The sequence below is a fragment of the Odontesthes bonariensis genome, chromosome 6 (assembly GCF_027942865.1).
Source record: "Odontesthes bonariensis isolate fOdoBon6 chromosome 6, fOdoBon6.hap1, whole genome shotgun sequence".
Classification (NCBI taxonomy): domain Eukaryota; kingdom Metazoa; phylum Chordata; class Actinopteri; order Atheriniformes; family Atherinopsidae; genus Odontesthes; species Odontesthes bonariensis.
In genome coordinates, this window is record NC_134511.1 from 18,305,709 (window position 1) to 18,418,603 (window position 112,895).

General features: G+C 40.5%; 1 protein-coding gene across 1 annotated transcript; it reads right to left on the reverse strand.

The window, feature by feature from the left end:
* Positions 1-934: 934 nt before the first annotated feature.
* Positions 935-106,666, reverse strand: ipo11 (importin 11). The gene is made up of 30 exons (XM_075467734.1): positions 106,560-106,666; positions 102,927-103,076; positions 99,683-99,783; positions 96,356-96,428; positions 94,402-94,605; positions 85,942-86,074; positions 85,529-85,587; positions 80,231-80,279; positions 74,325-74,395; positions 73,981-74,173; positions 72,656-72,808; positions 72,106-72,149; positions 70,054-70,144; positions 69,073-69,120; positions 68,218-68,323; positions 58,939-59,065; positions 51,872-51,905; positions 51,641-51,681; positions 51,413-51,529; positions 48,502-48,615; positions 46,099-46,214; positions 43,063-43,139; positions 31,101-31,180; positions 30,906-30,986; positions 28,409-28,504; positions 27,930-28,043; positions 27,485-27,606; positions 23,880-23,975; positions 22,752-22,836; positions 935-2,950 (listed from the first exon to the last, which is right to left on the reverse strand). Exons 2-30 carry the CDS (start codon positions 103,062-103,064, stop codon positions 2,786-2,788), a joined length of 2,928 nt encoding a protein of 975 aa, XP_075323849.1. The 5' UTR covers positions 103,065-103,076; positions 106,560-106,666; the 3' UTR covers positions 935-2,785.
* Positions 106,667-112,895: the final 6,229 nt, after the last annotated feature.

The window sequence follows — 112,895 nt, forward strand, 5'->3', positions numbered from 1 at the left end:
CTTTGCTTTAATGTTGGTTGCTGAGCTATTTGGGGCCTTTTTTTCTCAACAGGTATATTGTATATGTATATAAATATATATATATATATTAAATATGTATGCATGCAAGTGAACTAAACAGAACTAATCTCATAACCTCAGAGAAACTAGAAGTATTGGATCCTCATCAAGGGCTTTATAAACATTGGGTTTAAATACAGATGCTAACCATAATTTTTCAAGACACGTGTTCTTATGTTACTTCACAAAATTGGACCGTTTTGTGCAAGTCCATTTCACAGAATCTAATAACATACCCACCTACACTGCAGGTTGTAATGCAACAAAATAGGAAAATGGTCAAGGATGGGTGAATACTGCATTTTCTCTTTTGCTAAAATTGTCAATGTGCATAAATGCCACCTTAAATGAGCCACTGGCACGGGTGTGGAATGTTTTCTTGCTTCCACATTGTCAGTTGGATAATAAGCAATATGGGAATAAACCATAGAGGTGTAATTGTACTAGCTGAAAAATTGGCATTGGAGAATCAGAGAAATGAAAAAACAATCAGCTAACCTCTCTTGCAAGGTCTCTCCCACACTGGTTATAGCTTCTATATAAAGTGTGCTGAACTCTCTAGAGTACATGTATGTGCTGCTTGCTGTCGTGCTTCTTTATCAGTATGCCAAGGTGCTCCTCCCCCCTTTGTACTGCCTTCAGTGTTTAAATCAATGCTGGTAGGTAATTTACAGTTCGTCGGTGATCAAACTTGATAGCTTTCCAGGGCCATGGCGTCTGATCTGCCTGCAATAAAATCACCAAATAAAACCAGGCAACAGAAAAATTTAGTACCTGAAAAAATGCCAAGACACGGCAGCACTTGTATTTCAGTTAAAACATCTTAAAAGTAAAAAAATAATTAAAAATCGAAACACAAACACAGTTACTCTGACTGATTACTGCATTTTTATTGAAAGCTTTGGAAAAAAGCAAAATGCATTCACTTCCCATCAAAACATAACTAAATGTGTAACCCCAAAAACATTTGTCTATGGTGTGCAGTGTTCAGAAGGTAGTTGTTATTATCAACAGAATGCAACTAAAGAAGACATATACGGCTAAACTAGTTAAGAAGTGAACATATCAGTAAAAAGGTCTTTTGTGTTTCAAGGACAAGTAAGGCTGAAAGCATAAGGCTGATATTCTGACTGCTACTCCCCTCTGTCACAGTGTCAAAGGAGCAAGTGTCAAGACCGCCTCTTTCCCAGGGAGGCTGTAAAGAGAGCCTGAGAAGCATATTATTCCAAATTCAATAATAATTCATTAAAAATGCAGGTTACAGGCTCACATTATGCAGTTTAGACAGAAACTTTTCTTTTTAGATCCTATTTTGGAGTGCACATACCACATCTATCGTGCAATTCTTCAACTGTCACACAATGTGAGGGAGCCCATATGAAACAATTTATCACTTTTCATTGTTCACTACACCTGCAAGTGATCAACTGTTCTGAGAAAAATCCACAAGATAGACTGGTGTTTAAATTGAATATAACAAAGCCTCGTTTCTAACAAATACAGATCAAATTGGATCAAATGTGGCGGCAAGACAACTACACACAGCGCTTCCCTACGAGACCCCTTCCTGCAACTGACTGTGTAGTCATCAGCCACCTGGGTCAGAATGAATCTAATTGGTTCAACGGCGACACCATCTAACAGCATCTGACATTTGCTTGCGTTTTTGTATGTTGCGCAAGGTTCCACAGAGATATGAGGAATGTCAAGAAACCAGACGAGAGTCTTGATCCAACTTTAGTCTCACCGTGCTGCTCCGAGGCCTTCTATCAATGCGTCGACGTTTACCGATGTGGGAAGATGGAAAAAGAAATGTCCAACAGTTTTTTGGTTATTAAAGTGCTCCGACACACCATCAGTTAGCAGCAGTATGTGTATATAGATATAAATGTGGTTGAGCCATCGTACAAATCAACCATTTACAAAAAAAAAAAGAAAAAAAGACAAATTTACAAAAAGAAAAAGAAATCCCTCCAACTAAGCTTAAAAAGAAAAGAAAAACTACACTCCGTTCTCTCAGTAGTTACTTCAAACTGACCCCTGGTTGTGACAAAAATGATCACTTTGAAAAAAGAAAGTAAAAACAAACTAAAACATTGTCATGCAGAACATCATTCCTACTTTACATACGTACAAAATTACATTTCTTTGTTTCTCTTTTAAGAATAGACTCTGTAAACACTGCTTTAGGTCCATCACGTTTGGTTTAGCCACGTTCCTGCTACACTCTCGATGACCTTTTATTTTTATTTTTTTTATCCCCCAGTAGAAAATAGTCCAAGGCTCCTGCTCTGGCACCTGCAGATGTTTTTGTGCACGTTACTCCCAAACCAAACCAACCCAACATTAATAACAATCCACCACTTTTCTACCCATTTAACGTCAGAATCTTAGAAAGTGAAGAAACTACTAGAATCAGGTGGAAGCTCTTGTGTGGTGATGCTTTCGTGTGGACGCTATAAACATTATTTAAGCCTCTTAAGAAATTCCATCTTTAAAACATAAATGTAAGGGAAAGCAGAGAACAGAGAAAGGGGCAGGGATTGTTAGCTGAGGAACGTTGACGAGGCTAGGTTTGGATATAGATAAGGCATAGCATGGGTAGAGGTTTGGAGTCCACACGTCAGGCTGATCGTTAGCCTGTTCAATACATTTTCAAACATGGTGGAGGAGGGTAGCGTTAGGCAAGGATGTTTGCGTAGAGGTGAAAAGGTGGAGATGCGATTCAGAGGCCCTGAAGGAACTCCTGGAGCTGCCTGACGAGCTCCGTGTCCACAGTCTCCATCAGGGCCCCGAAGCCCTGGTCGCCAATCAGGGCTTGCTGTGCCTTCAGCTTTTCATAGACAAACTGCTGGAGAGAAACGCTGTGCACGGGGTCCTCAAGAGCCAACTGCAGAGGGACAAAGAAAACAGAAGGAGGCAGAATTTACAGTTATGTCTCAAAGACGAGCTACTCACAACAAATGGCCTGCTTATGTTCGACAAAATCTACCCTCGGACTAATAAAATACAGAGGAGCAGTGTTACTGCATCGACTCAAAAAAAAAGTTTAGCAGAAAGTACAAAAGTTTAAATAAATTCTTGCTGGTATGGACAAACCTTGAAGCCCCTACAAGACGCGTTGGGAATATATGGAAAACATTGACATGAGTGCAACAACAAGTAGACCCCTTTCTAAAAAGCTTATTACTGAGAAGGAGCATCTCTACACCCAGGATGTTAAAACTGTTGGCTGTGAGTTTCCGTCCGTGTTGTCATGTCAACTGAGAGAGTTCCCCTGTGTTACCTGCACCACTGTGTGGTATCATCAGCTAAACTGTTGCCAAGCTACAAATGTAACACCCCAATTCATTCAAGGAGATTTTGGAACATTTTACCCACACCTCTCTCTGCTGCAACTTTTTAAAAGCTTGTCAACTGACGTAATTTTATTTGTCTTCTATTTTGCTATCTGTCTTTAACAATAATATATCTATGGCCATTTATTCATACTGCACCAATATTCTTTTATTTACTTGTTTATTGATACAAAACTCTTGATAACGACATAATCCGATAGAAAAAGGGCTGCCCTGCTCTCATCTTTGCTTCTCCACCTTGATCATTTAACAGCGTGCGACAAAGTTTTAGGAATTGTTTCTACAAATTAGTCTTGACCACGAGCACACGCTGCCTCAGTATGATGCAGGGTTCTCTGTGCTGTGCATAAACAGTGGAGACGGCAATAAACCGTGGCAGGCCGTGCGACAGGAACAAACACATAAATCTGCTTCCAATGCGAGGTCACCCGACTGGGTGACGACAAAAACACATTTGAACCAAATCTATTACCTTTAAGTCATTTCAAATGGAAACTTCATAATATAATAATTCACATCTGCAGACAAAAGGCAAATCCACACATTTTCAACCCTACAAAATTCCTGCCTCAGCTGGCAAAATTATACGCTAGTATTGTAGGACAATGCAGGACACTGACCAATGATGCTCGCACAATTTCTGAGTTTTTGTTGTTGTTTTTTTTGAAAAGGAGAAAATGACATATTACCGTTTACAATTTTGACAAATACATCTACCTAAAAACTTGCACTGGAGAAAATGATTCAATGTTTGCAGTCGCAGTCATTTGTCTTGGACTAGGTTTCTTTTTACGCAAAAAGAAAGGGCTGGAAAAAGCATCCTCGACAACAGAGTAGAGAAGCAAGAAAAGCTGAAGGGCTGACGAGAGCTAATAGGTTACTGTGGGTTAGCACACAGTCATTTATTTTCTGTGAAGTGAAGCAAGGGCAGAGGCAAATGCAGCAGCTCAGCGGAGGTGGAGAGCCTCCCCTCTGCAAATAAACTGGAGAGGAATGAGATAACTGCGAACGGTCTAGTTTTTGTTTTTTTTTTGTTTAAGGATACACTCCACTATGCAAATGTTCCTTTGAAGTTGAACTTGTCGTACGTGTAATATCTGCAGGTATTATGTCTTTCTGAACTAAGTCACCTTTGATTCTCCGCAGATTGATTATTGTTATGTGATAAAATATGACCCTCTTCCTACAGCCTAATGAATGCTGGTTGGAGTGCTGAATCCCACAAAGTCCCTCAGTGACTTCGTCTCCTTTGCGGTCTAATGCAAGTTTGACGTTTTGGTGAGCATGTGCACTCTTGCTCACAAGAAGCATAAGAGAGCTTCAAAAACCCAGCTGGAGAATCCACAAACAAAAGCAACCTTTTGCCTATTGCAGATGCGGGTAGTAACAAGTTACATTTACTTGAGTATGTTTTTGAAAAAAATGATACTTCGAGGAGTAGTTTTAAACCACTATACTTTTTACTTTTACTTGAGTAGATTTGTGAAGAAGAAACTGTAGTCTTACTCCGCAACATTAGGCTACAATGAGCTCGTTACCTTTCTTCTTACCTCTTTGGTATTCTACGCGTCATTATTTTTTAATCCCCCCCCCCCCCCCCCGCATACGCCTCATTTTAATGTTTTATTTTGACAGAGAGAGACTTCCGCCAAAGGCTCTACCACCTGACTGTGTTTCACCAAACAAACGTAGCCGTGCAGTCTCGTCACGTGACCGTACTCAATCTCAGCGACGGGACGGGTTAGCTTTAGAATTTACAGACGTAGCAAACAAAAAAAGAAATAGATGAAAAATGTCAGAATCAACGGTCGGAAATGAAGACAGACGAGGAGGAACACCCTTGGCCTCATATTGAAAGCATGTTTAGTACTTGAATTTACCTGGATTATTTTAATTTAAGCTATTTTGTAATTAATTAATTCATTTTAATTCATTTCATCAATTGGATGAACTCGAATTTGCCTAAAGATGATTATTTTGTATTTTTGTCTGTCTGATTGAATGCTTGTGTTAACAAATAAATCAGAAGTTACTCAACATTTACTCAGTATTTGAGTAGTTTTTTCACCAAGCACTTTTTTACTCTTACTCAAGTAATTATTTGGATGACTACTTTTTACTTTTACTTGAGTCATATTATTCTGAAGTAACAGTACTTTTACTTGAGTACAATTTTTGGCTACTCTACCCACCTATCGAGAAGCAGAATATAGCAGTAAAAACACTTAGTCTCTAATGGGTCACAGAAAATAACACTTGACATGCTAATTAGTTGTTAGCCATTATTGCAATCAAACTAGAGCGGCTTAATGGAATCTCTTTGAATAAGACTGCATGTTTCCTTGCAGTGTCCGTGTGTGTGAGTGCACAAGCAAGTCTTGTATGTGTATCAAAGCCTTTGTATACTTGATCAATAAATGTGTAACCATTAAAGGATCATTTTGTAGAATTTGTAGTAAAAAGGGGTCAGTGTAGTTTTCATTAAGTAAACCGTACCCACTTTCATAAGGATGCGCTGTAATACAGATTCAGTTAGTAGATGAAATCAATGCAGAAGACATCAGAAGACAGTGTTACAGCAGAGATATTATCCACCAACCAAAATGATCTCACAACCAAGCCTCCGACCCTCAGCAGCAGCCGGTGCTGGTGGCCATGTGACCGTTAGCTTTTGATTACAGTTTTTCTTCTCTTCTATTTCAAAAGGGCTATGTTCCTTGTTTGTCACTGTAGGATTGACTACTTCTGCCTGTGGTTGTCTTGGAGTAGTAACTGTGCACTGTGTTCACCTGTAAACTGTTAGTCTGTGTATTTTCAGACCCATGTTTCCCCGTGTCACTTTCCTCCTCACTTCAATTTCTTCCCAACATGTTTGCTCTCTATTTTACTATCCTTTCCTGCATCTTGTGTCAACCGTTTTACTATCCACTGTTTTGTTTCTTTGTTTTTTAAAGCCCATTTCACACAAGCTCTTGTTTTGGTTTCTTTGATGAGAAAGAACTTCTCTGAATCTGTGCTCATGTTCAATTCTTCCATTGAAGTGAACAGATTTAGGACCTGCTGTGAGCCTCTTATGAGATAATGAAGACAACTCAGAGGGGTTCTTTCTAAACCGTTTCTGACAACATAACAGGAAAAATCATTTTCATCTCATAAAACTCTTAATCTCATGGTAGACTGAGGGGCAGACTTCACACTAAACTATAGCTATACAAACCCCCATCTTGTGGTAAAAAAGTGGTATTTTAACAAAGGTAAGAACCAATGCTAAATTCAGAACAATCAACGTCACTTAAGTAGTTTCCAAACATTTTGCTCGTAACTTTTACGGCGTTGATACTTTTTTTTAAAGCTAATAATCTTACAAACTGCCCTCTAAAAAGTATACTAAGGTAAAATACATATTGTCTCAAGAGCAAAGTCTCCCACTGAAGAGAACCACACATTTCATATACTGTGTTAATGAATGACCTTCTACAAAATACCAGACAAACAGAGCATTAAAGCAAAGAAACCGTGCGTGCAAGAATGAGAGCATCTATTTTCTGAAGGAGTGTAAACCAAGAGGGGCAAGAAAAGAAAGAGCAACAGATGATGAGACAGTCATACTCAGAAAACCAGCAGAATGTTAGAAGTTCACATGCACTAAAAAGCACAATGATACTTCTACAGCAACAGACAACTGAGACGTACAGTAACGCATTTTGGCGATGCACAGACGGCACTGACACAAAACAATCAGTAGTGTGTCTGAATTACAAGAATCATATACACGATCCATCGTCATCTCTGGGAAACTCTGAAGCAGAGACGAGAAGACAGGAAGAAATCCACAGAAGGCGTTGGGCCAGGAGAGGAGAGGATTTTAAACATTTAAATAAAACTGTCAATACAGACAGACACAAAAAAGAGAGCGGATTATAGTACTGAAAGACACCAAGATGGGAAGTATCAGAACACCAGCAAGTGGCAACAAAAAGAAGATGTATTCACTGCTCATTAGGGATGGGAATTGTTAACAATTTAGCAATTCCGGTTTTGTTATCGATATCGCTTATCGATTTGGTTATATAGTAAAAATATAGTACAATATATAACCTTTATATATCCAAATCTGCCTCACTCTTGCAGTCCTCGTCAACTACATGTTAATATCAGATGGAAATTATTCATACAGAATGTCGCTAACATTATTACAATCAATAGGACCAGGAAGTTTACAGGCCTCAAGTTTTGAATGCAGGCAAGAGTGACAAGAGCGCTTCTCCCTCGATGCCATGCTGGAAACATTCTGAGACAAAATACAAAACGTGCAAGTGACGTCATCGCGCAAATGCGTCTCAAATGCGTTCTCGATTCCCATCCCTACTGCTCATTGCTCAGTACAGAGAGGATGAAGGAGACGAGTGAGGAGAAGCAGAGGAAACAGAGAGAGATTACGGACTGCCACATGACGTCACAGTTTCTAGAGAGGCTGTCATCTTGAAAGTAATCCCCAGACTACTGGAGCCTTTTTTCAAAGAAGATAAGTCAAGAGCCTCCTGTAATTAGTGTAAAGACGTGTCTTTCCCCAACTGGCCTGCAAAACATCATTCAACACATTTTATGCACTCTGAATGACAGAGAAGTCAAAGAACATTTACAAGTTGCTCATGCCGCTACAGCTACAAATTCAGAAAATCAACAGAAGTAAATGTGTACCTATTTTTGAATTGATCAATCTATCTTTTTTTTTTTTCCCAATAGGAAAAGCAAATTTATATTTCAGCATAAATTATCAAAGAAAGCTAGGCCAAGAAGGCAAATTGCAAAGTGGAGACGATGATGCAACAACCAGCACTTTTCCAGCCTTTATCTCACACTCCGTGGTGCCTCTTGTCCAACTGCGAATATAAATACAGTGCACGAGTGTGCAAGCACACACTCTCAAGTGTGATGCATGAATTGCAGACAAAAACTACATTTGTGTACGGCCATGCAGACAGCGTGGGGTTTAGTGGGCAGATGTTCATTTCATTAGCTAAATTATGATGCATCATCTCCAGCCACGCCAGCCGGCCAAACACCCACATAATCTAGGTCTAGACGAGCGAGCTGATAGAGGGGTCAAATTTAATTGAGGGCATCATGTTGCTCAAGACGAGAGGTTCTCAGCACTCCTTTTATTAGCCTCATGCTCTTATGAGACAAAATAAATTCTCTCCTGACTGAAATTGCAAAGAAAGCTTCAGTTTATCAAGTTAAAAACTTTTATACGACTGCGCAACAGGTTGACGATCTCAGTCCGTTTCCATGTGAGCCGAGGTGCACTCAGGACAGACCACAGACATCCAAGTACTCGCTTCTTTGATCTCAACCTCATCTTGCAGTTTCGTTGCTGCACAGTTTGATTTGAGAGTGCAAAAAGGTAACCCCAGACATTTTTTTTTTTTTTTTTTTAAGATCTTCAAATGTTGGCAAAAAAATCTTTGTGACCTAACTAGAACCATTTATTGTCTACTCAAAGTCCAGTGCAAATAATATACTGATAAGATGTCCAGTTAGGATTTGACCATATTTCTCTGTCTTTTAACAGATGTCCGTTGATATTACACACAAAAAAAAGCTATGGTTTGAACCAGACAACTTGTTTTTACTACTAAAAACAGACTTAAAAAAAAAAAATAAAAAATGCCACATTCATTATTTTAAGGGGCCCCAACTCATTTCATTTGCATCCGTTATCACATGAAGGATGGTAGTTCAGGATGAAGCCACGGCACAAATAATGTTCAGGCTTACATTATCTTTAAAGTTGTCACACATGTTGACAAAGCTAATACCTTGTATATTCTAAGACTAGTTAACTGTAGTTCTCTGTACTGTAACTTGTACTGTTAAAACCGTCACTGTCACTTAAATCAATATATATATATTTAACACTGAACGTTTCATTTGAGTGCCAAAGCCTTCCACCGTGATTAACACAAGCTCATTGAGTTTAGTTTGAAGTATGTGTGTTACATCATGTCAATGATTATGTTTCATGTTGTCTTTACAAAAAAAGAAGGAAAAGGTTGCGGTGCAGGATTCTTGTTTCGCAGAAATGAGGTGAGGCGATTTCAGCTTTTTGACATAACACATTATCCTGGTGGGGAATATCCATTAAAATACAGCAGATTGTGTCCATAAGGGTATGACTGCGGTCAGCAGCAGCACAGATGCTGTGCCATTCAAATAATGGCTTATTATGCGAGATCAAACTGCACAAAGAGACCATTTTCCACACCATTACACCACCACCACCGACCTGGATTGCTCGCACAAGGTAGACTGGGTCCACAGACTTATGGTGCTGAGGCCAGATTCATACCCTGCCATCTGCGAGCCACAACAGAAACGCAGTTTCAACAGAACAGGCCCTTTTTTTCTCCCTTTTTCAGCTGTCAGCTGCACAAACTGCTTCCATGAATAACTTGTCCCTTTCCACCCATTTAATTAGAGTAACTCGAAAAAAAAAATCCTTAAAGGTACTAAACTTAAAAAAAAAAAAGGGCACATTTTTTTTAAATGAAGTTTTAATGAAAGCAATCCAAATTTGCACCAAAGGTTAGCAGGTTTTTTAAATTTCACTTACGTTCCTCTTTCTGCCATGTTTCATTCAGTCTGGTATGTTATGCACAATACTGCTGAAACTTAAAGAAAAGTGCCAGCGGTATTGTGCAATTAAAAAGTATCTGAGAAAAATAAAGTAGGACAGCTCTCCTTTTAAATAATTAATTCTTTGCACCCTCAAAGACCCTTAATAATACAGTGCTTCTGGCTCACCTGTGCTCTGACTCACCACTGCTGGCAACTTACAGGCAAAGGAACCTTGAATAAATGCACATTCCTTAATCCTTACAAACCCAGCACACTAGCATGGGTGCTTTCACTTATTTTGGCTGATTAGACCCATGTTCATGCTGAAGGTTGGAAAAGCTATGTGGGGGATTAAGAGAGTTATCCACAGACGCCAATACGCCAATAAGAAGGTTGAAGGTTTAATTTGTTCCATCCTGGCAGATGAAACAAAGCTAACAGAGTAAACGCATAATCTCTCGTTTTCTTCTCGAAACACTCTATTATCATGTATTAATAAATGCAGTTTTCAACAGTATGTTCCAACAATACTTTCTCATGGCAGAGGGTCTTATTCTGGCACAGCAGCCAGTGGGGCAACGAGAGAGGCCTGACCAGTCCGATGAAACTGACTTGAAGAGAGTTAGGAGTACATAAATGCAACAGCGAGAATGTGATCTTACCAATGGAGACATGTCTCATTTATGCCTCTAGCTGAGCTGCTTGACAGTTAAAATACTTGGATTAGGTTATGTTGAATTCACACCATCTGGAAGATAAAATGAGCTCGTGCTTACGTCTTATGGACGTGAAGAGAAGAAAAGTTAAAGGCAAACTATGTTCCAAAAAAGAAGAAATGCTGCTTTGCCTCTGGGGAGAAGTTGGGCAACCACAACACACTGAGTCGGACTGTTGCAGTGAAGGAATCAATCCAGCTGTGTCACTGGATGGCTTAACAAGAGTGGTGTGCAAAAACTGTTGCGCTTTATTTTTTTCCCCCTCGTTAATGTCTACACTGGACTGTGATAATAACGACGATTATTTTAACCTGACGATGGATCACGAGCCCTTTGCGTGTTTGACTCAACTCACAACGGCAACCATCTCAAGCAGCCCGATGACGGATAATGACAGGAGGCCCAGGCAGCAGCGGATACCCGCACGTCTTGTGAATCCCTGTGCTGAAGCCCCCGGGGAGGGCGAGAAGCTGGAGCTAAGAAACCGACGACAGTCAACCCCCGCAATATGAGTAGGGAAAAGCAGATATTAATCATGATATATCGAGGGTCTAGCAAGCAAGCTTTGCCACTTATTGTAAAATGCCAAGACTTAATAATATTGATTTTGGTGAGCGTGCACATCTAAAGTACATGCACACTGAATCCTGAAAAAAAATGAACAATGATGCTGTTTAACATCCCCTCAAACTGGCCTATCAATATAGTGAGCTTCCAAGTTTAATAAGGAATAAAAATAGGAAGGAGGATCGGGATGGTCGGAAAGAGTTTATATAAAAAAAAGAAAAAAAGAATATTTGCAAGAATATAAGCCAACCTGAATATTCCAATCATTGCAAAAATGCTTGGGCTGAAAAGATGAGACCTGTGGAACTGTGTGGAAGGCAATAAATTGAGTGATGATGAGAGGAAAGTAGTGAAGATGAGTGTAAGGGGTGGAGGGAGAGTGACGTGCCCCTGCTGCGGCTCACCGATAAAGAGGATATGGTCTTTATGCCTCAGAGAGAGCAGAAGATAAATGAGGCAGGATGAAAAGAGGAGAGACAAATGAGATGTGAAGAAAGTGGAAAGGGTTTGGAAGTGGCCTAGTGAGCCGATGGAGAGAGGAAGAAAAGCGAAGAAAAAGAAACAGAATGGGGAAGTAGGCAAGTCATGCTGCAATAAAAAAAACCTAATTGTTGTAATAATGATGCTTTGCTCCCAGAGGAGTAAATGTCTGCCTGCCTTTATCTTGTGCAAAACACAGCAAGACGAACTCAAAAGTATGATTGTTCTGACGTTACCAAAGAAAGGTTGACAAACAACTTCTGTGCTTTACAGAGAATGGAACTGCCAATGCTAACGGTTGTTTAGAGGTCGCACAGATTCCAGACTCCATGCCAGTAATGTCCAATTTACCCTCTCTTCAAATATTTGTTGGCAAGTTGAGCCTGTCCCTTTGTGTGTTATATTCATCATTTATGCCCCCTGGCTAGAAAAGAAAAGAATAAAGCCTAAGCACTATCTGAAAGAGTGTCACAAAACTGTGGGTCATAGAATAATCATTTTGATCATCCTACCGCCTCTCAAGTCAAAACATAAAGTGCCCTGGTAGAATATTCAAGCTAGATCACTAGTTTAACAAACTGACTCGTAAATGGGAAAAAGGGACTAATTAACGTCAGCTTTTACAAATGTTACTGGCTTTGCACATAGGGTTTTCTCTATGATTAAGTTCTTAAAGGAATCAAGAGGAATTTCAAGGCATGCATGAGTGCAAGTTTAAGCTTGACCGCCGGGAACTGGGATCCGTTATTCATCAACAGCCGAGAAAACCACACGGGGCAAGGGATTTCAGAGCAAAAAATTTGTTAAGCTTTACAACACTGAGTTACGTTCACAAAGGCAACTTCTGCAGCCTTACATGTTAGAATTTAAACCTTGTCTGCCCCTAAAAGAACACTGATAGATTATATGTGTTCCACTGAAACCACTGAAAAAAGCACATCAGTTTGAACCTTCAGATTACGCCTGTCATCATAACAATCAAAGAATAAGGATAGGACTGTTTGAATATGGATCTGCTGGTATTTACGGAAGGATGTGAGAGCATCGATAAAGGATATTAAGCAACATCCGCTGTTATCCTAAAATGCAATGCCCTACAAACAAACTTGTAATGCAGACATATCAAAGCATTTTTTCTCTACTTTATCTGGAAAAAAAGGAAAAAAGGAGCATATCCATTACAATTTTAATGCTTTTTTTTTTTTTTTTTTTAAAAGATCCATTTTAAAGAGCCAGAATGTTCAGATATTAACTAAAATGACTACGGTTTGTTGTAGAAAAAAAACTGAATCGTGAAATTATTTCTTTCAAGAAAAGAAACCAAAAAGAATGATGCAGCAATGAGCGAAGGGATAGGGTCATGCACATGTAACAATACTGCAACAATAAACTGGAATAAACAGGAAAAAAGTAAATGCAACACAAGGACAACTGGAAAGACCTCAAACACAGACAAATACAGCCATCTTTCTCCCTCTATGGGATTGCACTGGGTCATGGCCTCTTAAGGATTAAGATCTTAATTACAGTCATTTCTTCACCAAATGAGGTGGCACTAACTGTAATACTCTTATTAGTATTGTTGTTGAAGGCGTAAACGTAACAGTCCTCTGAAGTCTGTCATAAAAGGTTCATACTAGAAAACATATATCTAAGTGTATTGGCTTGCACAGACATGTGTACCCACAGACGTCAAAAAAGAAAAAAAAGAAAAAAAAAAGGAGCTGAACGTCTTTTGGGAACAAACCATCCATGAAATCAAGAGTTTAAAAGGATAGAAGTGAGGAAAGTCACCGACAGGAAGAAAAAGGTCTAAGAAGAAAGCAGAAAACTAGCTCGAGCAGAAAAATTTGGTGGGTGAAAAAACACAGGCTCATTTTGCATGGTTGACATTTCCCTTCAGGATGTCTAATTCACAACAACATAACTGAAATGGTCCCTCTCAGCATGACGGTGCAGACTTTCCTTTAGCTCAATTTGTACAGTCAAAAGCACATTTGCTCCGACTTATGATTTCACTCCATTGCTATTGTGAAAAGTCTCAAATTCAGAAGGATCGAGAGGCCCCTGAAAATCAAGATCAATGTAAAAAACTCTTAGATGCTGGGTAAAACAACGCCATCCAACATTCTGCGTCCAACAATCTGGCGTGTCACCTAAAAAGGCACTTAAAGTTCTATTCATCCAGGAATGGAACAACTGAGGCAGTGACTGAATGATGGATGTTGCCTTCCATTTTATGGTACAAAGTCGCTGCTGAAATGCCTGAAATTTGATAAATAAAAGTGGTTATCAAATAGTGTTTTCGAACCACTTCCCTTCCTTTGGAAATACTACGGAGATTTCTGCCAGCTCATTTTCGGCAATCTTTTTCCCCATTTGTCATTTGAATGACACTGCCTAGCTAAACTTTATTAAATGGAACAAATGGTCCAGAGCTGACATTTTGGGGCTAAGAGGCTGGATGGGATGTGACTTGAAAAAACGCAAACGAGGAAGACTCTGTGAAGTTTGAGGAACTTTTGGGGTTTTGGGATGATTCCCTGGTGCTAGTGAACACAACTTTATCTCACAGCAACACTTAGGAAAAAAAAATGTTAATGTCAGTTAAATGTAGAATAACATTAGACTGAAGTCATTTTATCTTTTTAGAAGTGTGCATCTCTATTTCAAAGCTTTAAAACAGAGGACCGCATTCAGATTTGAATCCTGCAGGTGCAGCAGGACCTGATTTCTATATGTTTTTTGACCACAGAGTTCCTGGATATGGCTCCAGCATTTAGTGAGCTTTAACCACAATGATGGAGTCATCAAACTTAGTCGACGAGGATGCTAAAGCAGCGCTATAAAGTACAAAAGTGAAACGAGGCGACTCCCGCGTGCAAAGAGTTCTCTGTTCTGAACACGTTTAACGCTTGCACACTGTAAAAAGAGTACACAAAATCAACAAAAGTTAAATGTCTTAAAAAGAGTTTTTGCAGGTACGTTTGAGAAAGTCTTCAAAATGAGATCTTTAGGTTACAAAGTCTCTCAAATTCTTTTAAAAATTGGGCGATAATTGCTTGGTTTCCATGTGTGTGGGAATAACTGAAATTGAGTTCAGTTAATTTTTTGTCTTAAAAACATCTATAGATTGCAATGCTGTGTGTCAATTAACCGTTGAATTTAAGTAAAGTTTTGGCTCTCCTGCAAACTATCCATCGATACTTTGATAACTAGTCTTACACTTCAAACTCTGAATTCTCCTATTTTTTTCTTTACTTGTACATTTTTAATATGTTTTCTTGGGCCACTGCCAATCCTCAACTTGAAACTCATTATGTCATATCACTATTCTGTAGCAGTTTTTTGTGTTAATTGAACAGCTTGCCAATTACAGACAGACTGGTGTTATCAATTTAACCTCTGCATCTGGAAAGTAGGGAGCTGGTATCAGAAACATGGGATGATTTCACTTCACATACATACATACATACATACATATACATATATATATATATACATATATACACACACACATATATATATATATATATATATATATATATATACATATATACACACACATATATATATATACATATATATATATATATATACATATATATATATATATATATATACACATATATACACACACATATATATATATACATATATACACACATATATATATATATATACACATACATATACATACACACATATATATATATATATATACATACATATATATATACATACATATACATACACACACATATATATATACACATACATACATATATACACATACATATATATATATATATATATACACATACACATACATATATATACATATACACACACATATATATATATATGACAACCAATAGCTCAACGCAACAATTAATTTAGAGTGGATTAAATTAAAGCTAACTTTAGTAAAACTTTAATAACAGAAATACAAAATAACTTGCAGTAACAATACGTTTTTGGTTCATTCTTTTAAACACTCCATTTACTCACTTCTCTCATGGACAAATGGCTCTAAAGACAAGAAGCAACTGACACAGGAGCTAATTTTGATAATTCTGCCTTAGGCTACACAGTGGAGAATCCTTATATCTTGTGCTGCAGAGTGGCGCTGTCAGAGGTCTGTTATTCAACAAAACCAAATTATGCTGACACTGATGGTCTGCTTGAGAAGAGAGCAATAATAAAGCAAGAATGGCAAGTCCTCATTACCAAAGCTTTGTGTGGCCCCACAGTGAATTGATAACACGCCGAAACTCATTTCCTAGAAATGTACACCTCTGCAGGATCTTTGGAGGCTATATGATTGTTCATTAAAATGAAATAATGAAAAAACAGTCGAAGGAAAAGAACAATTTAATGTTTCATCCGAAAGTCATAAAAGCTTTGAATAATATTTTCAGAGAAATGAAAGCCAAAACACAACCACTATTTAGAGGCCACAAAGTATCAAAAGCTGCTAACGATCCACTCGACATCCATTTGTACAGGCATGTAACGCTGTCCCGTGTGCACGGATATGAAAGAAAATATAATGATGAAAAAGATTCTTGAGGTAATTTAGAAATGTGTCCAACAGAGATGCTTCCTCTCTGCCTTCTTGAAAACATTCTCAGGACGGTGAGCGCCACATGCATCTGAGTGGCATCGAAGCTGAGCAGGTGGTGGTGCATTCATTTCTTTTAAAACTAGCTTGTGAAATTAATTGCTGGAAAGTTTAACGGTGAACCTAGAATTTTTCATTTCATATTCAAGCCCAGCCCAGTGCATGCATGTATGATTATACATACGTAAAGGTAACATATATCGATAGCAAAAACTTTACATAACTTTAAATTCTGAGTCATATTGTCCCCATAAATCCAGTAAATGTCAACCTCTGACGTATCATCGGTATCTGACTCTGGTATCAGAGGTTCTTACTATATCAATCAATTAATCAATCAATCAATCAATTTATATAGCGCATATAGCGCATACCACAGGCAACTCAATGTGCTTTAATAAGTCTAGTTCAATTATTTCAAATAACCCAAAAAATACACAAATACAAACATACACACAGAATTCATTCGCAGTGTTATCCACATTTCCTGTAGCCTGGCTGACGCGTCCACAATCTCGATGAGATGGTGGTCTGTGTGCATTTTCTCGTATCTGAGGCGTGGTACGAATGCCTAGAGCCGTTTATTGGGCGCTACGAATGTCTATCAAATGACGTCAGGTTCTTCCCATGCTGCTTTGTGCGCGATTCATAGCCAATTGTATCACTTATACCAGATGACGACAGAAATTTGACGAGGAAGAAGAAAAAAAAATGGAAAATAAAAGTAAACTTGCGCTCTAAGCTACTTAAATTGACAACAAAGTAGGCCTATATGCTATATTCTACATGAATTTTTATGTTGTAGAGTTGTGAATTTATTTTAATAATGGAGAAATTGAGCAGCCTTGCTTTGTTGTCTACAGTAGTAGATCAACCCTCATCTTACTTTGAAGCTCCCAGCTCCCAGAAGTGACGTCGACGCAGCTTTAGCAGCAGAAAAGCTATCAGGCTTGTGTTGATGATAATAATAAACTCCTGGACTATGTACAAACTTCCAAATGCATCGTTTTGTGAGTACAGACCATATTTGTACTACTGTAGAAGTTTGGTGTCATGACATGTGATTTTAGTGTGGTAATTTTGGAGATACTGCCAGGGTCCGTTAGCGCTTGTACTAAGCTATTCGGGATAACTCAGTAACTCAGCTGATGTTCAGCCAATATCGGAAAAACTTCGGGTGGGATACTTGGCTGGATATCACGGTTCAAATGACCCTAGGGTGAATCTACTCCGAAACACTTTCTAAGGCTGCATTGAACGGTAACGTTGTGTCCGCTGTCATGTTGGATTAACACTCTACAAGCTTCGGTGTAGCGCATAGACGTCGTCATCGTCTTGCTGCCCCCCCCCCCGTTCTGTGATTGGTTCCCAAACTCTGGCAAAAATAAGGGCGGTGGTTTCCAGGCTGACTTTGCAGTGAGAATGAAATCGAGCGCAAAGCAGCATGGGAATTCCCAGGCTACATTTCCTGCAGAATTAAGTCACATTTTATATCAGCATATAAAATAAATCCTATTTTATATGCTGATATTCTTTACCGATAACCAGACACAATGCAAACATCTGATTTTAGTATCAAAACTAGCAAGATCTCTGAAAACAGCTGTTCTAACTGTGAGAGTAGTGTTGATTATACAATCAGAAATACCCACCACGAGTAATATTCACGACAGACAGACACACGACTGAAGACAAACTCATTAGCCCAACAACCTGGAACTCATCAGTTACACATCCTGACAAATTTTCCACTAATGACAACTTGTGGCGGTTTGTCCAAATGACTCCAGGGGTTTTGCTGCCAAGCGGGGACAGACGCAAACACGTGGAACATTTTGACTGACCTTCTGTGTAGTAACAACATCTCCTTTCATTGTTTTGCAAATGAACTACAGATCTTTTTACCTATGCAAACTCACAGCCATGCTTCCATTAAGATAAGTACAATCATGGATTGAGAATTGCATCCTCCCCCAATATAAAAGCAAAAAAAGAAATGACCTTATTTAGACTATCGCACTGTTTAGTTGGTTACGACAGTGCCATTAGTCTATTAAATTATTACTGTCACACGGCTTCAAGGGACCTCGGTTATAAACCTATTACCTTGGTTGTCAAAATGAGTTTTATTCCAAGCTCCTCAGGAAAGGCCTTCCTCCCTCCACCTGAATTTGAGAAGGCAATTCATGCCTTCACTTCCTCCTGATAAGATTATCGTCACTCTTTGCATGTTGGTCTGGACAAAATGCAACAGCTCACACTATGAAGGGAAAGGAACAATGTGATCACATTCGCTTTACTTCAGTTTAAAATGCTTTATTAATCCCTGGAGGGAAATGATATATTCCTACCCATCACACCTGTACTGGCATCCCCACATTGGTCTCCAGTCCATTTCAGGATCCAGTTTAAAACCGTGCTAACTTTTAAGAGTCTAAAAGGTATGGCACCACCCTATCTGCCTGAACTATTACAGTCCAGAGCCCTGCGGTCTGCAAAGCGATTACTCTTGAACATTCCAACATCAAGGCTAAAAAACAGAGGTGATTGTGCCTTTACGGTGGTGGTCCCTAATCTGTGGAACAGCCCACCTTTTTTTTTTATATATATATATAAGGGCTGCCCAGACCTCTGATCATTTCAGAACACTGTTGAAAACCCATTTCTTTTTTGCTGGGTTCTAGTTCTGGTTAAACAGCCCATCTTGGCTTTTAAGATGGCGTGTAAAAATGACATGTCAGTGCTTTTCCTTTTCCAGCAAAAGGCCTCCTACATCATAAGTAGTACAAAAGTTTTAAATCTCTAATGCAGCATGGCTGCAGTGGACATCCCTAAAAGTGAGAGGCTTTAATAGATAGTTTCTAATTTATCACTTTAAATCCCTTGAAACCTGCAGCCTCTCTTCTACGTTTGGACATGAGTCCATACATAACAGAAATCTCTTGCCACCATCATCATTCAGTGATCAGCTTTAGCAACCGACCCCCTCACGATACAAGGATTTAATTTAGCACTGATGTGTGCCATCGAACCTTCATGCTGTTTTTCTGCTGGCGTGTAATCAGTCAGCAGCAACTACTTTCCCAAATGCAGCACAGTAACCTCAATGTCTGTTGTGTGTGTTTGCTGTGCACGTACATTAGTGTGTGGTAATAAAAAAAAAATGGGCTCAAGTGGGTGTGAGCCACCACAGCACAACAAACGGAGCCTATGTCATTAGTACCCAGTGGAAAAAAAGTCTTTGATGTTGCCTGCCCTCCTTCTTGTTTGATGGTGCTGGCCTTGTAGATGGAGCTCAAGAATCAAATGATGCATTATGTACAGAGGCCCAAACACAGCATCAGTTACCAGTCTAGTTGTCTGAAAGACACAGATCAAAGTGAGGGGCCCTTACAAATCAAATAAAAGATAGAGTACAACAGTCAACTTCCATGACAAAAAAAAAAACAAACTCCTCCGTCACGCACAGAAAAACACAGAGAGTACAATTTAGGTTGAAAATACAGGACGGCAGCCGCTCCATCTCCAGTGACAATATATCTGAAGCGGTGCACACACAGTGAATGTGCACTGGCATTTCTCCATCCTCGAGCTGAACAGACTGCTGATATACTGGAGGTCTGAACTCTACTAATCACACATTGGTATGTATAAACTATATGCATTTAATGACTTCCTGTTGTGCGTGCTGCCATTATGGCTTGCAGTACCTGTCGGTTTCGTTTTTTCTTGGCGCTTGACCTGAGGTACCATGTTATACTAAAATAATCACAACCTTTACTGTTGTACAGCTATGAATGAGTATTAAAAAGAGAAACACAGAGATATCCTTAAGGCACATCCAGCAATATCAAACCCAGAAACCAGAGTAGACAGTGCTGGCTACTGCAGCCCCATTTCTTTAGAGTCTCTACAGCAATTTTCAGATACGTGTAACAATGGCTTCATCCAGTGTGCCAAAGTGGCTGCATTCTGTCATTCAGACATGGGTGTCTTTTATAGTTTCATTCAGACATACCCAGTGGAGGGATGTGTGAGGCTGGACAGTTAATCAAGTAAGGCACAATGTCTGGGAATCTTTTTTATCTTTTATTTTACAACAACTCATCGTGTCATCTTGACAATAAATGGATTAAAGGTAGAGTCATGCCACTAATCTAACACAACTAATTATAGGAAATTCACTGAACCCTTAGAACAAAAAAAACAACAGCTATTTATCGGAGATGAGGAACATAAAGATAAAAAATGTCTGTTCGAAATAAAAGCGGCATGTGGCAGATATACCATGTCCACAGCAGAGGACGGGTGTCAACAGTGTGATGCTATCGAAATATTATCAACTATCAGTCATTCAGTTCACTCCATCTACTGGGGGATAAAATTGTAGAAATATGGCATTTCTGTAACATTTATCATGTTTCTTTTTTTTCTTTTCTTCCCCAAACGAGGAAAGATATTAGTGATCACAAATAACCGCGGTTCTAAGACGTGTTGGGGCCACTAAAAGTGTGTATTGGTCGTGTTAAACATAAACACTTTATACATGTTCAAGTTTGCTGTGCAGGTCTGTTCTTCAGTTGATGACATTTGCACTAACATCAGCAATAGGCCCAAACTGACTCATTTATCAGCCAGCCAGTGGCTCGATGACCTCCGAGACAAAGTTACTTAAGTATTCGTTTAACTAATACTTTAACGTAAATATTGCAATACATATACAGTAGAAGGGAAAATCAAATACAGCCATTTGAGGAAGCGTTACTATCCACACATCTGTTTTAAAATGGTGGAAGATCAACGTTCAGTCTCTGTCCAGTACTGGGATTCGAAGACCATTGCCGTGTATAGGAGAAAGTCCAACTAAATCTATTTGTAGAGCTTCCACCACCTTCACTACCTCAAGCTTCTTCATCCTTGGAGGTGTGACATTTCAGGTCCCGTGTGCCAATTTCCAGGGCTTCTGCCTGTACCTGCTGCCTGACAGAGTATGCAACCCGACATTCAACTGTGCAGACGGTGGTCATACATGGCAGCTTCTGAAGACAGCTGGCTGAACCGGAATTTCATGCCACCCAGTGCAATATAAATGGGACTAATAATGTCACGTGTACTGATCAATTCAAGACACAATTGTGTCGCTCACAAACTGTCTGATCACATTTACAGAGGTGAGGGAAAAACCAGTTTGCAGTTACCGTTTATTACCAGAAATAAAAAGGCTTCAACAAACAAATGTCCCACTGTGCTTTCAGACCAGCCTAAACATAAGCAACAGATGTTGAAACGCACATGCTTTCCCACAGATATGCACACACCTGCCAAAGCGAGAGACCTTAAGAAAGCCAAACGGTCGACAATGTTGCAGGTCTCCTTCCTTATCGGCTTTCTGCGCAAACTGAAAACTGTATCACATGGACAAAGCCTTTGCTTGCACACACGCATTCATGCACGTCTCCAAGCACACACGCCCACATGCATTAAGGCTCAGAGCGGGCTGACTTTAAGTCTCCTCTGTTTTGTATTCTCTGGAGCAAAGAGTCAGTCTGGGCTGAGGTGATAAGTGCAATGGGATACCACCCAGCACATACACAGATGCTAACATCGAGAAAAGTCACACAAAAAATAAATACATCAGTATTTCTACATTTGAACGCCAATACATTAAACCTGTATATGAATTTTATTTTGCTCAAGCGCTCATTTGGAAACTAATAATACAATTAGGCCAGATTTCTACAATGTGAAGGGGAGTGTTGTCATTTCCAAGCTTCCAGTGTGACAGAGTAGCAGAGCAACACATCCTCAGACAGACGCATGCTCACACATGTATGTATCCCTGTAGTGTTTAATTGGTGTACATCTCCCACCTAGGGGCCATATATGGGTACTAAACATTCAAGCTTACGTAAAGACTTGCTGGATGCTTCCACGCCACACATTCACATCCAGGGGCTGCTCTTAGAAGTGACTATACAACGCACAAGATAGAAAGCTGTGAAGTGGCTACAATCTGATGCACGACAAAGTGGTACATACAGTGACCGTATTTCTCTTTTAGTATTTGAGAGAACCACATTAGTTTTCGAGAGTATAAATCTTCTATGGGTGTCTAAAATAAGCAACATCACAAGGGGAGAAGACTGTTTTTGTGTGAGTTTAGAGAACACCTGAATGAGAAGATTCTGAAAGTAAAATGAAAGTAACACATAATTGGTGTCTGAAATCTAAAATGAGAAAAGGAAAACAAAAGAGAGGCTTTATTGACTGCAGACTTGGATATGTGCTGTGTTTGCAAGTTGTATGGTATGTATGGTGACTCACGAGTTTCTTCCTCTTATCCTGCTCGGTTGGTGGCTCCTCGTCGTCGCTTAGCTTGGGCTCTTCAAAATGACTCATCAGCATGCAGCTGCAAACACAACAGATTCAACTCAATATCAATAACCGCCCGTACACTTGCACAGCAGGAGACAATTTCAGAACAAGCGGCATGTGCAAACACAGGCACACAAAAGAGGCCGAACCCTCTGGCACTTTTATCACACAGCTATGCCCGCTACTCACATTGGTTCATCTGCATGCAGAGACACTTGCATGTGAAATTTTTGTACTCTGTACAAAGTCAGTGTATGGTCTTTTATTGCCTGTGTGTTTGGTACTCAATCCTTATGCTGAGCATGGATAAAGTAGAGGGCAGTTGAATGTCACATTTTGTGAGTTTGAAATGTCGCAAGTGAAAACTCGTGACCAGAAATCTTAACGAAACGCTAACCAATAACATTCCAAGGAGCTAAAATAAACCAGTCAGCTTAATAAAATCCGGAGCTGGCAAATTGTGTCGCATAGATATGTAATCCATATGTACAATAATTCCAATACAAATCAATGACAATGTGAGAGGGTTTGCTTGCAGATTTCAGGAAATCAGTCACCCAAATCTGCAACTCCCCAATGCTTTATGGCCCTTTGTAGAGTTTAAATTCTTTGTTGCCTCTGACTGAGTCTCCTTGCTCTTATTACATTGATTTCTGGGAACAGCTGCAAAGAGAAATACACAAACATACTAGCAAGAACGACGCACTTTATATGCTGAATAAATGAATGAATGAATTATATGGCCACATGAAGTTTACTCTCTTTTATTTATACATTTGAAGTTTAAAGTTCACAGTACAACAGCTCTTCTCTTTCTAATTTTAAGGAATCAAATGTGATGTACTCGCCAGTTCAAGACAGTTCAATAAAGAAAAAAAGCACATTAAATTGTCACAATAAAGACGAACGACCTGATTGAATTAATAGGACACAATCAGTCGTGCTTGTCGATTCACAAACATTTGGAAAGACTGGAGGGTGTAAATGACATGATTTTACAAATACATAGAAATTAGTATCCCCCTTTTTCTACCCACTTGAATTAAAAAAAAGAAAAGGAAAAAGAGGAGCGCTTACTCTTTGAAGGTGCCCGTTTCCGTGTCCTCCGTCATCACGTCATGCAGCGCCTCAACGCAGATGTTGATGATGCCACAGAACTTGTCCTGGATCACACTGACAACACACGGATTACATAGCTTTGTTACTCAGTGGATCAAAAGGCCAGGTTCAATTCTGAGCCCACTGAAAGAGCATTCAAAACAAGAAAAAAGAAAAAGAAACTCCTACAGTCTTCCATACAGAGAAAAAAAAAAAAAGCAAAACATCCATTTACATCATTTGCTATAAAATGTGCGTTCCTCTTTGTATCTATACTCTGCATGAACATTTAGAAGAAGATCATTAAAAAAGTCCAAATCATAATGTAAGCAACAGTGCATTGAAAACATCTTAACATGACTTTTTTTTTTTTTTTCTAAATGGACACATCATACAACGCATATAAATGAAAACTGATGAGGCTTCTTATCTTAACATGCATTATTGCTTTAAAGTATGAAATAAAAAAAAAATTAAAAACAGAGCCACCATGGGTGTTCTTCCATCCAGGAAGCAATGTGGGCTCCCCACACTTAATCAAATATGCTGCCTTGCAACATTCACCACCAAAGCTTGGAGACAAGCAGCAGTCAGTGACGAATTGTTCGATCCGTTCTTTGAAAACAGTGGAAAGGAATTGGATCGGAAGGCCGAGCCAAGTGCTTGAGTGCATAAAGTTCACTGATCATAAAGTCTGGCAAAACATTTCAACAAAAAAATCAGCACGAAGGATGAACACCCTGCCAGTAAACATGGGCCCGTCTCCTTTTTCACATGTTTGGGAATCTTTCCACACACACCTATGAAGTACACACTTGAGGAAAAAAAAAAAAAAGAAAATAATAATAAAAAAAAAAAAAAAGCAAACAAACATGAAAACAAGAACATCTCTGCTTTTTGGGGGCTTCTATACATCTTGGATTTTCCAATAGTGCTCCGAGTTACTCATCAAAAAAACAGCGCTTTTTATTTTGGCACGGAGAAGCAGCCAGCTGCTGCTAATCATGGTGACTGACAGAAAGTCAAGAGGCCCCAGCGAGTTGAAAGACAATTTCAAACAATCAGCGTGACTGAATCGGTCTTTGACAAACATCATTTTCAGTATTGATTGATTTCAAACCCTCAAAAAAGAAAAGCTTTGTGAAGCAAATTACAATAATCTTTTTCCATTATAGATGCATGATGTCCATTGTTTAAAAAATATTCCAATGGATGCCACATATTCCACTAAATAGAGAAAAAGAAAGGAAAACCGCTGTACGTCAGCTACTTCACAACCAAAACCCTTCTGCACCTGCTTTTTTTGGTGATTGCAACTGGATGCACACATTCTATTAAAGTTCCCTTCGTATGTATCTAAGAATATCTCAATTCTAATTTTATACAGCTAAAATCTCTCATCTATCTCAGCTAATGACTGATGAGTTCTGATGCTCCGTGCTCATCACTGTAACAGGAAACATGATCTAAAAGCAAAGAAACTAGCTGCAAAAGCAAAGCCCCCAGAATCACACATTACTCTTTTCTTCCCAGTGTTTCAATTAAACAAAACAACCAAACCAAACTTGCTGAAGCAAAGTACAACAAGAAAAATACAATTTCTCCTGCATGGTGTACCCACTTCATGACAACACAGGTATATTCTTCAGTTTAGCAAAGAATGCACATCTATTTATAACTGCTTTCTTGTTGAGTATTGGAATCTCTTAATAAAAGGCTTTGCGATCGGAAAAAAATACAATGAAAAGGTGGAACACAAGGTTCTGATGAACAAAGCAGTCTTTTGTGAAAATGACCTCTTGGCTGGCTGCGTATGTTAAAAACAAAGAGCCAAAGATTTTTTCCCCTCAGAAAAGTTCATCTGCTCCGGCTCAGTGTGTTCACATATAAGCTCGCCAAAAGATAAACGAGGCAGTCTTACATTCAGGAAATGGAACATGATCAAACACAAACAAACTCAAAAAAATAAATGAGAAACGTGGGGAACTAATTAATCAGAGCCAGAAGCTGGTGAAGGAGCTGAAAGGTTATGGGGAATATGTCACAAGCATCTGATATGTTTCAACACAAATACAGCAAGATGTTAGATGTAAGAGATTAGACAAAGCAAGATGCTGAACACTGGAACTCTAATTGCACTCTAAGCTATTTAAGACGGGTGTATAAATAATACAGCCAATACAAAATTAAGCATAGACAAAATGCAACTTTACAGTACACATGCTTTTTTTTTTTTTTGTTATCGCATTTATCATCGGCCTGCAGCATTTCCATGGCACTTCAGGGCTCCACTGAAACATACAATAAATCACTTAACTTTCATCATTAATATATAATTAAAAAAATTAAAAAAAACTTTTAAAAAAAACGTAGCTGTGAACAAGATATGGACCTCTTCAATTTTAGCTGTGACTGTATAAGAGATTGTGGATTCGTCATGCAGCACTTAACTAATCCAGCCTGTCATCACGAGTTGCCGTTACAGACCAAGAACGGGGGTGTGAAAGGATTTCATGGCTGTCTATGTAATGCAGAGCTCCCTTACATCTCGATAAAAGTAAAAATCGTCACAAAGTCATATGGGATATTTAAATAATGATAATAAAAAAGGTCGTCTTTAAACACCACAGCGTGTCCTTTGAACCACTTCTGAGAAGTTTTACAAAGATAATTAAATGAGCTATTTCTTGATGGGAAGCAAAGCACTCGGCATTGACCTCAAGTTTTTCAGCGTATTCACTTTACAGCAGCAAAAAGCTACTCTTGCGATGCATGTTACCCTTCTGGAAATACAGCAGTGGTTTTACTATCGCAAGTTCTGCTAATTTGGACACAGGCAGAGCCAAAGCTTTGTACACAAAGAGTACACGGGCCCAGAATGTTCCACCAACTGTGTGCTGAGAGCTGTAATGCCGTAAGCATAGTCATCAGTTCATCTCTTTTTGTATTCCGTTGAATATTTTATACCGCTTCAGACAGCAGCCTGAAAAACATCTACATCATGTGAAGCTTTAACATAAGAGGCCTTGACTTCCGAGGGCGTGTGAGCATTTGTGCGTTTGCTCTTCATTTGCGGGTGAGAGATGTCGCCCAGATGGTGTTGACAAGAAGCAAAATAATCCACTACACTTGAGACTTTTTTGCCCTCCCCATATTTGCAATTTTCCTCCCACTTCCAAAAGCCTCGGGCATTTAAATCTAGAAAGGGTTGAGTCAGGAAAACATGTAAACTCATGATGGCGTGGGGATCAAATTCTCTGACAACACATTCGCTCCCTTAAGCTCCAAATAAAGCCTGAGTGGAAACCCTGCAGCCTGTGTAGGCCCGTGTGTGTGTGAGTAGTACATGCTTTTATGTTGGCACTGTTGCTGGTTAAGCTGATGCTTTTGTGCAGTAAATCATGACTTTAAGGGGGGGGGGGGGGGGGTGTGCTATTTTCTAATTACTTTTTAATAGCTAATACACATTGTGGTTACAGTTAACCCATTCAGAACAACTTGCTGTGCTGTTCTGGGCTCTTCTGGCCACATCAAAAGCCTTGTTTGCACATAAGTGTAAGGACGATATAAGTCTCTCCTGTCACCTGTTGTCAGAGGGTAGCAGAGAAAGCAGAGCCAGAGAGGACAGCTTTCTCCTCTCAGGCTGAGTGATGTTGTCCATGCGGTCGACCCACATCTCTATCACACTCCCCAACAACTGGTCCATCTAATCAGAGATATTATTAAGATGAAGGATGACAGAGAGACAAGAGGTGAGAGAAGAAAATAAAGAAAAAGCACACACAGAGAAGTGGCAATATAGTCAAAAAAAAAGAAAGAAAGAAATGTCACTTAAATTAAAAGCACCAACATCAGGTACAGCTCATTTGGAATTTAGAGAAATGTCAGAAATGTTTCCGTTTGTAATTCCTTCCTCGTTATTTTCAGATTCATTTGGAATGATTCGTTCTGAACAGCCACTTTGCAAATACGATTCTCAGAGGAATTCGGAGGGACTGGAGCGGAGATGACAGAAACAAGGAGCCTCACCTCTTGGTTGCATTCAGAAGCCATTTGTGTGAGCAAAGAGGAGAAGAAGCTGGAGTTCTGGAGCAGAACCCGACCCATGATGCCGAGGTAGGTGGACATCACCACAGGGTATCGCTGTAAATCACACACATGCAATCACATATCAAGATGGTCTTTAATATACATCAGTGATTTTACATAAAGCTTCTTGTATAAAGGTCATTAAACCTGATAATAGGCAGCTAGGTAAAAACCCACTGACACAGCAGAGTCCAGGATGTATTGACTAACTCAAATCATTAATTCATAAATGCCTCTAAGCAGCTCATTTTATGATAGAAAAGGACCAAGTAGAGGAATACACAGGGAAATTTCCATTTTAAGAAGTAAACTCAGTCTAATGGTAAAAGGCATTACAGATTATATAAAATATCTTCTTAAGTTTGTCTGTTTATATAACCCCAGTCCTGATGTGTGAAAGATGAAAAGGCAAAACTCACCTCCCCGTCCACTATACCTCGGAAGACAGCTGGCAGCAGGGGCTGAAACATGTGGGCTCCCAGTATGGGGCTAACCTTTAAAGCTATTTCTACCACCTGCAGAGACACAAGGAGGCAGGATGAGGGACACTCAGGAAGAGTGGCAAAGAGAAGCAGACAGGAAGAAAAAGGTCAGTCAAGGCGATGATGTAAAGAAAGTTAAGTGTGCTAGGAGGTAAGAAAGCAAAGTGCGTGGAAAGACTGACGTTTAACACTCGACATGTAAGTTTAGTTGGTTTTATATCTATAATTACCACACCACCAACAATGGTGTGACAGTGCGTCATTGATAAATTGCCTTTTTGTTTTCCAGCTGTCACTAACAAACAAAGCATTGTGTTACAAACCTGGCTCAAGACCATGCAACATGACACACAACGGGATAAACAAAAGTTTCACAGTTGTTACAAGAGTTAAATCAAAGAGCGAGTTAAGTGATATGTGGAGACAACCTCTGAGAGAGGGAGAGAAAACGCTGAGAGTCATTTTAAAGCTTAGTGCCGCCGACGTGTTAAACAACCAGATCAGTGCACATCGGCTCAGAAGAGAAAAGCACACTGATTACACAGATCCCTCTGTTGTCAGGGATCTCATTGTTATGTAGACATTCTCATTAAGTGTCTGCTGGCTTTTCTTTGCCCAGACAAAAGAACTGGCAGGAGCCAGATGTTCAGTAAAGCCACATGGCTTTACGAAGCAAAAGCTCACAGATCTTATGGCTAATTCTGATTACACACTGCCTGAGCTGTGCAAATAGCACAAACTTTGCAAAGACGGCACCGCAAGGGAAGGCACATGTACGCTCACTAAAGAAGGAGCCCAAACATAAGAACTAATAGACTTGAGTAAACCCTTTGATTATCTACAAACAGCTGCACAAGATATATTAGACCTCAAGAAAACAGTTTTCATTGTGAACATAATATGGTCCCTCCAGAATTTGCAGTTTCTTTTTCTTTTTCATTTCTATTTTTTTTTGCAAGGAGAGACAATAGAAAATTGCACAACAGGCAGCATGTTTTTTTTTTTTTCTTTTTGTATGGATATCATTAAAAATTTAAGGCCTAGTGACATATGCTTTGTTTCTAGATGTGCATCTGGGGTCTAGTCCACAATGTAGCAAAATGTCTTTGGAGCTCCAACTCAGAAATGAAAAGTCTGCATGAAGTGCAGAAATAAATATACTTGCATACACATGGCATTGATAAAAGTTTAATGAAAAAAGTGACACCCTTGAGGATGAGGGGCTTACAGAACCTCACAATACCGGAGGGCACTTTAATATGCTAAATGGAGATGCAAGTGATTTGTGTGGAATGATATATAATAAAAAAAATTATATATATATATATATATATATAAATAAAATAGATGAGTGCTTTTAAATCGTCGTAAACGTTGTCATCATTAAAAAGAGAAAGGTTCTCAAGAAAAACACGGAAATATTTTTAGATGTTTCATTTGAAGAGACCCAGCACGAACGTGAGAGGATGATGAAGTGGTTCAGTTCAGAAATACAGGTTCCAGTTTTTTGTACAACCCCACCCACTTCTGTTCAAACCGGTTCACAAAAACAAGAAAGGTCAAGTCAAACTCTACTCGCTACAGATTCCTGCAACTTGCGGCCGAAAAATCCAAACTCTATGAAATAAAAACGTTCACCTGCAATAAACTCCTTCAAATGCACACAGAATATTCACGTCATCCACTGACCTGTCAGCCAGTCAGCCAGCAAGAGTTTTTTTTTTTAGGAGCTACTTAAAAAAATATGTAAACCAACTAGATTTAGAATTTCTTTACAGAAACATAGCTACTTATAGCAATGTCTCACATAGAGGCTCAGACACTCACAGGGACAACTTTTACAACTTATTGTCAAGGCAGCTGATTAGGACATTATTGTGAGTGAGACAGGGAACATGAAGGCATTCAGTTGCTTATGTAGTTTTGTGCAATTTAAACATGCATATTATTGTAAATACAGAGGAATATAGCAAAAACATGCACACGGTTACATTGTGACACACACATTGAAAGTATAAGCAAATTCTACATCATGAAATCAAGACCACGATCGATCGGTAAAGAAAATAATTACATACATTTTTTGTCATGTCACCCAGAGCCTGTAGGATACAGTGTAAAACTAGGCCTTTATATTGTCATAGTGACATACTACGTCTTCTGGAGGGTAGAGGCAACTGGACAGGTAATGTTTAAACATGCCACGTCTGGCGTAAAACAGGATAGAGGCGAAACTTGGACTGAATGATATGTTATTAATCCCAAAATGGGAAGTTAACCAACTCTTGCTTAAAAGTTAAGAATGTAAAATGAACCCACAGAAAAGACAGACTGAGAGACATGTGAGATAATGAACTGAAGGGATTTGTAGAAGCATAAACAATCTGGCGTGACCATCAAACCAATTATGTGTGAACGAAGGACGTCACAGTACCTTAAGCACTTGAACCTGTCCCTCATTCGTGATGTCCTTTAGCAGATCACAAAAGGATCGACATATTGATTCTCCATAGCTCTGAGAAATAACAGACAAACAAGTAACTGAATATAGAAATGAATGAAACCAAATGAACATGGGTGCATTTGATAAAGCGCGTGTCAGTTTGCATGAAGTGTGTGTGTCTCTCACCTGCAGGAACTCTGCGGCCGATAAATAGATGTAGGCGTTGATAATCTGAAAGCAGGTGCGAAGATTCTCCGAGCTCAACTCTGAAACGACACAAAAATACTGAAAATGATCGATTTGGACATCCACTGTGTGTGTGTGTGTGTGTGTGTGTGTGTGGGGGGGGGGGGGGGTAGTTGAAAAATGGTTTAAAAACTAATTAAAAAAAATAACATTTGAATACATAGGATCATGCGCCATGTGTTGCCAGTTAATCTTAATAAGAAGAAAGAGAGCAATTTATTAAATTTCTGTGGAGAAAATAATGTGGAACTGGAACAACTAACGGTGACTAAAAAATACAGTAAAACTGGATGAGCTCCATTAAGTAATCAGTGTAGGATTTCAGAGATGCAATAAATGAACACCTCAGCAGCAGTTTCACAAGACTGAAGGAAGCTCAAACAGCTGCTTAACTGCCACTGGGAAACAATCTGTTTACAAAAACTGCACCTAAATTATTAAGCATAATCTGCAACATTATCATCGTGGCACTTAACCTGTTCTCTGCTTTCTATCTGACTTTTTTTTCTTCTTCTGGCCTTTCCTGTCCAAGTAACATACACAGAGAGACGGCTTGCAGATCGTTGCTGGATGAAAAGGGGATTTTCCATGTGTACAATATCTAATCATATAATTCAACACAATCTGATGCACTACAGACTCAGAAGAGCACCAAGTCAAAGGATGTTAGTAGTGAGCCACATTCAAATGGGATTAAAGGGGGACACACTATAACAGTGGATAGAAGAAGTCAAGAGGGCACTTTTTATTTTATTGTCAAAAAAAGAGAACCTATTGTTGCCCGAAACAAAGCAACAAGAGTAAAAAAAAACATTCACTCTGAAAAGGCTGATAGAAATATGGTAATGCTTCAAGAAGAATAACACACCGAACAGTTTGGACCAGACAATTACACACTGGATGATGGAGTGCATGGGTTCTACTCCAGGGTGCCAAGAGTGTTTACATGTTGTAATCCAGGACCATTGTGCTACCACGGCTCTACAGTAAATGTTAATGGCCTCTTGAAACATCCATTGTGTAATTACCACAAGTGGATACTCAGAGTGCAATTTGCACCTTAAAAATACTGTTGTTACATGTTGTGCAGAGTCTTCAATGCCTTCACAGGCGACATGTAAAAAGGTGTTGGGGAGGAGGAAAGACAGCTGTACAAACTGAGCCAGTTTTTCTTAATTAACTGCATCCGTTTGTCGGACTAAGCAGCAAAAATAGTGTTGAATTTGTAAAGATGATGATGAGGAAGAGGAGGGGTAGGTATTCATTGCCAAGAGCAGGAGCCGCACAAGAGGACAACAGAACAGTATAGCAAAAAAGGAGTCAAGTACAACTCGATGTACTAAAATAAAAAAACAACACTGAATTAATCTTGTTATTGTAAAATATTGGCCCTCTATTGCAAACTCAACTCTTTAAATTGTTGGAACAAGCGCCGAGCAGAATAAAGCTGCATGCGCATCTTTCCACAGATTAAAACCAATTTGAATCTACATACTGTAAACCGTCTAAACCTGAGTAAACACCACATTCCCTCATCAAGGTTTGTATGGAGGAAAATAAGAACTTAATGGCGAGCAGTACCAGAGGAGTCATGTCTGACCATGCCATTCCACACAGGTGATATCAATGTTGATCTATGCCATATGTTTTCTGGGCCATCTGTCGGCCATAATAAGGTAATGGGGATAATGCATGCAGCCATCTGTTATTTGGGTTATTGTATTCCAGGGCCTTTTTACACAGCAAGTCAACGTATATGAATATTCAACACAACAACATAGTATGGAGCAAAATTAAGACTAAAAGCGTTCAGTGTGCCAGCATATAATATGACCCAAAGGATGGAATTAAAAATAAATAAGCAAGTTTGCAAAATAGAGCAGTAAGAAGAAACAATAGCGTGACAGTTGAATAGCTGGAGCTACTCCGAATGGGCATTAAAGCCATTATTGTACTGTGTCATCATTGTGTGTAGTATACTGTTGTATGGATAATGGAATATAAACCATTACAAGAAAAAAGAGAGAAAAGATGAAAGCTACTACCATGATAGTTTCCTTTGATTAGACTATTCCTTTTTTTTCTCAAGGTAAGAACAGGTACTAGATGGCCTAACAGTGGTTGAACAAGTAAATGCACGTTCACAGTATATGGAGGGCATGGCAGCAAACGCTTCTGGTCAGGACTGCAACTAAACAATGGGTGTTTACCAGGAATGTAACCTTGGAAATAGAGAAGGGGAAAAACATGGTTTGGATGTTGTTTTGCTGCTGTAAGTACATCCAAGATACTCCTCCACAATGAAGTCGGTCGTCCAATAAGTGGAAGGTTGGCGGTTTGATTCCCACTCTCACCACTCAAAAAAAAAAAAAAAAAAAAAAAAGAAGATTGGTGGAACTGACAGCTGGAGGGGTGTCAGGTCCACCTCCTTGTCACGGTTGAGGTGCCCTTGAGCAAGGCACCGCACCCCCATGCTCCCCGGGCGCTGTGAACGGCTGCCCACCGCTCCAGGTTGGCATCTGTCTCCGAGTGTGTGACCCTGTGCATGTGCGTGTCAACAGGTGCCAACCTGGATGGGTTAAAAGCGGAGGACAAATTTTGTGTGTATGCATGATCAATAAATCTGATCTTAATCTTAATAACAGCAGCGTTGGCCTCAGTCAGATTGGAATTCTAGAGCCAGGATAAAGCCTTTATTAAATTATTTCAGAAAAATACTAATGAAAATACTAACTCAACGGCCGAAAGGGGAGCCAGAACAATATCATAGCCCAAATTATGTCTCACCAAAGCTTTAATTGTTGTGCCCAATACATTGATTCACTGGAATTCTTTTGCTGCTTTGGTTTTACTGCATCACAAGTCAGACAAGTGAATGAGAGCTGTTGAGTTCTACTGGGAACAAAAGTGCGTGTCTGTGTAAAAAATACACAAACACCACAAAACAATACTGTAAGAAACGGCAATGTACCAATTAGCATAATTTGAGACACGTAAAACTATGCATACCAGTCGCAAAACTTACAGGTTTCCGAGACACATCTCACACAACAGTGTTGGCTAAAGATGCGTTTTGTTAGAAAAAATTGCCTTGAACCATTCTGGTTAAATGAATAAAAATTCAGATTTCAGCTGCTGGATGTCTCAAGCTGGCAGCTCATTTCTGAACTCCTCCACGACAGCCAGTCAAGTCTTCTGGTACTGCTTTGAGCTGAGATGCCACAAATGAGTTCCCAAAGGCTCAGACTGGCACAGAAAAGGCATTTATGAGTGAGCTAAGAGTGAACACCTGAGGCATAGCTAAGAGGCTGCTCCAGTTCCGATGGCAGGAAAACTAGTGGGCTGTACGAATAAGTGATAAAAGGGCAAATCTGGAATTAAATGTAAGCTTGGGATGATTATCTTGATTATAAACCCTCGGACTAAATGGTGCAGTAAGATTTAAAGCATTTAATTGTTAGCGGCAACGCTCTACAAACTGCAGTAAATGAGGAAAAAATAGGGTTCCATCACCATGAATGTTTCCCAGGAGGAAATAATTAAAAAAAAAAACTGGAAAAAAAAAAACTTCGGACTTGTAAAATTCTAGCACATATTTGTCATAACTCGCAAAGTATTGCACATTTCCCACATACTTAGGGCAGAACAAAATTCAAGTACTCGCTAAGTACACATAAAGTACACGCTTACACAAACTTCAATCTAAATGCACATCAAATTGGCAAACTGACCTTGAGAGTTACTGAAATTTCTCAGAGGTTAAAGATCAGAACACAATGAATTGTGCCTATAGAGTTGTTCTCACTCATTCATGAACCAGAGGGTCTGACTGCGAGTTACGAACGTCCCACTTTTTGCTCAGAATACTATCAACTCCTGGATGGTTTCTAACATCTGAGACACATGGCTACAATAACGAGACATGATTTATGCAAGAAGAATCACCAGCGAGACGGTGAAATGGTATTACAAACATGCATCAGAAAGAATCATTGTCGCGACCTCCCGTGCTCTGTATGAAAATAAAAAAAAAATAAAGAGAAAGAGGTTCAAGTTATCATAACAGGAAATTAAAATAACAGAATTCTTCTTCTGGGTTGGTCAGGCAACTCAGAGAACTGACTTGATAAGGCTTTCATCATTCCTGTTGCTCACTTTCGAAAAAGAGCCAAATGCCCCGGAACAGTCCGTGTGTGGCTACAATCTGACGAAATAACACATCTGGTTACTGAAAGTCAAATCACTTTTGTTGCTACATAACATGCTCAAACACTTTTAGTCTATAACCAATTTGACAGCAACAAAAGGAAGGTAGATGCACGGCGGCCAAAGCGACTGCGTATCTGTGTCTGTTCTGCAGCAAAATGACAAATTCTAATCTTACTGCCATTGTTCAAGGAGCTCTCCAAGGCTCAAAGCTTCAACAAAACCTACAATTCTTCCTTCCACTTTAAATTCCTTTAAAGTTTCCACTGATTAAACCAGGCAAAAAAACATTATTTTGAACTGGAATACAGTCCTCAACGTGCCCTCTGCCATAAAGCAGGAGCACTCGCTGTAATACTTTCTGTAATGTTAGGTGTTGATTTAGGATACATTCTTTTCCTTGTATTTGACTAAAACTCAATGAAATTACAACGTATTCTCATGTTTGTTCTTTCAGGAAAAGAACTGCCCATGGACAAGATATTAGAAAAGCCACAGAATGAGACTAAATCGTAATAGGCTGTTTTGCCAAAAACTAAAAAAAGCAATGAAATCTTAAGTTTAGTGTGCACATCACACGGCTGCAAAACCTGCTTTGGTTAAGAGGAAACGAGCCTCACTTATGACTGATTGCAGCTCCTGAAGTAGCTCCAATGTTTGTGGGGACACTGCTAAAACATATGGTCAGACTCCAAACCAGTTTTTATTTCAAGTGTGTGGTGTGGCTGACAAATGATAGGAGACAAAAGCTAACCGATAACAAGTGGTGTAAAACTCACTGCACTGATGTACTGCAAGGACAGTTCGTTGGGATCATTAACCATATATAGAAAATTTTGAAATGAGTAAAGCCCCCAAGATGCAGAAACTGAACTGTTTGTGTTTAAATAAAAAAAAAGAAAAGAGGTAAAAACTTAAGTGGAGAACTTAAAAAAAACAAAACTGTGTAGCTGAAGAGAGCCTATGATGACAAAAGCAGACATTTTTTTTTTACCTTACTTTCAGACAAAATGCAACAAAAAAAGTTTTTAAAAATGAAGAAAATGGATTTTCCGTAAATCAAAAACTGAACTTGTAAAATTAGAAACCCTTTAAAGACAGATGGACAGATTCAGTCTTAGACACGGCTAACTTTGCAAGGATTTACTCTACATGGGAAAAAAAAAAAAAAAAAACATTTTTGAATCAATCAATAACTACCCAATACATTCTCTTGTTGTTGTTGTTTTTTTCTTCTTCTCCAAAGTCACGGATGAGTAATCATAATGTGTTCAGAAAGAAATCTCTGAAAACTTGCCCTTTGGAGATGGAATAGTAATTCAAAGAAAAACAGGGCAACAAATGGACTTCTACAGATACGTAATAATGAGAACAATTTCTTCCCGTCCAGCATTAAATATGACCAAATACGTCCAAATGTCTGTGATAACTGCAGTCAAACTACTTCCTGTTGAGAAGCCTGGAATAAGAAGTTGTCTTCTAATGGAAATGTCCAGATTGATCCATGAAGCACATTAGCAGGGCGGTTAAATGTGGGAGCTTTCACAAGCCCTTAATGGGGATGGTTTGATGAGTCCATGCCTGTGTCTATTTCTTCTTACCGATGGGATGTTCAGAAAGAAATGTTGCCCAATTTTCCTTCTATAATTGCTGAAAATCTTCTTGAGTAGGTCGACGTTGAAACGGTCTCTTTTAAAGAAATGTATCTTAAATTGAACAGAGGGAGGCTGTTAGTAAAAACACAAAACAAGCAATTTTGAAGACATCAGTGTGGTGTTCTAGAAACTGTGAGATACTTCCTACACAAAAACAGACACACAGACGAATAACTTAATGGAAACTTTAATGGAAAACTTAATGGGAAGCCACATGGCTTCCCCTCAGTCTGGAAGGCAGTCACAGTGAAACATAAGTGTTAAATAAGAGAAGTTGGCATGGAAATAAATAGGTGTTTTAGAGCCATCACTTGCTCACACTGATCAGCATAATTTCCCTCGCTTATAATCACCATCAGCACAAGTCAGTGCACCACAACTGAAATGTGTCCTAGTTCGGAGAATAACGGCAGTAGCTAGTCTCACAATTTAGCCACAAAAAGGCCTCTGAAACTCTAATTGGGGAATTTGCTGCTCCAGTTTAGCAGTGATGGAACAGGGGCTCGTTATCAGACAGACCAGGCAAGCTGTGACACCCTCCGGAGCCAAACTCCCTCAATAGCCCACATCCCTCCACGGACTAAATAAATGAACTACCGGATGCTCAAGTGAAAGCCGGCCAAAGATGACGACCGGTGTACGATTGACAGTGAGATTTAAAATAAGGACAAGTTCATTTCTTTATCATTTTCTTCGTCGATAAGTGAATGAAAACTAAAAACTACTGCATAGGAATGGTTTTGTACTGTGCCTATGCCTCCAAGCTATTATCCTTTTTTTTTTTTTAAATCACAGAAGCTATGAGTTCTCCCTCAAAGACTTTTAGAGACAAGCTAATTACATCCAAGACCATTAAAATATTTTCAATGTACTAATGTAGCCAGAAGAGTAAAGTGTTTCTCACGGTAACCAGAAAAAAAAGCACGTGGAAAGGCAACAAGGCGCAGAATGAATACTAAGTACTGACAATCAGCTGTAAAAGGCACATTTGATTGTGTTATTTCGCTAATTAATGGAGCAACAAACCTCTGCTTGTTAACAGCAAAAATAGACGCACACATACAAATGTTACAAGGTACATACGCTACAAAGGTATAAATATCTACTGAAGGCAAATCATTTGCGTACAATAATGACATGGAAACAGAAGCTACGACTGAGGAGAAGAATAAATGCACCGCAACCTGGATTCAGCCTTCTTGTGGACTAGTTTACATATACTGAGAACAAATTTAGTACATAATGCAGACATAATAAGAGATCTTAATCAATGCTGGTTTACGGTAGGTTCACAAACCATTCTTGTGCCTGGAGAGGGCAGCTGAGAAGACAATCACAGATTGCGTCAAGGACCAATGATGATATAAGCTAAAACCACATAACATTTACAACACAGTGGCTATATTTTCATCTCTGACACTTAAATTTTAGGTTTAATAGGAGGTTGGTATAGTAGACGTAGGAAGAAAACAGCATTCATTCCCATGAGTCGAGTTATACGATGTAGCTGAAAGCTCAAAAGCATCTACTAAAACGATCGTGACAATTTTCAATTTGATAAATCTTACACAAAAGGTAGAACATAGCATAGAAAACCACAGGGTGCCACACCAAACCAGCAGAACCTTAGACCAAAGCCAAAACCAATCGTGCAACCTGCAAACGTGGGACCCTGCAACAGCTTGAAGGCCTTCAGTCGTTTTCACTCGTGCACTAAAACCCAGAAATGTTCTCGACATGCTCTGTAGGGACTCTGGATGTAAGAGCACACAAATTTGCAGCATTTGCTCCTCACTTACCAATTCACTTCACCTAGCCATGGCCAGGGTAATAATAACACCTTAAAATGTGTTTGAATAGAGCGGCTAATCTTCCAGAGCATTTATGGTGAATGAGTGGACACACTGATAACAGCTGCTGCCTCGTGCACTTCTCTGATGGCCTCAGTCCCTCTCTCCACTCGGTCAGTGATATAGAAGACATGTCCAAATGTATGCAGTGCCAAAGTCAATACAAAAACAGTAATCATTTCAAATAGGTAGTGCCTCATCCATCATTCTCCGTATGCTGTAAACGGAACGCGAAGTCCCACAATATACTTACTGCATCATGTCCTGCCTCGAGTATGCACCCAGGTCTGCCAAGGAGACAGTTTGGAGTATATCAAGATGTGAAAATGCATCAGAGAGCTTCTGCCTCTGATGTGTAAGTGTGAATGGACAAGCATAGAGAAGATATCCACCCAATTATCCCAACATTTTTCTGTGTTAGAATCTCAGGGAAACTTAGAGCAACTGTGGACTCTGTATCCCAACTAACTGTTGGGAGTTTTGCAAGAGGAATCTTTGACATCAATAGCTAAAAAAAAAAGTCCATTGTTATTGTCGTCTCAATTATCCTCCTCATAATGTGCCACAAAGTTCAATATCAGGTAGACATAAACAGCAGTCAGTCCAGTCAAGTACACACACTTCATGTTTATGAAGTCAAGCTGTTTGTGCACAACGAGGGCTGGCACTGTTCCACATGTGAAAGTCATCCCCGGCATGGACAGCGACGCACCCCCATACCATCACAAATGCTGGCTTATACAAACACATCCAATAACATAAAGGTGTAGCCAGCCAAAGTGTCCCAAATCAGAGGTTTTATCACAACAGACATCGTGCGAGAATGACTTTTGTCTCTTATTAGGAGACCATTAAAACCACTACGGCTTCACACGACAAATATATGTTTATGCTGTAATGAGGCTGAAAAAATATAATATCATCAACTTTTAATAGCCTGACCCTCTCAGACGTCGATTTTTGCCAAAGCCACCGACTATCCCGACACATTTCATGCAGCACTACTTCTTCTACTGCTATCTGCATGCGAGCGTATTCACAATCCACTTTGCTACATGAAACCTCCACCTCAAGCCACCACAGAGTGGAAATGGCAAGTTTTGTCAAAGATTTGGTGTGCGCACGAAGCTGCCTACTTGGTTCTTCTTGTAAGTAGCTCTAAAGATTTACAAACGGGTTCACGATATTTGCAGTCAAGCAGGGTGATTTTGTGATGTTAACCATCACACCAACCCGGTGCTGTCAAGACTAGTTCTCTTCCAAAACCATTTTTCGCAGTGGCACATCTGTATCCCGTAATTAGAGCCTCCAAGGACGACAGCGATGGGTTTGACGCAGTGTTTCTCAATTCCGGTCCTCGGGATCAACTCGTCATCAAGCTCTGCAGTGGCCTGATCAGGAGCCATTCATTTGAATCAGGTGTGCTGGAGGAGGGAAACATCGAAAACATGCATGGCAGTGGGTGCCGAGGACCGGAATTGAGAAACACTGCTTTAAAGAAAACTTGCAAGCAAGAGCACCCCCTCCCCCACACAGAACAACAGGTCAGCACAGCGAGACTATTATCCTCTTGTGGTGACGGAAATCAGTGGAGGGAGGTCTGGCTATGAGACTAAGTGGCATGTGGACCACTGTCAAAATTTAAAGAAACGTTAAGGAGCTTAAATGTGTCTCACACACAGACAGAAATTTAAACATGAAAAGATAATAAGACTGTGTGCTTGACATGAAACTGGCAGTATTAGAGGAGGTAAACAGGATCCAAGTGGCAATCCGGGCACACAAAAGATTCCCAAAGACCTCCTTAAACCGAGCAAACATTTATCTCTTTACTGTGTTTGTTCCAAAAAAAAAAAAAAAAAAAAAAAAAAAAAAAAAGCAAAATGGTTGGGAAGAGTGTAAACTATCCCCACAATGGATCAACCTAGTCTGGGTTGTTTTTTTCCCTCCATTTTGATTTGTGCTTTTCTACTAAATGGGACTGTTTTTTCTCATTGTTTTAATGGCCCGACATCCTCCACTGGACCAAATACTGATAGAAAGCAGAGAAAGGCCTCTGGTTCTATGAATAAGCACTGTTCTAAGTATTTTTGTTTTAATTTCCCCTTCACAAGCTGGGAAATGGCTGCATATGTGAAAACAGTAAAAACAAAACGGATTTTTTTGCATCACAGGGTCACAGAATGCATACTTCTATGATATGTTGACCAAGATGTGGGCTACGGGGAAAAAAAAAAACTCAGTGTGGTATATTCCAAAGGGAGATAAATATTTTGTCAAGTATGAGAAAGACAAGCTAGCCAGCAAAAGTGATAACAGCTAATCAGTTATTTAAATAGTGCCCATTTGGGGCTAAATTTGGTCCATTATCTGTGTGCATCTTTAACTCATTGCTCATCTATTGGGATGGGGCTGCCATGACAAAAAGGGACGCTTGTCATCGATTTTTTGGATGCAGTGTCTTATCTGAGGGAATCCCATATTGTGAAGGGTCTGAAGTTGAACAGCCAACTTTGTCAACCATCTGCAGCTCCCATTTAAGATCATTGCGCTGAACTGCATATGAAGAGGATGTAAGATGATTCGGCAACAAATTAAAGGAAATCTGCAGGTACACCTATGACCTTATGTATAGTCATGTCATCTGGCAACATCTCAAGGTAAGGTCATGGGCACTCGAAGAACATCTTGCTGTGTAGCCAGTTCATTTTCTTTCAAACCGCAAATCAAAGAACACCCTTGGCAGAGGAGACGGTTTGGTTGCATTTCCCACCATCCAACCATCACCTTTCTCTCTCCTTTAATGCGACACCCTCTTTCTTTACTTCATCATCATAGACTCTTAAATGATTGATACGACAGATGATTAGTCTTCACTGATTACTTTGAAGATATTCATCCGTCATGTGGATAGACCAACGCAGTGATGGAAGTGTTATGAGCAAACTTTTCTGATAATTTATCTTTAATTTGTATTGTTTGTATTGTGATCAGCTCCACCCATGTGGCTAATGCTGAATTTCACATGCCTTTTTTTTGCAAAGGCTTCTTGGTTGTAATATTTGTTTTGTCGCTTTGTAGCCTCCCCCGGTGCAATTTTTTGTTATTGTGTCTAAATGTTGGTGTGACTAAAAATGATCCACTCCACAAAATAACTAATAAAACTGAAGCTCTCCGTCGCCTTTGTTCGCCTGTTTCTTTTCAGCGCAAGATAAGAGCCTTCCCTATCTTTCCATCCACCCATGTCCAACCCTAATATACAACCTCTCTTTTTACGCCACCTTTTTCTACAAGAATTTTCCAGCAATCACATAATTCATTTTTATCCACCGCATTCTCGTTATGTTTCATCAAGCGCTCCCTCTTCTTGATCCTCTTTAATTCCCTCCTCCACCATCAGTCCAATCCATTACCGTCTTCTTTATTCCTTTGCTTTTCTGTATCCAAAGGATTCCAAATTTGCATAATAAGTGATCAAATGCTCTAGCAGGCTAATCAGACCACATGAGTGGCCATATTAATCTAACTAGTTCGTTATTTGCAGAGACACTAAATCAGCACTGTTCCTCATCACACTGAATGGCACACACACAAAAACAGCATGTGAGGTGTCCCACTGCTCTGGGCTTGTGATAAATCATCCAGCTGTAGCTCAATTCAATCTACAACCCCTCACAGCTGCCTACACACGTGGAGTAGGGGCTCGGATAGCTCGAGGCGACTGCAAACTGCCACAGCTATGATCTTTACCAAGTTACAACAGCCTGAGGTAATGACACTATGAAAATGATGTCTGTCACAGGGGAATCTACTAACTTTTCTCAACATTTGTGTTGTTTGAACATATAATGCGCATTATGCAGCTGTGACTTTGCTGCTGACTATTTTTGATTCAAAAAGTTTCCAGTTATGTTTCCTACTACACAAGCAGGTGTCAAAGAAAAGAAAGAAAAAAAACTCCCTTTGAAACAGAGATTCATAATATGTCCTCAAACTATCCAAAATGAATTACAGCTGCATTACTTTTTCATATCATTGTGATATTCTACAGTCAGCTGCTGATTTAATCCATATGTTAGTGCAGATACCCAAAAGGTATTTGTAGAGGAAAAAAACAAACAAACGGTGAAACTTATTTGCACACACATGGCCACATAAACCAGAAAAATAAAGAGATCTTAGTGAGCTCACCCAACAAAGCAGACATATTCTGGAAAATTCTGAGCAGTTCTGGGGTGATGCCTGGGCTGTTCTCCAAAGTCACCAACCTACGCAATGAGGAGGGGGGGCAGGCAAATGGGGGTAGTACAAGGAAAGATGAGAGGGAGAAAGCACAAAGGAAATGATAAAACAGAATATGGGAGAGGTTGCCAGAAAACGGCGAGAAGACGTTGATTAGAGGTGGCAAAAGAAAATGGAAAAGTGAAATACAGCAGGACAAATTACAGAGGCAAAGAGAGGAAGCAGAACATAGGAATGACAAAGGTGGAAGAAGATGCATGGTTGAAGAGGTGGGTAAAATAAAAAAGCACAAAGAAGAAAAGGAAAGTCATGTCATTGGTCTACTCGCAAAAAACATGGGAAATAAATCTGTGTTGATATCTTAAATAAATGCACATACAGAATAATCTGTTCACATTAACTCATAAACAAATAATAAACAAATTCGTGGATTAGAATTACAAATTTTTTTTTTTTTTATAAAATCAGCAAGAGTCAGAGCAAAACATTTTTTATCAGCTCTTATCAGGTCTATCAGGTCGTATCAGGTCTTAAACACAAGCATCAGAACCTCAAATGAACAGATGACATATTACACCATGTCCTTATTCATATAAAAAAATAAATAAATTAAAAAAAAACAAGCCAAAATGTAGAACACCACCGTGTAAAAAAAACAAAACAAAACAAAAAAAACTAGTACACCCTTACTGCTTCCATAGGAACTAGGAGGGTAAGACGTAGCCAAGTGCTGCTAATCAAATGCACTTGTTTCACTGATCATCAGCAAGTCTGACCAGAGTTTTGTAGCATTCAGGTTTGTGTTCATACAATGTCAAGCAGAAAATGCATCAGCAATGATCCTAGGCTACATTTACACTGCAAGTCTTGATGCCCAGATCTGATTTTTTGCCTAAATCCGATTTTTTTTAACGTGTGGTTACACGTACTTTAATAATGTGACTCATATCTGATTCATGCGATTACACTTGCCAATCACCTGAAACATTGCACATGCCTACATAAGTGTTCACCAAACTCTACTGCTGAGGCAAATGGACATATGGACGTTGACATAGGTGTGATGCTAGTGTTGCGGTACATGAGAAGTTTGCCCAACATTGGCAGGATTTTAAGGCAGAGAAGGAGGAAAAGGGCCATTATTGCATCCTGTGCACACGCTGCAATTATTGCCTCCTCAGCTGTTCAGAGGAGTGTCTGGGTGCCAGACCGATCCCAGGACTGGTGGGAGAATGTTGTGGCGGGCTTTGATGAAGAGCAGTGGGTCAGCAATTTTAGAATGAGCCGACAAACTTTTGATATGCTGTGCGAGAGTTTGTCCCCATTCTTCTCCTACCAAGACACCACATTTCGTCGGGCGATTCCACTGAAAATGCGTGTCGATGTCGCTCTTTGGTGGCTCGCAACAGAAGCAGGCTATCGCACATTGGCTCACCTATTTGGCATTAGCAACGCATCAGTGTGCCTGATTGTAAACAACTTCTGCCACGTCGTGCGAGACGAGCTGTGGCATCGGTACATACAGCTTCCACGAGCTGATGAGCTACAGACCGTCCTCCGAGGTTGACGCGTGGAACGCAATGTGTAAGAATATCCGATCTGCCTGTTTACACGGCGGTCGCATTGTCACATATCCGATTCATATCTGATAAATTTCCACATATGAAGGAGGCCTGTATCCGATCTCAAAATATCCGAATGCATGCGTCCTTGTCCTATTTACATGGTCAAAAAACATATACGATCTGTGAGCAAAAAAATCGGAATTGGGTAACATTTAACTGACAGTGTAAATGTAGCCCTAGAGAAGCAATTGTTGGTGCACATCAATCTGGTATTGAGGCTAAGTCTCAGACTCTACAGTTAAGCTAGCATGCTAAATGTTCAAGTTCATGGCAGTACAATTAGAATAGGACTGAACAGGTGTGGCTTGTTTCTGGAAATGCTTGGCCATTTTGCGCACTGCACGTTTCGAGAAAACCAAACCCCGCATATCTGCAAAGCCTCACACCAGCTGTCACCAACGTGGCGTCGAAGGGGCGACGGCTTTGGCTTGTTTTGCAGCCACAGAACCTGGGCACCTTGCAGTCATTGAGTCAACCATGAACTCATCTGTATACCAAAGTATTCTGAAGTCAAATATAGTTAGACAACCACATGGGCCAATTCGGGTCATGCAACAGGACACTGATCCAATGCATAGCAGCAGAATCTAGACTTAGATCTGACTGACATGATGTGGTGGGACCTTAATGTAGCTGTGCAACAACAAATGCTTGCAAACCTCAGTGAAAAGAAGTAAAGCTGCACATAGAAGTGGGACAGAATTTTAAAACCTAGCAAGGACCGGATGTACTTTTTATTATTATTATTGAGGAAGTAAACCCTTGCCAAATCTCAGTATATGGAAAACAAACATTTACAGGGCACTGCTGCTTATCAGGTAGGACAAAAGACAGGGCAGAGACAGGATTGTTGCTTAGAGCCACACATTTTTCTTCAACTGAACCAAACCTTTTGTGGGTGGTGCATTTGAAAAAAAGAGAACGTGGCTTTGAAAAAAAATGTTCACTAAACAATAACATAAAGGCAAGACTGTGAGCCGCCATAAATCATCAAATAAAATTTATCACCCACGAGGAGCGACGACCCGTGAAAACAATAATTCAAACAAGAGGTAAAGGTGAGCTCATTAACCATTACTTGTCTACAAAGTGTTTGCATTTGAATTCAAAATGTGTCGTCGACCCGAGTCAGTAAATTAAGCTGATGACGAATGTGACATAAAAGACTGAATGGCGCCACACAGAAAAGGAGAGGAAAGGAGGAGATAAAGACAGCTATAGCCACAGTGTTTGCGTGAAGCTGTGTATGGAGGGGATAGAAGTGATATTGCTAAGTGTTTCATAAATGTCTGCTTCAGGGGCATTTTTATTATTTTCTTGGAACTCATAAATTCTAAGTGTATTGCATGTGTATCCATACCAAAGCTCCAGTCCATCCTCTAGCAAATAGACGTGTGGCGGTTGAGAAACATCGGTGCTCAGCTGGATGACAGGAAGAAGGAAAGGGTACAGATTCTTGCTCTCTGCCCCAAGACCCTGAGGAGACACAGAGATGTGGGACAGTTAATGCCTGAAAACGACAACCTGACAAGGAAAGAAGACAGGGAGGATCAAAACTGCACTGTACTGTACTTACTCCATGTGCCTCAGTTTAATCAAAATTCTTTACAGATCATCTGAGCTGAGCAGAGCAGAGCACAATAGATTTATAGATGTTCAAAGTGCAGCAGCTGTGACTCACCTTTTGCAGCACCTGCCGCCCAACTCCACCACCGGTCAGAGGACAAAACTTTTCATACAATAGATCAGGTGGACAAGAGGGGGGCCTGCATGCAAAGTCTTCAGCTCTGCTGCAAAAAATACTTGTTCGAGGTGCAGGAGTTATTTATTCATTTATTCATTATTTTATGTTCTTTTGATGGCGCCTTTATAACAGCACGGGCCCATTAAGTTAAATTGTTTAAAAAAGGACTGAGGCACAACTGCAGGAACTAAGTCGCAGCTCATTTATTGGTCATTTGGATTTTAATGACATTTTAGATGATATGGGGGTACGAAAGAAATGACAACATCTTCCTTTGGGGATATATATATATATATATATATATATATATATACATACACACACACCGCTACTTAGTAACAATCCAATTCTCATAGCCTTGTCGTACAGTTTGCTTTGCAATGAATGGGGAAAAAGAAAATCTGCTGTAGATTTGCTTCTGGAATGACGAGGAACCACAACTACTGGAACAAAAGCATCATATTTCAAAGCTTCATTTCTTCTTATAAGGCAAAGGATATTCTACACAAGTATACACATATTTTTCATACATATTCTTACATACACAATCCTCAAGGGACTTAGAGTCCCCACCAACAACCAAGTTTAGTTATGCTTATGAATTATGCACTCTGAAAAACCCTTTTCCCTCCAAAATCACCTCCATCTTTTTCACACAAAACCCTCAAACACTTGCCTGCTACTAGAAACTCGACCACCACCTCACATCATGCCCCTTTAAAGATTTCCCATCCCTTCATTTCTCACATCATTTTGTAAATTCACAGAAAAGGAGGGGGTGGGCGGCTTGAGCAGCAGAGTTAATCTGTGTGAAGGCACAGAGCATCCAGAGTAGTGTTTCAGAACTGTCAGCACCATTTCACTGATGGCATGGCATTCATTTACTCCCTCGTACATCTCTGTGGCTGTAAAAGAGAAAAAGCCTCACTCAATCCCCTGCTGGCAGTAAACCCGCCTCTCAATCACAGACACCAAGTCTCTTGCAAACCAAATTCACCCAAGTTTGAAAACAAGCAGGTTAATATGCCGGCTTTTGCGAGCTTAACAGCTGACTTATTGACACCAGCTCATTAATGGACATCAATAGGTTGCACCAGTCCCAGATGGAGTGCAGTTAAACAGTCAAAATGCACAAGTGACAGACTCTGGTCTCGGAGAAGATCTGAGCAGTGCTGTTTCAGAGCAACATATGTCATGTGTGTCACACGGGCTTGATATTTGTTATGCCATCCAAATGCTGTGCACTGTACAGATAAAGATTACACCTGAAACAATGCCTAAATTAAACATGCATCCTTTGCCTTTTAGTCGGTTCCCCTGCCCGCACAATCTGGGTAGAGTGGAACTATATATACACCGCACATATTTAAATCAAATTAGTACGAGAAAACAAATTCGAGGCCCATCAGCTGTGCGCCCCTATTTGTCAGATTCAGTTTGAGAGAGTAACACAAGAGCACAGCTGGCAAAGGCAGCTTGTCATTATCACTAAGCATTTCATCTGCCACTACGAAGTGCTGAAGCCGCAGCCACATAGGGGTCCAAATCTTATTGAAGGCTCAGGAAGGCAACTTCAATCCTCTGGGGGAATGGAGCTTGTGTCTGCAGCTTTTTTTTGTCTTCATTTAATGTCTTTATATAACTTTGTGGTAAACCCAACTGTCATTAAGGCAGCTGATTGAAAATGAAATACCATACAAACTTTCCCACAAGCACAACACAGCACTGCTCACAACATGCACGACAAGCATTCCATCCTGTTGTTGTGAAATTATACAAGTAAATCTGAAGAAAAAAAAAAAGCAAAGCAGGAAACACATTATTCAACCAGCTGCAAATATAACTGAAGCACAGAAATGCCACCGTTTAAGAGAAATATACCTCATCAAACCCAACAACTGCCAGATCCCCGAAAAAAAGTAAAAGCTCTCGTGCTCGAAATCCTGGTATTTCTGCTTTACGAAACCTTCACGTGCGCAGAAAATATGGAAGCAGACAATGGATGTCAAAGCAACGTACCTGCACCAAGTGGACAAGTGTGGTGAGTATGGCGCATCGTAGCATGTTGTGTTCCTCGGACTGCTTCCAGAGCAGAGGCAGATATTGAACCAGACAACCTACATATGGTCGAATCTGAAGAGGAAACAAAACGCACACACGTCACTGTGACAATCGATCCGCAAGTTCCAGGAAAACATATTTGCATTTGTTAGTATTGTTTAAAAAAAAAAAAAGATTTCCATTTAGGGGTAACAAAAGCTGCTTCAGCCTTTTGTTGAACCATATTCATTTATTTGTTTATTTGTTCAAGCTTTTGTTGGAACATGATTAGACAAAAAAGTCTTTCGGAATAAAGATGGCGAGGGGTTTGCCATTCTGAAGGATTGCATGGGCGAACTGCGGCCCAATTTAAGAAAAATGTCTCACAACTTAAATAAATAATCCAAATAATCATTTGGAAAATCAGATTTATATGACGTTTAAAGTCATAAAAATGTTTAGAAATTCCGGCGAAATCATTGTATGCATAGGGACAAAGCTGAAAACCAATGATTTTGTAACGGCCATCATTGTTACTGAACTTAATCTGTCACATATCCACAGAGCTAAACCTCTATCATGCAAAATAAGATAGCATCAGACTTAAGAGAGGTAGAAAAATTGTCAAGTCGTAATAAGAATTAAATGTGGAAATCACGGACGCTGTATTCTCTGAACTATGCAGCAGAGGGAGCATCTGAAGTTCCGTAAGACTTAAAAGCATTGCTCAAAGAAGAGTCTCAGCTTTCTTTGAAACATGTCTGCGGCGGGCAATTTGTGGCATCACATTGAAAATGAGAATACACTTTTCAAATGCTTTTTAGTTATACTTTAACATGCACAAGTCTGACAAGTTTGCTGCCAGCAATGTCAGAAGTGTCTGCGATTGTCTGTCGCCCTCGACTTTCTGGTGTGTCCGGCATCGGTTAGGTTTCGTCAAAGTTTTTTGGGTTTTTTAGCATATTAAATGGGTAATGGGTGTCAGTACTCTACTCACTCTAATATCACTCTAATCATCCAATTAGCATAGTTAATGAGTTCCACATGTTGGAACGACATCATTGTGTTATTTTGCAACTCATGAGGCTTAATTGCTTATTAAAGGAATATATTTAAAAAAAAACTAATAATGCATTAATGTAAATTGAAAAACAAGTTTTTGAGTGGTATAATGAAATGAAAACACACCCAAGACAGAACTATATTGAATGCTAAAAACTAAACTAATAGCGAGGGAATTTATGCATTTCGTTTTTCTACTATGTTCTCTGGTTTCCTGTAGTGAATTATGTATAGACTACTGTTCCTTTTTGCACTGCAAAGTTGTGCAGATTGTAGGTCCTAGTTGGCAGTTAGAAGTCTTTAGAGCTCAAATCTTGCCTTCAGAATGGTCCTCTACTTTCTGCTATCCCCTCAGCGGATCGTTTTCCCATCTCCTCCAATCCTATACATCTTCCTCTGTCATGGCATGCTTGTCCTCTCTCACCGCATCGATTAATCTCCTCTTTGCCCTTCCTCTCTTCCCCATTGCCTGGAAGCTCGCTCTTCAGAATCTTTCTCTCAAATATAGACATCATCACTCCTTGGAGCATTTTATAAGCAACTCAATCTCGCCCACCTTATTATGTCCCTCAAGAGTGCAACCTGAGCTGTTATACTCATCATAACTCAATTATTGCCACTCATAGTTTGAATCGTTGAATCTTTAACTCTTGCCTCCAAGTCTGCCTTTTTTCGTCAGTGGCAACATCCCGACACTTTACAACAAAGCTGGCATCTTAACTATCCTCTCAGGCAGTGTAATGATGATCAGACTTTTAGTATATATTCTGAAATACAATAAAAAAAACACATACAGCATATTTCATCTAATAAAATGGGGCCGTATCTGGAATCTTCTTTTCTAGAGTTTTTAACACTAGAAAAACCTTTTAGTTATAGACCATGTAGATTATATCACTCTCATTCCTGTCTATAAAAAAAGGAAAAAAACATTGGTCACTGATTATTGCACTGATTTAAGGACTTGAAAATAAGTTTTATCAGCCTTTTTCTGTGCTGACCTCGGCTAACCTTTTGTACTCCCTGTAGAGGACGTGCAGCCCTGCTGCAGAACCCACGGTAGGATTTTTATTTGCTCAATTACACCTTCATACAGAGCGGGCTAGGAGCAGATGAAAGAGTAAAAGCAGAAAAATGACATACAGCCCTGAGGATGGGATAAAAAGAGAGAGGAACACAGCCACCAACTAGCTGAGGGTGACATTTGTGAGATTGACAGCATAAAAAGGAGCTAAATTTCATATCTGTCATAGTGTTTATTTCAACTCAAGCTGCACTCATGGTTTCAATGCCTAGTTTTCTCAGCTGCTGCCACTTTTTGTGGGTTCAAAGTCCCTTGTGAGAGGAACTAGAATATTAATAGCACTTCAACTGACTCTAGAAGTTTAGCCAGGGCCAGTGACTGAGGATGACTTAACCAGACTGACAGTTCACAAGAATGAAAGGCATTTCTAAGACAGATTTAAGTCATGAAGTCATTGAAGTGAAGGTGCTTAAAATGGATCTGAAAAGAACTCAGTAGGGGGTCCAGAGGAAGGTCAGCTTTATTTAGGGATGACAGTTAAATGGATTAGTTACTTAATTGATACTCAGAAAAAGAAGAAGAAAGAAAAAAGTGAAAGACTGAACCCTAACAGTAAATAAAAAGGAGACATCGGAACAACTGCGGCCTGAAGGCTTGTGATTTACAAAAAAGTTCAATGAAAACCCACAGAGAAGTCATTAAGATCTGTATCTCAAAGTGGTCAGACTGTTGTTTTACCATGCTGGTCGGAGCACGAGGTGACCAATGTTTTAAACCGTGTCCCCTGCAGGTTTCAAAGCTCACCTGGATGTTCACTCTCTCAATGACGCAGGAGATGACGTGGAGCACCTGCATTTTAGTGTCACACTCCGTCACCTGCTGCAACAGCTGGAAGAGCAGCCCAAAGATGGACTCCAGATACTTAAATACAGACAAAAGTTATGCATTAGGTGGGATATAAACACAAACTGTTTCTTTATTTGATCAACTACAATTTTTGATTTCAAAGCCTCGTTAAGACATTGTACTCACTGGGAGGAATTGTTCTGTCCGGAACTCAAAGTCATCAACAGGTGGCAGATAGTTAAGGATTCAATTCTTTGGATGGATTGAAAAAGCACACGTGCAGTTCTTCTGCAGTTCTTTATAATGCGTTAGATAAGATGCTGTCTTTTTACGGAACATGTTAAATGAGCAGGATCAATTTGTTTGACACAGAAGTTTAGCCCCCTCTGAGAAACAATGCAAGTATGGGAAGGATATTCAGTTTGAGAGTGGTAGCAGTCTCAATCCGCACCTGTGAGGGACAGAGAAAAAAAATGCAGCTCATTGTAAAAAAGCTAAACTCCACACAGTCTCTCTTCCCAGATCAACAACAATCAAAGGTGCAGAGGAAAAAGGTCATCCTGGGCCTGAGTGCATGGGGAGCCGAGCCTAGAAAAACTGACTAAACGCAGAAACCGAAAAGATATGAACAGAAGATTGCTACATCCGCACAAAAGTCTGCAACCAAACACAAAGAACATAATTTAACTTCCCCGGACTCATTCAGACCTCAGGCACATCTTAAAATGTATTCTAAAACTTGAGCCTTATTTGAAAACAGCCTCCTTAAACCTGAGGGCTTTCTGGAAACCTGGACAGGGTAGTCAATCTCAACTAAAAGCTTTATTTCTCAGACGCTGAAAAAAGAAGAAGAATATGACATGAACACATTTCAGAGGTTTAAAAAATGGCTTTTATTGCCCTTAAATTCATCAACGTTAACAGTAAAATCATACTGTTTCAGTTATAACGGTGAGGTAAACGTTTATGTTGCATGTTCTCTTAAGGGGTTAAATTGCAGCCTCAGAGAGACTTGCAATGTCATTTTTAAAGAGGCAGCAGATCATCTTTTATGCACCGCCAGTGTGATCTGGCAGAGACAGAGGTTGGTGTGGACATGTCCACAGATGGCAGAAAGGTTATTAAAGAGGGTAAATGGGTCCAGAGAAAGATAAGGAGCTGAGAACTCCATTACCGCAGATCCCTTCAAGAACAAAATCCATGTTTCTCCAGGGATGCGGTGTTGGAGAAAATTGTTATCATATGCAACATATGAAAGTCTGTGCAGTATAATTTGACACCAAAGTTACTTGATGTGGAAGTAACTTTAACACCACCCTGCATGCTGCTTCATATGTGTCAATAAACTTAATTCTAGGTTTCCTTTGGACACCAGTCACCTTTCCACTACTGGTTCTTAGTGCAGCTGTTGACCTCATACATCTGTATGCCATAAGCTAAGTAGAAAGCCAGTTTGCCCTTTTTTAGCCCGGCTTCCTCATGGTTCAAGTCTCTAATATTGGAAATAACACAATGTGTTTTTTTAACATGCAACTTGCTGTCATTGATTGTTTCCAGTTCTGATGAAAGTGCATCTCCCCTTCACTGCAGTTGTTAACCCCGCTGCATGGTCCTGTATCCAGGACTATTTTCTGATGAAATATGGAATACTCCAGGGTTCTGCTCTTGGGTCAAAAATACTGATAGTTTCAAGTATGTGAGTATTCAAGCTATGTCCATATCCATCTATTCACCTCATTTCTTTTTCTCTGATTATGTAACTGTGTTGGTTGAGTTTAGGCTCTCTAGTGTTTCTGCTCTCTCTAGGCGTCATGTGGATCCTGTCTCAACCTTCAGAAGTTGTTTTTCTGGATCTGATTATTCATGCAGGAAACATTTCAACGGGGAAGTCATAACTCATAACCAAGTTGTTAAGCCCAATTTAATAAATCAGTGACTTTGGCCTGTGTTGCTGAAAGTATCTTTGAATAGTATGAGCCATACCCTGGTCTTTTGAAAAAGGTGCTCAAAGTTTTGTATCTTTGCTGGTCGCAAGGCTGGAGATAACAGAAAACAGTTTGGGAGCTTTTGTTTTAGCTGTCTGTGCCGCTCTCAGGCCAAAACTAATCGGTTAAAAACTTCCTCAAGCCTTACAGAGCCGGGAAGGGCCAACAACAATCGATCACACAACAAAAAGTACAATGTGCCAAAAAAAAAAATCACAAAGGAGCACAGGGGAAAAGCTCAAACAGCAGCTACACTAGAAAAACTGAATTATTTTCACACTTTAGTTGAACTCAGTCACATTGCAGATCTTTTACTTTGGTCTCTCCCATAGCAGAGCAAACCCAAGGAAACAACAAGAGAACCAATACAACCAAGAGCAGCACACAGTTCAGATTATTCCACATGTTTATGCCACCGTCTCAAAGTAGCAGCAAAATGCTAAAACACGTAGACGTGCATTTGCAAGGCACCAACAAGGAGCATAAACAGAACTATGTTAGGCCCTTTATCCAAAAAAACTTGTTACACAAAGTACAACAATGTGGGGTTTGTTACCTATGCCCAAGTTTTGAATCAAACCAGCAACATCAGAATGAAAGCAGACCACTACCACCACCTCCTGAGCTACAGCAGCCTAACTTACTTTAAGGTTATCTTTTGTAGGCTATAGAAAAAGTACTGCAGACATTCCCTCAAAACACACCCGTCCTCTGAGGAGGATGATATCTAAAGTATGGAGGAGCTGGGTGGCAAGAGCATATCTAGTGAGTTGACGTGAAAGTCATCTTGTCAAACTAATATCAGGATCACACATGCATCTGTATTCACCAAACTATGAACGGACTCATTTAACTCTTTCGTTGCCATTGACGTCTATAGACGTCAATTTAAAAAAAAAAAACGCTGACTGCCAAAGACGTCTATAGACGTCAATTGCGTTTTTTAACGGAGCGGGCTGGGGGACAATCTAGCGGAGTTTGTCACTAAATCTTAGGCTTGTAAACACTAAACAGAGAATATACTGGCAAAATTACCCGCAAGGTGGCAGCAGTGCCACTTTGCACAAAAAAAGAAAAGCTTTTCTCTGTTTTTTGGGTCAAACAGCTGTTTTTGGTGAAACCAACCTATGTTCTACTGTCTATTACTAAAGGACTGAAAATGGTAGAAACAAACTTTTTTTTCCTGATGAAAGAAGAGAGTCTACTCTTTCGTTTGGTAATTTCGGTGTGTACATAGTCATAAGACACACTTTTCTGTGGGTCTTGGAAAATCAGTCAAAATACTGTAAAACACTTGGCAGTATGGGTCTCTCTGAACTGAAAATGGCTGGCAGCCAATGAGTTAAATAGGAAAGCTCACAAAAAACAACCCCTCATTCTTTCACCACAGACCTGTCACTGCTGCAGAGAATCACAACTGCGAAGTTAACATTTATAGCAGTGAATAGTCTGCGTTTATGAAGTACTGACAGTTAAGGGATCCATAACATAACATTTAAAACAGGAGCATAACAATAACCTTAACTTAACTTGCAGTGTTATACAGTCAAACTATAATTCCTTTAAACACGCATTTACATAAATAACAATAATAATAACACTTAAAAGAAAGTAATGAATGATAATAGATCTGAGTCACTCTTTTGCATTGAGTGTGCTATTTATTATTAATGTCTCGTAATTTCATATGCTCCAAGAAGATAACTGCAGCTTGGCAGGGTATCGCATCTTAAATACAAAAAGATTCAATCTAACTGTAAACCTAATGAGTTTAAAACTGATAACTGGTTTGTGTGTGCTCCAATCACAAGAACTGAATATGCATTCCATGTTGAAAATATAAAGAAAAATACTAACTCCCTAAAAAAAATATGAATACAAAATCAAGCAATGAAAGGTGTGTGTCGACAAAGGCACTGGCAGCAGCACTGGCAATTCAAACAGTGACAAGAACTTAATTTGATATAATGCCTGATGAAATAGACAAATAGAACAAACATAATATCTGACAGTGACTCAGTCAAAATACATGTGCTCCGACAAGTTTTTTTTTGTCAAAATGTGAAAAATTTAAAGATTAACTAAAAGAAAACAAGTTTAAATCAAGCAGATTAAATTAGATTAAACTTTGTGAATCTAAATATTTAATCAAGCTACTCTTTGAAAGAGGTTGCCAAAGATTAACTGCAGTAATCGATAAACATAAAACTATATTGCCAAAAGTGTTCACTCACCCATCCAAATAATTAAATTCAGGTGTTCCAATCTCTTCCATGGCCACAGGTGTATAAATTTAAGCACCTAGTCATGCAGACTGCTTCTACAAACATTTGGGAAAGAATGGGTCGCTCTCAGGAGCTCAGTGAATTCCAGCGTGGTACCGTAACAGGATGCCATCTGTGCAACAAGTGTCGTGAAATTTCCTCGCTGCTAAATATTCTACACTCAACTGTCAGTAGTATGATAACAAAGTGGAAGCGATTCGGAACGACAGCAACTCAGTCACGAAGTGGTCGGCCACGTAAAATGACAGAGCAGGGTCAGCGGATGCTGAGGCGCATAGTGCGCAGAGGTCGCCAACTTTCTGCAGAGTCAATGGCTACAGACCTCCAAACTTCATGTGGCCTTCAGATTAGCTCAAGAACATTACGTAGAGAGCTTCATGGAATGGCTTTCCATGGCCGAGCAGCTGCATCCAAGTCATACATCACCAAGTGCAATGCAAAGCGTCGGCTGCAGTGGTGTAAAGCACGCCACCACTGGACTCTGGAGCAGTGGAGACGCATTCTCTGGAGTGAAGAATTACGCTTCTCCATCTGATAGATGAGTCAGGGTCTTTTGCCAGGAGAACAGTACCTGTCTGACTGCATTGTGCGAACTGTAAAGTTTGGTGGAGGGGGGATTATGGTGTGGGCTTGTTTCTCAGGAGCTGGGCTTGGCCCCTTAGTTCCAGTGAAAGGAACTCTAAATGCTTCAGCATACCAAGAGATTTTGGACAATTTCATATTCCCAACTTTGTGGAAACAGTTTGGGGATGGCCCCTTCCTGTTCCAACATGACTGCGCACCAGTGCACAAAGCAAGATCCATAAAAACATTGATGAGCGAGTTTGGTGTGGAAGAACTTGACTGTCCTGCACAGAGTCCTGACCTCGACCTGATAGAACACCTTTGGGATGAATTAGAGCAGAGACTGTTACTCAGGCCTTCTTGTTCAACATCAGTGTCTGACCTCACAGATGCGCTTCTGGAAGAATGGTCAAAAATTCCCATAAACACACTCCTAAACCTTGTGGAAAGCTTGCCCAGAAGAGTTGAAACCGTTATAGCTGCAAAGGGTGGGCCAACATCATATTAAACCCTGTGGATTAAGAATGGGATGTCACTTAAGTTCGTATTCGTGTAAAAGCAGATGAGCGAATTCTTTTGGCAATAAAGTGTATAATGAGCTACATTCTATCAAGCTGTCTGCATGTTACCTCACAAATGTTTTTAATTCCTTCCTTATTTAGTGGTCTGTCTTAGATGCACTAACTGAACCCCTGCAGATAAGTACTTACATCTGATGAGGGGAAAAAAAGACCACTTGATGCAACATGGGTATTTCAGGAAAAGTCTTAAGAAAAGCGCATTACATTTCACTCCAACTCCATGTTCTCTTCTTACTGTCGAGTTTTAATCTTAATTAATCCCATTAATGATCTGTGATTTAAAACTGAAGTCTGTAAGGATGCTGCGTTTGCTGTGCAGACATTAAAAACACTTTATTAGAGGGATTGTAATCATCAAACACCGATCCCTTTAAGCAATACCTCAAAGCCCTTTGACGCAATCGATAGGGAAAAGAAGTGAGCAGGAACAGGACACACAGTCGAAACGTTGCAGTCTGACGTCATCAAAGCTGACTTAGCGACAATTCAATGTTTCTTTGACACAAAAACATAGAAAGTTTGCAACAGTACACTCATCATATGCCCAAAAAAGCAGACCTTTACTACAATTTAGAAGCACACATTTTACCCATTAACAGCATCTTTTTAAAAACAATAAAGTGCTACTGTTTATATATCTAGTACTCCAAACATTTCTCCTCAACAAACAGGGGTGTTGCTTTATATCTTGACCAGACACCCGAGTCTAACTTTAGGACACAATGTGCCGCATGTCTCCCTCATCGTTTACGATCTTGAATAAAACGACATGGATGAGACTGGTCATGCAAGCAGATCATACTGCAGAGTCGTAACAAAAACGGGAGAAAAGCAAGCATGCACAGATGATGTAACTGTAGTTAAAAGCAGTTGTCCCCGGCTGCTCATTCAGGAAAAAAACTTTACAACAAGATGTCTTGGTGAATGTGACTGAGCTCCTAGGAGTAAATCTAGAAGACTCCTGTCAATTACTCCTTTCAGTTCAGTACATTAACTGAAATATCTGATACATGCAAGTGTTATCTTGGGCGATTAACTCTCTTTCCTAACAACAAGCACAACGTAATAGCAATATTAATGATTAATTGGACTGAGTGCTAGAGAGTAGTTGTTCCCATTAAGCCTCATTAAAAGTTTATGATCAATAATTCATCCTGCCTTGGAGCTGGCTGAGGCATTATTGATCAGGGGGCTACAACAGGATCGGTGAGCTGGTCAGTGATGTAAAAGTAAGCTTGTGTGAAGGAAAACCACTGAAAGCATCATACATGGCAGAAGAAAAAAAAAAAACTATTTTGAGGAAATAAATGACAAGAACATTTAAAATACTTGAAAATGAGCCATGTTTATGACACCATATGTGTATGATGATGGTCATTTTGTGGAGACATGACATTCATTTTCATTAAATTGGCATCCATAGCAGCAGATGGCACCAGGCCTAATGGAAATGTAATCTAGCTCGCAAACGTAGGGCGCTACAGATTCATCTAGACTATTTTGCATTGCAAGTATCACCCTGTGTGCCTCTCCTACATGTATGGAACCAAAGAACCCAAAACAATAATGCACCATTCATAAATCACTATCAGAGTCATGAAATTAATAATGTCAGAGCTGCACAGATGATAGCTTGATTGAATATCATTCCATGGTCTAATCTAATTCATCTAATTTTTTTATTTCCCCCACTGGGGGAGGTGAATAAAGTATTTTTCTATTTTCTATTCTATTCTAATTGTACTGTGGAGCAGCATAGCAGCAGCTTATTTTCCAAACTAGGACAAGAAGTTTATCAACTGTAGAGATAAATATGTGTAAATATGTAAAAGAAAGGCTTGTATCTTTAATCTAAACAATATTAAGGTATCTTTCGAAGAAATGGTAAACTTTAGAGGACTTCAGGATTTCTGAGTTGATAAGCTGAGAAGAAGGATGACAGTCGTACTGTATCAGGGCTCTCCTTAAGCTCCAACTTAAAAGCAGAAATATGTTAGTGTAGCTGACCTCGCTTTAACTTTTTAAAGTAAACAGACAGAAAGAAAAAGAAAGGTCTGTCGCTGCCTTACCACCAGGTCGGGGTCCTGCATGAGGTTCAGGATAACCTCGTAGAGCACAGGTCGAAGGTCAGATTTGAACTTGACAGAGATCCATTGTCCTATCAGCCAGATGACTCGTCTGCGTATCAACTTGTACCTGGCAGAGAGGAGTAAAACAAAAAGTTCCGTTTAGTATTTCTACAGAAAATATCCCTGCACTCTTCACCTAAATAATTTTGACTTGCAGACTGGATTATTGGATCCATGAAAGACATACATTCTGTAGTAGCATGCAAACTATCTCTTCACTTCAAAATGAGGCCATTTGCACAGCAATTACTAATGGCTCCTCCTGGAATTTCTTTCATCAGCAACATATGCTGGAAACTATCATCTGACGGAATAAGCAACATATTACAGTCCCTCAGTTAAATATATCAAGCTCCTTCATTATGTCTAATGTAGGCCACTCTGTGGCTATGCATATTGAAGAATTAATGTGCACAACACCATGAGAAAGAGAAGGATGAAGTGGCAGTATCATAAAGGAGATTTAGGACCCAAGTGAGGGATCTTTTGAAGATGCCATTTTAGAAACATAACCCAGCGAGTAAACCAAGTTCAAAAATGCAAGGCAAGTGCTTAGGAACTGATGTATACCTGTTTAAATGAATGCATGACCGCAAAGCAAATAAAGCTAGGGGGACAATGAAACTAAAACCACTAAGCAAAGACTGAGTAAAATAAATAGTCTCGTTAGAAAGCAAAGGGGTTCAGAGGCCCACTGGGGCTAATGTGAATTAAATTGCCCTGCACTGCAAGTAAGGCACTGATAGTTTTTCAACTCTCGTTTTGCGCAGGTGTCCCAAAGCAGCTGTCCTTTAAACTGTGTTGAGGAACCACCTTCACAGAAATGAGGGAGTGGAGAGATGAGAGGATTAAGGAAAGGAGATAACACGCATCCTGGCTTCACGTCAAATATCCACATGGCGTGAAGACACCAAAGTCTGGGCAACTAGACAGAAGATACTAAACAGCAGCATGACTCAGGGCTTGGAGATGGCACATGACATGATGTACCGTGTAAGTCTGTGTATGTCTGTAAGGGTACGAGCACGCAACAAAAGAGAAAAAAAAAACTTCTGTTTGCTTTTAAAGGCTAAAATGTCTATGAAAACAACTAGAACTAACAACGTTAATCTATATGACATTTAGACTTTATTTCTCATCACTTTAAAAGCAAAGTATGGCACTTAAACCCTAACGAGGTAAACTGCTCAGAGGCGTTGGGGGATGCAAAGAAAGTCAATGGGCATTGAATTCAGGGTTGCCAACTTTTCCAAAAACCTTGGAGTGAGATTTCAGCGGGTCGGTTCGCGACACGCATCTCAGAAGTTGTTCCACAGTACAGATATATATATATATCTGTGTAGATATGATGTAGATACATGTTATTATGTTAAATACATGTATTTTATGAATATGCAATAGTGCAGAGTGTGGGGCCTTCCTCTAGAAAATTTTGCATTTCTTCAATGCAATTTCTTCCATTCTTGTTGATTTTAGGGTCACTAGTTAGACATGGCAAATCCTAAATCCACATCTCATTCATAGCCTACATCCTCAGCTGCCCTTCAAAAGACAATGTTGTTTAAACAGAGAGAAACTAGTCTAGGCTGGTTCAACAAATTTCAAGGCAAAGGTGAGATGGTATATGTAGATTTTTAATGGAGTTTCATGCCATAGTCATAGATCAATTCAGAATTTAACAGAAAATGTACAAAATGACAATGTACACAGTCCCTCTTAAAAATAACTTAATATATACAATATAATATATTACAAATATCAATATATAAACTCAAATCAGAAATCAAAATATTAATAATATTAATATAAACATTAACATTCTGTAACAATTGTGACCATCAAAAAGATAACCATTCATCAGGATTGCTGATCCATTTTTTTGTTTGCCTTTTCTTGGTCTCTTTTTTTTTGCCTTTAATGTCCATATCCAAAGTGTCTCTCTTCAATTTCCAACTCATACAGTACAGTCCCCTCCAAAAGGCTACCAGGCACACACACACCACCAGACAGACAGACAGACAGGCACACACACACCACCAGACAGACAGACAGACAGACAGACAGACAGACAGACAGACAGACAGACAGACACACACCACCAGGCACAAAAAAACCCAGAAGATATCAGTGTGTGCATATCTAATCATCACATCGTAAAGAACTGTTATAGCGGGTTGTGGCAGACTTTGCGTCTTTCACCATCTGAGCCGGGGGCTCATACTTGTAGCATGGCTCTAGGTCGTTCATTTTTAGGCACATAATGGAAGAGAGGGTACCATCGAGTGAAAGCCTATTTCTTGTGTTACCTTACTGATTTCGCGGCTTCTCAGTGAAGTAGCAAATTCTGTCCTACCCCTCAGTTTGAACTGGCCGCGCTCACTTGAATCGAATAACACTACATTGCTGTAGTGAGCGCTGCGTTACCAAACAGATTTCGCCTTGGCAGACCGACGTCACTGACGTACCGACTGATGTACCGACTGACGTAATGACAAGCCGTTTCCAGCGAACCAACAATCAGAGAGGGATTAGACATTCTGCTGTGGTCCAATAATGAGTTTAAGCATTCGGAAATAATAGAACGAGTGAAAAAAATCAACACAGAAAGAAAAAATGATCTAGCGTGAGATTTCTTTGTTAAGTGTGAGAGCGTGACACTAAGTCCGAAAGAGTGAGTGTCACGGCAGATGCGTGAGAGTTGGCAACCCTGTTGAATTAGTTTATAGACAAATGAAGGCTATGTACACACGTAGCCGGGTATTTTTAAAACCGAATATTTCCCCCCCTCCGTTTATAAAATAATTTGTATCCACATTACCTCGTTTTCGAAAAAAAAAAAACTTCCACACATAACCGAACATCTGTATTTTCAATCACATTCATAAGCATCCAAACCTGTAGATGGCAGTGCGTCCCGGTCTGATCCAAAACCGGCGTTGACGATTTCGGCGAAGAACATGCCTACGTGGAGTTGTTATGAGGGGGTAAATCACCGACCGCAATATTGCCCGTCGGCTGTGCTCTTGGAGCAGTAGTTGGGCGTGTAAAATCAAGGCAGTAAACAGCACCTGCACAGTGTTTCCCACAGAATTTTTGGAAACTATGGGGGGGGGGTAAAATCACGCGGCGTAAATTTGTGCGACTGCAGATTTTATTTTATTTGATTGATTTGCACACATTCATTCAAATATATAAAAAAAAAAAAAATACACAGCAACAACCCAACAAATTAAAAAAAAAAAGGAATGTGTGCTGGAGATGTCAGAAACCCTTGTGGGCTTATAAGGAAACCTCATCTTGTCATTAAAACCCAATGATAACAAATGTAATAGAAAATATTTACAGATTTAAAGAGGACGTAAGGATTTGGTGACAACATAGGTATCAATTGCCCCTTTTCCACCGCCAAGCTAGCCCTACTCTACTCGGTTCGATATAATCCAACACTACACTACACGACACGGCACCAGTAACATTTTCTTTTCCACCCAAACTGTGGCCTGGAAGTGGGCGGAGTCGGCCCGTTCACCACTAACGTGACGTCGGTTTCAGGTGACTACAAAGTGTCACGCCGCGGTTAGTCAAAAGTAAACACAAGATCGAGTGTAATGTGTAATGCAGTTGACAATCCATATTGTTTAGTTAAACCAAGCTCTTTATTAAAAAAGACAGCACAAAAGTAAACAGCAGGAGTTCTCTCAGATACAGGCGACGCCAGTGTTGGTGCCGGTGGAATGCAGATCAGCTGTTGCCTCAGCTGTAGATTGCGATGCCATTGTCGGTTCTGAAGCCTGCAGGATTGGAGGATCTTCGCTGACCTCAGCAACCGAACACTCATCGGTTGCACAAACCGAGTCTTGAGTGAAAAAAAATAAAAAGTGTGAACATACGAAACGCATACACGTAACCGCATAGGTGAGACACTGTGCTAGCCTTCCAAAACAGCGTTGTTTGCTAGCTCACTCAGAACAACTTATGAGACGTCTGTGTAACGTTTTAGACAAGTTAAAGACTGAACATGTATTTGTTACGATATAAAACATGCATTTGTTAAGACATATGCGTTGCACCAATGGGATAAGAACAACTTACCATTTTTCATCGCCTCCAACAAAGACGTCGCCGTATCCATGCCGTTCGCCGGGCGGTGACCGTAAATGCCGTCCATTTGGTCGAACCACTTCCATGTCTTTCGGTTTGACCCACTCCGGCTGTTGTGGTCCTTTACCTGCCGGTAATAGCTCTTCAGCTTGTCTCGGCACTGCTGAGAATTCCGGTGATAGCATGGCTAGCCATCAGCTTGGTTATATCCTGGAACACCTTCTCATTTCATGTCGCTCCGTCCAGTTCCTTCTGCACGCGGTCCTCAGCCACCACACACAGAAAGGTCTGCACCTCGCTCACTGTCCATGGGTTGGCTTTCTTTCTCTGGTCTTCCATCTTCACAATTCTGTTTATTCTCTGGTTCTCTCGCAGTTGTGTTTTCATACATGGCGGGTGTTTCATACATAAAGCTCCCCGAGCTTCGTTGCGTGTATGACGTAATTTCACCTGACCAATCAGTGGACAGCACTGATCATGTGACGTTTTAGCACCGACAAGTACCTACTAGACCCACCTCTGAAGCAGGTACTTGCCGGGGCTCAAAATTGTAACGGGTCCCACCTTCAACCCGCGGTGGAAAAGCTCCCAACCAGGGTAGAGTGGGACCGTGTAGAGCTGTGTTGGTACAAAAATGTTCGGTGGAAAAGGGGCAAATGTTTCTTTTGGGTAGTCCCTCTCACTCAGACTGGTGACACACCATGCTGGTCACAAAAAAACAGATATAAATGAAACAGAAGTAAACAAATCAGTACACGAATATATGAATAAGACTGCGAGCTAAAATGTGTAAAAAAAAAAATCTGAATCAATCAGTCAACGGGACAGTTGAATTCATTCGACATAAGTCAGCCACACAAACTATGGGCTGACAATTGGAATTAATCAGAAAGCCCAAATGTAGGGGGTGCTTTTTATGTCATCGTCAACAAACACACCAAACCCAACTACTGTATGTATGAAGTGGGAGAGAAAAAAAACATCCATGTCAAATTGTAGCAACAAGGGAATGATGAAAACAACCAATAGACAGACGAATGTGACAGATGTTCAGGTCACCCAGAAGAGCGATTCCTCCAACACTAAAAGGTCGAGCCACAAAAGATGACGTCAAAAGTCCAAAGTGTTCTTTGCAGCCTTTTGTGCTGACACAAGAACAATGGAAAACATCTATACTTAAACAGCTGTGCAGGCCATACAAAAAGTTTGTTTTTGGCTCATCAAAGATGGCTTGTGTAATCGATACTAAGGGCATGTAGAGGTATAACTAATTTGTGAGCTTTCTCTGAGCATGTGAATTTGTGTGTGTGCACTTCGAGATGGCTTTCCGTCTCTGAGCCGTAAGCACTCAGGCATGATCATTCATCGCAGTTATGGCTTTGGCAGGGAAGATGAGAAAAGAATGTCAGCACGTCAAAATCAAAGAGTGCTAAAGAGTATGCAAGTGCAACTGCACACAGCCTGTTTGTGTAGCACCCAATAGAGGCAACTAATTCAGTGGCTGCCCGAGGCTCAAACACCAGGCTTGAACAGTTAAGAATAATCCCCTGACAGATGTGCATTCCATGGCTGTAAATAGAATGATAGAGAAACTTAGTGACGCCTGACGTAGAGATCAATTGGAGAGATTAATTCCACCATGAAATGCACAACCTCTCAGGTATTCTCCTATTCAAACCATGGCCACTTAGCATCATAATACAATTTGTAGAGTGACTCTTGGGGTAATGTACTACTGTACATGATGCTGATCTCCACTGACTTCCATCTGACTTTAATGTGAACATGACGGACTTACTAACTTAAACAGCACACATGCACTCTTCTTTGCGTCAGTCGTATCAACAACAACAGAAAGCATCGTATGCGTGAGACAGCTCGGGGGAATAAATTAAGAAACACAAACAATTTTGAAACCAAAGCTATTGCAGCAGATTTGTAGATGAAGAAATTTAGCTCTATAAGGCAGCATATATAACTATATATATCTCCTATCTAGGATCATACATTGAAGTGACACAAGTTGGATTCTAAAAAAAAAATCTGCTAAATTGGAATTGAGTCACTTCAGCCTGGTATTGTGAACATAAACAGAAATTTCAACAAAAACAATCGCACAACAAATTAGAACATTGAACAGTCCTTACAGCTGCTGCCCTGCATCATTCATTTAGCCTAATTTCAGCTCACTCATTTCAAGTCCTTTCCTCTACTGATGCATGTTCATCATGGACATTTGAAGTCAGACTTAACTGAGCAGTGCACTGCTGAGAACTGATCAGTGTAGAGTAAACATGAGAGAATGCTGAAAGCATTTATTTTCCTTTGCTTCATCATACAGTGCAGTATAGAGACACCTGGGCATCAACCAACCTGCCTACATCAGAGCTACACAGCAACCTTAAGTCATCGAATGCTTCCGATGCCACGTCTGAAGGCTACAAGAGTCCATTACAATGTATGGCAGTCTGATTCAAGGTCTGTATGGGAAATGACGGCCCACAAATCCAACAAGAATCACAACCAATGACCACTTTCTCTCTTTTTCCCCACCGATGCTGCAGTTAGGCATGACCGGTCATACAGCTATTTATTTGCATGCCCTTAACTTCAACACATTGCCAAAAATCCTGTTTGGCAACACATTTAAAGATGACTTATGACTGCAATTCTGGGTGCTTTGCTGTAAGAGCGTTTTACAAAATTAGAAATATGGCAAAATATGCAGGGCTTGTTATTGCACTAGCAGATGTTTAGCTGGATGGAGATAAGTGAGGTCTTGCGAGATCAACTAATCTAAGTCTGCCAGAAAATCTGCCAACTCACTTGCTTCTGGCAGATGCCTAAAAGGAGGTGTCCTTCTCGGGAGTTTTTGCCCAATGGGGGAAATATTTCCGTCGCCTAGCTGCTATGTTTTTTTCTGGCATTACTATTACCACAGTACAAACACAAAGTTAATAAAGATAAATTACTTATATAGAAATACCGCAACATAATGGCTCAAACAAATTAAACCCAGGACAATACAAACACCTTAACACACTCTGGACATGACTCGATTTCATCTCAACTCAGCTGACCAGCAAAAAAAAATAAAGCCATAGAATAAAAATATTGTTTGACTGCCACATATTTACACATTTCCCCCTCAGTCTTAGGGACACAATCTTTAAAATTTGGTTATAATTGGTTATAAATAAAAACAAATACACTAGAAAGAGGTGGAAGAAGTCCTGAGTAATGGGGCAAGTGAGTACATTAACCACTTGGTGACAGACAATTTTACACATTGTGACTTAACTGTGATGAGATTGCTAATGGCAACTGTCCATCTCTGTCAAGTAAAGTTGAATTCTCTATGCGATAGCTCCACAGACTTTAAAAGCAGAGCTCCTTTCCACTACAGTTTATACTCGTTTCCGATGCGCTCCACTGAGATTTGGAATCAGCTGGGTGACGTGTCCCACCGTGCCGACTCATCCTTGCACACAGGCCAATTTAGTTCTTCCAACTACATCCTTTCCCATCTCAGAGGGCTATCGGCAGCATATCAACTTTTGCCCATTTCACCTTTGTGCTTACAACAAAGGATTCCAACACTCAACAAAAAGCACGTCAGACCTGGCTTAAAAGGGCAATTTAATCATGACGCAATGTAAAACAAGTACACTTGCGGACACATGAACAAGAAGAACTAGACTTTAACGCTAAAGAAGAGCAAACCCAAACAGTCGCCCAAAGGAAACCTTAAATAGTTGCAGTGTGAATTAAAACAATCTACCATCCATGACAGGGAAATGTAACAAATAAAGAGGCGGGAAGAATTTAATCTTAAAAGGGATCCCCTCTTCTCGCATTGTAAAAGGTTAATGAGTTGGGCGCGAATGACCTGCCGTACTTGTCCTTATTACAGCAGAACTAATGAAGCCACCGACAGAACACATCTGTTGTTTAATCTGAATGCTATCTGTAGCATACATAATAAGTTAACATCAGAGTATTTTTGTGGGTTATGAATGCATCGTTTGACATTTTTATTCAGAGCAAACATGCCGCTCTGCCCACTGCTTCAGTGAGCCATAAGATTAGAAATAAAGAAGCATGTGGCAGCTTTTTTGAGCATACATAGAAATGTTTCCCAACTTCTGTAAATTTTTCTTCTTCTCCGTGTAGACTTTTCACTTTCATCAGTTACCAAAGGATCAGATTTCCTGTGCACATGTCTTTGTATTATTGCATGAATTCTGAATTCATAAAAGATCAAAACATAAAAACAGAGCTAGCATTGGACTGCATCGCATTGCATTTTGCTCTTTTGGGTTATTTCAGGATTCCATTTCTCAGGCAGTATAATTCCAGAAACCCTACACTAAGGGTGACTTGCCTACACAGTAGATTTTCATTTGTTGGCACATGTTCCATTTGTTCAAAAAGACAGAAAAGAACATTTTCAAGCAATCAAAGGCAAAACAGTGGTGGAGCTGAACCTTAAGAAAAAGTACAAAAGCATAAAGGCTCGGGTAAAAGTGAAGGATTCATTCACACCTGCACTATATGTGGGTGTAGGGCCACTGTGACATCAGTGATGTCAGCGCTAACCTGAGTGACGGACCTTCTGAGTGCCGCAGGCTTTTTCTTTTGATGGCCTTAGGGTCCGAGTGTACAGGGCATTCCTTTGTTCTTCATTTCTATCACGTCACCTCCCCTAAGGCCACTCTTTTACGACAAATTTCATTGTATTCATCTGGCAGCCCACTGTTTGTTACTTGTTCCTCTCCACTTTGTACAACTGTTTGTCTCATCTTGTTTTTCCCCGCACGAATGCTGATGTTGTCATATGTTTGGCCACTACTTGTAGAATGAACATCTAAATACAAACAGCAGTTAATGTGGCCTGACAGGAGCTAACTCCGTGTATTAGCTGGTTACTACTGGCTGCAATCAGTGTGTCGCGGTTGGAATTAAAATCATAGAATACAATATGAAATGTGGCATTTTTTTTAGTGACTATTACAGAGGAAATGACTCAACTCTGTGGTAATTTCTGAGGCCATAAGGGATTTGTACTGAAACTTGTTCTTGTACACAAAAAGAACCGTATCACTTCCAACACAATACCTGTGATGGTTGACTTGCAGCTCTCCGAGAAGCTGATTCTTGAACCACTGGTCAAAGTCCACATTGTCAAAGAGTTCATAAGCTGCCAGTCCGACTGCATTGTAAACTGCAAACACAGAAAGATAGAAGATATTTTGCATGCTATATTTCTTATTTTAGGAATATTTATTACTTGCTATGTGGAACAGACAGTGAGGGGTGGGGGGGGGGATCTCAGAAGGGAGACTGTTTAACGGGAAAGGAACAGACTTTGTAAATGACTGGTAATATGCTTGGCCAAGCAGTAGGCAAAACAATAATGGGGCGTTACTGTTGGTGTGTGCCAATGGGAGTGAGACAAAAAGCAGAGCAAATAAGCGACAGCTATGAAACCATGCTGGTATGTCTCAGTAGGATCATTCAAAAGGTTACAGAAGCAGCTACGCCTCATATCTTCTCTCATTTAACATGAGATGAAGATGGATAGGTGGGATGAAGGGCAGAAAGGATCAATATCCATAAGTCGCATCTGTATTAGTCCTTATTACAAAGACAGGGGCTTTCCTTCTCATGGATTAATAAAACTGATGGGAAAACTGAACGTTTTGAATGTGTTGATCCCCACCATCATCAGTTCTTTATTAGCACTTAAATAGTGCCATTTTGTCTCATTTTCACACTTTTGACAGACTTTTTTTTTTTTTTAACACCGACCACTTTTCATCCCCCTGGGATACGGTCTCCAGTCTAATTATTACTTGCTCTATATCACAGCAAAGGTTTTCTGGCTCCCAAAAATTAAGGTTCAACATTTTGAAATTATAGTGTAGTATAGCAATTCTTAAACCAATAAGAGTAGGTAGACCTTTGACTGACCTGCATCCTTCATCAGCAACTGGACGGGATCCTCCACATTACTTGGACCTGGAAGGACACAAACACCCACTGGATGGAATTTCAGTGCCAAGATAGACTGGATTTTTAGGATAAGAGTTTGAGCCATAATCCTTCAATACAAACACTGTTCAATGACAGCAAGAGATGTGTAGAATGTAACGGACCCTGTGACCACATAACTCAGCAGAAACTTAAAGAGGCCTTGACCTGCTGTATCAATCATGCCCAAGTTATTTTATCATCTTGGCCTCTTCCCCCCTCCATTAGTCTTTGTTTTGTACTCTGACTTCCCAAATCAATAGATGCTTTCTTTCAACAGCACAATCACTCAATCTGGCAATTTTTTTCAACTTCCACTCTGTCGCTTGAAAAGGAAAGCAGCTTCAGAGACGGGGCAGAGGCAGACCCCTGTGATCCGCCACTGTGAGCAATGGCACCACTAATTCAGCAACAGAACGGGAGCTACACGCCACTTTCCCCCACGAGGCCGGACAGCAGTGTGTGTGTGTTTGCGCGTGTGTGCGTGTGCGTGTGTGTGTGTGTGTGTGTGTTTCTGACAGGTGTGGTGGGAATCTCCAGGGACTTTCACAGTATTGTCAAGATTATGGATCAATGCTACAGATACTGAGACTACTTAAACCAGCATAAAATACATATTCTGCCATTTTAAGTTTCTACTTTTCTCCCACTGAGTTCTCAAATCTATTAAAAACATTTTTTTTTAAAAAGGAAGAATTCAGATCAAATATCACCAAAAATATCTTATATGATTGGGTTAGGCTTCTCAGTATAGCACCACAAATGACATCAAATGACAATAGAATAATCTGTGTATTTAAAACTGCATCTAAATGTCCCTTTTGGCTGCGTGTACCAAAGTAACTGGTTACTGACGTCGTATTTATTTTGTCATGAGAAATATTGTTCAAAATAAAAGAACAGATTTGACATTTCACTGACCCTGCAGATTCTGTACCATATCCAGCAGCACTGGGGTCAAGGTCTGGCTGTAGTTGTGGAAGATATCCAGGAACAATACCTCTGTACAAGGCTAAGGAGAGAAATGGAGCAGAAGACACAAACAGACAGTTCATTGGCAACCATCCAAACTCCACATTTTTAGCAGCCACCTGTGGTTTTGTCAGCCACTCTGTGTTAGTGGGTGGTCTCAAGAGTCACGCCAGTAACTTCCAGGAGGCATCACAAAAAACAATGCATTCTCAGTTCAATATAAATGAGTTCCCAGTTCAATAAGGAAAAAAATAAAAAATAAAAAAATCAATAGTCCGCTATCAGGGGATTTGTGTGCCTTTGTTCAACAGAGACTTGGTCCACTCGAAGTCGTCTACTTATTGGTATTAGCTGACACATACACACACAAAAAAAAAAATAAATAAATAAATAAAAAATCCATAAAGAAAAAGGTCCATTAAATCTGACATGGGCTGTGCAAGTTTGTGAATACACAATAAATGCACCGCAGCATCAGGGACATATGACAGCGTGTCCGTATAATCTATCCGCTGTGAAAACTTAATCCAGCTTTATGAAAACAGGACCAAGTCAAATATCTGCAGCAGACAGACTGGTGGGGAGATAACATTTGATCTATGAGCCACCCTGAAAATTAAAATGTGCCAAAACAAAGGTCGAAAGGATGAAATGCACTCGTGAGAAAAGAGACAAGCTCCTAAACAAAGGATTTTGCTCATACAAACTAAATCGGGGGGATATAAACACTGCCAGAGTTCAAATTATAAATGAATCTCCGAGATGTTTAAGTATACCATCACAAGCTTTCATTCAAATTCTCTGCACAAAGTCAGAGTGTTTGTTGTGAAACAATAACACTTAAGCTGCTAAAAAACCTCTTAAACCTATTACAAAATGATCAGATAGGTGTCGTTTGTACCTTTATATGTTACCAAAAACCAAGGGAACAGTTAAAAGGACAAAAAAAAAAACAATAACAGTCTAATCTAATTTAAAACAGTACAGTAACTGACTATTAAACAAGTTATCATTGACTGCAATCCCACTTCTCGTTTGCTTTAAATTAATTAAAACTTTAACCAGGCTTTGAGGGTCCGTGAAACAAAGCTTTACAGCCAGGCAGATGTTTGTCATCTGAAATGAATAAAGTGAGTGCTGTGGGACAAAACACACACCGGAAAGAAAGGAGAAATGATGGGTAGACAGGGGGGAGAAAAAAAAAAAAAAGAACATGGGTGAGAGATTATGTCAGCAGACAGCGAAAGATAAGGCTCTAACGAGACTCAGCCACAGAGACGAGCCACAAAGCTCCAGGCACCACAAACTGATTTATCATGCTTTAATGTATACAATAGTGTTAGCGCCACCACATAAAGCAGCGCTTTGGATGTTAGAAAATGTAGAACACACGTCAAATGATATTTTCGACCAGGCACCAGACAACTTCAAAGAAGTGTCAAGATTCTATGCTAAGGACACAATGACTACCTAAGGAAACGTGTGCAGCCGATTTAAGACACTGTAAACACGGTGAAAATCAGAGAAAACCAGAGAAATGCAAGCAGAGGGAGGTGTCTGCAGATAAATATACGAACATATACATTCTGTGCCTCTTAAGTATGATGGATTGCTTTAGTATGAATCAATGTGTTGTTGTTTTTCTGGAATATTCTGCCTTTCAAGAAAAACGTTTTATTCATTCCAATATTAAAGGTGACTGGATTTCAAAAACATTCCTCTTCAAAAAGTATACCGCTCTAGAATTTCTGTGATGTCATTTATGATCATAAATGATCCATCAGTCTGTTGTGCAATTAACAGAGTACAGAAAAACACTGTGTATATCCATGGTCACCGGGTACTTGAGACATAAGCCAATAAACTGTGTGAGATATTTGGTCTCTCTGTGGCTTAATGTAAAGATTAAAAGATCAATAAGATGACATACTGCATAACAATGACTGCTTCCAGGAGTGTGAGTGTGTGTGTGTGTATTTGTGCAATGTTGTCTTTACTTACTCGTAGACTGTATTTCCAGGAGTCACCACCAGTTTCTTCAACAGCTGGATCAAAATGACAAGTTTACCCATTAGAAAAATCCTTTGGTCTTTTGTTTTGTCATCCTTTTATGGTGCACTTTTAAAAAGCACCATAAAACACAGAGTAATATGCTTTGGATGAAAAAAAAACCAAACACATTTTAATGTTTTCTTATGACACACAATGAAATGCTCCTTTGCTTTACATCTGTCTAGATTCTTAATATTCCTGAAGATGACTCAAGAAGCCTCTTAGAAAACTTAAAAAATATATATATTTTTTTAAAAAGAGGTCCAGTTGCTCTCCCTTTAAAGGTTTAGAGGGTCAATTGCTTTAAACACCAGCCAATTAACAAAGTTAATATATGCTACATATCAACATACTGTTGAGGTCTGCAGCAAAAGCCATGCTGTTAACATCATAAACTATCCAACTAGATCCTTCTCACAGTTCTGGACATGCCTGTCAACTCTATCAGTCCTCAAACTAGATAAGATTCAGCATGTGTATTAGACCCCGAGAAAGTTACCAAAGCTCTCAGGGTCCTCCTCCCACATTGCCAGCTCTTCCTCGGTGAGAAGGAAGTAGTGTGAGACAAGCCGACGTCCAATCTCCGTCAGCGTGGGGTGAGTGAAGAACGCAGTCTTGATCTTGTGAGCCTCCAGACTCTCCGGTTTACTGTCTGAAGGACGGACAGGGGAGTAACAATGAAAGGAAAAAGTAAAAAGGAGACGTGAATCAACCATTCATCTAACAGCTACATATCGAGATATTTTTGTACTATTTTCTTTTGTTTGTAGTTTCCAGCTCCTCTCTGCTTTACATCTAATTTACGGCGGAATCAAATATGGAAATCACATCCTACACTGACGACAGAGCCGTGTCCTTTCACATTTTGAATTGGAAAAACTAAAAAGGCATCGGCCATATTGTTGTGCTATAGTGTGTGAAACACACCTCAGGTCTGTTCTAAGAGAAACACTGTTCAGATTCTGTGAGACAGGTGGAAAGATCAGAGCCAGGGAGAAAACCTGAGGCTTAAAATGACACCACAGGAGAGAGGAGCACATTGAATTATGATGAAACTATTGAATCAACAGCGTCCCCTTCAACATTCCCTTTTGAACATTTTTGTTTGTTGTTTCTCTCCAGCCGTGATATAGAACATCCACCCATGGGTGGAAATGTCAGCGATCTTAAAAAAAAGAAAAAACAGTGCAAAGAATCTTTTGTATATCAGATTCCTAAATATGAATGTAACTTCAACAATAAGAAGGCTCAAATAAAAGAAGGAAGGCAAAAAGTATCTGTTTAAAGTAATAAAGTAAATCTGATCCGTTTGATTTCCTGTAGCAGGTACTGAAATGCATAACCCTGCTACTCATGATCCTGTTTTTCTGTTTACAGGAAAACAAGCCTGAAGTCAAACTTCAAAAGAAACCCGGGACACTGAAGCAAGCAATGCAAACGCGAGGCTCGCTAAAATGATTGCTTTGTTGCGGAATGTTCAATAAGGCACACCAGAAGCTCCACTGACTGGCAGAACAAATGCCAAGTGCTGTGCTCCATAGCTAATGAAGTGCTGGAGGCCTCTCTGACAGCTTGAAATAAACACGAGGAACAGTGACACAGGAGGTATTCACTGTACTTCTGAAGATCTAGTCACTGTTTCGATTGTCCTCGAAATCAGAGCGAAAACTCAGATTTGATTGTCCAGCTTTCATTTCAATCTTCTTACATATCAACACCTGGAATTGCATTGCTCTTCCATCGTGTCTTTCTAAATCCATGTTTTCATCTCCTCAAGTGTCCTTTCGTAAGGTTCCTCTCTCTTCCTATGCTTTAATATCTTACCATCGATGTTCTTGGCAGGTTTGTAGGCATCATTCTTTACAATCATCTTGATGAGGTTCATGCACTGAACAATGAAGCGCTCAAAGGTCACTCCCTCTCCGGCAGGTGTAAACACGTAGCTAACGGCAAATTCAAGGGAGCGCTGGATTAGGGGTATAAATGCACACGGATGATACTCCAGGAAATCTAACAACTACATGGAAGCAATTAAAGAGAAGCACAGAAAGGACACACATATAGAAAGAGAGAAAAATAAAGTTAGAGGTAGAAACTGCAATAAGTCAGAAAAGTCTTTGTGCAACGCATACCTCTTAATTATTATGCGCTCATAAGAGTGAACTCACAACTTTAGTGTACAGAATGATCATCTTTTCCAGCTTTTCTCGGCATGTGCTTTCTGGACCAACCTGGCGACCTGAAACAAAGAACAACAACACAGCCCTCTGACTTGCTCAATTTGGAAGCACAAAACTTTCAACTTCCTTCAACTTCCAAGTGAATAATGTTCTTACTTTCAGGGGGAGGAAAAAAAAAAAAGCTTTTCATGTTTTTAATAAAAACATGACATCACCAACTAGACTCCTCGCCACTTCCACCGCCCACCATTTTCCCAAAAAAAGTATTTCAAATAAGGCAAATAATTCAGAGTCATGAGCAATTATACATGAACGCCAGCATCATTAAAGCTGACACACTTTTTAGAAATGGAGAGACGAATGAAGCTCGAAAGTTTCTAAGAGGAACAAATGTGTCACTTCTAGGGGTGTTGAGCCTCTGCTGTGTATGAAGATGCAAAGCAGAAGAAACAAGTGTGCTAAAGAGCTGCTGTGAGCAACTGTGAAAAATATACCGATTGCTTACGGTTTCAAATATTTGTAAATAGATGGATCTTCAAAGCATATACATTGTTTCTGGGCCAATACGAGTCTAAACTGTGCAAATACATGATGATCGAGCTTTTTTCGTGGCAGAAAACAAGTTTAAAACGAGAGGTCGATGGGCCCTAAATAAGAAAGGTCTCTATCAAGCAGTCTGGAACTTTGAGACCTCTGGGAACTGCAATTTAACTGAAACAGAAAAAACAGCAACTTGATTAACAAATGAAAAAGATAAGTTGTCTCAAAAGTTTTGAGCAGCAAAATGTTGCTTTTAATTGAAAGAGTTATGCTGCGTGTACACCAAGAGCGACCCTACGCTACCTGGTAGCGGAGGTAGCTGGAGAAGCTTCGCTTGAGAATTTGCTTTGGTAGCTTTGGTAGCTCGTGACGTCACATTTAGAATGTTCAATTTTTAAAGGCCCCGCGGCTGTGCTAACCTGACTCACGTCATCTGGCTGCGTTCACCAACTACACGCGGGGGCGTTCCCTTTCCTCACACAGCCATCTGAGGAGCCTGGGAGTCATTGGTGTTTCGTCCGATTAGAAAATAATCAGAGCCAATCATTAATCGCCGGGTGGGACTTTGGATGAATGCCTTTAATCCTGAGATTTTCTTTGCACATACGAAAATAATCGTTCACTGATCGCTCCTCGCTCCGTTTCATACTATCTGCCGCCATGGTGTTTGTTATGAAAGGCTAGCTGGTTGCATAGTGGACCTGGTGTCGCTCTGAGCTACGTCATGGGTTGAGTCATTGGGAGTGGCTGAAGTGGCGTGTCAGTCAAGATGACGGACAGATTCTTCATCCAATCACATGCACGAGTTTTAGAAAAAATAGCCCCATTTGAAATCATGTCGGTTGTGGGCTCGTCCCAGATGGTATGCGAATACCAGAGGGCGGGAGTCAGGTAACGGCTGTGCAGCACCCCCGCGAAAAAAAACATGAGGAAAGAGAGGGCAGGGACACGAATAAACGTGTTGTTATTTACAATTTGTTATACAAGATATACATCACGTTACATATTATGTAAAACTACATTAGGTACACATGAGAAGAAAATGAATAGCAGAGGCAGCTGTGAAAATAAACTAAATTCGAAATAAAATCCGAAATAAAACTTAATTGCAGTGAGAAAGGTATGCGTGGGGTTACTACACTATTGTATTGAAGCACTCGACACGGCAACTGCAACAGTCTCAGAATTAAACGACTATTGTTTGGATAGGAGCCAAAGTTTACACGTCTGTTTCCGCGAACCCCGCGGATTGTCGGACCCCTACAATCTGTGGATTGTCATTGGTTTTCGCCGAACCGCGTCATAGCTCATTACCATAAAGTTAGCTTGAGTTTAATCGCTGGAATCCGCTCTGGTCGCCCAGTTAGCTCACCCTCCATAGAGAAATAATGATTTCCGGCGCTCAGGTAGCGTAGGTCACTCTTGGTGAACACGCAGCATTAACAGGGTTTCTATGACAGTGGCTGCAGCAGAATAGAGGAAGGGCAGATAGAGAGAAAGAGGGCACTTAGGAAGCATCAACTTTAAATTAATCTACCTTGATTTACAAGGGGAAACCTCCCCTTCTTTAGTTTAAATGCCCACTTCATCTTACCGTGTTGCGATAGTCCTGTGAGCTCATTACTATATATAATAAAGAACTAACAAGAAATGAATCACTTCCTCCATAAAACTCACTTATGATGTTAGAGCCAATAAAGATGTCCCATGTACTTTACTTTCTATTAAACCTCAGTTGTAAAAATCAGCAATAAAGTCGCTGGAATCGCTCAAATCATAGAGAACAGGCAGGGTCATTGTTTCCCGTCGCTTTACATACACTTTAATATCCATCAGCAAGTGCTTAGCATCTGGCTATCTGGCACAACAATTGATTTGCTTGTTTCTTTCAAATTCTATGCAGGTCAAGCATGATGTAAACCACAACTGAATTACATTTTATTGACATTGTGTCAGCGCTACTGTTCCATCATTTAAAAGTGTGTGACATCCAGCTGTGTCAGCAGATGTCGTTCAAAGTCACCCAAGTCACTGGGTCATACACCTGAACCAGCCATGTCTGACAAAAGAATAAATGACAAAGGAACAAAAGGACATTTACTTTTTTGAACAGGTAGATAACTTCATAAACGGTTTTCAATAGCATAGTGTTGGATCCAAATAGGCAGGTGACCTCAGTTGGATACCAAACATCAAACCATTAACTGTTAAAACCAGAGGTTTTAACATAGTTGACCTTATCAGGCTGTGCAGAGCTAGCCTGGCTGACGCGTCCACAATCTCGATGAGATGGTGGTCTGGGAACTAGGTGTGCATTTTCTCGTATTTGAGGCGTGGTTTACGAATGCCTAGAGCCGTTTATTGGGCGCTACGAATGTCTATCAAATGACGTCAGGTTCTTCCCATGCTGCTTTGCGTGCGATTCATAGCCAATTGTATCACTTATACCAGATGACGACAGAAATTCGACGAGGAAGAAGAAAAAAAATGGAAAATAAAAGTAAACTTGCGCTCTAAGCTACTTAAATTGACAACAAAGTAGGCCTATATGCTATATTCTACATGAATTTTTATGTTGTAGAGTTGTGAATTTATTTTAATAATGGAGAAATTGAGCAGCCTTGCTTTGTTGTCTACAGTAGCAGATCAACCCTCATCTTACTTTGAAGCTCCCAGCTCCCAGAAGTGACGTCAACGAAGCTTTAGCAGCAGAAAAGCTATCAGGCTTGTGTTGATAATAATAAACTCCTGGACTATGTACAAACTTCCAAATGCATCGTTTTGTGAGTACAGACCATATTTGTGCTACTGTAGAAGTTTGGTGTCATGGCATGTGATTTTAGTGTGGTAATTTTGGAGATACTGCCAGGGTCCGTCAGCGCTTGTACTAAGCTATTCGGGATAACTCAGTAACTCAGCTGATGTTCAGCCAATATCGGAAAAACTTCGGGTGGGCTACTTGGCTGGATGTCACGGTTCAAATGACCCTAGGGTGAATCTACTCCGAAACACTTTCTAAGGCTGCATCGAACGGTAACGTTGTGTCCGCTGTCATGTTGGATTAACACTCTACAAGCTTCGGTGTAGCGCATGGACGTCGTCATCGTCTTGCTGCCCCCCCCCCCGTTCTGTGATTGGTTCCCAAACTCTGGCAAAAATAAGGGCGGTGGTTTCTAGGCTGACTTTGCAGTGAGAATGAAATCGAGCGCAAAGCAGCATCGGAATTCCCAGGCTAGTGCAGAGCTGATATTTTACACAGGTTCGGCTATGAGCTTCCTATCTGTTTCCTCCATCTGTCAGGCACCAAATACCAACAGGGCCTTGATTCTGTCGCCACTGTCATGGGCTTGGGGATTATTGGAAGCGAAGAAATCTCAAATCTTTTCTTTTTTTTCTTCCAATACATGAGCTGCTATGTCAGCTTGTGGACTGATTTCATACTCCTTAGGTTTTGATCATAGAAATGTGCATGGATCTCTGCTTAGATTTCAGTTGAGGGAATGGTTTACTAAAGTTAATTTGAGTTCTTTTTCTTCCTTCCCACATATTGGGAGGGAAAGCAATGCAGGATATTGTTATGCCACACCAACACTGCTGCTGCTTCAAGTGCACAAAATCATTCACACAATGAAAACTCCGTAAAGGTAGGGGCATTAATTAATGAGGTAATGGGTAACTCATCACTCTCATTGGTAGTATAGGGATACCTAACTTTTGACCTTTTCAGGGCATTTATTTGGGTTAACCACAATAAAAATTTCATCTCAGGAATTCACTCGTTTAAAGGAGCCATGGCAGGAAATTTTCACTTTTTAAGGTTGTTTAACATTAATATGAGTTCCCCTAGCCTGCCTGCGGTCCCCCAGTGGCTAAAAATGACGATAGACTTAAACCATGCACTGGAAATTATTCTCCGCCTTTGGTACTGTGACCATGCAGATGGCCTGATCGGGAAAGCTGCCTCTTATGACGTGGCGCCTCTTATGACGTGGAGGTTGTTTCCTCCCAGAGCCCATATATGGCTATGCCCAAACTGCCTTTCCCCGCCCACAGCTCTTTGGCCAGCTCATTGCGCTGTACATGGATGTAAAAAATCTGTTTAGAGCTCCTGCATCAGAACCTATCTATCTAAAGAGCCAGTGGACAGATTTAGTTTTTTCTGGGAAAGTGACGACAGAACCGAAGAGATTTGTGTATGTGTGCGCCAAACATTTCACCGACGAATGTTTCCAGAACTTGGGCCAATACCGAGCCCAAGGGAGAGCCCAGACACCCAGCTCGCTCATTTTAGACCAAAACCCCCTACTTCAAGCTTCCTGAAGAAGAATGAATCTGCAAATTCAGTGCATTTCATCAGGATAATGATTCATTCATGGTTCCAGCGCTAGCGCTACGTGCATCCTTGCAAACCAGAGCAATTGGATGAGAATGTCAAAATCCTCACTCCTGCTTTCCCCTTCACGCACGCCTTTTTTTGCTGTGTCTTGTGTAGCACTTGCTTGATGTTTGACTGTGTTAGGAAAGTTGTTCACTAACTAGTTCGTCATATTGTCAAAGTAAGCTCATATCAACAGGTTTCGCTAGTTTTACGGCATAGGGCTGCCGTGCCATCTACGTGCCATAGCGATTCACAAAACATTTGCGCAAGGTACCACGGGCGTAAGTAAGGCCACACCCCCACTAAACAGCTCATTCTGAGGATCCTAAGGAAAGCTCATTTTTGGGACTGGCTGTAATTCTGCACCAAGGCAGAATTTTGGGGGAAAAACTCAGATACAGTATAAGGGGACCACTAAAGCCTATAAAATATATTATAAAAGCCTACATTTATTTTCATGCCATGGAACCTTTAACACTGGTACTCTGTTGCAAAACAAATTCTCAGTGAGGAATGCTGATAAATAGAATTAGAAACATGCAGTGACCTTACAACTGAACCACTTATTATTAGTGCAATTATTGGGTTTAGCACTGCTAGAAAACAAATTAAAACCTATATATGCTGAATTTGCTTTGCAGCACCGGCCTCTGCTCTCTCAAGATCTAACAGTTACAAAAATTGGCATTCCTCTGGTGTGAGGAATGAGGGTAATAATTTCAAATGACAGTAGTGATTTGAAGTGGTCGTTCCGTCAGCATCAGGAAAAAAAAGCAAGCCCAATAAGGAAAACTCTGAATGAGAGCGACGCAGAGCCCCTATACGACCTCGACTGAATGCTTAAAAGACTTCCCCAGATTCCTTAAGTACGTGTCTGCTGCACCAACTACATGAGACACTTAGGAGTTTGTTTGCTTATCAAAGGGAGGAGGTCGAACACGAAAGATTCAGGACAGAGAAAGAGACCAGTACTCACAGCATTCCAAGAACTGTTTTAGTCTCTCAAACACTGCATTCAGGAAACCCTGAAAAGGAAGACACGAAGAGAAGGTAAGATAAAGTTTCATCTTTTCCACATTTCAGCAGTTGAATAAATCAGGACTACTTCACAGGTATTACCGAGGAGCAGGTGTACTCCCACAAGAAACGTGGGCACACTTTCCTCTGTACACAAGAGTATAAATAAAAGTGCCGAGCAACGAATCAATTTTCTGGAACCTAGTGTAGTAGCGGCTTAGCATGAGAAATTAGATGATAGATGGAGGTGCAGTCTGTTTAATTCGGCATTAATGTTCAGCCATGAGGTCAATAGCAGCGTCATTAATCACATATCCAACAAACACATTTCAGCTTCTAACGGAGCTTAGTGCAGAAAGGGGTTTGGGGGGGGCGGCATATCCATGAAAAAAAAAAAAAAAAAAGCACAAAAGAGTGGGTGGGAGATGATGGAGAACAAAGATAATGACAGACATTTGCTAAGCCACTCTGGGAATTTTGATAAGAGGCAGAGCGAAGGCGGATGGCATGAAAGAAAAAAACAGAATCAGTTATGACAGTTAAAGTTTGACGATTCGGGTTGAGTTGAGGCACATGGGACTGCCAGAGTGAAGGAGGACGAAGTAGGCTAACAAGTTAACAAAGGTTAATTATAATGATATAAAACTTAAGATAAGAACTAATAATGGAGACAGTGTTGGAATGTCAGCAGTTCCATGATCATTAGTTTTCATTGCAAGGGCTAAACCGCATAGCTTTTTGTTTCTGATTATGATGGTGTAAATACAAAATTTACTAAATTTCCTAGGGCTAAATTGAAGTCCTAGGGAAAAAGTCATTCATCAGCAAAGCAAGTTTTAAAAATCAATACTATGGCAGCCTGTGTTAAAAAAAAAAAAAAAAAAAAAAAAAAAATTTTATTCCAAGATTTAATATTGTCCCTCTCACTGCAGTTCTCCAGCAAAATTGCCACTATAATGTGTGGGAAATAGACCTAATTTGTTCTGAATGCTCCCGTCATATGGAGAGACTCCTTGCAAAACAGTTCTACACTGGAGAGCCAAGTGTGAAAGCCATAAACTACTGCCAGAGGGCGATGACACAACGAGCAGAGTCTAAGGAGGCGGCTCCAAACAAAGACAGATGGCTGCCCCACTTGCTTGAAGGAGCTGAATTTGAACACAGCACTTGGTAACACGCACGTGAATTCTGTGCCTGTGTGAGAGAAAATAACTAATAAGTAGTCTTTGTGTTCAGAAGAACATTGCAGACACCAACAAAACCGAGAAACCAAACATTCTTATTCCACTGTGAATATGTTGAGGAGCTGACGAGCACTCTTGGATTACAGCATGAGAAAATGTTGCACCAAAAACTTGGTGCCAGGCGTCAGCTGAACATATCGGTGGAAATATGTCCGGTGAGGCCAATAATGTGTAACTTGACACTGGGGAAGAAAACTGAACAAAAAGCCTCAGACAGACCCAGGAGGAAATTTGTTGTAGGAAGTCATTCAAGTTCATTTAATATAAACTGGCAAAAGTATAATTACAATCGCATGATTAAATATGATGGCGCATTTTAAACATAAATTATATTGACTTTAATTTAAAAAGAAAATGATCTCAACATGGATTCATATCACCAGTAGGAAAAAACACAAGTGGCTATTAGGGAAAGTTGCAAGGTTTATAGTAACCTTTATTAATATAAAAAAAAAAAAAAAAAAAAGAAAGAGAGAGAGAGAATGCATGGAAAATGGGAACCCGAGTAGTTACGTTTAAGTACAATGTCGGATATAAATGACGGCTTTTACGTCTGAACATGAATTATTAACTTACAATGAGGTGCAACAGATCAAAGCAAATGACGTTTTAATGAGATAACGAGATTATTTTGGCCATCATGTAACCTTCACATAACCTGCAAGCTAAAAAGTTGTCTCATTAGTTTAACAGCAGAACAAATTCTGTTCTGTCGTTTCCATCTCTGGCTGACAGAGAGACAGACGACACATGAAGCCATAAAAACACGAAGAAGGAAAAACTCGACTTGTTGGCTTCCTTTTCATCCTTTATCTGACCACCTACAACAAAAGGACATACTGTATACCTTTTATGGTGACTCACACTTCATTTTACTTATCGGTGACTCTCTATTAAACATTCAAAGCTACGGTGCCAAATGTATGCCTTCTAAACAAATTTTGTGCAGCATAATTCAAAACCATTTATTTTCTAATAGGATTTATTCTAATAATGTGAAACAGGATACTACGTGAAAAGGAAACGGCTATGAGTTTCAAACTGTAATAAATCGTTTTACCAATATAAATATAATTCATTCTGTGCCAGTTCAAGCACCAGAGACGTATCTAAATACCCGTTTCACAAACATGCTCCTGCAAATTATTTCCATTTTGTCTTACACTTTCAGTTTAAATTACATTTACACTTCAGATTAAATCACATTGATCCAGAGCTGCAGACCGTTTTTATTTAACTCCACATTTGCATTTGGTTTGCAATTTGCTTTCTAAGAAACTATGGTGATTTACAAAGTGTGTGTGTATATTCTTCATGTCCTTTATGCACTTGCCAACCTTCTGGTCATGCTGTCTCGTTTCATCTGCTTACTTTCAGGAATCAGGACCGAGGTCGTCTCTCATTTAATATGTCGGTACTAGACACTAAAGCCACACTGTCATCCTGAAAGTTCTGAGGTGGTGTTTTAGAAACGATCTGTGTCTTACTGTCAACTGAAATCAGCTGCAACATGGTGTATATATTTGGCACCATTCGTAAGGTTGTCGCAAAGAAAATGCCTCATGAAACCACAAAGGGATGTGGCAATAAGCAAAGAAGAGTTTCTATTTTTGCAACCGCGCTTTTGAAACTTGATCAAGCCAAGGTGGCAGCTGTACTCTGCTGAACTTCTCGGCCCTCTTAGCACTGTTAGGGAGCTTCAGACAGGTGAAACTCAATGATGTCACCAAAGTGCTGCTGGAGGCATTAAGGCTCTAGCATGGTTGCCGCGTCTGCTCGCGCGAGCGGTGTTGATGACGTCACGAGTTCGTGCCCGCCATAGGACCCTATATAGTGGCGCAAGTCATTGCGCGCCAGTAGTTGCAATTTTCTCCGTCACAGAGGTGGCGCTGCTACGTGAAGGTTACCTCTACTCTACAACCACGAAAGTGGAGAAGAAAACAATGCCGCTGTCAAGAGCAGGAATACTGTAATTAATGATACTGCTGCAGTTTTCGGATCATTTTAATTTTTTAATTCAGTTAAAAGAGGTGAAGGTTTGAAGCCCCCGGCATCAACAGAGTCTCTGCCCTATTCTTTGCCTTCACGTATATGTCCCGTAGCTTCTTCCACACATTCTTACAGAACTCTCCCTCTTTCCCCAAAGTTCTGCCCATCTCTGTGCACCAGTTTTGGGAGTTTACGTGCTCCCTGTGCTGTTTCACTGCAGTTTCGTACAGCTGCCTGTACAAACGTACCTCCTCACTGAGCCTGGTCTCACATCGGTCCATCCGGTTCGTTGTGCTCGGCGCCGCCAAGTTACAAAAATCGACTGGTGCACGACAACGCGCTGCGCCGTCTGTTCAAGGGAAGCGCCAGGCCTGAAACGTCATTTTGACGTCACGGTGCGACACCGCCGTGACAGACGCGGCAACCATGCTACTGCCTTTATGCTCATGTGGTCTTGGTTCAGTGAAGAGGCGCTGCCGATCAATAAAAACAAAAAAAGTTGTTCTGTGTGATCGCTTTCGTCCTAACATGGAACATCTCTATCCCTGGTGGGAGAGGGAACAAAGGGTTGACTTACAGTTCAATGAGGATGACAATTATTGAATCGTATTCTGCCTTTTGCGGTCATTGGACTGCAAAACAACGTGCAGCTCTGGGAGATTCTGACTGATACATTACGTCAGGCTCCAATTGATTCTCATCAAAACATGAAATGAGGGAATATATTTTTGAGGAATGATGTTTCAGCCATCCAGTCGAGCACCACAGAATCAATGCCGACGCACAATCACACTGCTCCGGCGGCACATGCAGCCCACCACAAGCTTTCAGGTTTTTTCCTTTACTTTTTCACCCATCTTTATGTTATATTCATTACATGTTGGTTTTCCCTTGGTATAACCTCAAAATGATCTAAATGTGTCAGGGCATCCTCTTAATTACAAAACACAGCAGCCCTCTAGTTGCATTTATTGTTAAACGGTAAAATAAAAGGTTTGGATCCACTTAAATTTCAAGTGCAGAGGCACCTAAATGAAAGAATTCGTCCCGAGTCTTGCCTGTACCGTCAACAGCTAATCTCCTTATTTGAGCTGTTATATATCAATCTATTTTTTGCTTTTCTAATTGTTCTTATTTGCGTGGAACAAATTGGTACCATTAATCCCAGGGCTGCTTTGTTCATAGGAACAAAGCATGAAAGTCTCTTTTTGTTCTACATACTGTGCAGTACATGTCAGCCCACTGTGAATTCAAAGAATCGTTAGAGATAGCATCCGACTGAACTACATTTTAAGTAGAGTCTTAAAGCTTGAAAGCAGTTCATTCTTAACTCTGGTACACATTTTAATCCTAAATTCATTCCAGGATTTGTTTTTATCTAAGAGTGGGCAGTCTGGATAAAAATGTCCTCTATGTACTAACATGGCAGAACAGCGTATTTAAGATACGTACCACTGTTGCGAGCAGTTTTTTAAGGAGCACAGACATGATGATGCCACTTATTTTCGGCACCAAACTACATCTTGAAAATCTCTAAATTCAAACAAAAAAAAACTAGGGCCAAACCAAACACTTTATCACTTTTGTAAAATATGCCTCCCGACTCTTTTATCGAATCGATACTGTGACCTCAAAGGAAGTAGTCTGGAGCTGAAGTTCAAAGGACTGGCACATTTGGTTAAAAATAACTCCATTAACTCTGAGCCATGAGAAAAAAAAAAAGAAAAAAAAGCGCATGCTGCAGATTATTTCAAAACAGATTTAAACTCAAATGAATTAACAGTTTCCTGGAGTCGGGACTTTCTTCACACTAGGAGTGGGAGAAGAGTTCAGACACAACTCTCGACTGTTCGAGCCAAGACGAGGCTTAAGGCACCTTCTATCATCACAGTCATCCATATTTTGCACGGTGGGACTGGAGTCACTTTCAACTCGAAATTGCCGCCAGAAAAAGATCAGCTTTTGAAAAAAATATATATAGAGGGGTTTCTAAGGAAGAGACAGAAAAACAACTTAAAGCTCACCATCACTTCCATGTTCTGTTGTGGCTCCTGAAATCCATGGACGGTCAATTTACGAAGCACTGTGTGGGGCAGGAAAAACCAATTGTAAGATGATTCATTCTACCAAAGTCCCTTTCTACATTTAAGCAGTGATTTACAAAGCAGTAGCACAGATGAATACTTACATAAGTTCTCAACATTATCCATTAATTCTATTTTTTATTAATAGCCAAACTCGTGTGAATAAAATCACATCACGCAACATGCAGTAAGTCAGTCAAAGCCATGACCTTGTTTCTTTCGTTAATAAATTGCTGCCGCTCCCTTGCATGATAATGCACGTTTGTTGCGTCAGTCTTAGAATCGTCAGGTTTTTGAGTGTGAGTGTGAGTGTGTGTGTGTGTGTGTGTGTGTGTGTGCGCAGTTGTTGGTACCTTTAAGAGACAGCAGTGTCCTCTCCAGAGAGCTGAGCGCCGCAGCCTCATCTCTGGCATAGATTTGCTGGAGGAAGCAGTCGGTGTGATGACTCCACAGGGAGCATGCGAAGCTGTAGATGCCTGATGCCAGCTGCCAACATACATATCAAAAGTACACCCGAGTCACAGGCTGGTAACATTACTCTGGGTGTGAACAGGCATTTGAGCTCATTTTGCTGGACAAGATAGTGAAACACAAAGGCAAGGGCATACGAGATTTAGATATACCCGAAAAGCACTGCAACACAGGAGACTTACAGTCACCGTACACTCAAACAAACAAAGAGCCTAAGAGCCTAACTGTAAGCCTAAGTGTTACTGTGTCCTCAATGAAAACAATACATCTGGATATCTTTCAATCTTCAACTTTAATCCATATAAAAGGTCTGCCACTAGATTAAAGCTGCAGTCGGCAGGTTTTCAAAATTGCGAGTCTAAAGTCGGAAAATTCGAACTGACACAACTTTCAGGTCCCTCCCCCAACCTCCAACAAGCTCCGAATCGCCCCCCAAACCCCTCCCCCTCTGTGGACGAGGTTGTGCACGTGAGTTCACACCAGTGTGAGCGCACACAAGCTGGGGCAGACTCACGCTCAGCAGCGTGTGCACAAGCTGTGATTGACAGGTAGGATTCCTCCACCCTAACGTGATTGGTTAAAAACAGCCGGGAGCGCTCGGTTTTTGTAAGCATGATTACAGGCTTCAGAGGGAGCTACAGATTTCGTTATTTTTCCTAAACAGCCTATTTAATATTCTACTTCCAGAATCCCATGACAGTTCAAGCTAATATGACTAAAAAAAAGTTGCCGACTGCCGCTTTAAGGCAAGCAAAACATCCAAATGAAACTTAAACAATAACACTGCGTCTCAAAAAAGGAAGCCAAGTAACACCTTGCCAGAGAGACCGTGTCCTTTAGGTCACACTAAAGGCTGAGTTATACTTCTTTTAACTGCCCTTGCGCTTTCTTCTTGCGCGTATGTTAATGGCTCGAGACGTTTATACTTCATTTAGCTTTGCCGGCGCTTGCGTGTGCTGTATGGCGATTCACCGCCAGGACAGTAGGTGGAGTAGCGGGTTTTTTCAATGACAAGCCTACTATGATGAAAGCAAATTCACCGCCAGGACCTCTTCGAGTGATTCATGCTTCTTCTTCTTGTAAATAGCCGGTATTTTGTCAGATTTTCAACACCTTGGGGGTCTAAACGACTACTTTCTCGCCTGAAAATGTTTCAAATGTTGCTAAAGTTATATATTTACAGAGTTTATAGCTTAAGCGAAATCAGCTTTTCAGGCTGGCTGATTTTGGCTCGGGCAGGAGTGAAGTGCACTGTGTGTAAACGCTCTGCATGCTGTCTGATCGATGAGTATGTCGTTTTCAAGTAGTAGGCTTGCGTCTTTTCTTGCGTGAAGGCTTAAAGCCTGGTTTATAGTCGGTAACGCAAGACGCAAAGCAAGACGCAAGAAGAAACGCAAGCCCTTGCGCGGTTGCAAGCCCCCCCTTGCGTGCTTGCGTGTGTCACCTCAATTTTCTAAACTTCACGCAAGACGCAAGCGCAAGCCACTGGCTGTGGTCGAAACCGCCTACTACTTGATTGATCTGACAGTATGCAGAGCGTTTACACACACTGCACTTCACTCCTGCCCGAGCCGAAATCAGCCTGCCTGAAAAGCTGATTTCCCTTAAGCTATAGGCTAAACTCTGTAAATATATAACTTTAGCAACATTTGAAACATTTTCAGGCGAGAAAGTAGTCGTTTAGACCCCCAAGGTGTTGAAAATCTGACAAAATACCGGCTATTTACAAGAAGAAGAAGAAGCATGAATCTATGGAAGAGAGACTTGCCAAACAGCTCCTGGCGGTGAATTTCCTTTCATCGTAGTAGGCTTGTCATTGAAAAAACCCGCTACTCCACCTACTGTCCTGGCGGTGAATCGCCACGCAGCACACGCAACCGCCGACGAAGCAAAATGAAGTATAAACGTCTCGAGCCATTAACATACGCGCAAGACGCAAGCGCAAGGGCAGTTAAAAGAAGTATAACTCAGCCTTAAGGAGTCAAGTAGGGGAACCGGTGATGAGTGTCTGCTAAATGATAAATCCCTACTTTCACAGCACAGCACAGCACAGGCTTTGATATATTCTTCAGGGGAACTGCAAGATTGGCAGGTTTTCTCTTTAAAGAGATTTCTCTCGAGCTTGCCACTTTTCATTCCTCAGATCGCAGACTAATCCAATTTATGGAGGCTGGAAGTGAGGAGGAAAGTTTAGGAAACTATTTGATATTCTTCTCTTGACTCCATCAATCAATCATTTCTTACTAGTTCTGTAAAGATGCGCTTGGGTTTTTACGAAAACTCTGCTCTGCTTGAAAACCATACTTTGAAAAAAGTATATAATTCTCCAAATAATAAAGGCACCTTGTCGAACCCTTGGTATTTTTTTTTTTTTTTATATATACCATTTTGTTGTTTCACAACTTCCCATTATAATGGATAAGTTTTTGGACGTTATATAATCACAGGCATGCAAACTGGTCAGGGGTGAAAAAGGTGACAAGGGTACACGGACACACGGCACGCGCGGAAAAGCGGAAACATGAGACGCATTAAGTTGTAAATTATACAAAATATATATTATAAAATATACAGTATGTCCCATTTGCATTAAGTAGAGAACAGCTGTGCAGCATAAAAGATGAATTTATAGGTACAGTAGGCCTATCAATTGCATTTACTGTACTATTATGTGTTTGATATATAACATCACAGGTCTTCAAAAGCATTTAACTGTAGTATCATACATTTAATTACATTAAATTTAACGAAAAAGTTAGTCCCATGGTCCTTAAAGGGATACTACAAGTATGTAGGATTAAACGTTTAATTAAAGCTGCAGTCTGCAAGATTTGTTGTTGTCATACGTAAAGTCCTACTTTTTGGCATTTTAAGAGTTTACATGATCTATCAGAACGCTTGAAGTTGAAAACGGTGACCTCCGTAGTCGCAAAATGCAAGAAATGCTTATTTTTTAACCGAAAAATAAAAAGTTATTCAACTTCCTGTCCCGCCCCTTCAAAACACATGAGAACTCGTGCACGTCTACGTGCACGCCAGATGCGCCTACACGACTCCTCATTCATCAACTCACCTGTCATTTGCGATCATGGAAGACACAGTAAGTAGACTAGCCCGAAATGAAGTTCAATAGTCTAGATAAATAAGCATGGGGACGAGCCTACCTTGTATCGCGCGTGCACAATCGGTGATTGACAGGCAGCAGAGCCCAGCTCGTAACCTGATTGGTTACCTTTTACCGGTCCGGTCTGCAATTTTGTAAACAAACCTGCTGGCTTTGGAGGGACCTAGCGGGACATATAGGGGACCTAGAGAACTCTTTTTTTTTTGTATTGGGGTATTTAATGTACTACTTTCAGAATCCCCGGACAGTTCCAGGCATTATGCTTGAAAAAGAGTTGCAGACTGCAGCTTTAATTACTGCCCCAAGACAGCCTATGCTTAGCCTGAACGATGACTCTCCCGACCACTTTCACGGTCCGCTGTCGTTAAACCACGAAAGTGAACTTTTGGCATGCTGAGCCAAACGAGCTCCACGGGAAAAACTTATATCAGCAATTCACTTGACGTACCGCCAGAGACAAATTTGTATCGACAGCTGGCACTCTAACATGAAAAACATTCTCGCGGCAAGCTTAGTTAAACGGCATTTTTTCATGACAGTGTAAGTTTTGAGACATGCATGCCACGAGCACTACGTAATCCTACATTGTGCCCCTTTTAACTTCGATTGATGGTGCATCATACTGGATGAACACGAGTGCACCTGTAGGCTGTCATCATCAACGGGGGTGTGGGCGAACAGCGAGGGGATGGGGGTCGCACTCTCAAATACGACCTGTGGTAGAGCTCTCCGGACTCTGCATTGATAAACTCACGACGAATGAAACGACCTCCTCAAATGGGCAAAATGTTCGCCCTCCTCACTTCTGATTGGTGATAGTGCTTCTCTCACACGCCACTCTTGTCAGTCATTTGTTGTCAAGAGAAGAGAGCGGTGATAGGTCTAGTGTAGTTTTGAGGTTCACAGTTGCACTCGCTAGTTGACATGCTCACCCCGCCCCCCCCCCCATTTTTTTTTTCTCCTCGGATCTACGCGATTCAGAAGAATGATCCATTTTGATTTCAAAACGGCGAATTTCGCCGAAAGGTGGCAAGTTTGCATGCCTGTAATCAACCTTCATTAGAAAAATAAAAAAAATTATTTGCAAAATGGAAAAGCACTTTCCATTTTCCAAAATCTAAAGCTACTAACAAACACTGAAAAGTACCGCATGCATATGTATTCGGCCTCTTTGCTGTGGAACCCTTGGCTAAGATCTGATGCTGCCGTTTACCTTCAGGGGTCACATGAGTACTGGTAGTTCAGTTGAGTATGCTGTTGTGTAATCTATGGGTCACAGAATAGATGCAGCTTGTGAAAGGCTCCAAAGTGCAAGCCGCACAGTGCAAGCCAAGGAGCTCAAAGTTCTGGAGAAAAACGGGGTTTTGTTATAAAACAAACTCTGCATATCCCTCAAAGCAGCATTAACTCCGTTATCAGACAATGGAAGGAATATGGCAGCGCAGTCAAAATAATCACAGCAGACCACCAAAACGCATGGGCCAGGCAAGGAGGACATCATTGAGCACCATCTTATGACACTTAAAGAAACTAAAGAGTCCAACAAAAAGGGGGATTTAGAATTCAAGTAAACGTGCGTTTTGTTCTTAAAGATCTCGGAGTTTGATATTTTCCCAGGAGAGCTCTTTGCTCTCATACTACAGGTTTGACCTGTGGATCCTAGAGTTTTTAAAAAGTGAAGGACGGGCAGGGCTTTAACTTTTTATAAGCCGTTCTCTTGCGGCAGAGGTTGTCAGTCTGGGGTTCGGGATGCAGACCCTTTTTCTACCTTCAAGATTTAAAAATGTATTTTTAATATATTTTCTAGTTAGGAATGGCTCAGGTGACCCTGCAACAACAAGGACAGCGGTCCAGATAAATGACAGTCGGGCTGCAAAAGCAGCTCAACTCAACCAGTGACCGTGAACATTTTTTAACAAGCCTTTAAAGAAGTAAGCATGTCGTGTTGATCAAATGATACAGAGCCCATAAAATCACCATTTTAATACCAGGTTGTAAGCAATCAAAAAAGGAAAAATGCCAAAAGGGATGAATACTTTCGCAATGCACAGCAGTTTTTGAATGGTCTGTGCACAGTTTAATACTATATTCATTCAATTCAGCTGGTAATTCTGTCTCCATCACAGGAATGGGATCAAGATGGAAATGACTGATTTAAACATTGCAAAATATCAATCGAAGCCACGACCCGGCAACAGTAATCAGACTTCTTACAATTCTGAACTGGAACATCACCAAGTGAGGAATAGACGTGCGTTGAGGCACATAATGAAAGTGTACAACAGATGCCTTATATACTGCAACGGGCATGCAGCAGGCACTTCAGAATCGATTTAAAAAAGGGAACACTGTGGCGAAAGAAGAATATTTGCTAAGACTGATGGGATTTCCTGATGTAAACTACAATCCCTATCACGACCCTATGTGGCTACCTTCACTGAGGAACATTATGAAACAACGAGAGGAGCTTTACCCACAAATCACAGGTCAAACAAAGGGATTCGTAAAGGTCAGCTGACAAGAGACGTTTTGGAAGCAGACTGACGGCTTCAACCCTCTCTCGTGATTAAAAAAAAAAAAACTATAAGTAGTTGGTGATTTATAACGCTGCAAACAATAGATTGAGGAACAATTTTGAATTTTTAAAGATTTTTTGATGAATCGTTTGTGAGAGAATTACAGAGCATCCAAGAATCCAGGATTTTTTTAGCCCCGGGTGAATGTGTAACGCTCAATAAGCTCCACAGTTACAAAACCCTACATACTGTGCATGTGTGTGTGTGTGTGTGTGTGTGTGTGTGCGCGTTTATGTATGAATGTGTCTGCTCCTTTTCACAGCTACAGAGGCATAAGAAGAGGCAAATATCAATGAAAGGAAAATAATTTCCTTCTTTTCCACGCTGGTTTACTCTTCAGCTCACACCAAAACCCACACAAGGACAGTGCGGCTCATTTCATTCATCAGTCTGTTTAAGAACACGCATCCTGTGCGATATTGGCCCTCAACGGCCAATTCAAAAGCAAATTCTGCTCAGGGTTGCGTAGGAAAAAAAAAAAAAAAAAAAAGTTACATTTCTCTAAACGGCCATACGTGGAATATATTGCGGCTTTTCACATAAAGTGGATTAAATGTTAAGTTGAATCTGAGATGTCACAAGCACTTCTCTTTTAAAACTCTGCGTTTGAAAATAAAATGGAAAGACAGGATTTTCTTCGGTTTAGAGATTTTCTAGTCTCAGAAGTGTTGGGAACTTTAAATTGAAAGTAAAGCATTTTGAAGTGACGAGTGCCGAATTAGCATAACCATGATGCCATTGCGTCCTATTTGCATCTTGCCTGGTGTCAGCTGCCGTCAGCCTTTTACACCTGGTTGCTTCCATCTAATGCCACAAAGTACCCTTTAAGACAGCTGCAGCCCCAATGAAGCTCTTCTCATTAATGTTTTTTTTTCCTTCTCCGTTTTTCTGATCAGACAATGAAACAAGTCTGCAATAACTACAGAAACGGCCCATTTACCACATGTTAATAACTAGATCCCCCTCAAGCCATTTCCAAGCTGCTGATTTTATAAATGCGACATCGGCTTTATAAATAAACCAGCATTAAAAATTAATCTAAAACGAAGGTTGTAGTGCGATTTTGCTGCATTGACATGGAAAATGATCATTTAGGAAGTAAGTTTGCCTGTTAACTCATGTCTTTGGCAGCTGTGGTGAAGGCAACTGGATGTTTGGTGTGCTTAACGCAGAAAAGCTCGAGCAGACAGTACATGGTGTGCACATAACAGAGGTGCAAAAGCAAGAAAAACCAGTCACCTCTGCATTAAAAGCTAGCATATTGAGGTGTTTTGGAAACAACATAAACCAGCTTGAAATAGTAAATTGGCCAAAGGAGGAGATAAATGTCTCACGTAGAATCTGATGAGGGGTCTGATGAAGAGACAATTTTGCTGTTAGAAAAGGCTGACCTGAAGAATAGCACTGCCTTTCTCAAAAATACCACAGAAACCGTGTCTAAAAGCATCCCAGTTTCTCCTACTCAACTGAATTCAGACTATTTTTTCCATTACTCTAACTTCTGATGCGATTCCTCTTTCTTCCTCCTTCAGCCACTATACCTTGGTCACATCAGTCATTTATCTTCCATACCCACACCCTGCCTCGCCCCACCGTGATGCACAATCTGAAATTTCATACCGTGATTTTTTATTTAAATTTGGGTTAGAAAAAAAAGAAAATTGCAGATTATAACTTGAATCAATCTCCTTGCTCTTTACAAGCTGAAAAAAATAAAAATAAAAAACTTTCTCACATTTTTCATGTTTCACACTCAGATGTGGGCTTAGGGATGGTGAACAGAAACCACACGCCGGACACAGCATTCATAGATCTACTTGTGTATACTAATAACCAGCATTGACTATATGAACAGCACTTGGACCTGAACGGTTGAGCTCACTGCTGGAACTGAAATCTGGAGTGTTGCTTACTGGAATGAGCCTGATGTGCTGTGACAGAGACAAGAAAGCACTGCAGAGGGTATTCAAAGTCATCAGCATATCGTTTATGGGAAAAAGTGCAAAGCTTAATGTGGTTTAGACTTAATTTGTTTCAAGTTGTGCCTAAAGGCTCAAATCTTGGCAAGATGCCTCTGCCTGACGTCCAAGTTTTTGGTCCAAGTCACTGCTTCTCATGTCCAATGATGTGTCTAATATAGCCTCTTTCTCCTTTCGATTGTACTCATCTTCTCTCTTTCAGTCCGTTATATCACTGTATTCCCCTTAAACCCTTTTCTTTACATCTCTCTTTTTACTCAAGTCTTATGTTCTTTAATTAATGAAGTGTTTGCTGAGTTACTTCCTCGAGTCATGAAACATAAATTCCTGCACACATTTCTTTGTGCAGGAACCTCTTTCCACACACACACACTCAGCCGGCAACACAGAAAAATTTACAACAGAGCGAGACAATCAGAGCAGCTAAACAGCATCTCCTATAGACTAAACATAGAACTGTGACTGCTCTCTGGTTTGTTTTTAAAACACTTAATAGACAAAAGAGCAGCAGCAAAAGGGCAGATGATTAACTAAGAAATAAATAGTAAAGCAGACAGCAGTTCAAGTTCTGAATTGTATTCAAGCACAGCTACCGGGTACAAAGGATGTAAAAAAAATGTATTTTTGTGAGACAAAAAAACCAACAGGGAAGCAGCTACTTACATCCTGGAAAAGACGCCTGTCCTGCGCCAGACGTTTGGACGCTAGGGTTTTGGTGACATGATAGAACGTGAGCAGTGCTCTGTGCTGCTGCAGACCATCCTGACCCTTCACGGACTCGAGCAGAATTGGAATGAGCTCCGGCCACTGCCTGGGGCAGTCCAGACGGGCCACCTTGGCTATAAGTACTGCGATCTGGGTTGCTATCTGTTACGAGAAAGCACAGGAAGGGAAAAAAAAATAACAAGAAGCACAGCAATAACGCTGCAGAAAGTTGCTATGGCACTGCCAACTTTATGAGAATTATACGACATCTAGATTATTCGAAAGCACTTGCAATTCCATCTTTGGGGGTCCATTCCAAACGAGTAGCATGGACAGATAAAAGAACATGAAAGTGGCATAAATAGCATGGGATTCTTATCACACTGTTACAGAGTGGTTGTGCACACCAGCCGTCCTTTCCTTTGACAGAGACCAAGGTTAAGACATGTAGCCATTAAGGATTAAAGGGTAGCGTCATATGTAGGTCAGCTGAATCTGACATGATAAGCTTTAGGGAATAAAAAGTATAAACCATCTTAACTTTTACTGTAATTTGATTCACTTCCAAGGGCTATTGTTGATCATGGGCCTCATAAGGAAAGGCCAGCAAATAATCATTTCAAAGGTTTATCCTCAAATTGACGGGCCAAACTCTGTACTTCAGTTTGCGCATGATGTTTGATTGGGAACCCTGCATCTGCTCGTTTGTCTCACTGAACAGACCGAATGTGTCTGCAAGGCAATGGAAAACCCCATCAGATGTCTGTTTGTACCGTTGCTCTTTCAATTATTCTTTTAGTCCCAGCGGTGTTACAGAACACTACAATAAACAAAATAACTATGTTTGCTTCAGCCTCACACTTGTATGACTGCAGAAAACGCGATCTTATATATCTTTTCATCTACTTTTGACAAGCTCTGTGTAGAGGTTGGGACCCCATGCTGATAATAATGTATATGTGATCATATATCCCATAGGACTGCTAAAAATACAAATTAAAGCCCCTATGTGAGTGCAAATGACCCTCAGAGTAATTTGTCAGTCTCTGGATTTTTGGTTCAGGACACAAATATGAACGCTGTGGAAAAGCAAAAGGAACTTTCCTGCTTCCATACCTTTAATTACTAATTTCATCAATCTTGCCATTTACTCCGATTTCATTCTAAAGTTCCCACAAAAAGCAGAGAAAACCAAATTCTTGCATTTTCATCTGCTAAAGACCTCCAACAGGCTCATTTAAATAATAATCAATCTGTGAGCATGGAATTCTAATCTGCAAGCATCAATAAGTCACTTTGTTTTTTAAGAGAACCACGCAGAGCCATAAAGCTTGCTTTGATAACAGAGCTTGCAAATGTGAATTGGTCACAAAGCATCTTTAACACCAACGCACAAAGAGAACAGAACACACGAATCTTTTAGGAGTTACAATTTGTTACAATTTGACAAGGTTGTAACTGGTGAGACATATGGTGTTCAAATCGTATTCATTGCTTGCCATATGGACCCCATCAGTCCAGACATTACAGAGCTGCTCCTCGGGGATATACAACCTGTAGTAAACAGGACGGATGGCCATCACTTATAAGGAGACCCTCCATGCCTCCACAGACAGATGCGTTACACACTGCTTGATTTGATTTTCTGAACAACTTGATCGTTGCAGTACTCAAAAGAGCCAAATACAAAATGAGTTATATTGGAGCATTCTTTAACATAGAATAGTGTCTTTCATCATTCTTTTTGAAATTTCCAATTTTGTGAGATAACATTTCAGGTCATAATGTGGTAAGATGCTTTGAAGTTCATTTCCTCTGTATCATGTGCAGATTTTGTTGAGAGTATTCTCGATAAAAATCAGTTTCTCGGCTGTTTTTTCCCCACAGTACATCCAGTTTTTCCTCCACTGACCTGATTGACAGGCTCATTGAAGTTTGTGATGAGACCTGCACGCAGCGACGTCTTCTCCTCTTCTGATAATGCACTGTGAATAAAGCAATAAAGAAAAAAAGTTATTTGGAGCGAGAAAAGAGGCCACAGGAGAAGGCAAAAAAAAAAAAAAAGTAAACAGTGTACATTTTTTAAGCTCCTTTTCTCTTTGATGAGTTTCACGTTTGATTTCTGATGAAAGCCTCTTGGTGCACGATTACAGAATTTATTAAGATGTTGTAAGCACACCGCACACACAGGAAATAAGATTCAAAAACCCACACATAAGAATGAAGGAACAAGGGCAGAATTTAAACCCAGGGCTAAGTGGCTACCCACTGGGCCCAGCATGCCGCAGGACCACAGCAGTTTGCCAGATGCACTGGCATTAGAGAAGGCAGCACTTAACCTAAGAGAACACTTGTAATCTCATTTCCAATTCTTGAAATGCAAGCCACTTTAAAATGCTGAAAATATGAAGAAGATATCAATTTGCAAACGTGTTATTATGGGACTGAATGATTCAACAAATGTGTAACACTACAATGTGAAGCCAGCTGATGGATACAAGTAAACTTTGAATGAATCCCTGATATCCACAAACTCAGTCAGCACAGGGTACGTTGGAGTTGTTCCGTTCATAAGATTCACTTTAACTGCTGCTTAAGGACAGCAGAGAGCGGATAAATGAAAAGCATGGAATAGAGAAGATTTAGTATGCAAAGACAGAGGTACCCAGGATGAGAACAACTACAATCCCAAATCTTTTCCACTGTTTGACTCGTATTTTTCTTTCAGGAAATAACGTATATTCTTAATTTGAACTAGATATCTATATATTTTTTGTAAGGACATAATTTGGTCATCTTCAGTCCATACACTTGCTGTTGGGGATTTTTCATGTCGCCAATAGGAGACCATAAGGGGAGTTGGAAAGACTCTAAAACAACACACAATAAGGAAGAGGTATTCTCAAATTCAATTACAGATTGATACATCCCTGGTGCCCTACGGATGGGGACACTGCCATCCTGGAGGAGAACCCTTGCCATCAGAATAGAAACATTTCATCACATGATGGAGTGGGTGACTTACAACTTCAATATGAAGCCTCTTTAAGGGGAAAGCTGGACCCAAAGCATGCTACGCCACAACAAGTGGAGGAAAGATTAAAAAAAAAAAGAGAGAGAGTCTCATTTATACTGTGGTGGTTGCTTTGTCTGAAATTATTTTCTGTTTCTAAAGCTCAACAGTTTGAAGAAATTCCACGCACCAGCGCAATAAATATTAACAAAGATGAGACGTGTGTCAGTTTTTCCAGGCATCGATTAGCAATATGTTATTTTTCATAGCAGAGCATGTCACAGCGGAGAGAACTAATAACATTAATGATGAAGCCATTGCTCTAAAGGGAAAAAGTCATCCACAATACGACTTAATGGAATATAATAGTTTTCCATTATGAGCCAGCCACGTCTTTTTTCAGCTATTTTTTTCAGCCATTTATCAAAATATCACATTTATTCTTTGAACACATTCTCCTTCAATTATAGGTAAAAGCCCTCTTGAAGCTGTGACACCAAAATGTAGGGCTTTTTTTTTTCCTTCTGATTTCCGCTCATTAAGGGAATGATGAAAAAGCCTTGAATCACCATGTGATGCAATGATTAATAAATTTGCTGTTCGTGCACAAGGAAACTGTCTCCTTTACTCAAAATGTGGGCAATTGCTCTTTGAAAGAAAAGAGAGAACATGTCAAATTTCATTTAAAAATTCAACGTGCATTTCTAATCATAATAACTTTTCACTATGTCGGAATGTTGCTTTTCTTTTCCTTCAAAATCAAGATAAATCAACTTGACACAGTCACTTACTGAAAATGACTATCATGAAAAAAAATGATTCATAAGATCCAGTTTCTCAAAAAGTTGTGACACGGTGGAAAAATACATAGATTTTCAGAAATTTTACGCTAGCGAGAAACAATGAAAAAATAAATGACTGGGTTCACTGGCCGGAAGTCAAGAATTTAAAAAAAAGAAGAAAAAAAAGAAGAAAACCAGAATCTCTCACAAGTAAATAAGTCCACGATTTTCATTTTTGTCAATTACAGTAAATAAAAGTCTTTAAAAGGTTAAGGAAATCTTAAGAAACCTCCACACCAAGGACAAGGTAGAGAACCGAAACTGAATGGTTGTGATCTTTGGGCCTCAGGTAGCGCTCCATTAAAAACAGACAGCACTGCACGTGTTCGGCGACACATCTGAGAACCACTGTTCATCGCTGCCTCCACCAACGCGAGTTAAAACACCACCACGCAAAGAGAAAGAATGCACGCAGGAAACCCCGCCACCTTTTCGGGGGCCTGTGCTCGTTTAAAATGGACTGAGGTGAAGCGATTAACTTTCCTGCGGTCTAACAACTAACCATGAAATCCATTTTGAAAAACTCAAGGACGCCTCTCACTGCTGAGAAGCAAGGGACCGTCTGGCCTTCACAGCGCACACAGATCAGCATAAGTGACGGTATGTGGGTGCATCAGTGTGCGACATTACAGCTAAACAGTAAATAAAGGAGTTAGAGAGACACTGTGCATTCAGATGATGTCGGATTTTTTTTTTTTTTTTTTACTAACATTCTTGAAAAAAAAATATGCTGGCTGGTGCCTGTACACACCGTGGTCACACAGCGTCCAGCTTCTGAATAAACTGCAAAGGTGCAAAACATCTGAGAAGAATACATGAACTTTGATAAGCAGAATCACAATAAGAGCAGCCAAATGGCCCCAGAGTGCTGAGGCAGAATTGATTACCTCTGGCCAGTGAATTTAGGAGCAAACTTTCACTGTAAACCTGACAAAGAAAACCAATTGAGTACCCAAAGACAGATAGTAGGCTGTACATACTCAAAGTGGATCTAACCTCAGACAAAACAGGCACAAAAGAATAAACTGAGCATAAAATAAAAGCACAATATGAATAATCGCGATGACTAGGAAGAAAATAAAAAGGATTACGGCTGCCAAACGCCAAGCAGAGAAAACCGCAGACATAAGCTTTAACTGGTGAAAGCAAAGACAATGAAGAAAATGAAGACAATGTGGAAGAAAGAGAAAACAGCAATACGCGACAACAAGTCGGTGACAAATTGAGAATGCCTGAGACTCAAACAACAGGCAGAGAGATTAGAACTGATGATTAGGAACAGTGCATCAGCAGATGAGACGATGAATGAGAACGTAACAAAAACAGCTTCAGACGGAGAAGAGAGAGCGTGGCAGCTGGTAACAAGAGACATGCAGGCACTTACTGAGGCGCTACTCTCCTCCAGTATCTGTCAATGCCATTTTTGAAGTACAGGACAGCCAGCCACCTGACATTCACATCCAGCATGTGGTTGTTGAATATATTCTGTAACAAAAAAAAAAAAAAAAAAAACATAAATAAATATATAGATAGCAAATTGGTAATATCAGAATATTCAAGGACTGAGACAATTTTATGGCATATAGCAGCTCAAGCCACACCAGATAAGAAGGGTGGCAACTCTAGCCAAACTCTTGCATCATGACATAGAGCCGTGTTGCAATCGAGTCACCGTTTCAGGGACAGCTCTGTCACAACATAAAGCACGTAGAGTTTGGAACCCAGAGTAGCTAAGCTGTACACACTTATGTAGTTTTTGACTGTTAATATGTCTAAGCTGTAAAATGTAATCATAACCCCAGAACATATGGCAAAGTACTGTCAGTGAATTTGTCACTGGCCTTTTCACTACAGAGGCAGAGGCTCCATAAAGAGCAGCAAAGTAATATCAGAGATTGGTATCTCATCTCTGCTGTATCAAAGGCTCTGCGGTGCGACTATTACAACTTGCAAGTAAAAGAACATTAAAATCCGGCTGTAGCCACTCAGCTTTTATTAGATCCAGAACTGAAACTAGTTTTGTCGGTTTGGATGTTGTGTGATCAGCTAATGCAAAGCTCTCTTAAAAATCAACGAGACATGAAACACTTAGTTTATGTGCTATGGTCCGTGTCATCACAGGCAGAAATAACCCCAATTTTGGTGAGAACATTTTTCTTAAAACATCCAATCATTTGTTACTCGTAAGATAACATTACATGGGAAGCTCACAATCATCTAAAGCCATATTCACACGTATAATAGTTCCCAGAGAATCAGGTCCAGTTTTAGACAGCAGAAAGCATTTAAAAGTTTTAAGAAATGGACAAGATAGTCAGAAACTCTTCATGTGAGATGCGTTCTCAATGACTAGAAATACTCCAGAGAGGCAGCCAGGTGTAGCGCACATCAGGAAGGTAATTATGCAAAACACACAGTGCAGTAATTACAGCACATTAAGTATGGGGCATCCGACATATCCATAAATACAGCCGTTTGGTGTTGTAGCCATGAGTCATGTCTGCATACCAGGGCTTTGCAATTCATTGAATTTGAGTCTTGGGTGGAATTTTAGCTTCCCACATTTAAATAAACATCGTTGACACCACATATAGCAACAATTATGTTACAGAATAAACTTGCACATTATCCATTCTTAAGGCCATAAGATAAAATATGAGCAGACACCGACTGCTCTCAGTTTTTTTGCCAACATGACACAAAGCACATGATTGTCACCTATATTTAATGTTTTTTTCCTGCAGCGACAGAGGAGGGCTCTCAGTGACAATGCAGCTGTTTTACCTAAACATTGAACACTGCAATGTTACAAACGACTTAAAGGAAAAAAATTGAGTCCGACTATACCCGCTGTAGTCAGCGCTGAGGTCTACTTGAGCCCAGCAATAGCAAAGAAATGCACACTCGCCCAAAGCTGGACAGAGAGTGTACGAGAGGTAATCTAGACGTGCTTGTGAATAGCAATACATTATGGTACATCACCCCTGTGTTCTAATCTATCAATATTACATACATATTGATGAAAATAATGTGGACAATAATTCATGGCTATGAAATTTCAGGCCTAATACATAACTAAAATATCAATTGACAAAAAGAAAGCAGTACAGAGCCAATGAGGGGGGGGGGGAATCAAAGAGAAGGAAAAATAGTTCACACAGTTCACAGTAACTAAATATCTGTAAACTAATGTCTGACGCACAGACTGCAATGACCAACAGTTGCTGTCAAAAATAAGGCTAATGTGAATAGAGGCACAAAGTGGAGAAACACTGATGACCCCCAGGGAATGGCTCCAAATATCTCCAACAAACTCCCTATTATTCTCCTTCTATTACTATTAAAAAAAAAAAAAAAAAAAGACTTCAAACTCTTGTCCACTAGTCATTACGTTGTCATTAGCCAGTTTCCCTCAGTCAGATCAGTGGGTCAGCAGTCCTTTTGAAAATAATTACATAATGGGATACATATGCAACATCAGTTACATTTTTGATGCCACTAACTTGCCCATAAATGGAACTCAAACCCTTTGTTTTCTGTAAATAAAGTGAGAAGTGGGGTTATTTTCTAATGCAGCCCTATACAGTTGGTCCTTGTCCTGTTTACCATCATTAATAATGTAGATTTAAGGGATTCGGACCCTGCGGCTATGTTCATCTATTATTGACAGATTATAGCTGTCGTGGTCACAGCGAGGAAAAGAAATGCAGCTCTAAATGCCCTCAAGCCACAGAAAGGTGGTTTTCCACTGTACAAACTGTTTGTCATTGCCATTACACAGGCAGCATCTTAAACTCATTTCACATTGAAGGATTTAAAAAAAAAAAAAAAAAGTTTATCTGCATTAACAGAGCTAAGTGAAACATCTTACAAACAACCCCGTTTTTCAAACAGATGTTATCCAGACATGAGAAAACAATTGTGCAAAAAAACAAAAATGCTAGATAAGCTACTGTGGGTTTGATAGATATCATTTTTAATTTTTTTTTTTTTTTTAAAGAATATAAATGCCTACAATAAGAGCCTTTCATTGAGGAGGGTGCTGGTATGCATGTTGGGGGTCACCCAAGTTAATTCTTTAAGATGTCCTCTTATGTCAGACTTATATTTACATTAACAAAAGTCTGAATGAAAGTCTTTTTTTATATATACACATTTGTGGTCTCCTAATTCCTCTAGTCTTTGTAGATTTCTGTGAACCTACATCCCTTTGGATGTTTTTTTCTCTGTGCTATGTCTCGCAGTGGCTGGAATGCGCAGCATATGCTTGGTGTTGCAGTTAACAGAACATTATTGCCCAGCTTCGTGGTCCCCAGCTGTCTACCGCACACTCTCCTCTTACCCTTTTCCCTGCATTTAACAGTCTTGTGATGGCTGTGTTTAGCGTTATTGTGCGAAACATCCCAGGACAACTTCCCACGCACAAGGACAATTAATAACCCCTCAATATGCAACTGTTATGCCGATTGCAAAACATACTCCTCCAATCAAAAAATAATCTTGAGAACAACTGCACCCTACAACTTAAAACAATGGCATTCTGCAACATGCACCGCATTCATTAACATATCCACTTTAGTTTTCATGTTTTGGAGTCAGATTTATTTCACTTTGATGTTATCCCTCACCAGAAGGACTGAATAGAAGCCTGGTTGGGTCTCCCACTGCCGGAGCTGCTCCTCCGCAGGCTTCAGCATAGCTGTGTCCTGACTCGTAGCTTGGGTTAAGGCCTGCAGCACCACTGAACTGGCACTGTCCATATCCATGGCTGGATATATCTGCAAAGGAACAGGAGAGGGGAGGAAGAGAGGGGAAAGACGTGCAAAAGTAGAATTTCTTCATTTTGAGAAAAGTTCTGGTTCACTTTTGACAAAAACAAAAATTCAAAAAACCAAGAGTTTCCGTGTATGGGGAGGGAAAACAAACATGATACATAATAAAACATCAAGAGAAAAACTGTGGGAGTCAATTTACATATACAAAAAACGTCAGACAGAAATATTTCCTTTTATCTGACTGTATTATTCCAAACCCATTCTATTATAGATCAAGTGCTGAACGCAGTAAGACGGATACAGATCTTCTGAATAAAGAAAAGCACACCTAATACAATCACCGCGAGTCATCTAATACAGACAGAGCTGCACTATGTCCCAGATATTATTCAAACACCCTATTTTTGCACGTTTTTCAGTCTGACATCCTTAACTTATTCACCTCTCTGCCTCACGTGAAAGTCATTTTGAGACAGAAAAAAAGACCAGACACACCAACACTGAGATCAGGAATTCTTCTTTAAAAGCTCATATCAACATTTCCATAGAGGGATAACTAAGAAAAAAAAAAAAAAAAAAAAAACATACGGTGGTTGTTTATTTCTTCCTAAAAAAAAACAGTTTCAGAAATATCTGTATCTTTATATTTCACATCAAGATGTGGATGTGGAATAAGTCGCAGTTCATTCCAAATACCAATAAAGTTAAAGAATCTATATTCATATCTTTTCACAAACCTGCTTGTAACCTGCATGTAAAGAATTTATCTTTTATCTCAAAAAGCGACACACAGAAAGATCGGAGGAAGACACCTGGGCATTCAGTGCAAGAGGGGAAAAGTATTGAGCAAGGCTGCCACCTACAGTCCAGAAACAAACACTCAGTAGCTCAAAAAGCTGAGTGCCTGTGGAACACCATGTACGTTTGGGTGTCTCACTATCCACACAAGAATATTACGGCAACTATGTGGCCACAGCTGCTGTACCATAACTGAGACAGAACTCTTCAGAACAAGTGAATTAACAATTCTGTTAAAAATATGAACATGTATTTTACAGTCATTGAATATTAGTAGACAGTTCATTGTCATACAAAGGACTCTGACAAACAATTTGGGTTTTTCTGTTTATTTCTTGACACTGACCCATTATAAGCCTAAGAGTAATGATGTACCTCCACAACATAAAGAAACATGTATCAGTCATGTCCATTGGAACACAGAAACAAAAATGACATATTTCTATACATGGTAAATCTGGAAGGTTGGAGGATCAGTAGACCGTCTGTCTGCTTTTGGGTTATTGGGAAAACATGCAATAAGCGATATCATTGTCAAATAGTGCGCTGACAATATGACTTGCAATGAACAAACAAAAACATCCATGTATGATGCTGATCTCAGTCGTATAAACTACGGGTGCGTAGTACACCTAAGACTACACAAAAAATTGGGACACAGCCCTCAATATTCCACCCGTGCTTGTCCTAATTCAAGTCAAATTGCCTTAACAACATTGATAAACTGCATTAACAGTACATTTTTAATATGTCGTGTAGCACTTTTTAAAACTAGTACCAAGTTCAGTAATGTTCTGGTTTTTACCAAAACCCACAAAAAATCTGTTGTGTTAAACCTGGGATGGCGGATAGTGATGTAGAAAGAATGATGAAAACATATTTGTTAATTTCATTATTTTTATGCAGATTAGTTAAGACAAAAACAAAAAAAGAAAAACATCATTTTGGCAGGCCTAGTTCCATGGAGGTCCCACCCTGCAACCCTAAAGACCCAAAAGAATCAGCTGCAAACGTCCTGGTGCTACACAGCACTAGCACACAAGGGGAACTCGTGTCATGATAAATCTAACCCATTAGTAAAGTTCAATGTAGCTCAGAGAGACATTAAGGTAACCAGACTACTAAAAAGAATAGGGCGCAACTGCAGAGACCCACACATACTGCTACCCAAGTAATAATAAACTCAACTCAGTCAGTGGGAATAATTGCAATTCAGACTTCTACTTCAAAACAAAATGGAAAAAAATTCTCCTCAGTTTCCCATTTCTACAACAAACCACTGTGTGTTGAACACAGCGACGTGAACAACGTACGCTAGTAGCTTGTGAAGGACTCACTCCGTGTATATTTAAACACACTGTGTGCCTCTGGCTGAGCAATTCCAACATTTTCACATGTTACCAGTTAACGTTTGTGAAGTGTTTTGCTTAATCTCAAAGAACAGACTGTTCATATAGTTAACTATATTTAACTGACAAAAGTAGATCATCCATATTCTGCTCAAATGTAATGAGTTGTTGTGCAAGCTCAATGTGTGAAACAAGTGCAAATGAAAATGTACATGGGACCTCAAAGCACCAGCCAAAAACAGCTGTATCAGTCCTCCAGAATGTCCCGAAGCGGACATTTGTGGCATTGAGCTGAATGAATATAGCGCAAGAATCTGGCTTTAGCTTTAGAATCATTAGCTTCTGCTCCAATCAAGGTTTAGTAAAAGGTTGGGTAACTTTGTGTGAATCATGAGTTTTGATCATTTGATATTAGAACATGAGCAAGGTTTCACAGACTTTCAAAAACACACTCAAGAGCCAAGGCAGGAACTCAGAAATAGTCCTATACAAATGCATACCAGCACTGACTTTGCAAAGTTCATGATAATATCAAATAGTTGATGGCATGAGTGAGTGCTAAGGGTGCAGCATCTAATTATTTATGTCATTTACAGTTTTGCTCACCTGCTCTGTCTGTCAACATGTCGCACCTGTAACTTGCTTGATAACTGTCGCGCTAATGCGCAGAGGTAGTCCAACATTTGACAGTTAGATGTCTAGTGTTTTTAACAGGACGCCTCAGCTCCTGTCAATAGCATTAGCATGGTAGCCAATAATAATGCAGACGTATTAACGGCATAACTTAATCTGCAACAAACGCTGAATGCTGATAGTTTCAGCTCTGCTAAAGCTAAATTATGAACTGACTGGCTCTATTGTATCATCCTGCTATGTTGGCCTCTTTTAAGGGCTGAGGGGTATTTTCATGACAAATATTTTAAATATGTTGCATCAAGTGAGTAAGAAGTGGGCTAGTTTGCTTTTGAAGCACAGGGGGGAATCAAAACAAGCTCAGCAGAGGGCAGAGCATAGGGCAGAGCATACATCAATTTCTAAATGTTAGGATTCACAACTGCATATAATTAGCTCTGTAATCTTCGTTATGAAGTCGAACATTCTTTAGTTTACGTCCTCGCATGTCATCTACTTATACAATACAATAACTGCTTATTCACTAAATAAACGGGGGAAACAGAGCTTAAAATCGTGCATATCCCAAAACATCAAGTTTGGGCTAGCTAGCAAGCTAAACTTATTCAATACGAAAGCAGGGGCCTGTAACTGCGGTGATGTAGAATCATATTACTTCTGATTATAAAACAAAATATGCTTAGTGGATATATTAAACTGGACTCACCTAAAAGAATACCAACAGAAAACTGAATCTGTGCTTCTAACAGTGGCTGCAGAAGCTCTGCCAGTGCTAATGTAATGAGAGATGGAAACACACGCTTGTAGGAATGGCGCGGCTTGCACAGTAGGCGCATGCTGATGACGTCAGAGGGTTTAGCAAGCATTCGTCACGAATGAATGGGTCAGAGTTGTTACTCTATAACTCTGGAATGGGCCAAGCGCTGCTGGGCAGTGTCATTCCACAAATGGAGTGGGACTTGGGCTCCAAGTCGTTCAAAAAGACTGTGCAAAAGTGAGTAAATGGTTGTCCCACCTGTGGTTAGTGTGCAAAAAAAAGGATATAGTCCGAGAAATGGTGGCTATTCACAGCCAGTCTAAACTACAAAAGATGGGCGTTATGATGTACTGTAAATATGTTCTTATTGTCATTAGCTACGTACAGAGAAAAAAATCTGAGATTTGTATGTACCAGATTGTTAAGTACTTGAAAATAAAAGCAAAAAAGCAGCAAATGATTAAGAGATATATTTTACTAATTTGTGGCGTTTTTTCAGTTATTACATCATCAAAATATAGCTTGTGTGTATGTGTGTGTTTCTGCTTCTCACGTATCTGGTGCTGCGTTTTTAGCCGTACATTCCCACTAAATGAGTACAGCTTGCCTGGTGTGATTAGTTTTAAATGGTTGGCATTTTAATCAATAGCTGGAAAGGCACCGTGTGTGAAGTAGATTATTTCAGCTCTGTTTAACAGTGAACTTGGAAGTTCTTTTTTTGCAACACTATTAAGAAAGTGAGGGCAGATGTCTTGTAGTAATGCGTTCCAGTTTAACTTTGCTTTGTTGGCCCCCCCATGAGCTGTCACCTTACCGTGGTGGGGGGGTTTGCGCGCCCCAATGAGTCTGGGAGCTATGTTGCCAGGGGCTTTAATCCCCTGGTAGGGTCACCCAAGGCAAACAGATCCTAGATGAGGGACCAGACAAAGAACAGCTCACAAAAACCCCCTATGATGTACAATATTGTTGGACGACACGTTCCTTCGCCCGGACGTGGGTCACCGGGGCCTCCCCCTGGAGCCAGGCCCAGGGGTGGGGCCCGCCGGCGAACGCCTGGTGGCCGGGTCTGTGCCCATGGGGCTCGGTCGGGCACAGCCCGAAGAAATAACGTGGGTCCCCCTTCCGACGGGCTCACCACCCGTGGGAGGGGCCAAGGGGGTCGGGTGCAATCTGAGCTGGGTGGCAGCCGAAGGCGGAGACCTTGGCGGTCTGATCCTCGGCTACTGAAGCTGGCTCTTGGGACGTGGAACGTCACCTCTCTGCTGGGGAAGGAGCCTGAGCTGGTGCGCGAGGCTGAGCGGTTCCGGCTAGATATAGTCGGACTCACCTCGACGCATGGCTTGGGCTCCGGAACCAGCCTCCTCGAGAGGGGTTGGACTCTCTTCCACTCTGGAGTTGCCCGCGATGAGAGGCGTAGAGCAGGTGTGGGCATACTTATTGCCCCCCGGCTGTGCGCCTATACATTGGGGTTTACCCCGGTGGACGAGAGGGTAGCCTCCCTCCGCCTTAGGGTGGGGGGATGTGTCCTGACTGTTGTTTGTGCTTATGCACCAAACGGCAGTTCAGAGTACCCACACTTTTTGGAGTCCCTGGAGGAGGCACTGGAGAGTGCTCCTCCAGGAGACACCCTCGTCCTGCTGGGGGACTTCAATGCTCACGTGGGCAATGACAGTGAAACCTGGAAGGGCGTGATTGGGAGGAACGGCCCCCCCGACCTGAATCAGAGTGGTGTTTTGTTATTGGACTTCTATGGCTTCTAGGCTATGGAGAATGATTTCCGGACGGCCTGGAAGAGTTTCTGGTCCACCATCCGGCGGCTCGGGGGGGGAAGCGGTGCACCATCAACACCGTGTATGGTGAGGGCGGGGCTCTGCTGACCTCATCTAGGGACGTCGTGAGTCGGTGGGGGGAATACTTCGAGGGCCTCCTCAATCCTACCGACATGCCTTCCGATGAGGAAGCAGAGTTGGGGAGCTCAGACGTGGGGCCTCCCATTTCTGGGGCTGAGGTTGCCGAGGTGGTCAAAAAACTCCTCTGTGGCAAGGCGGCCCCGGGGATGGATGAGGTTCGTCCTGAGTTCCTCAAGGCTCTGGATGTTGTAGGGCTGTCTTGGTTGACACGCCTCTGCAGCATCGCGTGGACATCGGGGGCAGTGCCTCTGGACTGGCAGATCGGGGTGGTGGTCCCCCTCTTTAAAAAAGGGGACCGGAGGGTGTGTTCCAACTATAGGGGGATCACACTCCTCAGCCTCCCTGGTAAGGTCTATTCGGGGGTACTGGAGAGGAGGATCCGCCGGATAATCGAATCTCAGATTCAGGAGGTGCAGTGTGGTTTTCGTCCTGGCCGTGGAACAGTGGACCAGCTCTATACCCTCTGCAGGATCCTGGAGGGAGCATGGGAGTTCGCCCAACCGGTCTACATGTGTTTTGTGGACTTGGAGAAGGCATTCAACCGTGTCCCTCGGGGACTCTTGTGGGGGGTGCTCCGGGAGTATGGAGTGATATGATATGGGCTGTTCGGTCTCTGTATGACCGGTGTCAGAGTTTGATCTGTATTGCCGGCAGTAAGTCGAACATGTTTCCTGTGAGGGTTGGACTCCGTCAGGGCTGCCCTTTGTCACCGATTCTGTTCATAATTTTTATGGACAGAATTTCTAGGCGCAGCCAGGGCGTTGAGGGGGTCCGTTTTGGCGACCTCAGAATCGGGTCTCTGCTCTTTGCGGATGATGTGGTTCTATTGGCGTCGTCGGGCCGTGACCTTCAGCTCTCACTGGAGCGGTTCGCAGCCGAGTGTGAAGCGGCTGGGATGAGAATCAGCACCTCCAAATCTGAGACCATGGTCCTCGGCCGTTAAAGGGTGGAATGCCCTCTCCGGGTCGGAAATGAGATCCTTCCCCAAGTGTAGGAGTTCAAGTATCTCGGGGTCTTGTTCACGAGTGAGGGACGAATGGAGCAGGAGATTGACAGGCGGATTGGTGCGGCGTCTGCAGTGATGCAGGCTCTGCACCGGCCCGTCGTGGTGAAGAAGGAGCTGAGCCAGAAGGCGAAGCTCTCAATTTACCGGTCAATCTATGTTCCTACCCTCACCTATGGTCACGAGCTGTGGGTAGTGACCGAAAGAACGAGATCGCGAATACAAGCGGCCGAAATGAGTTTCCTCCGCAGGGTGTCTGGGCTCTCTCTTAGAGATAGGGTGAGAAGCTCGGTCATCTGGGAGGGGCTCAGAGTAGAACCGCTGCTACTCCGCATCAAGAGGAGTCAGATGAGGTGGCTCGGGCATCTGGTTAGGATGCCTCCTGGACGCCTCCCTGGTGAGGTGTTCGGGCCCGTCCCACTGGGAGGAGGCCCCGGGGAAGACCCAGGACACGTTGGAGAGACTATGTCTCTCCGCTGGCCTGGGAACGCCTCGGGGTCCCCCCAGAAGAGCTGGAGGAAGTGGCCGGGGACAGAGACGTCTGGGTTTCTCTGCTTAAGCTGCTGCCCCCGCGACCCGATCCCCGGAGAAGCGGAAGATGATGGATGGATGGATGGATGTTGGCCTAATGTTGTGATGGTTTATCAAATCAAATCAAATCAAATTTATTTGTATAGCACATTTCAAGTACAAACAGTTCAAAGTGCTTTACATAAAATAAAAGCATTGCAGCAGGGAGTGCAAGAAGCATTAAAAATACATAAAATAATATAAAGAGAAACAAATAAAATCATTTAAATGAATTTAAAATCAGGCAACAGTCTAGATAAGTTAAAAGATATTTCATGCATAGACACATGAGAAAAGAAATGTTTTTAACCTGGATTTAAAAATGTCTACATTTGGTGAAAGTTTAATCTCCACTGGCAGTTTGTTCCACTTATTTGCAGCATAACAGCTAAATACAACATCATTCACTGCTGGTTACTGAAATTCTGTTTTGAAGTCTTGTTTGATATTTGGTCTTCACTATCTCAGTCTTTTCAGAGCAAGAAACTGCCATATATGGACAAGAGGGAGGAGCTGGAGAGTGATGATTGAAACCTTATTTAATAATAGTATGTCTCTTTGAAACCTTGTATCTTGGGCTGTCACAGTATGAGAAATTACAAAGCTATGATTTTGGGTGGCTCAGTGGAGCAAGGGTTTGCTTGATGTTTCTACATAAAGTTCCCCTGCCAAATGTCTATCAGGACCATGATAGGAAAGCTCTCGTCACCATTTGATTTGGATAATTGTTTAAAACTTTAAATGGAACAGTGTGGGCCTCTAAGTTTGAAGCCCTCACTTGCCCACCAGAGAAGGAGGAGAATGGGGGAAAGTTGGGTATTCGGACACACTTAGAGACGAGCTGGGACTGGGAGTAAAAGGAAAAGGGATCCTGGGTGCACCCCAAGTTGATTGGCCCTCGGAGCAGTTTAATCTCCCAAAACAAACTGTCAAATCCCAGTCGGTTGTAGAAAAGAGTCTGCTTGGGAGGATTGGACAATTGAAAGACTGGCATCCCTCGAGAAAGGACTTGGGAGAGTGATAGAGAGTTGACAGCTTGAGCCAGAAGGCCAACGATCATCCACTTCAGCTGTCTACCAGCTACAAAGGACCAAGCAGGGAAGATCTTTGGTGTGATATACAGGGTCCCGCAAATAAGCTTTCCTTTTGATGTCCTATGTCAAAACTTAACACGATTGTTTTCATTGTGCATTTAGTCAACATCCATTGCATGCACAGTGAATCATGAAAAAGAAAAAAAGTGAACATTGTCCCTTGAGTTTAGCTCATCAATACTGCAGTTTTACAATTTGCAGTTTTTTGTGAGAAGAACCTTACTCATATCTATTTATTTGGAAATTATTCTAATAATGACAACAAGCTTAGTGATCAGAAGGAGTGAATCTAGCAAATGACATCAGAATACCCTCTTGAAAAATTATTTCATGAAATAACATTTCATGAGATAAATTGGAATGGTCGTTTTTGGGGGCTAAAGATGTTTTGAAGCTTAGAGGCCACCAGTGGCATTGCACATTAAGGTCCTTCTACATTCGCTTCACATCTGAAACTGGACAACTATGTCCTCTTACATTCTCTCTATGTGAGCAAAAACTACTCACTAAAAGCAGGTAACAGGATGTGGAGGATAACTCACCGTTGAAGGAACATGAAGGCAAGTGCTAATGACAAATATACAGTCTTCGCAACAATTGTCCATTTACACACAGAGAAAACAGACGACATAAGGGATTGATTTTTCAGTTACCTGACCAGGACAATGTCAGCTGTACCTTGATCTGAGGCTCCAGAGTTAACTCATCCTGCAAGTAAAACATGTTTACTGTGGCTCCCTGCCAGAGCATATCTTCCACACTCCAGTGAAGCAAACACAGCCACACGGACTAAAATAAATAAATGCAGTATGATTTATTGCATGCAGTATTGTTCTCCGTGACAAAATAAAAAAATAAATTTAAAAAAAAGCAAAAGGGAATAAATACGTCACACTATAACGACTCTCAAATTCTAAATCTTAATTTTTTTAATGCAATGAAGTTTAGATGAAAATTCAGTGAAAATCTCCCAGTTTGTCAGTTTACAAACCTCACAAACAGGACCTTTCTTCACTGCACTCCACATTTAATGTGGTTCAAATTAATCACATTAGGATGTTTCCATGAATGCACTATCAATAACCCAGAATGGCAAGGGCAAACTTTGATGTTAGAATTTTTTGCAAAATTGCAAAAAGCAGATTTTGCCATTTTCAAAAGTATTAAGAACCTTTGCTGTGACTCTTCAATCTGTGGTTAGATGCATTCAATTTGTTGTCCTTGCAATGAGTTGTGAAGTTGATTTAAAAAAAAAATAAAATAAAAAAAATCTGCCATTGGGAAATTGAATAGATTGTATGGTAAAGTAAAGAAATGGAAACACCTTTGCATATGTAGGCTGTACACTTCACTCTGCATGTCACAACAACAACCAAGATGTTGCAAGCGAAGGAATTCTGTGTAATGTAGTCACTAAAAAACTGTGTTGGGGCAGAGATAAGTCAATTTCCAAAGCTACAAGGCCCCCCTGGAGCACAGTTGCCTCAATAACAGTGAAACTGGAGATGTGTATAGCATTAGGCTCTGCTCATTATCCACCACATCTACAGTGAAGCATGGTGATGGGAGCAATATGAGGGGGCATTATGGAGATGATTCTCAGTACCAGGGAGTTACAGGGATGGACTAATTACTGTTGAAGACAGAGTAGATGCAAAAAATCAATTTTGAAAACCTGTTCCAGACTAATGCAACCTATAAATGTGCT

Excerpts from the sequence above, each read along its gene's own strand:
- ipo11 (XM_075467734.1), bottom strand. The coding sequence starts at position 103,064 with ATGGATATGGACAGTGCCAGTTCAGTGGTGCTGCAGGCCTTAACCCAA. Across the intron at positions 94,606-96,355 it reads TCAATGAGCCTGTCAATCAG|ATAGCAACCCAGATCGCAGT; the intron begins GTCAGTGGAGGA and ends TTCTCGTAACAG. Across the intron at positions 51,530-51,640 it reads GGACAGAACAATTCCTCCCA|TATCTGGAGTCCATCTTTGG; the intron begins GTGAGTACAATG and ends TCTGTATTTAAG.